General features: G+C 37.1%; 13 protein-coding genes across 18 annotated transcripts in view; 6 read left to right on the forward strand and 7 right to left on the reverse strand.

Annotated features, from left to right (window-relative positions):
- Positions 1-3643: 3643 nt before the first annotated feature.
- LOC135684383 (transmembrane protein 164) lies at positions 3644-11349 on the forward strand. Its single transcript, XM_065199927.2, has 6 exons — positions 3644-4055; positions 7539-7588; positions 7902-7968; positions 9666-9747; positions 10155-10255; positions 10978-11349. Exons 1-6 carry the CDS (start codon positions 3678-3680, stop codon positions 11167-11169), a joined length of 870 nt encoding a protein of 289 aa, XP_065055999.2. The 5' UTR covers positions 3644-3677; the 3' UTR covers positions 11170-11349.
- A 4391-nt stretch (positions 11350-15740) lies between these two features.
- Positions 15741-31225, forward strand: LOC135684965 (UV radiation resistance-associated protein). The gene is made up of 18 exons (XM_065200687.2): positions 15741-16120; positions 17327-17459; positions 18335-18369; positions 19955-20018; positions 20197-20294; positions 20759-20848; positions 21894-21959; positions 22639-22673; positions 23499-23604; positions 23941-24022; positions 24635-24679; positions 25024-25108; positions 25831-25918; positions 26712-26787; positions 27580-27745; positions 27991-28069; positions 29020-29111; positions 29394-31225. Exons 1-18 carry the CDS (start codon positions 16052-16054, stop codon positions 30211-30213), a joined length of 2229 nt encoding a protein of 742 aa, XP_065056759.2. The 5' UTR covers positions 15741-16051; the 3' UTR covers positions 30214-31225.
- A 4629-nt stretch (positions 31226-35854) lies between these two features.
- LOC135684968 (ankyrin repeat domain-containing protein 40) lies at positions 35855-36955 on the reverse strand. The gene has a single exon (XM_065200694.2). It carries the CDS (start codon positions 36953-36955, stop codon positions 35855-35857), a length of 1101 nt encoding a protein of 366 aa, XP_065056766.2.
- Positions 36956-40136: 3181 nt separating this feature from the next.
- LOC135684967 (monocarboxylate transporter 10) lies at positions 40137-65886 on the reverse strand. 4 transcript variants are annotated; one of them, XM_065200689.2, is made up of 8 exons: positions 65435-65882; positions 57201-57250; positions 53536-53628; positions 48726-48935; positions 45972-46291; positions 43836-44407; positions 42626-42995; positions 40137-42015 (listed from the first exon to the last, which is right to left on the reverse strand). In XM_065200689.2, exons 5-8 carry the CDS (start codon positions 46225-46227, stop codon positions 41825-41827), a joined length of 1389 nt encoding a protein of 462 aa, XP_065056761.2. In that variant the 5' UTR covers positions 46228-46291; positions 48726-48935; positions 53536-53628; positions 57201-57250; positions 65435-65882; the 3' UTR covers positions 40137-41824. The 4 variants fall into 4 exon arrangements, with proteins under 4 accessions (XP_065056761.2, XP_065056763.2, XP_065056765.2 ...); XM_065200691.2 differs by lacking the exon at positions 65435-65882 and adding an exon at positions 57413-57693; XM_065200693.2 differs by lacking the exon at positions 48726-48935 and having other exon boundaries at positions 65435-65886.
- A 2793-nt stretch (positions 65887-68679) lies between these two features.
- Positions 68680-74238, reverse strand: LOC135684969 (E3 ubiquitin-protein ligase rnf168). 2 transcript variants are annotated; one of them, XM_065200696.2, is made up of 5 exons: positions 73796-74238; positions 71553-71623; positions 71173-71313; positions 70133-70292; positions 68680-69469 (listed from the first exon to the last, which is right to left on the reverse strand). In XM_065200696.2, exons 1-5 carry the CDS (start codon positions 74190-74192, stop codon positions 69228-69230), a joined length of 1011 nt encoding a protein of 336 aa, XP_065056768.2. In that variant the 5' UTR covers positions 74193-74238; the 3' UTR covers positions 68680-69227. The 2 variants fall into 2 exon arrangements, with proteins under 2 accessions (XP_065056768.2, XP_088971305.1); XM_089115179.1 differs by having other exon boundaries at positions 69393-69531; positions 73796-74192.
- Positions 74239-74242: 4 nt separating this feature from the next.
- On the forward strand, positions 74243-76096 carry LOC135684966 (serine/threonine-protein kinase OSR1-like). The gene has a single exon (XM_065200688.2). It carries the CDS (start codon positions 74335-74337, stop codon positions 75859-75861), a length of 1527 nt encoding a protein of 508 aa, XP_065056760.2. The 5' UTR covers positions 74243-74334; the 3' UTR covers positions 75862-76096.
- A 3893-nt stretch (positions 76097-79989) lies between these two features.
- LOC135684970 (mannose-P-dolichol utilization defect 1 protein) lies at positions 79990-84699 on the reverse strand. The gene is made up of 5 exons (XM_065200697.2): positions 84542-84699; positions 82325-82390; positions 81668-81800; positions 81221-81425; positions 79990-80527 (listed from the first exon to the last, which is right to left on the reverse strand). Exons 1-5 carry the CDS (start codon positions 84639-84641, stop codon positions 80297-80299), a joined length of 735 nt encoding a protein of 244 aa, XP_065056769.2. The 5' UTR covers positions 84642-84699; the 3' UTR covers positions 79990-80296.
- A 6213-nt stretch (positions 84700-90912) lies between these two features.
- On the forward strand, positions 90913-93778 carry LOC135684573 (uncharacterized). The gene is made up of 3 exons (XM_065200195.2): positions 90913-91052; positions 92803-92852; positions 93452-93778. The coding sequence occupies exons 1-3, from the start codon at positions 91042-91044 to the stop codon at positions 93604-93606; spliced, it is 216 nt and encodes a 71-aa protein (XP_065056267.2). The 5' UTR covers positions 90913-91041; the 3' UTR covers positions 93607-93778.
- A 2854-nt stretch (positions 93779-96632) lies between these two features.
- Positions 96633-98605, forward strand: LOC148957549 (DNA-directed RNA polymerase III subunit RPC6-like). Its single transcript, XM_089115120.1, has one exon. The coding sequence runs from the start codon at positions 97600-97602 to the stop codon at positions 98542-98544; it is 945 nt and encodes a 314-aa protein (XP_088971246.1). The 5' UTR covers positions 96633-97599; the 3' UTR covers positions 98545-98605.
- A 1148-nt stretch (positions 98606-99753) lies between these two features.
- On the reverse strand, positions 99754-106240 carry LOC135684633 (uncharacterized). Its single transcript, XM_089115027.1, has 5 exons — positions 106210-106240; positions 105629-105664; positions 105238-105289; positions 104183-104232; positions 99754-103139 (listed from the first exon to the last, which is right to left on the reverse strand). Exons 1-5 carry the CDS (start codon positions 106238-106240, stop codon positions 102217-102219), a joined length of 1092 nt encoding a protein of 363 aa, XP_088971153.1. The 3' UTR covers positions 99754-102216.
- Positions 106241-107169: 929 nt separating this feature from the next.
- Positions 107170-112506, forward strand: LOC135694785 (uncharacterized). The gene has a single exon (XM_089115028.1). It carries the CDS (start codon positions 107170-107172, stop codon positions 112504-112506), a length of 5337 nt encoding a protein of 1778 aa, XP_088971154.1.
- A 12946-nt stretch (positions 112507-125452) lies between these two features.
- On the reverse strand, positions 125453-129836 carry LOC148957550 (uncharacterized). Its single transcript, XM_089115121.1, has 2 exons — positions 129788-129836; positions 125453-127993 (listed from the first exon to the last, which is right to left on the reverse strand). The coding sequence occupies exon 2, from the start codon at positions 126374-126376 to the stop codon at positions 125456-125458; it is 921 nt and encodes a 306-aa protein (XP_088971247.1). The 5' UTR covers positions 126377-127993; positions 129788-129836; the 3' UTR covers positions 125453-125455.
- Positions 129837-134670: 4834 nt separating this feature from the next.
- The window catches only part of LOC135684470 (protein IWS1 homolog), a 12307-nt gene continuing 4121 nt past the window's right edge, over positions 134671-142856 (reverse strand). For both annotated transcript variants that reach the window (XM_065200049.2, XM_065200047.2), the window contains exons 5-16: positions 142744-142856; positions 141238-141280; positions 140918-140947; positions 140247-140318; positions 139213-139295; positions 138968-139019; positions 138133-138210; positions 137685-137802; positions 137303-137417; positions 136930-136974; positions 135920-136046; positions 134671-135388 (exon numbers count right to left, since the gene is read on the reverse strand). The exon at positions 142744-142856 is cut by the window's right edge and continues 71 nt beyond it. In XM_065200049.2, the coding sequence (XP_065056121.2) occupies positions 135263-135388; positions 135920-136046; positions 136930-136974; positions 137303-137417; positions 137685-137802; positions 138133-138210; positions 138968-139019; positions 139213-139295; positions 140247-140318; positions 140918-140947; positions 141238-141280; positions 142744-142856 (1002 nt within the window). In that variant the 3' untranslated portion in view covers positions 134671-135262. The remainder of the gene's footprint in view (positions 135389-135919; positions 136047-136929; positions 136975-137302; positions 137418-137684; positions 137803-138132; positions 138211-138967; positions 139020-139212; positions 139296-140246; positions 140319-140917; positions 140948-141237; positions 141281-142743) is intronic.

The following is a 142856-nucleotide window of genomic DNA, read 5'->3' on the forward strand; positions in this document are numbered from 1 at the left end:
TGGGGGGTGCTGCACCCCCCCCCCCCCCCAATCTTCAAAAAAGCAGATTTTGTCGGGCAAATTTATGGCTGCCAGTGTATCTGTCGGGCAAATCTGGAAATTTTCTTTAGATCGCACTTTTATTGCTACTTTTTGGCCTAGATTGGTTTTTCCCCCATCTTTTTTTCAATCTCCTCCCAGTTGGGAAAACAAAACAGAAACGAGGCTAGGAACAGTAACATATATATAAATTTCTGTCTTTTGTCCACTGATCAGCGCTTTCGTCTCGAGCTCGACAGGCACATGTTTATCTTCGCCTCGAGATGAAGTCTGAAGTATTGATCAACAGCGAAAGTATAGACGGAAAGTAAAGTGTGTTTGATGCGAGAAGAAAATGGACACTGTGCATACCCATTCCCTCTACTTTTTGCAAAACAAGAGAGCTTTTTACAAAATCTTTGTTTGTGATTTCTAAATTTTCCCTTGACAAGCCCTCGCCCCCCTCCCCCCCCCCCGCCTGTGTTTTGGTGTTCCACTTTGATAAAATTGAGACCCCACTTCAATCCCCTTTTTTGAATTGCTCTTTTAATAGCTAGGTGATTTAGAAAGTGAAGACCTTACAAATGCTTGCTTTTCGGAGACAAATGTTTATAGCCACCAGAAAAAATTGGGGGAATATTTCTTGACTTTAAACAAACAGCCTGAGTCTAAACTCTCTCGGACTTCCCTATGATTTCAGCCCTTGAGGCGATGTGCTCTAAAAATTAAGTTCATGTATGATACGCCCTTTCATCAAGCATGCCACGCCCTTTTTCGGGCATCTAAGCTTCATACCCCCCTAATGAAAATAGTGCAGTTTCGCCCCTGGCCATGTCGCCTTCTGAAATCAAGCATTCTGAAAAGTCGACTTCATCCCTCGGAGTACCAACGGCCTGTAATTTTGGTAAAAGGCTCTCACATGGCCCGTTCTTAATGCACATTAAATGTTTGTCTTTGGATCTGTCGTGACTGAAAGGGACATGGTGTGAATGTTGATTTGATGCGAAGTATTGAACGACCAATGAATAAAATGAAAATCTCTGTTATTTGTCAAGTTTACTTATTTTGGCATCAGTGAAAATAGGGGGGGTTAAATTTAGAGGGGCGCAATTTGAATTTTTCCTTCTGAAAAGGGGGGCTAATAAGAAAAGGGGCTTAATTGAGAGGGGGGCTTCAAAGATAATTTACGGTAAGCGAGAAATTTGTCAAAGAATTGTTGTATCTGCGACAATAGCTGCAATCTGTTTAGATTTCTCTTAGGAATAGTGACTATGGTCTAAGATACCGCCACGTTTCATTTACACCTGCTTGTTGTAGTTCTTACAAACTGTCCTTCTGCGAAGTTAAAATGTCCCATAGAAGCAGCCTTTGGACATGTCGCGAATTCAAGTATTCGTCAGATGGACGCATGTCGATATTGAGAAATTTATGGCTTGGCTTGGCTTGGCTTGGCTTGGCTTGGCTTGGCTTGGCTTGGCTTGGCTTGGCTTGGCTTGGCTTGGCTTGGCTTGGTTTGGCTTTGCTTGGCTTGGCTTTGCTTTGCTTTGCTTTGCTTTGCTTTGCTTTGCTTTGCTTTGCTTTGCTTTGCTTTGCTTTGCTTTGCTTTGCTCCATAACGCATCAGAGTTTCTAAGCTATGGGTAGAGTTAATCTGTTGGAAAATTGAGGCAATATTTGCACTGATTTTTTGCAGCTGTCTCTATTTCCCTTTTTTGCGAATGTTTCTACCTTATCCCCAAGCATGATCTAAAATATTTTTGTAAAATTCATCAAATGGAGTTTGGAACCTCTGATAGTGATATACATACTTTCACGCGTCAAATTTTTATCTCGAAGAAGCATCCATATGAAGATAAAGTTCAGGAACAAAGCAAAACGGCGACGAGATTCCAATGTAATTCAAAATAAATTAGATAATACGAATGCTAATATTTCGCCCTGGCATACAGAGCTTCATCAGAGTGATAGCTTTAGGGATGTTGTGGTGATTGTGTATAATTTGGCCTGACTGAGAATTCGTAACATCGGGAAGAGCAATGAGGCAGACTTGAATGTCATATCACTGATGTTGATGTTTTGTGTACAATCTTGACAAATTATGATTGCATTCTTTGACAATTTATAAAGCTTCTTGATATTGGTAGAGGAACGAAGATACACCCCAGGTTTCATCACGCGATTTGAAACAAGGAACTCAGTCGTTGAAGATACGTGGAAACAAAGAAACAAGGAACTATTGCCCTTGAAGATACGTGACGCACACTCGCTAATACTGATGGAGAAGTTTTAACTAGGAAGCTCCCTGTTAGAACTTCATTCTAAGCTTCAAGAGCTGAGTGGGGAAATTCTTTTTTGGCAAACTCTAAATTGCACTGCTTGATCTGAAGATCTTTACAGATCGCGTGTCATGACTAGAGTACAAGGACCTTTCGTAGTAAATCTCAAGAGCGTTGTTCCTATTATCATCACTATTATCAGTACTATTATCAGAGCGTCAGTACTTAAAACTGTCTGTTTGCGTGGGAACTGAGAGAGAATCTTTTTCCAGAAAAGTACCTCACAAAAGACACTCAAATATGAAATTAATTCAGTAAAATATAAGTTGTAAAACCGAACGAAGTTCTACCAAAAGATAGGACGAGAACCATTCGGTTTCATAGCCCCTTCTGGCTTTTTATTTTTTCAATCAATGTTATAATTTCTATTCAAAGTTTAGAAATTCTAATTCATGCAAAATGAGAATCAAAGACAGCAATCAGTTCATGATTCAAAACAACGGTACTCCTTAGACACTAGTCAACGACCGCTCAGATTGCTCCAACGATGCCATTTTAACCTTCCCAGCTTTAATTGAAATTCATGAATTGGTTGCTCACATTGCGGTATCGATAACAGCAATCAGCTAACAGAAACAAATTTACTGTATACGCTTATTATATATTTACTGCTTTGATCCAATCCTACTCGTTATCTTTGCCATTGGTGTATCAAAATCTCGACACAAGTCTGCTTGCACTTAAACAAATATTTACACAAAATCTTTGCCATTTTTCCCTTAAAAAAACTCTAAATCGAAGCAAAAGATTCTCTGACTTGTGTGGATTTCATAGAGATGACAGACATTGAGAGTTTTTATTGGTTAGCGTTCGCCAATTGGTCAACAGGATGAACCAATCATCGCCATTCTTTCTTTCACATCAACTATGTGGATTCACAATAGAGTTCTGAATTGTGACGTCATCGAAAAGTCATTTTTAGAAATTTTGAATTTTAACTACTTAAAAAAAGATCACCATAAAATACTTTCAAATATGAAAAATTGGCAAAATATGTCTAAAATCGGTTGAGATATGGCCAATGAAAGCTTTTAAGTTTACTAACGAATCACTGTTATGAACAGAGACCAAAATACAGAGGTTTGATGGGGAAAAGCCAATACACACACAATCTCTACACAAGTGGACATATATCAGCCAATCCGTAACACAATTGACGGATTTTGCACATTTAGAGGCATTTCATGATGGTCTTTCAGGTTATCGGATCCAATTTAAAAAATACTAGATTTTGTGACGTCATCACTTTAGAACTCTCTTTCGTGATCAATTTCTGCAATTCAATGCAATTCAACAACTGACTGGAAGAAGTTCAAACTTCAAAATGGCGTCCGACGTGCAGCTGGAGAGCCTTCAATATGTTTTTTCCTTGATCCATGCTGGCGTGGATCCAGATATACCTGGAAATGGGGGAATCAAATGTTACAATTATCTTACAATTAATCAAAGGCTTGCTGACACTTTTTCTTATTTGATGTTTCTTTTTCTGTGCGTTGTTCCTCTGGCACTTCGAAAAGTCAGAGCCGCCCAAGGTAACGTCAACAAATTAAACGAAAGCCAGGAGCACCATGAATCACAACAGGGCAAGAAAATCCTTCTTGTGGCGCTGTGTATAACATTTGGAATTGAGCTTGGGTACAAATTATCAACCAAACAGCTAATTTACCTTCTGAATCCTTGTCACATCGTCACAGTGTTACAGGTAAGCTCTGAATCTGAAGCCATATACCTACCGTGACATAACGCGAATAATCAGACACGCCAGTGTTAAGGAGGCAGCGGGTTTGGGTTTGTCCAAGGGACCAGTATTGAAAGAACAATAGTTAGAAAAAGTATAGCAGAACCAAATTGATAAATGCTGACACTGCTACAAAATGTGCTTATCAAACTGAAATAAAATTGAAGTAAGGCCAGTATGGATTCCATGACAGCTGCACTCCCGCAATTTTTTTGTAAAATTACAGGTGGACTCTTACATGCACACCCAAGTGATGGGCATGACTAATTTTTACTAAATTCTCCGGCCATGGTTGGGCAAAAAAGCCACTAGGGTCACGTCGTCCTGATTGAGTATGTACCTGGAAATATGACATTTACATCGCTTCAATTATTACAAAAACATTGGGAGAATGGGGCTAAGCTTAAACCAAAATAGCCAAAATCATGTGTTTACGCCATTTATCAAAGTTGAGAAAACATTTTGCATTCAATTACTCAATCGATGAATGAATAATTGGATAAGAAAATGACTCACCTAAAACAAAGAAGTATGTGCTTGCCATTCTGTGTAGGATGTTTTCAGTACCCACTTTTTCATATTTTTTAAAGGGGCACATATTTTAGCTGCTAACCTAGCAATTTTAGGCACATACCATGCATGAGGAATAAGGATCTGTGCATAAATCGCTCAATTTTCAATTTGTTTGCTACAGAGAGGAGTGAAATAAAGCTGACTGACTTGGCCCAAGTTCGCCCTTATTGGGTACATTAGAACATCTGTCTCGGTTTGGTAGTTGTTTCGCATTCATGCTCAAAACGAAACCTGTATATATCAAATTGTCAAATATCTTTAAAAAAATACTCTAGAACGAATTTGATACATTTGAATACAATTTTCGGCTAAAATATTGCACTTTGTCAAAGCCGTAAATCTTGGTTCCACCCAATTCATGGGACAAGAACACTTTTAGAATGTCTGTGGTCACCTGCCCAGTTTTTTAAAACTTTAGTACTCTGAAATTTGTTTGAAATGATCACTGTCCGGCTAAAGATTTGACTACGATCCTTTTTAATTATAAGCTTAAATTGATTAAACAATATTTTTTTCTTTTCTTCGTTGATATGGAAGCTGTTGAAGTCATATAGCACCTTAATGTCAGGACTTATGAAGACGTAGAGCTAATGTCACCTCTCTCAACTCTTTCACCATCTTTATATGCTGTAGCCTTATATGCTGTTGTCCTTGTATTTGCCAAAGACAGTCACAATCTTCGTGTGCTTGTTTGGAATGGTGACAGTATTTGGGCCCCCCTTTGTCTCTTGGTAGATCCAGGACAAACCAAACATTTGGCTGCAGCAAGTTTAAAGCTGTCTGTACCTGTTCAATTTATCCGCATGTGATAGTTCTTCGGAGCTAACATTGGTCACTTGTGCCAATAAGCCCTAACAGTCTTTCTGATGGCACCATCTCCATTAATGAGAGCCATTGACACAGGTGCAAGTGGATACCATAGCGTTCTCTCGAGATCAACACCTGCATCATGCTTGGTCGAGTGCACCATTTAAAGGCCAATAATGTCTCCCTTAAAATTGTTTTTTTTCTTTAATCTTCAGCTTATTTTCACAGACGAATCCTTGAAGGTTGCTTCCAGTTTTTTTAAATAGAAGGCAAGTTTTTTCAAGGGCACTGTCGGGCTTTAATGGAGCTACAACTGGAAAAAGTTTTAGTTCAAAGTCATTTTTGAAGAAGGATGGCTGACATATTGCAAATATATACCACCTAATGCTATAATTAATATTTAAAAATGCCAGAGGTCTTTGTAGCCAGATCCATTTTTGATACAAATAACAGAAATTTGCAACAAGAAACAAAGTGATGTAGAAAAATTATCTTCAGCATTTACCTGGCAAAAAGTTTCCTTGGAGTCACCATAAAACACCCCCTCCCTCTCCCATATGATCTGATATGATTTCGTTCCACATTCACAGCGGAATGGTCTGACTGCGCAAAAACGATACGGAGCGTATCGGATTCAAGCTTCATCGTGTGAACAGAAGGCCTATCCGATTTTAAAAGCGATCCGATACGAAATAAATCCGGTATCGTGTGAACAGGGCCTTAATTTGTGACAACTATGTTCATTATCATGTTACCAGACAAGGTTTAAAGACCCCATACCACCAACAAGGGTCTTATCACATTAGAAGACTCAGCCTGCTTTACCTGGCTGGCTTGGTTTGCCAAGATCTCACTTTGATTGACAAACTCTCATAAAACGCAACTTGCTATCACATGAGAACCGGGCTGGCCCGGATAACCGAGATCTTGCTTCTGGCAAGTGGGATCCCGGTTAAACGGGCTGAACTTTTGCCACATGATAGCTCCAGCCTGGCAAAGCTGGCTGGAAATAATAGAATTGTGCTCATTCCCAACAGCATATTGATCTACCATTGTTCTGTGCGACCAGGATTAAACCAAATAGTTCTTTTCTTCCTCTCCATTTTTCGTTGGTTCAACATTCTTTTTCGTTTCAAAAGGTTCTTCTTTTTGAAAGAAAAATAATAGCAATAGACTGTGAATGTCATGGCATATTGCTTGTAGAGATGATAAACTCATCTCTACAAGCAAAACTTAAATTCATTTTTTTATAAGAAACTGGCTTTAAGAAACAAGTACTACAGGACAGTCAGAAAAAGTTTTGTAAAATCCAAGAACATGATTGCCCTGATGTTCTAGAAATTAACACACAAGGGATAAAAATATACTTCCCACGTCTAAATACAGCGTCAGAACGGAAGCGAATCTCTTGACGTGAAAAAAGGCCACGAACATTTCATAACATCATTCATGACATCATAATTAAGAAACTCTTAAGAAACAGTATTGGAATTTCCAGAACATTAAGAAACTGGAGTACTCAACATCGACCTTTGTTTCTTATAAAAAAAATGAATGTAGAGATGAAAATGCAAGAGCCGCAGATATGTTCTCTTTGTTGGTAGCCATTTTTGAAATCTGGGCGGGCAACGTAAAGAACAAAAAAGCGTTGGCATCAATAGTACTGGTATTACCATTTTTCCATGGGATTAAACTTGACGAAAAAGTTTGCTTCGAGGTGCGCAATGCACCTATAAATTAATAGATTAGCAACGCACCTACTAAAAACTTTACGGGGAGGCCTGTGAATGAACTATTAAGTCAATTAGATGTGATTGCATTTGAAAGATTTCCCAACTTTAAATTTATGATTATTGTCAATGGCCCATGTTGCCTGAACTTCTATTGCAAATAAGCCTTTCTCTTTAAACGTTGTAAAGATTTGTATGAGGAGTCTCCTATTTTATTGCCATAACCATCAACTCAGATTGCAATGCTAGTTCATATTATACATCAACCTCTTATTTTTGTACATGAGCAAAAAGCACCTTTTCATTACCATTTCTATTCTGTATTTGTTTCTTCTAGATCTATTTTCTTGTGGCAAAAGAAAGTGCCACAGTGCACATTCTGTTTAGGTAACACATTAAATTTAGTTCATATGTTCGCCATCTTTATGCACTATTCTTTGTAAATGTAATTAAACCTGCCATTGCTTCTCAACAATAAGATGTCAATGGCTAATTTTGCTTTGCATTCAAAATTTTCAAAGCCAAATCTTGATTTTCCATTTTGTGCTTCCTTATTTACCATTTATTCTTTCGGTTTCCTTTGATTTGTTAGTATTCATTATATATTTCATCAAGTATATATTTCTAAATATTTACGTCACCTTGGTCTTTATGGTTTTGACTGCTATCCGGTTTGCTGATCTTTTTTTTCTGCTTTCAGGCTTCATATACATATTTTGTTTGGTGCCTTTCTGGCAATGATCTTGCCTGTTGTCAACACTAGAACAGTAAGTATCATTTCTTTATGTAGGAACAAAATTTGGAGTATTATTTCTTCAAACATTCTCATACCAAACCTTGGAGGCGACTTTCAATAATATTTTTGATTGGGCTAAAATTTCCTGATCTCTTGAAATGTATTAATAGCTTACCAAGATATTATAGTTCAGTTAGCTGATAAGTTATAAAAAACCTCATCGAGGTAAAAAATTCAGGAAAAATCAAATCTCTTAAGAATTAAGTTAGGGAAAGGTTTAGTGACTTACCAACATTTGTCAATTTTCTCCAGTCATATTGCCATTTTAGTTGTTGTTCCTGACTTACACTCTTTTTTATAAGAACCAGTAAATTTAAGCTCAGGCTGACAGTTCTTAATTTTTTTCGAAAATCTGAGGCTGGATTGTTCTGAATTTGTTCTTAAATTGACAGGGTGTAAGGCGATTGCTATCTTTTTTGCTCTAAGGGGTGTTCAGGCCTCATTTGCCAACAAAGACAACCTTAATTCGCTGTCAAGTTTGAATATTAACCGAATAATTACCCAAGCATGGGTAAAAGTTTATGAGATAAAACGTTGTTCAAAATTGCATTTTGCAGAAGCTCAGCCTCAGCTTGTTCTTAATTTGTTCTTAGCTTTTGACCAATTTTGAGGCTCGTGTTCTTATAAAAAAGAGTGTAAATTCCAAGCATGCAATACAATTGAAATTGAACTATTCATGTTAACAACAGAATTTTCTTTATACCTAGCCTACCACCATAGAAAATGCAGTTTTTGAAAGGGGTAGATAATCAAGGAAATGTAATATTAGTCATTCTGAAATAATTTAGTCGCTTTTTCCAGTTTGTTACTCCTTGGTAAGGTAAAGAATTTGTCCTTCTAATATGCTACTTCTTGTTAGATTACTCAATATTGCTGTTGCCAAGAAACTGCAAGAGAATAGGAACTCTTTCCTAAAAGTTTGAAAGAGTTCCCCAATCTTTTAAAAATTGAAAAGACGAAACAAATGGTAAATACAACAGCTATTCTGCTTCAGCTTCCAAGAAAAGCTTGTAATTGGATTGCTAGTTATATAACAGAGTAAATATTTGCTTACAAAACATTGATTGGCAGGGTAGCAGCCCCGTCAAAAAGATTATATTGAAGTCGCCTCCAAGGCTTGGTATGGGGATCTTTAAGTAAATAATTCTGTTTCATTAAAACAGGCGTGACAAGATTGATTATTTGCAGAACAATGAGCTTGTCCCAAGCACCGCAACAAGATGAAAAAACAGCATCAGAAACGACGACGACGAGAACCCAATGCAATGAAGTAGAGTTTTAATGTATTTTAAAATTCTATCTAACTACATTGGTTTCTCGTTGTGTTGCTTCTTTGTTCCTGACTATTACGCTCGAATTATTATTCATTTCAAGGTTCACAGAATCTGGCGGACAGCTTATTCTGTGTCTCTTCCTTCTTAAACATAAATACTTATTAATATTCTAGATACATTTCCCGGCTATCCCTAGAATGGAATATTTGCAAAAATTAGAGGATTCGTATAATGTAGGTCTGGAAATAGATTTCAATTGAACGAAAATGAGAACATGATAAGAATGGAAAAATAAGCTGAACTGGGAACTTGATAGTTTTAACAATATTTCGATGTATTTCCTTCGTCTTCAGTTGGTATTTCGACCTTACCTAGTATTTCCTGACAATTTCAGCTACCTGGTGAAGTAGCTACATATTGGATTCAACATATCTTGATATTTTTCATTGTGCCACCCTACCTTATATACAAAGGAGGTATGTATGTTTTTCATTTTAAGTTGAAAGGAAAAGTATAATAAAGATTGATGATAAGAACAGTCTTTGTCATTAAACAACAATTTATCTGGCAGTTAACGAAACGGTTTGTAGTTTGACAGGTCACGGTGTTGGTACACAATAGCTGAAGCTTGTTGCATCAAAAACCCCTTTTTTAGTCGTTGAGCCAAACTTCAAGAACATTTTTTGTCAAACCCATGAACTGTTGCAAAATTGCATGTTAGCCGTGTGGTGTGAATTCGGAAACCCTCCGCTGGTAGTTCTTTGAAGTTTCTTAAAAAAATTCCCATACTAAGTTCATACAAGGTTAGATATATTTAACTGCATGCTTCCTTGCAATTGTGTGCCATTGTTACAATATTATGTTATTTTTTGTCTCGTTTCAGGCTGCTTTACCCCAGAGCCTTTGAATGATTATAGCATGGCATTTTTAGCACTGGTCGTGTTTGCAACACATATGTTTGTTATTTTACAGGCTATAGGAATGGTATGTTTCCACAAGCATTTGAACAATGTTTCCGTCAAAGCTTTATTGATTTTCTTCGTAGCACCGTGAAGCCCTTGATATCCTTAAGAACAGTGTCATAATAATTGTTCTTAGGTACATTAGCTTGGAGCAAAAGTTTATCGAAAAAGACATTCCGCAAATCTGCCCAACAGCTTCCTTTTCAACCTGTAGTGAAACCCCTTCTGTTGTATTATTGCAACAACATATTCGATATACACTGAGAAGGATTCAATTGAAGTCTAAAAACTTACAACTATATTGGGCTAGTTAGCTCTCTTCACGATAATCTACTGAATTATCTCGAAATGCATGCCGCATTTTCCTATTGGCTTAATAGGCTATCGATTTGAGCAGACACAAATCGTCATATCAATATAAGCCACAAATTGTTACAGCATGGTCAACAAAAGATTTTTCTCCATTCATGTTCTCAAAGAAAGAAGACTAGAGACGCAACTTCTTTAAATTTGCAAGAAACCCTTTAGAAGAACTTCAACTATATTTAATTGCTTTTTTCTATTCAAAATTGCACAAAAGTTTGTGTTTTATTGAGGCAAGTCGTCAAATAGGTATTGGATTGCTTTAGATAGTTCTTAGAAAGCGGGTCAAGTCTTGTCTAACATTTTCTTATTGCATATTTTATATTGCCATTCCGCTTAAGAAGCACGCGTAGTTGATGGCTTGCATTTTGCCTTTTACAGATGACACTTGTGAATTTGAATAATATGCTGTGTCCAGCTGTCAGTGATCCATTTCATGGACCGTACTACCGTTGGTTCGCCATTGTACACCAGTCTATATTAGCGCTATTCTTTGGAAAAGTGTACACTTTTGTAGTCATGAAATGTCTTAAGAAAATAAAGGGAATCGATGTATCAAAGAAACAGGAATGACTGGTTTTGAATTTATATTAGATGTATTTCAGAGGAATATTGATTCTGTGTAACATATAAATCATTTTTTATTTCTTATACTCTTTTTATATATTTTTGTCAGATTATGTGCGAAAATAGATTACGTAATAAATAGCAAATCACGGAATGATCGATAATTAATATTTGAATATCAGTTTCCATTTGATTGTTTTTTCTTTATATCTAACATACTCCCTGTTTATTCTGTCAAGATGTCGTCGTTTTTAACCCTTGTACCAAGATCTCACAGACAAATATTTTCAATCGCTGCCTTTTTATACCAAAATTTGATTCCAGTTGGTAGAATTCGCGAGCTTTACGGCTGCGCTTGAAAAATTTAAGTCTTGTACATTTGTTTTTTGTAGGCTGCTAAGGGATTTAAATATATTTTCAAATAATCTAACAAGGTGAATGATTCTCCCTTTAAAGTTCTCATTTAATGTAGAATGCAATCTCATTTCTAATCGACGATAACAGGCTTATTACCTTGAAATTTTGAATTAGAAATACAAAGATGATTTGATGCTAATTTTATTTTAAGTTGTTTCTGTGACGTAAGATGTTTTCATTTTGTTTGCTTCATTGAGTTTGAATGGATGTCTGGTAATTAGGAGCTGCTAGAATCAAATAATTCTATTTGATAATCGTGCATTATTAAATAATTCTCGTGCGAAATTTTTTCAATTTTGATTTTTCCATAATACTTCTGTCACCCGTAAAGCTAAGCCCACTTTAAAGAAGAGTGTTTCATTTTATTTTTTGCTGGCTGATACGAAGAAAGAATCATGGTGCCTAGCTTGGTCACCATAGGACTTAACTGACTTACCACGCAGTGATGCGATGCAAATTACTTGCAGGGAGTAGTATAGGATACGGTGGCTTTAAAATTTTCACTGAACCAGCTATAGTTAACCAAGGGGCTGAATATTTTTTGTCAGATAGCTACATATCAGCAAAGATTGTTTAAGGTTTTGTAGACAAATACATAGCCACTCCACAAAATAATACATACTCTTCTGTTCAAAACACGATAAAGGATAAAGTGTATCATGTGTCCAATACAATAGCTTTTGATGTAGAACAAGGTTGACAATTTTTCTCGAACCTCGTTCCTCTTTCTTTTCCCATTTCTTTTCCTCTTTCTTTTCCCCTTTCTTTTCCTCTTTCTTTTCCTCTTTCTTCTAAATCACAAAATCCGATCAGTGACTTCTAATCAATCAACAACTGGGTTTCGATACAAAGGTACTCATAATGTGCATTTTTAAAAGTCACAAGAATACTTTCAATAATATATTTTCAACAGAAACTGCCATATGCCGATTCTATTTATTTCTTCGCTTTCAAAAATACGTCATACCAGGGCCGTCGTTTGCTTTTGTGCGCAAGGGAGATTTCCAGGTCACATTTTCCGATAAACTGAGCGAGACATCATTTATTTGCCGTCAGGTTTTAAAATTATCTGACTTTCGAGACTTCGGTCTGCATTAAGTTTACACGATGCTTGTGCTCGTGATTTTGTGACATATACGGAACGGTTTTTACCGGAACTTTTTCTACAGACAAGGGGTTATACCCTCCTAACCTGTGCTCAGAAAGTCATACCAGTCATTAAATACCTCAGGTTTTGTCCCTGAATGTTGCTTTAGAGTTTTTTTAACTCTAAGTATGCTGAAAGACAGATGCCAACCCACGAATAAGTAAACCAGGATCTATCCTTTACAAACCTTTTCTTCATGGACGAACATTTTTGCAAACGGACAAATTAAAATCATTCCTGACAACCAATCGTTAATTTTTAAACTGTCTGTTCACAAAAAGCTATAAATCAAGATAAAATATGACTATGAATTTTCAGTTCATATTATCTTTATTAACAAGATACAATAAGGACCTTTTTTAAACTTGATGATAACAAACAAACAATGTAGAATTTAAATTAGATTAGCTGTTTACAGCTTCTTAACCTACCTACAAGTTGCTACCAATCAGATAAGTGTGTAGCAACTTGTAGGGAGGTTAAGAAGCTGTAAACAGCTAATTTAATTTAAATAGGTGCGGCCTGCAATCAGAGCCATGCCCTATTTTGATGCAAATAAGGTGCAAACGTAAAATATAATATGCAACAAAAAATAGAGTTTCTTTTTCTGAACAATAGCATAAGCAAAATACTAAATCTACATACGATATATTTTCTACATCATGGCTGCAAAGGTGACAACTCATTGGAATTTGAATTTGCATCAATTCAACAAAGTTATCTTTCCTGAACAGCAACATAAGCAAAATGGACGCAGGTGACAATAGCCTGAGATGAAAAACATTGACCAGTTGTTGAATACCTTGTAAAAAACATTAAGACAAATGCATGTGTATTATGGTGTGTGATATTCATTTTCGTCAAAAGAAAAATAATGTGAGCTGGAAAATAGCCTAACGGCAAGGCACATCAACTTCTTAAACCTCACTGGTTTTCCAAGTGTCGCAGGCAACTTCCCAAAATTTAATTAGTGCATATTGTACCGTTCAATCTTCAATCTTGCATCTTTTATTAACGTACCTTCATTAACATTTATTCGATAAATATTGTAAATATGTTGCTGAGCTACATGAATTGGAATTTTGTGTATATTTCACTAAGCTTGGCCTCTCTACCTATCTCCAGGGCTCTGTCTTACAGGTTACCAACGAAACTACATCAATTTTCCTCTCTCAGTTGTATTTTATGAAACAAATTTCCCCCAAAATGCTTTTTTCCATTTATAAACATTTGCCTAGAGTTCTGTCTGTTTCGCTTTAAAATTGCAACGAGATTTTCTCCGTTCCTCAAGATTGGTGTAATAAGAAAAAAATGGTTCAACGCTTCAAATGTATGGCAAACAGGTAAAAACCCAGAGGGTAACTAGCATTTTTTTCAAAAACTTCAATATCTTATAGTTGAACTTAAGTTTTGGCAAGTGATATCACAATTGATATCGGCAACTGATGATACAAAAGGTCATGCGATTGACAAGTCATTCAAAATATCACAGGCACCGTGGAGCAGAGGGGGACTTGGTGGCTTTAGCCCCCCCCCCTCACTTTTTGCAAAAAATACCAAATATTAAGTATCAAACTACCAGAAAAGCCTCTTTTTATACGATTTCAGCCCCCCCTCCCACTTTTTTTAGACCCCTCACTTTTTTCAACGCTCCGCGGTGCCTGTATCAGCATATTTTAACTTCTTCAACTTGATTAAAAAACAATAAACTAACCGTTAAATTTCAAAACTTTCTGTTTCTTATCTTTTCTTCGTTTTTTTTCCTTTTTTTCGCTTCCATTGTCTTTGTTCGTGGGAAATACACTTGAAGACAAGTCTTGTTTAGCAGAATTCGATGGAAAGTTTTGCTAAACTTTACGTAACTGAAATAGAATATATAATTCATAAGCAGTTTTGATTTAACACAACCTTCGAAAAGTAGACCTTTTTATCTCCACGCAATTATAGGAAAGATTATGTATCTTATTTTCTGCGTTAAGAAAAAATGGTCTTCTGGAGTGTAATGAAAAATAACCAGGAGTTTATAGCTCCCTTCAGTAAGCTTGGTACCAGAGGCAGACTGGCCGATCGGGCTAACAGGCGATCGCCTGGTGACCCCTCCCAGAATTTTTACAATTTTTCTTAAGTTTGCTATTAAATGGCAACTCGTATTGTTTGGTAGGGGCCCTCTTCTCTTGCCATTATGCCGAGTGTTTCTTGAGATAAGCGGATACAGAATGAATAAAAATATCACTTTGAGGAATTTAAGTACTGAATCGTCAGATCCTTCATCGTTTGTGCTTCGATCAAACAAGAATCATGTAACGCATAGAAAGCTGTGACAAAATTTTTGCTCCAGCACATACAAAGGCGAGATACAACTAGAATACTTAGATGCATTACAAGTTTTATACTCAAATAAATGTTGATATAGATTGACATCTAAATATAGTATGGAATGATTACTACTCCTGAAGATTTTTTACTGAGAACATTTAGTTACTGTCTTCTTTAGGCAAGAGAGGACATTTTAACTGTTTCATTTAGAAATTTGATTAAAGTTATGTGTGTCGGAAATGTTGGGCTTGTCGCTAGAAGATGAGACAATTATCTTGGCTTGTTGGTTATTGTGAGCAAATTACCATTAGGGGCGTCATTTGATAGAATTATTAGGAAAATACGAGGAGATTGGCTCTACTACTCAAACACATTTTGCCGGTCAAAAGCATTAATCTTTCGTCATAAGTAATGGTGTAAGGAACCTTACTGGTGGTAACTTATGAGAACTACTAGCAATATTCCAATCGCCTTTCAAACCAGTCTTTAAAGTGTTGCCAGAAAATTTTTTGGTGATACACGTAAACTTCATTTGTTTTTGGTGCTTTTTGCTACTAATTTGCCTGGGCCCTAAATTTGGTACCAGTCCGCCACCGCTTGGTATAGTGGTATAGTATAGTATGTTATGAAAAAAAAATTTTAGATGAGCGGGAGTCATTCAGTCAAGTCGCGATCTCGTTTTGGGTTCGTATCTCGATCTGTCTCGATTTCGAATTACTCTCGATTTTACCTCTAGGAGATTCATTTGGGTTAGTGAGATGATGTTTAGCTTACAATAAACTGAGTATTGGGATGTATAACTTGCACGAAGTATGACGATGCATTATGGAGATGACTTTGGCTACATATTCTGAAAATATACGTGTTTGCGTCGTAGGATTTATAGTATGTTTACCAGTACAAATTTGAAAGGACTTTGGTCAACACAACCCGGATTCACATTACCAAAAAGGCCCCTTTTTGGCTCAATTTCTTGTCTCAGACTGCCTGTATTGGATATCGTAAGTGATGGAAGGAGAATTGATGTTAAGGCCACAACTTTCAAAGACTGAACTTTTGAAACTGGAGTCACAGCAAGTAAGAAGTTCTTGATGACGTATATCTTCCTGGATGCATAACCTCCTCTTCCAGTAACATAGGCACTGATTTGATCTCAACCAAGTGTTATACAAATTAATCATAGCAAAATAATATTCCAATCATAATAAGAGAGTCTTATGGCACCCTTCAGTTATTTTTTGGAATGAATTGTAGTAGTGGGTTTTTAAAATTAAACAAAAACTGAAACTACAAATTCGAATAGTTGTTGTTATAATATTTTGCTGGACAAACAGATATGGTCAGGTACTGCTTACATGTCAGCTATAAATTCTTGATAGAAGTTCAGCACCATAAAGGCTGAAATCTAACTAACCTTGCAACTTTAAGAGATCTATGATTGTTCATTCATTATAAATTGTTCACTATTTCAGTTGATCAATTATATTTCATTTCTAAAATTCCCTTAAATTCATTCAAATTCATAAAATTCAAGATAAAATTAATACACATTAAGTATATACAATAGAAAATTCATAGTTAAATTTAGCTTGACATGATACAATCAACTATACTAATAAAACCTGATGCAGAAGTTGGTTTTTCAGGTGAGGGTACAAAGCCATCAAAAGCAAGCAAATTTGCAGAAAAATTACACATGTTACTAACAAAAGTACTAGAACCCATCTTTTAACTCACCCTTACAATTTCAGCCCCTCCAAAAAAACAACTATAAATTCCTTCATTTCAAGATTTAGTTTTCAATTATTACCTGTTCTTTTCTTACCTGCCTTCTTATTTTCATGCACAGAACTTTTATGCTCTCTCACATCTACCAATCTCTTGGCATGCATTTCTGTTAAAACTTAACATCCCATCAAAGCATAAAACTTAATGATGGAGCATTTAAAATGAAGTGTGGTATATTATTTGTTACTATCAATGCCTATAGATCTCTTAATGATATTGTTATAATGGCCACATGCTGTGTTCTGCAAACATAAAGCTAGAAACAGGCAAATTCTATCAACAATAACTTTTCATTGTTTCTTAAGACTATGGTAAGATCAGATGCTAGAACCTATATAATGAAAATAAGTTAATATAATTTAGACAGATTTATATTTATAATGAATTTATTTCAAATTTTCTATGTAGTTTTGCATTAATCTATTTAATTTCAGTTGAAGTTCTAGGTCTGTCAACCTTCGTTCAGTGTTTAACCTTTTTTGTTTCTTTTAACAGAGACATTTGCGTCATTTGTCTTGTGTCTTTGGACGCAATATAGACCCAAGTCTGCTGCCAGTTCTGAAGGCTGGTAGTAAACCTGGGCTTCTGCATCTCTACTTCACACTTCATGATGCAGATGACAAGACAGGTATGGGCCTTGCCAGACATATCTAAATTTCAAATTGTGATAGTGATTTAATTCCTTTGAATGGCAATAGTGTGCAAAGTACTCCATATCCACAGCTTCAAGGGTTGTGATTAACTATACTTTTGTGCGAAATCATTTCTTCTTTTGGTAGTGAAAGAAGCACAATGTTCTGCAGCAAAAGCTCTATAACTAGCGTCCACATGCCATGATGCATCTAGGGTCATTCACAACATGGAAAATTAAACGAATATTAAGAGCTCTATCAAAATAAAAATGGAAAGTAGGTATAAGCAAGTTAGGAAGTCAGCAATTTAAAAAGATTGAAGCCCCCACAGGAAGACAGACAGAGATATGTAACTAATATCCAAAGAGAGTGACAAATATAATCCATCTAATGTCCAAAAGAATATATTCCATTTGTCCCAAAGGCATTTTATTGTTGGCTAAATGCAAATGGCTTGATTTTTGTTGTCTATTTGATATTTTGTGCCCCAAAGCTTTATGCTTCCTGAGATGTTTTCATTCGATCTATGAATATTCATTAACCTTTTTACAAGCAAAATGCATTCTTGCCACTAGATAGGTGATCTTATTACAAAAGAGTGACTTTTCATATCCAGATACCTCCAAAATCAAGCCATTAATGCTGCTTGTTTTGTCTCTAATCAAATGGTAGTATCTTGCCCATGATGTTCTAAAATGCTGTTTCTAAGGGAAATTAATTGATGAATGTCATAAAGTTGGTGAAAAACCTTCCAGTGTAAACAAAGTTTCACCAAATTCCAATGTTTTTATTGTAAAAAAGGGTTGCTTCAGTTATTTCTGTTAATGATTTCTTTGCAAATGTTTTCAAGATATATTTTATGTCTTTTCAGTTCTTTACCAAAGTGAAGTGATTAAGAATTCTTTGGTAAGTACTTTTAAGATATATCATCTAGGCCTTACTGGGAAAGTGTTTCCATGTGCATGATTAATCACAACCCACTGATATTTCAGGCATGTAATGCCATTTAGTTAAAAATGTTGGGAAATATGCTAATACCAACTAAAATCATTTTATAATACATCAGATTTTTAGCTAATGAAAAGATTAATATCCTATTTTTGGCAGTTTAAAGCCTTTCACATCTCACATTTCTATTTCATATTTCAAGGCTGCTCCTCAGATTCTAAAGATGTTGCATTTAAGATTTTAAATTAAACAGTACCCAGGAACAGTACAAAAGAACAAAGAGCAATCCATTTTCACGTGAAATGCTGTTTTTATTGAAAGAACTAGATCTATGTGCAAAAAAAATAAGTTCATATTTCACTCTTCCCCTCTGTAGATTCCTTTGTATGGGATTGAATCCAAATGGGTCAATGCAAGCCTAGACTTTGCAGATCTCAACCACTCTTTGAGATCCCTCACCATTATTTTGATCTGCCATTGTTGAAATGCTTGGCAAGCTTAAACGGATACCTTTCGAGTCAACCAAACCTATTTGTCTCATTAAAAGCTTGTGTTTCTGTAATAAAAGTGTTATGTTTTTGGCCAGGTATCCCTCAAAGATCCCTTGTCCTTCAATCAAATTTTATTTGATCAAATTATCAAATGGCTTAAAAATGTTGTGCTATATACACATAATTCCTGTTTATTGCAGTCTTTTTGTTTTTATTTATCAATAATATGACCTTTTTCTTCAATTGTGTATGTAAAATCCTTCAGAAATTGTTTAGAAAAGCTTGGCTTAATAGAGAACTACTTTAGATAAATTTCCCTTTGTTCTAAGGTGTTTCGTGTTTTCTTAAACTTCTGGTGATGTGTAAGCCTGAAAACATTAGCAACAAAAGCTTTTATGGAAAAGAAGAACTGTTTTTCATACTAGTTTGAAATTAATTTCAAAGATTATAATTTCCAGGTTTCAAGTAAATTTATGAACTATTTTCTTTACTGGTCCAAATTATGAAAACTGATTTATCATTTCTTAGGTATATTTGTTAGGTAAACTTTTATTACCTTTTGGGGATAATTATGACAATTTATGATGATTTGATGCTTGTCGTGGCATTTTTGAATAATGGGCTGACCTAGTTACCACTGATAAGTCAGAAACAGAGACAAGATTGGTTTAAAGTTTTACTAAAAAATAGTGAACTTTAGTGCCAACACCCCTTACAAATTTAACCCATGAAACTGACCATTAGTATAAATTGACCCATGTCCACCAAGTAAGCTGAGTGATATCCTGTCATCAGAGTCAGAAAGATGTATTGTTATTGCTACAGCAATGCATGACATTTTACAAAAATGACTTCCTTTTCAATCAATTTCCTCCTTACATATAATTTTACTTATGATTTTGTTTTAAAGTTTGTCAAACCTGATATTGTTATTATATACACCTGCACTGCTACTAGCTTTGAAGATGCTTGTGTTGTAACTGCGTTGCAAACAGGACCTTCATTTATCCTTAACTGTTTCATAACCACTCATGCTTCTGTTTTTCCTCTAGAACCCTAGCTGGAATGAATTTGATCCTTCAGTTTTTCCAGAAAAGGCTGGTACAGCCTCTTCAAGTATCCTCTCAGCATTTTTAATAAGTTTATAAATGATTAATTAAAAGATGTTGAATTTGCTAGTATATTAGTGGAATGACTCTTCTTATTAGTGGAAAAATTTGCTAGTATATTAGTGGAAAAACATTTAAGTAGTTATAAGAAGGCATTTTATTTTGAACTTAACAATGCACTTCAGTTTTTATTCTTCGGATCTGGGCTTCTAGAGTAGATAGCTATCAGACAATTATCCGACTTCATGTTGATCTTGGAGGACTTATGTCAGTAGGAGATCAAGTATGTCATTTTCTTATTCATATTATGCTTTCTATGTCTTTCTTAAAATCTTTTTCATCTTATTATTTATTTTTATTTGTCATAAAAACTTTTCTTGTAGAATTCTTTATTGCAGAGTCAACAACTTACTACTGGGTGTTATAAGCAAGACTCTAAATCCCTTAAGGCAACTTTCCCCTTAAAAAGTGTTGTATTTATAAATGAATGTTTCAGTTAAATTAGGTACCATATATGCTAGTACTTTGTATTGAAGGTTAATTTATAAAAGGAAATGCTGTGCCTTCTCCCATGAACCATTTAAAGGTTTGTTGAACTTTCTGTGATGGATATCTATTTCCAGTATTTATTGCTCATTATAAATGTTGCCCCATTTTACCTACTTTATTTTGATTTGCACATGTGTTTGCAGACTTGGTGAGTGCCAAGCCTTTCCATGATTAAGATGGCACTTGGCTCTTTTTTAGTTAAAACAAGGGGGAAGTGCAAAAGAACCAAATACAGTTATATTCAAAATGTTTGGTCAGTATTTCACATATACAGCTGGATGTTTTAAGGTTAGTAGCATTATTGTCTCTTGCTCTTCAGTATCAATTTTGGTTTGAGTCAGCTGTCATATTTTCTTGCCATGTTTTTATAGAATTTGAGCTGGAATTACATAGAGTAACATTGTTCTTTTTACTGGATCTTACTCTGTGAAAATTATTCAGATATGAGTAATATATTGTTAATGAGTCAGAACTGTCAACTTGCATCTTGGGGTAGAATGTGGTTGGTCCCTTTGAAGTTTAAAAGAAAAAGGCCTGTAACTTCAGACCTGTCAACCTTAAATTTTCAAAACCTGGAGATTTTAGATTTTTCTTGTAAAAAAACAGGGAGATTTGGTCAAAAAAGGGGAGATCACAGTAATTTGTGAAGGGAATAAATATACCTGATAAAATGTTGTGTTCGGCAAACAGTTTATGACAAAAGTGATCAAGAGAAGTATCTTCATAATAACTTTTAGTGCTTTTGTTAATCAGTAAGCTCTAGCAAAAAATTGTTGTCGTGTGGAAGTCAATGTGACTATTATATCTTAATTGTACCTCTGTAAAAAGAAAACATACACAATGGACCTGTCTTTGAAGCATAAGATGCGCAATTTATTCAAAATATTCGGTGAAGAATCTTCCTAGACATTCTGCTAGACATCTTTGAAGCCGGGAGAAAAATTTTAAAAACGGGGAGACCGGGAGAAAGCAGTCAAAACTGGGAGTCTCCCGGCAGAACCGGGAGGGTTGACAGGTCTGTAACTTGGTTGAAAATCTTTGCTCATCCATGACACAGTGTTAGTCAATATTTTTGTTGGCTCTTAAATCTTTTCTGCTGTGACTTGAAACTCCGTTATTGTATTGTTGTCAACTGCTCTTCTAGTCACATCCCTTTCTTATTTTCAGGCCTTCTTTCCAAGTTCAAACTTTTAAGTAATTTGCTTTATAATATGATGCAGTCTACTTTAAACTTTGAGGCAATTTGTCATTGGATTGTAAATTTCTATAGCTAGCAAATTTGTTGTAAACATTTCATTAACAGACTTAATTACACTCTTTTGATATTATGCAGGCCTTGACTATTGACCCTGATAAAGACACCTCAAAACTGATGTTTCTCAAAGTTGATCAGGATGCTGTAAGTCTCTATTTGTCGTTTTTTTATTGGGGAATAGCACCATATCAATTTTATTCATATTTTGTGTCCTGTTTGATTCAAAAGAAAAAGGCTCCGTGTGATTCCAAGTAGGTGACTTCCTTATTCATTAATCTGAATCCCGTGTCAATGTTATGCGAAAAATACAAATTCGGCTCGTTTATCTTTTAGTGTTTGTAGTACTGAAGTAGCGAATAGCTAAAATGACATGATACCAATTTTCTTATCGTGTGGGACTCTTTCCCTTGTTAATACAGTGTGATAGAGTACTATCAATGTGCATCTTGAAACCAGATTGAAATTTGGAGCGAAAAACACTTTGTAAATGAGTGAACTGGTATAAAACCCGAGTAACAAAATTTGCTTCACAAGAGTCCTTAGTCCCATAGGTCACAAAATTTCTGAAATGATATCAAGTGCTAATAACCAAGTGCTAATAACCATCCAATTCCTATTATCTTCATGGCCATGACTTCAATTTTCAGTAAATTTTCAAGTAAGCCAAACTTGTTTTGTGAGGCATTTTCATTTGAGAAACGTTTGGATCAAAAAAACGTAATATTCTTGAATCTTGAGCTTTAGAATAGATAGCTTCAGAACTTAATGGTTTTCTTATACTCGTGTTGTGCAGACTTTGCAATGCAATTATTTTCTTTTGAAGGTTCTTTGGGCGTACAAGAAATCATCGCTCTTAAGGTACACAATGCTACACCATTTCATTTTCTTTTTGCCAGTTTTGATCACTTCTGACTAAGCAAGGTCTTAAATGGACTCTTCTTTTGAATGCTTACACGTTTTTTAAATTCATTTCTTAAACTGATATAAATGTTTTTTTCATGGAAGCAACAGTGCTTTTAACCACCATCTCTGGTTAAAGTCTTCGAATACTAGCGTCAGTTTTCCAGAGCAATTTCAGCATGGTTCTACTCTTCTGAAAACCGTGTCGGTTTTCTATAAAAATAAGTAGGAGACGCTTTCTCGTGTGTTTTGTATGATTTTTCTTTAAACTACCAATATTTTTTGGAAAAAACCAAAAAATGTAAAAAAAGGGCCAGTCGCTTTTGGTTCCAAGTAATTTTGGCAGGCATTGTATATATACAGAATTAAAGAGTTGTTTCCCTGAGAAAACCAATAAATTAATAAAACAGAAAGCCTCCTGTAAATCAATAAGGTAGTGCTCGCTTCGATTCTCTTTAGGTTTATACGTAAAACTAGGCTATCAGTTGCCCGATGATCGCATTAAGCTTGAAGCTCAGAGTAGCAGCTGAAAACCATCCTGTTCTACACACCAAATAGCATGTACTGCTTTGCTTATACGGCATCGAGTCCTTTATGACAGACTGGTAAACAGTGTTTGTTTTCATAATACGTAAAAAAACTACATGATTTTGGCCTTATTCAGTTGTTTTGAATTTTTATGTCACACCAATCAGTGAAACTAACCACTTTAGAGATGTTTACCCTTTAGAATTACCATCGCCTCTTCTTTATTATACACTTTATATGCCGTCTTTTTCCCAGGGTACACTGCATGCTTAAAGCTATGCATGAAACAAAACAGCAAGTGAAGAAAGCACGCTGTTTTATTGAAGGAAACCTGAAGAGACAGAAAGAGCGGTGGTGCAAAGTAAGTGTTTGTAATACTTTGTATTTATTATTTATATCTTTATATTTTTGTTAGTTTGAATGCTCAAATAGGATCATTCTTGATTGCCATATAAAGGACGACCCCAATTATTTGATATTTGAAACCTATTTTTATTTAGGAACGAACAAGTCTTCTTGCAAGCATTGGAGTTAGGCTGTAAAACTTCCGTGTTCACTTCATCCTTGCAACTATTGCTAATTAACACTGTCCGTGTTGGCAAAATAACAACTCCGAAATCGTTTATATCCATCTCAATTCAACTAGTCTTATGACAAAGTTCCCCTAAGACCCGTTTTCCCTTCTGCCCTTTTTTAGCTTTCAGAGAGAGAGTCTCTCCATGGCCAGATCAATCGGCTTACCGAGGAGTTAGTGAACATGAAAGGGAGCCTAGAAAGAGGTGAGAGGCCAAGAGTCGATCAGCCTTGCTGACTCTACTGTTATTTTCCTGTTTGATGAAGGGCTTCTGTTTTCAAGACCCGAGCATCTAAAGAAAGCTAAAGAAAGTGTGCAAAAATAGACCGAACTAGACTCCACGTATTGCTTTGTCGAGGGGCGGCTGTAATACCACTGATCTAAAGAAACGGACTTTGTTTTTCTTAGGTCTGCCTCATATTAGCTCCAGGCCCACCGAGGGGCCCCTAAGAAAAGAGATGTACGAGGTCATAAACTTTTGTTATGCTAAATATGACTATTGTTAACATGGTAATCACAAATCATATTTGTACTGGAAAAGTTTATAGAAAGTAAATTGTGAAATGTAATATTTCAGTTTAAAGTAATGTAAATTAAAAGTTGATAATTTTTGCATTTTAAATCAATATCAAACACAGAGGTAGGAAGAGCCCTAGCATTAGGCTGCCTCTGGGCCTGGCGTGGCTTTCTGCGGCCCTGATTAATCCCATATCAATACTCAAGTATGGACACATTTTTGTGGATCATGATGGTGTCTTGTATAATTGTATCATTGCAGCAAATTGCGATAGAATTGTCATCTTTCTTTGTGTTTTAGAGTCAAATTCGGCAAAACAAAGAAAACGACGCCTCACAAAGAAAGGTAACTTTCGATCGGTCTGCGTTAATTTTCAACCAGTATTAATGATAAATGCCGTAACAAGCTCTCTCCCCCCCCCCCCTCTCGAAAAAAATGCGCAGGCGACATCTAGATAAATGACTCGAGTAAGGGAAGAAAAGAAAAATTGGTTGAGAAATCTAAATCTCAATGAAGTCTTGCAACCAAAAGAATAATCTTTAAATATTTACAAGTACCTTATGTCCAAGTTTGCAAGTGCCCAGGCATATACCTTATGTCTCTCAAATTTCTTTTCATTTTCAAAAGCTAAGTATATGATTTGCAGACAAAGTTTGTGCATATACATTGTATGTCTTATCATTTTTCAGAAAAAGAACTGAATTCTCGTCAGTTTGACTTGGAGCAGTACGTGTCGAGCATGAAGATTAGCCACTCTTCGCATATTGTTAATCGGTGAGCCACTTTATTTAGTTACGTATCCTGGCCAACTGTATAAGGAAAAGTGTTTGGAATTTTGAAAGAAAAAGCGGGGTTTTCCTTGCTCTTTAACTGTTGTCTATATTATAGAACAATAAATTGAAGCTAGTTGTATTGTTACTTTAACCTCTAAAAACTTTTACGTAAAGTTAATGCTTAGGCCTTCATTTTGAAACAGCCGTCCTAAATTCTAAATGGTTGTGTAAATCCTACTAATTTGTTTACCTTCCCCAAATTTTTCTCTCCTATTGCAGGTGATAGATGTTTAATATTCTGTTAAATCTATATTTTCCCTATAAAAAATATATTTCCTCAAAATGTAATATATTTCTGAATGGCTTTGTTGATATTCAGAATTATCGTGCTTAACTTCAGCCAGTCTGCTTTTTGGTGTCAGATTCACATTTACCGCTGTATATGTATAACGTGGAAATGAAGATATATTTGTTCTGCTTTACTTAAACTTTGTTTCATCCCTGTTGAAAGTTTGTTCGTGAGAGGTGTAATCTTTTTCACATAAATCCATAAACGTATTTCATTACATTTTATGATTTGTTATGATAATGTGCGCATAACAGTTTATGATGCTAGTCATTTTTCGTACAGCGCCAATTTCAATGTTTTTTATATGCAAACAGAATGATTGCAAAAAAATTCTCTCCGAAAATTTTTTCTTTTTTTAACAATTTTTTTGGCAGTGATACCCTGGTTAAAGTAAATGCGCAACTGAACTACCGACGAAAGCAGCTGGCAGCCGAGCTCAGCTACATCTTCCCAATCTTCGAGGTACGAAACTGATAGACTCTTGTTCCTAATGTGTGATTATTTAGGGCCGTCCAAATATATTTCGGAGAATGCTAATTACATCTAAGTTTAGTGCTCATTGAGAGAAGCAATCTGGGTGAAAAGCTAGGAGAAATGTCTGAAAAGAAGTTGAAGAGAAAAGACTTTTCCTCAGCAACATTCAATATGAACTTTCAAAATGAAAAGTTGACTGGGTAGGGGCTGAGAGCTACAAGTATTAAGATAGTCAAGTCTTCTCAGAAGAGTCCCATTCAGTATTGAATTCAAAACAGATCTTTTCAGGTTTCCTATAAATTGAAGTGGAATAGTCTCTCGCAGTTAGAATTTTGTTTAAATTTCATTTTTTTTGCCGTTAAATTTTTTAGAAGACTCTTGTTGTTAGACTTATTAAATGGTAGTTTGCTACTATCACTTCTGGGTATTATTGTTTTTTTATCTTAGTGTTTACTGAAAGCTAGCTAGATACGCCTATATATTTTCAAACTTACTTCGATTACGGTTACATCGAAGTCAGAACCGGTCAGTTTTTTATCACATTTAAGGTCACGATTAAGTTCGCAAAATTGATTTGATCAATTTAGTTAATAAATGGAAAATATAAAGGAAATATGAAGGTTAATTTCAGTGTTCCCAGAAAGAACCAGAAATACCAAAAAAGGGGCTGACCTAGCGTTTGCTTGAAGGTATTCAAATAAAATTGAAAATATAAATAGAATCTCTCTCACTTTTTTAAAAAAAAGATGTTATTTGTTGAATTGATTTGATCTCATCCCAGATCCCAGCAAAAGATTATTTGAAGAAAGAATATGCGATCACTGGGGTGCGTCTTCCGGTTTCTGATGCATTGACAGGTAAGAAGGCTTGCAATTCTTAAGCTACCCAAGAAGTTGATTTTCTCAAGAACTAAACTTGAGAAATACTCTTCGATATTTCGATTGAGACATTTTTTAAGCTTGAAGTGATTGACCTGGGTTGAAAGTTGACATCTCAATGCGTTTCCAGCTTGCCAAAAAAGATATGATAATTATCCAATCAAAATGCGAGAACCAAAGCTCGTTTAAGAGTCTCTTCCATCAGTTATCACACAGCTCATGCGGTCATGCCTGAATTGCAGTAAACTGAAGGTTATTCGTAAAACCGACCTTTTAACTCAAGCCGTTCATTTTGAACGAGAAAATCCTAAGTATTTCAAAGGGAACTACTGTCCCTGTTTAAAGCACGTTATGTTTGAGTAGTTTGTCTATTGCCTTGCAAAGATGTCCTGGCACATGCAATGAAAACATGGTTCTGATTACCATTGGTTTGAGTTAGGTTACTAAGTCTATTCTCTTTACCAATGAAAAAAATTCTGAAGAATAACGGTTCTTCCTCGAAATTTGCTACATTTGTGTGTTGAAAAGTTTTGTTTCTTAGCCTATAGTCGTTTATCTTATCTTCTATTTTACACATGTCGTTAATGATCCAGTGGTATTAGTGTGGTGAAATCCAATGTATATATATATATATCTATCTTAAATATCAATAAGGTAGCCTTAACTGTATTAATCAGCTGATATTTGTTTGCTATTGCTCAAAAATGATATTCCAATGAATCAATGATCTGGCTGTATAATGATATTCCCATGATGCAATTCGCTATCCAGGTGAGGCTGATGAAATGTTGTCGGTAGCTCTTGGCAACACTTGTCATTTGGTTACAATGATGGCTAAATTCATGGAACTGCCTTTGAGGTACCCAATGCGACCCATGGGTTCTCGATCGGCCATACTGGACCTGGTCAAGGACAAGCTCGTAGACAGGGAACGGGAGTATGTTTAGCGTTTGCAACACACTGCTACTCTTTCTGCTTTTCATTAGCAACAAAATCACTATTTACCATTTTTGATTTCGAAATATGATTTCCTGTAATATCTCTCCTAGATGTTGCAACCTTGATGCTTATTTGTTGAATTTTTCCGGTTTCAATATTTGAATTCAATCTACTTTTCAAGTTGTCGACAATATTTAAAAATGTTAATGCTTTTTGTTTAAGAGATATCTTTTGTTGCCTCAGGTTTCCGCTGTATTTAAAGGGCAAAGAAAAATACCAGTTTCACTATGGTGTTTACCTGCTTAACAAAGACATCGCACAGGTATTACTAAACGATATCCTTAACCAGATTTGTGCAAAATTTCTTTATGTTTGGTTTTTTGTGGATGAGTACAGTGGGATGGTGGAAGCAGCAGTTGCAGAAATCCTTGAAGACTGGCGCTTCACGAATTTGATTAATAGTCTATATTCTTTAGCTAAAGAGATATGGCTTGATCACCGAAAACATTATGCAGTCAAATTTTCGCTGATTGATGATCTTACTATAAGGCAGCTTGTTATCTTGTAACTCCTAACAATTAGCACCCCACATAAAAATCTATATTTTCAAATCTGAAACTTTTTCTTCATAAATATCCCCCATTTCAAGCAAAGGAATTAAGTAGTTGTTGATTATCGTCTAAGTCGGCACTGATACGATCGCGAAGATTGCCAGTATCCCTGAAGAAAACTCAGAAGTAACATGCCATTTGGATGTGCGTGTGCTCCTCTCAAACATTCGGATCCATCCTATACGTTCATTAAATTCTGAAAGTTGACTAAACGTGTTATCTGTCAAATTTCACACTGCTTTCCTGAAAAGACACCGTTAATTTGTGAATCGCAAAGACAGGAACTATATTACGGTGCATCGAAACGAATAATTCATCTGAAGCATGAGGAAGTCAATAAGTATTACAGGCGACCGCAGGTGCAGGAAAACAGAAAGACTACTTTATTTGCTTGCAAAGTCGCGACCAACGCAATAAGCACTAGTGGGCTGAACTGAGTTTTTATAGTAAACACAAAGATTTAAAAACGTTTTGTGGGTACCTCCAATAGGTCCAGTTATGTGTTATAGTCAGAACAAGGCTCTTTCGCCTCACGTCGCTGTTTTGAAACCTATGAGCTAATTTTAAACTATTACGTTTTCCCCTTTAACAGCTATATTTCCCTCAACCAGCACTTTATATTTATTATTTGCCTGCGTTTATTAACATTATTCATTTTCAGCTGCGTTATCACTGTGGACTGGGCACTTCAGACCTGCGTCAAACACTCTATAATCTGAGACATCTTTTTGAAAACAAATTTGGAGTTCGAATGTAAGTGTGTTTGCATGTTTCTGTTCGATTTATGATATTTATGGCCTTAGACATTTCCAGGCACTCAGCAACGATAATCCTCCAATCTACTTTGCTTTTCATTGAAAAATGGTTATACTTTCACTACCCTATACCAAGGGTTGTATCAATCTTCCCAAACAGCGTACGAGATTTTTTAGAACAATAGAATTTTTAGGAATTTGGCAGATTTTTCTCGAAAACAAATTATTTTCCTGTTATGTAGTGAATCCTGTATATGGAAAAAATGTTTTGTATTTGCAGAGTCGTAAAGCCAGACACAGAGACACTACAACAACGAATCTCATTGATACCGCATGGGCGGACGCTATCTGAAACTGATGAGCCGGACTCCGGAGTTGCTGTTAACTCGCCGGTCGCAAAAAGAGACGACAGTCGATCTTCTGAAAGACCGCGGAGCTTTCACAGCGTAGAAATGAATGATTATGAGGCTTTGCATAAATCAAAAAGTCAAGGGAGCCTGCAAAATCAAGGAGGAAATTCTGGCCTCCCTGCCCCTTCCAACCGAACCCAAATGCATAGATTAATAAGTTTCAAATCGAAAAAAGGACCAAGTCGAGCAAGAAGCCTGCCCGATAGAGAATCGCCTACGTCTTCAAATTTGCTCCTCCAAGTTCCATTCGAGGAAATGGTGCAGGGTAAGGTTGAAAATGTCCGAAGAAATACTTTGCAAGATATACCAAGTGGTAATTACGAAAATGGATTTCAAAAGCTACCTGAAAAAGGTCTATCCAGCGATGTTATAAACAGTCAATATGGAGATTTTGTAATGGATTCTGGGAAGATGAAAACTGGAAGGGTTGCTCCCAAGTTTGAACAGGATGATTGCACAGATAAATTTTGTTTAGAGTGCCTCCGCAACGGTGATAAGTGTATTGACTGCACGCATAGAAACCACGATCCAGTAGGAGTTGAAGACGTACAATTTGACGAAAGTAAGTTACCGGACACAGCTGGTTTGTACTCCCGGCAAGACAGTGATATTTTACTAATTCCTGGTCCATTCGACGACCACGACAAAATAGAGTCTATAGAAGACACAAAATGTGCAAACGCGATTTAACGTTCCTGTCGCGATATTCCCTAACAGTGTCACCTCCAACACCATAGCAATTTATCAACAAGCTTCTATCTCCATACTTCATGTGGGAATATTGGTCAACCAGATTTCACTAGCAGCTTTCGAGCTCAAAGATTAATACACTTTTGGCTACTTAGCCTGCCTTTAAAAGTGTTTATATTAACATGGGCGTCTGTTACTTTTAGACAAATCATAAAGGTTGGAAGACATCGGTTATACATGGTCCATCGGAATTTTCTTATTGAATTTAATCCATTTGCAATTCATAGATTATCATACTTATTCATATGTATGTTTGTGACAGTTAATGCTTTGTCGCCAACCCTTTTACATGTAGACGAGTGACATGCCTCTCGGACACACAGTCCTTGGCTTTGTAGATGCCAGCCGAGCCTGCTAAGATTTTTAATTAGCAAGGGTTAGTTGTAAGGTAGATACTATATGATAATTTTCTATTTTATTCCATTTTGAAGAAATATTCCAGTTATGGTCTATGTCCAAAAAAGGTACCTCCCTTGAGTTTTGACTTAGAGTCCCTCAGTACAATTTAAGTAGCCTTAATTGATTCTCCAGTCCAATTTCGTAATAGTTCTTATTCCCTTAAAGGGTTAAAAATACTAGACCCAAGGTATGGATGACACAGCAATTTTACATGGAATTATCTATGAAGGTGCTTACTTTGAAACTAGAATTTAACTCGTAAATGATCAGGGGTATATGCAATAGGAACTGTTTTTTAGGAAGGAAGATTTAATATTTAGAGGTAGGAGACTGGGGCCATTTCAGGACTATGATGTTCACACTTAAAATGTCTCAGCTGCAGTATTTTCAAAATTCTGTTAACTTTATTTTTTGACCTTTTAATGCACCAAAATTTTCTGGTGATTTAAAGATCATTGATTTTCATTACTTGGTGTTGGAATGATTATGAGCGAAATTTTGTAAATAAACCAACGATTTTTATTCCATTAAATGAACAGAATTAATTCTTAAAGACTGTTAGTGATTTTTGTGTGTAATCAGTGTAAATGGGAAGTGGCTCTGGGATCCAATAAATATTGAATAGGCATCTCAAAAATAAAGTTAAAGTTACATTTGCAAGATGATGAGTAGCCACCAAAATACCATTAAGAATTAATAAAAAACATATACACAATATGGTTAAGAACCAACTATAAGGCAACACACACTCTGATAATACTCCTTCCAAATAAGTAACAATGTTGATGGAGATACAGTGAGATAAAAAGTTCAGTTCAAGTGAATTTGTTGAGCTTTTAGCAATAACAGGAGAAACTTGGTGAACTACCAAATTGTAAGTATCAAAGATATATGTTTTCAAGTTTTGTTGTTTTCAAATTTGTTGTTTTCAAACTTGAAAAAATATATCTAGAAGCACATCAACTAGCTCCCAATTATTTCAAATGCATCTTTGATGTTTCAAAATTATATAACCTAAAGTTTGTTTGTAAATTTTTTTCCAGTTATCAATAACATATAAAAAATGTTGAAATTATCAAGTTATATAAACAATGAGCAAAATTACATAGCTAATGGCAGGGCTGCAAGTTAGACTCCAATAATGTTATATGATTGGATTTTTCTTAATGTCTTTTAGAAACCCCACGGGGTTCACTTAGCCAAGAAACCCAGACTGTTAGTGACTCCTAATCAAAGCATGAAGAGACAGTTCTTGTAATTTATTAAATTTTATGGGTTGGAGGTTTATTTCTTTCAGCTAGGATTTCTACAAAATTAGCTGTTTGAATGCAAAGAAGTTGTTGTTTGATTACTTCACCATAAGGAAAAGAACTTTACCATCAAAAATTGACTTTGCATTTTTTGTGAGAATTTGGTTTAAAAACACAGCTTAAAAATGAAACATCAATAGTTGCAAGCAGGAAAAAAGTTTTTGCTTAATGCCATTAAAGAAAAATTATATTGAAAGATGTTTGTCATTTTTCCCTATATGCTACAGCCTCAAAATAAAGATAAACCAAATGATAGCCTATGATACACTTATATTTGTTGCTTGTATGCTAGGCTACAGTACTTTAAATTTAAAAAAAAAATGATGTTTAATAGAATGTAAAACCAAAACTACTATGATATTTTGGGCATAACTTGCACCCATTCTCTAATTCCACAGATATTGCTCGTGATGCGAACATGACCTTTGACAAGAAAGATAATTATATTGAAGAAGTTATGACATATAAAAACTTAATATCAGTTTGTAAGAGTTACTCTTACAAAATAAGGGTGGGACCTGAGTCTCAAATTACAAAAACAGGATTTAACACACTTAGTATCTAAAACCAGCACAATGCTGTTTTGATCTCTATTCTTTACTACCACTTAAACTACCATTTTTGTTTTTATACAGATGTTCTTTGAGAAATTTTTCAAATTCCCTGCTTGCCATTACATATCCTGTGCCACCTTGGGCTAAAACAGCAGCTACTAAGAATGGCCTTCTCATAAAGTTTTCTGAAAAATTCTCCGTGAATTTTTCAGCTTGTGCCAAAAACCCACGTGATCGACGGGCAATAACAAGACCACCAACAGCTAGTGGAATTACAGCGGCGGATGCTGTGGCTAAAACAAACCCACGCATATAAGCACAAACAGAACATCCAAGTTCCCTTGACTCGAGCTTCTTCGTTATAAAATACTGCCAACTTTTTGCAGCAGTAAGACCACAAATTGGTGGAAGAAATATTCTTGCAGTTAGGGCCAAAGCAGGGTTTCTGTACGAGGTGGTAATGACAGCAGCAACAAGTCCTGAGTTTAGACCAACCAAAAACTTGTGATTGTCAATGTCAAAAAGTCTGTCAACATAATCTAGAATTTCAGTGAATCTATTCTCAATTTTATTGCGCTTTTCCTCACTTCCCACTTCGCCACCCTTGCCAGACATACTTATTCTCACTGCTTATTTTGTAGAAATCTTTTCTGTTCTTGTCGCTTCTCTCCTCCTGTGTCCCCTGTTCAGTGTTCTCACTTTGCTTCATGTAAATTTCCATGAACTCGCACGAAAATTTCCTCGGATTTAAATTTACGAAAACCTGCCATTTTTAAAAGATATGGTATAAACAACTTTGGCCATGGAAAAAAGTGTCAAATTGAGTCATTCATTTACATTAAATCCGAAAACTACTCTTCCTTTTTCTTGTTAACATAATTAAATATTATAAAATAGAATAAAACACAATGCAAAAATAAATTTCATCGATATATACCTACATGTAATTTCTGGTTTTTGCTTTCCGCAACAACTTTTTACACATTTCTATACTTTTCTCATTCCAATTTCTTTGATATCGTTTTAGAAAGTTAAATACTCTCATCGACAATCCAGCATGCTACCTTAGTGCATGGGAGGTGGCGGCGGCATACTTGCCCTGCAGAAGAAACTTTGCCCTGGCAAAGGTTGAAACAGAAATTGTACTGTAACATTTCTTTTCTGGCACACGCCGCTTTTTTGGGCACACTACTTTAGCAACAAACTGGATTCCAGATTTCTGACGGCACAAGGCTGTGTGACAACGCCTAGTTGGAATTAAACCGTTTTTTCTTAGTTTTCTGGCAAGCGGTGCTTGTCTTTTTTGTATGCTTTTTAGAATAAGACACAAATATCGACCAAAGGTATAACATGTTTTTGTTTCATAACATAACACTTACGAATAATGCTAGTTTTTGTTTCAACGGTTACTTTGAATTTTGGTATGGAAAAGCAAGTTGAACTGAAACCAACATGATTGCTCTCTAGTCTCATACAACACAGTAAGGTCTCAAGATGGACGCTGCAATGTGGAATCAACACTGGGCTAGAGCAGCTCGATCCAGTCTTTCTTGAGATCAGTGGTCCCCAATTGCAAATCAGGATTTATTGTAGACAAGTGCACTAAGCTAATTACTTATAAAAGGGTCTTGAGAGTCTCCCATGGGGGGGGGGGGGTGTTGGTTTTCTGTACAATGGTACTCGTGTTCCCGTGTTCCATTTGAAAGAAACCAATGTTCCCGTGTTTCCGTTACCGTGAAAGTTATATTCCCTTGTTCCTTTAAACTAGTAATAATGTTCTCATGTTCCCAGTAGACAATTTAAGTTGTTCCTGTGTTCCTGTACCATTTGTTGCCATTTTCCTTTATTCCCCAAAACCCCTGGGAGAGCCTCATAATTTTGATTAGATTTGCATCATCACTATTGTTAAAACTTCTGTCCGTTTTGACCATAGTATTTATCCATCCTGTCATGAAACTTTTTACATGAGAAATTATCAGGAGGTTAGCAAGATCTGGCCAGATAAAAAAATCACAGCTTTAAGCCACAAATGCAAACATCAAGCAGCAGATGAAGAAATGTGCTAGATGGAGATAAAAGGATAGAAAAAAGTTACCTTGGCATTCATGCAAAGAATCCTACATTATTTTCTGCAATCATTATATGGTCAGAAGTCAGTTTAAGGCTTCTAGAAAATTAATTTGCATATGAAATTTATATTTGCGTTCATCAAATTCTGAATTTTTTACTGTAATTTCTAATATTAAGCAAAGTTAAAAAGATATTATATGTTGCCAGAATTCCAGGCATGTGATAGAATTGTAACAAATAATATCAAGAAGCATAAATTAAACATTTATATGCAACATAAATGTACTTGGCACCAACATGTTGGTGGCTTATTTTGGTAAAAGTGACTTATTAAAGGATGTCACACAGAATGAAATTCTCAACTTGGGACACAATTAGTCATTATAACATCAATTGGTATACTCCATCATTTTGTTGCGGTGAGCAATTACTTCTGTTGCTGATCTTTGGTTATATATTCTTTCTAGATGGCTCTCAAATTTTCATGTACTATTCAACTTAGATTGGCTTGATTTCATAATGGATGTGGTCTTATCATTAAAGAGCATCATCCAAATAAGTAGACTGTGATTAAAAAGGGTCTTAATCAGTGGTGTAACATGGTATAGGGCACCATCGATAACTAAGTTGCCCCAACCAATAGCCTGAGTTACTTTTAAAAATATTTTGATGAATGTTTTCAAAATATTTTCAAAAATTTTGAGAGTTCTTTATTTAAAGTGTATAATTCAGTTTTCCCTAGTTGACAAAAAAACTGTCATTTTTGCTAACGTGTTTGACATGCCCTACACCCTTGGATGGGACCTTCTTGCAGCCCGTTTATAGGAGTCAGTTTTTCCTTAGAGCTAAAGATACCTCCATCTATACCAATGGTCTTAACTTAATTGATAACCTAAATTCTTGCTGAACAATGGCATTCTTGCCAACAGAAAGATAGAATGTAAAGCCTTTTTTACAACCTCTCCCATATTTTTGGTATATATTACAGGTTGTGTGCTCCAAGTTTCTGCATTGAGCACTTAAACAGAAAACTAAACTGCAGCCAAGATAACATTTTTACATATAAAGGTAAAAACAATAGACTTATAATCTGATATGTTGTAAAATAAAAGATACTCGTAGTCTATGTGGGTGGTGTATTAACAATAAAAGTGTTGATATCATGGTCATAACAGCAAAACTTTCACAGCTTATCCTGATTTGTATATAAAAGTTACTGTATATACTTTTTATTTTGTTTTCTACTGTTTATGAAAGTAAAACTACTTCAAGTTCTTGGTATGGTTGAAGTCTCTGCACATCCTTGTCTCTGCGTACAATTGTATCAGGGAGTTTTCTTATTTTTGCTATTGAATCCCTGTCTATTTTCAATTCCTTTGTGCAAACATTAAGCAGCTCATCATAAGTAAGGATCTTTCGATTGAGTTCTACTTCAATAAAATCCGGATCTTTATGATTAGCATTACGAATCTTGATAACAAGTTCACTAATGTCTGTTCCAACAAAAACAGTTGCTACTGGTGTTGTTTTACAGGAATCACATAAATGATACTCCGATGATTTTTCAAGACTTTTTACACTGTTTACATAAGAATTTACTAAAGAACCAAACTGCTCAACATGGGGAACAAATATCTGCTTGATTTCATTTGTGTTTTCATTTGGGTGGCTGGCAGCAACTGCACCAGGTATGACTGGATTTGCAATGTAACCAGGTATGACTGGATTTGCAATGTAACCAGGTACAAAATTCATACCACCATCTCCTTGCAACACTTCTGTTGTTGGTATCGGTCCACTGGCCATGATCTGCCCACTGGCAGCAACAGCATAAGGAATAACAGGGTTAGCTAAATAACCTGGCACCAAAACATGTTTGTCGTTATGGTCTGATCCTGCCTGGTTGTCAGGCTCTCCTTTTAGCGATGTGGGTGTAGCTATGGTATAAGGGAAAACGGGGTTTGTAAGATATCCTGGAACTATATTGACAGAAGGTTCGTTTACACCAACTGAAGATGACTTGGGCTCGCTGGCCTGGTCCTCTCGCTGACAATTATTGTTTTTGCTGTGGAAATCTGTGATTATTATACGTATCTCTTTGTTTGAAGTCATATCTATAGCTTTCTCGCCTTTAAAATTCTTAGCTGAAGCATCGGCACCATGCTCAAGCAAAAGGCGGACGATACTAGCATGTTCCCTTCGGACAGCAAAATGCAAGGCAGTCCATCCATTCACCCGATTCTGTGAGTTGACAGCTGCGCCATCACGAAGCTGCCTCAATACTTCTTCGTCCCCTCCAACTGAGCATTGCTCTCTTAATGTTTCATTGACATCTATGTCCCCACTCATATTTACATCAATCTTAATCTGGGAAGGATTGTCACGTATCCTCAAACGGTGTTTGCCGTTCACAACTTTTCACTCGCCTCGAATTTGCTGGATAGGCCACTACAAATGTCGTTACCTCGCTTTGTGCGTCAACTATCTGTTGGAAACGAGGTGAAGTGATTATTACACAGTCTGTTAATTGTAGACTGGGGTGGTACTTTGCCCTAGACCAGTTGAACTCAGACCCTCAGCAAGTTTTTATCCTGTTTTAAATTTTAAACATAATTATTTTTGGCTTACACTTTGAGAATTTGAATTCGACTTAGCTTCGTTGTTGGACTGCTTTGATGTTTTCTTTTTCTCTGCAGTAAATGATAATGTGCGTCCCGTTGACCAGTTATTGGTCCGAAAGGGAGTACGAAGATAGGAAATGCTTTATCTAATCATTTAAACATTTATAGCAAAATATTTCACTGCTTTCATCACCTCTTCCTCCAATTTCTGAGATCCCAGGCCCAAGGCCAGACTTAATCTTTAGTTCGTGAAGTATGAGGCAGCGTTTGTGGACAAGGGCACTGGCTAATGCTTTATTGCCAAACTGTGTTTTATTTATTTTTTCTCTCTATCTAATTTTGGTTTCATTCATTTGTAAAAAAGTTGATTATTTGCTGTTATGCTAAGATGATTCTAAAACTTTGGAAGACCCTTTCTTTTTATGTCAACATTAAAATAGATAAAACCATGGAAACATTAGCTTTTCTCCCGTCAGATTCTTCTTTAGATGCAGTTTTTGGCCATACCTAGATTATTACAATCTAAAGTTTTTCTTGCCGCCAACCATAGTGGCCTTTTTTAATACAAGCACAATCATTAAATTTTGGCCCCACTTTAAAATACGTTTCGCCGTCCCTGGATCCGACTTCAAGTGCATAAAATCGACCTAACAAATATTAACGTCGTAACCTAAAAATAGCACAACTGTCTTCTGACTCAACCTGGTAAAAGAAAGGCATGCTGCAAACTTTTGTGTAAATCATTTTTTTGGCATTAAATACTTTATTACAGTTTGAAGCTTTCAGCCCTCCCCCCCCCCCCCCCAGAAAGTTATCCCTGGCCTTGGGCGTGTAAATCCGTCGGGTATTACACATTGAACCAATCCCTCTAACATCAAGCCAGCATCATGTTCCTAAATGTTATCATCGCCCTCCTTTTTTCTCTCCTCTCATCCACCATTCCAAAACTTATTTCAAGAAAATTTTCGAAACAAGGAAACACATTCGCTTAACAAAAAAATAATAGGCCTGCCTATTTTATCTTTAAATTAGCCTGGTAAGTATGAGATCCGAACTTCATTTTGTGTAATTTTTTTGCCACAAGCTATGTAAAAGTCGAAACTCAGTGGCCCCTGGAGAAAATCCACGTGTTTTTCTAGCCAGGAACTCAAAATAAATAAAAACCCCTGCCTTAGACCTTTTTTATAGACAGTATTATCGTATTTAAGTCGTACTTAGGATGATAGGATGGCACAGCAGGGTGATGCTTGGAGACAGGTGACAGTTTATTGCGCTGAAAATAATGTCATATAGACCCAAACTGAAAACTGTTTGGCTGGGCTGTTTTCCAGTGATGTAGTCGTATAATTTTTACAAAGGGGGCTCTATGACAGTTTTTAAGTTGTTCTTGCCTCGGAATCATTGTAATTTGAACATGACGAGGGTTGATGTTTTTTCCGATCATTGGTTGAGCAGCCAGGTATATCGACTGTTTGAGCGGCAGCTAAAATGAAAATATCAGTAGTATGGGCAGGGGCGGGAGAAAACGTCATTGAAAGTGAGGGGGCAAAATTATTATATTGCTCAGGGGAGTAGTGAAAGCCTTTTTGAGATATGACATTCTGAGATATGACACTCTAAGAATGGCCAGAAAATGCATCTGAAATATTGAAAGCATCGATAAGAAGAGCTTTCTTTTTAATAATAATGAACCATTGACTGGATTTTGAATTGACACGTTTTCTCTCGTGTTAACAAAACAGAGCTACTAATTTTATCAGCTAATGAACAGTGCTACTAAAAATACCATGCAAAACTGTTATTCAGTGGACCTAGAAAGTGTTCAAAGTTTGCAGGGGCTGAGGCACCCCCCCCCCCTGACCACCACTACATCCCTACTATATTCAGAGACACTGACATAAGCCTCTCTTTGCAATTCAAGCAAAAAAGGCTACAAATCTTGTAATGTTGTAAAGTAAACAGAATGAAAGCTTTTTGTCACAGCACACAAATATTACCATACCAAAACTACACTTGAAAACACTGGGCAGAACATCTTAACTATACACCACTGCTCTGATACTGTAATATTACTTCATTTATCGAAATAAAACCTTTTTTCTTGAAGAGAACCTTTAAACTCTAAAGGTCCTCAGGAGTAGCCAACACACCAATTCAACTAACGGCCTCGTTTTGAAAATTTCTCAAAACTTTATTGTTTAATATTTTTAAGCTCAGATTTGTTTTTATCGCCATGATTTAAGGCCGGATACAATTTTTCATATTGTTTTTGCTTGTGTTTTAGAATTTATGGAGAAATGAAGTTTGAAAACTTGTAAGGGATTTGGTCGCAAAAAACGTTCCAGGTGAAATTTTACCCCCTTTCTGCCAATCACGGTCAAATCTCTCATGATGAAAACTTCTAAGAAGACGAAAATTCTTGAGGCCAAAAATTTTGTACAAAAAGATTGGAAGAATTTTTCAAAATGAGGCTGTAAGTTGAATTAGTACGCCACCGATCGTTTTTCTTCAAAGGCACACTTCATGTCCTAAGACCTTTGCTTTACAGGAGGGAACAAGCGGTCCAGGGCCTGTAAAAATGTTCTACTATCTTACTGTTTACAATCTACTGCTTTCAGCTACTTATATGGAATCAATTCCTGTAAGTCAAATACCAGAGAAAATTATTCCTTGATTCATTAACAAATTAATCTTAGCTGAATACAGAACTAAAAGCATGTTAAAAAACTTTCGTCCTACAGAAAAATCAAATGAGGAAAATATGTACCATGGGCACATAAAACATAAATGGCACGTTGCCAAAACAGAAAAGCATAAGTAGCACCGCGAATCACAGAAATAACGTCATTGAAAAAACTGCAAACGATAGTAATAGCCCTTTATGACAGAAGGCAGAAATAGAAATAGCATCAAAACATCGTCACATTCTTTTCTATGAAAAATTTTCTTACATAAAACTTTACCAGTTTAATTTTTTTCAAAATATCTATAGCCCTGATTCACTTCGAAAATATTGGATACCTGTGGCAAAAAACAAGGCTCAAATTTGACACGGCACAAAGCATCAACCTAATAACTGTATAGGAAATAAAAAGAAAAAGAAATAATAAAGAGAAGGGAAATGAACTTGATCGATAAACTCTGACAGTGCAGTGTGCTTGCCTCACAACAAAAAAGCTCAACTTTCGTTCCAACAACCTGATGATTGTAACCCACTTTCTCATTTTCATTAACTACACTTGACAACCAAAAGAAGGAAATGATTTTAGAAGATATCATGAGCTTCTAAAAATTATTGACTTGTAGTTGTAACGTAGCAGAGTGTACATGAGTACCTATAACATAACAAATTAGAGTAGCATGAAAAGGGCAAAAAAATCGTTACACGAAACTTCAACACTCATAGCCATTAGGACTAATCTCAAGAGGTTTAACCCCAAAAGGGTAGGCGTCATGATGAAAGTCGGATCTGGTCTAGGGTGGGGGAGCTGTGATACAGGGGGTTGTCTGGTCATCTAGTTGCAATGTTCTTTTGATTTTTAAAGATCCCCTGACTTGTTAAAATCTCTTTAAAATTTTCAAAGCTTTGTACATAAATACTAAATTGGCTTTAAGACCTTTCAGTAGCTATCATCGAGAGAGAGAGAGCAATGTTTGACAATGGATTGCACCCCCAAATTCCCTTTCTACCGTAAATAAAAAAAGCCATTCCTCAGAAGATTATTCCTAGTTTAATTATGCAACTCATGACTAATTCAATTTAGCTAACAGCACAGTTCAGTGACAGGACTTACAATAGACGACATTAAATTACAAAATACGTATGTCTTTTTACATTTTTTATATACAAATTAAACGTCAAAGATTTAAACTGCGTGTGCTCCCAGGCTTCAGAATAGCCAACGGAAAATTTCCCAGCTACAGATATTGCTGAATCTCAACTTTTAACCTGCTGTAAACCTCGAAAAATGTTCCTCGTAGCATATTTAGCTCTTATAACCACTTTAGGGTAACAAGGGAGCAATCAGTGGGTCGCTCTCAAAAACTCTTTAATGACCAACGAGGGTAAATCCTATTTCATTGAACAAGCTTATCAGTTTACTTAAGCTCAGTCAAGAGGCCTGTAGCATAGTGGAAAGATTCTTTGAAACAGCCAGTGGTTAACGTCCCAGAAAGCCTGTGAAAGCTCGAAGGATTTAACCAGGCCCTTGCCAGAAAAAACTTTCCAAGTGAATTTTGACGAGTTCTAGAAGGTTATGCCTACAATTAACCTTGCACAACTAACCCCTTTTAAACTTGCTTTCATGCTTCAAATTAAAGAGTTATAAAATTGAATAAATATAATGCACTTTTAAGCACTCTGTACCTTTAGCAAGATTGCAGAGGTAGTTTTGTGGAGGTAACGCCAGGTAAATTCAGCCCTATATTTACTCGGTGCCAAATTGTAACAAACACGCTTCGTCTAAAAAGAATCAATATTACGCACTGAATTAAGATATCTTTAGCTAAACCACTTTCCATTAATGAATTAAGCAATACACATACTTAGACCTTTAAGAAATAAATTCAATTATGACTTCCCGGAGCCTTCAGGAAATCATAACGATGTGATGAATTGGTACATAGTATTTTGTTCTTCTTCTACCAGGTCATTATTACATATGTCTTTCTTTTTGTTCTTCTGCCACAATCGAACAAGGAACATGAGGCAGGCACCTGCTATCATGGGAACGCCCGACAAGTAAAATAATGCTCTCCCTTCCACACTGTTGCTTTCATTCATCCAACCTACAAAGTGATTTCAATTCAAATTATTCAGATCTTTTAAAACAACCAGGCGTTAAAGGATCTTGCGCAACTGGCATGCTTTGCAGTAGCTATTTTTTAAGCGAGGAGAAATGGACTGAATTTGTTTTTTCGTGCAAACGATATAAGTCGCAAAGCATGCCGGTTGCACAAAAGCCTTTCAGAATTCTTTGCAATTATTACCACGAAAGTGTCTGCGCAACAGAGCCGCTTTTCTTGTTCGCTGACATCAACATTTTATTCTAAGCACTAGAACAACTCCATTAGCGTGCAATGTTTTTCTGTAATTCTAGTTGTTCAAAAGAACAAACAGACCTATTCTATTACCTGATACCATTCATTTATACTTCTACTCGAAGGCGCCACTTTGAAAACTGAAAAAAGCAATTGAAATTCCCCCAACCCATCAAATTTAGTTCCTTGATTTTGAGGAACCTGTGAACAAGAAAATCGGCTCGGCTTCGCAGACCCTGCACGCAGGCTAGCGTTTATCATGCTAAATTAAGACTCGACACGGCAAAATTCGCTTGCGCTGTCTCAAAAAAGGCATCAAAATCAAAGAGGTATCAATTAACCAACAACACCTACTTACCAACCGTTGGTGGGCCTAAAGCGATCGGTGCTGCAATGGAAAAGAGCACGATTCCCCAGCCTTGCGCTAAGTCATCCAAACCAACGATCTGCATTGTCACAATTGAAATTAGACCAATAAACGAACCATCAAGAAAGCCATATAATATTGAGTACAACAATAAATGCCAAAATTTTGTTGCCATTGACGAAAAAAGGGTTATAACTCCACTGAAAAACATGGCAAATTGGTATAAAGGTATTGTAATCTCTGGTCGGAAATTGGAAATTTTCCCAAAGAAGACACGGCCTATCATTGCACTTGCTGCTATGGCTGCGAGAAGAAGGCTGGATGCCTGAGGTTGCGCTCCAAGCTCCACTGCGTATTTGGACTGAAAGCGAAAAGCGATAATTTAGATAGCAAAAGAAATAAGAATACAGTTTTTTACTTATGATTCGTAAGAAAGAACAAACCATCCATGATATAAAAAAGTAAAAAAAGGACAAAGTGAAGAAATGACACCGTCTACCATAACAACCGTGATAGACTTTGACTGCTGTATAGTCCAAGCGAGCTGCACCTTAACATACGCTCCCGGTTGAAAGAAACTCAACTTTTTGTCACCAATAATGAAACAACGTCAGAATGAATAAATAAAGAATGTCAAAGCATGCGTATAATTTACACATAGCTGCGGCGACTGTTCCCTATGGACTTAGTTAATCGGAAATAATTTGCGAAAAGAAAACTGCTTGGTCGGTCAGTTTTCCTTCCCTGTCATGTGGCAACCTTAGTATAGTATACTTATAGGACCATATGTAAATGTTTTGAGCTATGGGACCATATATAAATGACGTTGTAAAAAAGTGATATGGAAGTCCGTTTCGAGATATTTTATAGATAGCAACTTATGAGTAATGAATGCAAATATATTTTAGAGAAATTTCTATTTGCATTGGTTCTCGAAAAATACTCATGGCACCCTTTTCCTTTCCATAATGCTTTAAAAAGTCTTAAGTTTGGTAAATCCTCACCCTTTCATTACAATGTCATTAATAAACGGCCAAAACTTTCTTGAAAATTTTTTTATTTTTCTATTTACAACACAAATCTTAATGGTTTGTCATTAGCAGCTGTTCATCGTTTACTGTAACTGTTTTCTCCACTGTGTGTTAGAAGTCTTGTTCAGTTTAGATATGTTCAGTAATGAAGCACAAGGGTTGCATCTTACCAAGTGTATCAGCGGAATGTAATACGTGAAATTGCAAATCATCATGATTATCAGCCACGTGACATACGCTTTGTCGCGCAGCAATGTCCATTTAATAGAGTATTTCGAAATTCCTGATTGTTTCGTTGACTCTTTAGAATCCCTTCTATCAAGTAAATAGAACGAAGTCGAACTCAATACAGTTGTTACCATGAAGATCACGCCCCACCAGCGAAAAGTATCTAAGACCCCGTAAGATTCCATAAGGAAATGTAGCAAGGGTGACAGCACAACCTGACCGAGACTGCCAGAAGCCACTACGAATCCGGTGGCAATCGACCGCCATTGGTCGTACCATCTGGCAACGATAACAAGCGATGGAGTATACATCAAACTCGTGCCTAGGCCGAACAAGAAACTGTGCGTTGCGTATAGCGTTTCAAGTGAACCGGCTGTTGATGTCAGTATAAGTCCGGTGCCTCCCAGAATTGATCCAAGCAAACATGTGAACGATACACATGTGACGTCACAGAGCTTGACCGAAAGCATTGAGAAGAAAAACAGCGAAGCTGATGCCAGCGATCCAACCCATGCTGAAAAATAAAAAGAGATTGAGAAGATAATACAAAAAATAACCGTTAACTTATTTCTGGAATAGTTAAGGGGAAGGAGCTTTGCCTGTTTAAAGGATTCTGAGATATCATTATGCTTTCGAGAAATTTTAAATACAATTTAAAATGCCTGAACCAATAATTTTGCTATTTTGCAAGTTTGCCAATGACTTGATAAAATAGATTTATTAGACATGGGCTATTGAACTACTCGATTAAAAGTGAATCGCTCTAGCTAGGGAGATAATGCGGCGACAGATATCAGCTATCTGCAGACAGAAAATGAGATATCATGCAATTTTTCTATAGACAAGGAAAGGAATACCTGCCAATACATGGAAATAATAAAGATAAATAAAAGAAGTAATGGCGCATTGATCTATAAGGCGCAGGTAATAAATATAATTTAAATTGCTACGACATTAATCGAGACCAGGTCTCGACAAAAATGAACCGACTTTCCATATCAGTGCTAGCAATAAGCCTTTTGCAACGAAATGGGGATAGACTCTCGTGTGTTATGAAGTTTCGGACCAATTGCTTTGATACCCTTTAGGGGTGAGACATCCCCCTACACCAAACAGCAATGGTGTTGCGTATGGCATTTATCAAAACACTTTTTCTTCTTTCTCTTTCACTTATCTTTGCAGTCATTTCCTTCATGCGCCATTCGGATTTGCCCTCTCAGAGAAGATATTTTCCCGTATGGATTTTAGCCAAAGAAGAATGTTGGAAAGTGTCGTTGTTCGAGAAATTTTTTCAAGATTTTTCAAATTGGAAAAAACTTGATACCAGCCATCTTTTTAATCTGAAAGTTTGAAGGTCAAACCATGTAGTCAAAAATACAGTTATTTCTGGACAAAACGCCCCACCCCCTCGTACAAGCACCCCCTCGAATAGGCGCTCCCTGAAGAAGACAAAGTTTCAAATAAGTGCCCCTTCGAATAAGCGCCCGTTCGAGTAGGTTCATTGATGAATATGATACGTGGATGGCCGAAGGAGCATAAAAATTAAAGGCGCAAGGGAACTTAAGACCACCTCAGGGACATTGTCCAAACTCCATAAATAAACGAAACTTCGAGATTCAGATTCAATGCAAAGAATTTAACAAGAAACCAAACCAAAAACAAAAGAATACAGAACACGACCGTGTGATTATTCGTAATAAGAAGTATTCATTCTTCCTCTTTTGTTATTTAAAACGATTTTTCATTCGCGTTTGCATTTAAAGGCAATCTGTCACGACGTTGATTGCTTATAAGAACAAAGGGATTTTTTATTGTTTCCAGTCCCCCTTTAATTTATTGCATTGTAAAAATTATGGCGGAGCGCTGGAATCGTGTTTAGGCTATTGTTCCAGCTATTGTTCTTATTAACCAATCCACAACGAGACAGATTGCCTTTAAATTTAGGGCATGCATATAATTTGAAGCAAGGCAAATTTCACGGGTACTATCTTTTTGGCCACGCCCCTTTATTACAACATATTACAACAAGGCTGGAGTTAGACTGTTGGGCAAAAAGTGAATAGGTAAATGACACCCACCTGTTTGACCTTGGCCAGCATTGAAAGTTTTTAAGAGCTGTGGAAACATCGCTCCAAACGAATAATGCATTCCAAAAACCATGAAATGAAGTGTACAACACGCGAAAAAAACGATCCACAACCGGCACTTAGAGGGCTTGCAAGTTGGCTCCAAGTAAACGGTAACCTCTTTCAGGATTGACTTTCCTCCTTCATTTAAATCTGGGCTGCCGAATGAATCCCCAAGCATGAGTGGCTTAGCTGCCTTTTTGTCCATTTTCCTCTCGTTTTCGATTTGCAAAGTAAATGCACCAATGAGGTATAGATGGCGCTCCCTAAAACTGATAAAGTGAAAACAATCACAACCACACACAACAGCCGAGTGGAAATTCAAAAGATACTGGCAGCACTAGCATTCACTTTATCTCTACAACAATAAAATAATCCTTCAAGTAGATTTAACATTGGGAATCAAAACTTGTGCAAAACCGTGTTAGCCCTTTAACAATGCCATAGATGCAGAGGCCAGGAAGGCCAAGGGGCTTTGGCCACCTCCTCAGGGGAAAACCTTGACATGTTTGAAGGTATGGGGACGTGCCATATTTAAGGATACCTTTTTTCTAAAAAAGTGCAGAATTATCGGTATCAGTTTTTGAAATATGTGCGGAACTATGGGTACCATTTGAAGAAACATGCAGAATTATGGGTACCATTTTGGGAAAATATTGCAAAATTATTAGGAGGGATATTTAGCATTAACAAAATGAATGACCAGTTAGAAATAAAACTATGAAATCTGTGTAATATTGAGATTTTGGAGCAAAGGACATGCAAAATTTGTTTGATGATTTTTATGTGCTTTAAAATTTTTATTTGCTTTGCGGAATTATGGGTGTAGTTTCCATCATGTTTGCGGAATTATGGGTCCAAATTTTTAAACAAAATGGCACGTCCCCTTCAAAAATTAGGCTTAGTTTACCCCCCAAGGCCTCCTCTTTTTCCGATAAATTGTAACCGAGCCCCGCTTGGTCAGAAATAATCAGCATTAAAGCAAATAATCAAGACATAATGACGAAAAAGAGACACATCTGACTCCTACTGTTAAATCATTACAAATCAAGGTAAGACACACCTGAAACCTTACAAAAACATTTCAGGCATAAAAGACACGATAAAACGTGTTTCTTGGTAAATTTCAGTTTCCTCTACCATGCTACCCTCCAAATGAAGGCATAAACAAACAAGCACATTTTAACTCAAATGAACTGGTTAAAAACAGCAAAAGCATCAAAGGCTTCATCCCCGGACCTCACGTTTGGCTCTTCACTGTCCCACACCCCCAAAATTCACGAATGGAACGACTTCAGCGTAACGTCTGTAACTTATACCCAATTTTTTACCCCCCCCCCCCCTTTGAAGTTTCTTTCTATGTCCCTTAATTTTGATAACTTTATCAACATGGCATATGGAGGTAGCATTTAAAAATGGATGCCTCTTAGTGCCATTTTCATCAAGACCCTTCCAATAATTGCTGAAAAAATAAACTTTCGGGGTATTATATAGAACTTACGGCAAGAGGAATTAAACTCCAAGGCCTGCTTAACATTAAAGGTCCAGTCTAAGTGGCATCAGGACCAACATTCCAGATAACGAGACTTGTTCAATCTGAAAAAAATTCGCGTTTCTTCCGTTGCAAAATTTTGTGCCAGCAATAAAAACGTAGGAGAAGCGCAAGGAAGCACTGTTTGCATAGAAAAAACAACATACAAGAAACACCGGTGCCAAACCTTTTACCTGCTTTTAAAATCATGGAAACAAAAGGCATTGCAGCTTATACCAGCAACAAAGCGAGGATTTCCATAACGCAAAAGAAGATGTTTGTGCATTACTACTTGGTGTTTGTTGATGTTTGACTGAAAATATTTGCGAGTTCAACCATCAATGCTCGCCTCAAAAAAGGCAGCTTAACAATTTACTCCCCCGTCATAAATTTTACTATAATGTTTACAAATAACCAAGTAACATTGTTCGATGCAACCTTTGCAAAGTTTAGTTCACAGAGACAACGATCAATGTCAAAAGGCAACACATTTTGCAGCTTGCGATTTGATTTCATGGCATCTTGGTATATTTGAAACGCATTTTGTACAACACTATCCACAGAGGATTGCAGCACCAAAGATTCAAAAATCCCATTTTACATACATTCAGAAATGGAATTGCACTTTTGACAAAGTAAATTAGAAATGTGACTTGCTGTCTACAAAATACTGGCCTAGTTTGATTTGCAGATTGTGTTTGGAAGCGTTGCTACCAACCAGGAACCATGATATCTGTAGGCCATGATATCTGCAGTCCTAGTAACGTTCATGAAGAGTTACCTGGCGAAAAACGGATTTCATAGAAACACAGGTTTTTGTAACATTTTTTAAGAGAAGCCAGGCCACACCCTTTGGCAAACACTATGTTATATGGTAGAACCCCCCTTGCACCATTCCCTCCTCTGCGCAATTTCCTCCGCTGCACAATTTCCTCTGCTGCACAATTTTCTGTTTAGCCCCTTGCCCCTTTATGAGACACTTATAAAACCAACCCTTTTTCTCTTCAAAATGCACCTTGCATGAAGTACCTTATCCCAAAATAGCAATTATGACGCAAATTCCAATCATGTTATTCAACGAATAAGAGATAGATATAGCATTCTAAAGTGGATAGCGTGGCATTTTTTTGAAAAATTATTCTGCTGGTATTTTAAGTAAATGAATAGAAAGATACCTGTATGCGATACTTGCAGCGTCAATGGTAGTCTACGACGCAAACAAAATCCACACAAATAACAAAACAGGTCCGAAGACGTCAAAAATGTAAACTGCAGCACAGATGACGCTTGTTTTCTTTATTTCCACTCTGACCGTGGTAGCATTTTTCTTTGGCCACTGAGTCACTTATACCGCCAAAATCAACAATAGAATGGAATCTCAAAATCTATAGCGAAAATGAAATACAAAATTACATGAGGGAAAATCCAGAAAGAATGGCATCGAAATAGTGTTTTCTCTGAGAAGAAAAACATTTTTTCCAACAAGTATCATCATTTGTCAGAAATTGTCAGTTTAAATGATGAATCATTGTAATATATGTAACGATGCAGATGACAATACCAAATGGCTGCCAAATAGTAAAAGAAAAGAACTAAGCAAGTTTTGGAATTTGAAGTTACAGTTCTCATCAAAAGGTTTTGTGACAATTTAATGCTACTGAATGGAGAAAAATGGAACTCATAACCATCCAAGTTAACCGTTCTATATCACAAACAGCTGAAAAAAAAATCAGTGAGAGAATTTTTAAAGAAAGTACAAGCGAATTTGGTGTAGCACTGGATCAGCAAATAGAATGTAATCAACAGATAAAGAACTTCTGCAAAGAAGAAGTAAAAATGCAGGAATGCACTCGTGCAGGAATGCTTCTTATATGAGTAAATCTAAAATTGTACTAAAAATGAAAACATCTGTCATATCATATTTCAATTATTTATTTGGTCACTTTTTGTAGAAGGAAAAATAACAACAAAATCAACAGGATACGCGTGGAGCCCTTAGAATAGTCATAATGATTACCAATCAGCATTTGAGCAGCTACTGGCATAAATTAATAAAATTACCTCTCTTTACAAATTCTGCAATAACTTCTATAGAAATTTACAAAACATTGAATGGTTTAAACCCACCCTTCATGAAGGAAATACTCTCTCCCACTTACTGTACTTATGACATAAAACATGCAAAATTTAGAAACGTTGATCCAAGTTATAAAATATGAATTTGGTGTTGTCTCGTATAGATGTTGAGAAAGTTAGAACAATATTCCAAATAGAAAAAAATTCCTTCTTTGGCAATATTCAAAAGCAAAATTAAGAAATTACAATGCACATGCGATTTGTGCAGGCAGTAAATTAGAAGCATCGGATTCGTCGATTATTTGCAATATTGTATGGTAATCACTTTATCTTGTTGCGTTGTTAGTTAAGATTGTTGGGTTGTTCTTTAGAAGCTATTTTGCGCACACCAACTCAAAACGAAGAAATGGAAAAAGCTCTTCCTAATTCCATGCGTGGGGATCACGAGGTGTGGTCACATCTAGAGGAAAGACCAGGACACTGCCCGATTAGTATAGTCTCTCCGTGTCCTAAATACTACTTTAGGAAACTTAGTAGATACAGAAACATGGTTTGTCCTTGCTTAAAAAAGGGTTGCCTTTTCTAGGACTTCAATAAACTATGGCTTCAATAAACAAACAAAACAGTTCCTGTTATCGGAGGGTTAGTCAACTCTGCTTCTTTACGAAGCTGAAGCCACAACGCCCTGTGTCGAACTGTTGACGGAAGACGGAAGGTTATTCTCCAAGAAATTGTGGGCGGTGTGCAAAAAATAATCATTTGTCGAACTTTGCTGTGTAATGCGAATAAACATATGAAAACAATAAAACAATAATTGTAAAGAAATCATATAAAAGGAGCTGAGATGAGCTGCGTGTGGTACTGCAACAGGTCTTTCAAATCTTTAAAAATTTCGAAGAATTTTAACCTAATATAAACAAAGTTGAAAAATATGCGACGTTAAACCTTTACAACACCTGGAATCACATAAGCAATCAATTAGAAGATTTCATAATTGATTGAAATAAAACAAACAATCTTGTACTTTAATTTTATGAAAATTTGATGGGAATTTTGGGTAAGCTGGAAACATCAAAACTTGTACCTCCACATTTAAACAATATCTCAGCTTTAAATTTGCTCGGGCCTCAGCAAACCTTGAATCTTCTTTTCTCCTTACATTGCTAATTATAACGCAAGCATGCCTCGGTTGACCCATTAGGCCATTCAGAAAATATTGTCAACGAAAAGAGTGTTTCTTAAAAAATGTCGAAAACAACTTGCAAAATCATACCCTTTTGCTGCGTTTATGGAGCAATTGCTTTCAAGGAATCTAGATTGTTTCTACATACAACACAGCGCTTTCTGTACATAGACAAATTAGGTCAAATATAAATCTTCCAGGTTTGACGACCCCAAAGATGCTTGTTGACTGACCAGTTCAGTGGACGTTCAAAATTGAGATAGCAATCATTTGCTCTCCTAAATTATATCAATAGATTTTCATAATTTATGAATGGCAACTTGCTGTGAAGAACATTGTACAACTGGTGGCCAATTTGACGAAACACCTTTCAAACTTTCCGTGAAACATTGTCTTTGCCTTTGCCAATGATGACTTAGAATACAATCATCCAGCATTCTTCTGTAACTACAAAGCCATTGCGATTACAGTACAAAAATGCAAGCAACATATCAGCTGATGAATACAAATACCATAAACTGCAATTTAATGGCATCCAGCAGATGCATGCACGTTTTCTTAACCATTGTTGACCGCTTCTGCATTCGGGCCTTATCGCAACTGAAAGGACTGGACGGCAACGTTTCGACTCAAGAGTATCTGTCATTAAATCGAGAGTCAAGATAGCTATGTGATCTTTTCATAAAATCTTTTTGTATTCAGCTTTTCGACAAACTTATTCACAATTTCAGAGACATAAGAGCCGCGATGCTGCAGGGTTACGTGCCCCCAACTTTTGGAAAAAATGCCCTTTTCTAAGAAGTAACCATTTTTAAATTTTTCCCTCTTTCTTGTTACATGGTGTTTCCCACATCCCCGGACAATTTTAAACTAAAAAACAAATCACCTTGCCACAATACACATGACGCCATAGCATACACACTAGTAGTAGCTTTTTAATTCCATAATAAGGAAAATGTCATAAGACAAAAGAGAAATGGCGATAGCATAGATCCAGGAAGAGAATGAAAGTAATATTGTATGAAAAATATTCATGTGTACGTTTGATTGCTGCAGCTGACATTGTTTAAAATAAAGAATAATCTCTACATTTAAACATGTCCTCTCATACTTTACTTGATTATTAAAAACATGTCGTCGTTACTCGTCTCCCACAGACTGGTCATTTTATACTGTGCAAGTTACTGTAACAAAGATACGTTTCCTTGATTGTACAAAAAAGTGAAAAATTCAGATGCGAAAAATGAGCAGTGCGGTCATGAAATACCTATTAATTATTCTCCCAATTGCTCTTATTTACGAAAAAATGCAGTTTCAGGCCTGAACAATACAAGAAGAGTCATAATAGTTCAAATTTCGTAAACAGTCAGAAATCCTTAGTATCTTCTTCTAAATGACATCAGTAGCCAGCCAATCAATCGACCACTGGTTTAACACGCTTCCTTTGCAACATTAAGCCTACCTATATCTCCAAAATAGCAATCTACCGGCTCCCTGATTAATTTCCTAGCAAAATTTCTGAGCAACCTTTAAAATTTGATTTAATTTAGAATTGTAATACCTGCTATTGATAAACAAAATAAACGAATACTTGGAGAACAGAACTGAAGATGAAAATAAGTAAAACATGAAGCCTCAATTTCCACTTCTGAACCTAACTCAACCATGGGCGCAGCGGAGGCTAAACTTTCAGGGAGACTTTTATAGATTGCACGGATGGGCCTGCAATTAAATTCGAAATTCGAGAAATTTTGACTGATTGCTGCAGCCACCCAGCCCCTATGTCTCCTACGCCGATCAACTCGATTGTAAACTTTATCTTGAATTGGGTTTTTACAAATTAAACCATTTTCCCTGATATTGAAAGTAACATTCTCTTGATCAGGGGCGGCGCCACGGGGTGGACTGGGGTGGACATGTCCACCCCACTTTTTTTAAGATAGATTTTCTAACATTCAAAAACTAGACTAAAAACATAAGGGGGATGTAAGTTTTCTTCTTTGGGATCGAATCTTCTTTGTCTATTTTGAGGGTCATTTACGATTTTTCTTCAGATCTTAGCTGAAAAAGAGAATGGTCACAGGCGTGTTGGATCATCAGTTCCATAAATAGTGAGAAACTATAACGAGACTGATCTATAAAACACAGCTTTATCGTGCTAAACAGTTGGTTCTTAGAGTGTGGTTATTGCTTTCCTTCTTTGTTAAAGGTTTTTAGCAATAATTAACTTTAAAATCTGTACCCAAACATTTTATAAGCAGGATAAACAAATTGCACCCCTTTATCAGCTCTTCCCCTTCATTGTCAACCCTCATTTTGGGGCTGGCGCCGCCCCTGCTCTTGATGAATAAATCAACATCAACCATGTAGTAAATTATGCATGTTGCTACCTTGGTTGGGCGAACAGCAGCAAATACGTCTTTTTTCTGGTTGCCCATAAGTAATAAAGTGCCTGTCTAAACACACCCCCATCCTTTTATTACTTTAAACTTGATACTAATCGCATTGAATTGAATCACAACTGGTGCAAGTACATCAATTCTTGTATGGAAAACCTTCCTGAACATTTCAAGACCGACTCGACCTCACAGCACGTTACAATTCATTCAGAAATGATTGATGTATAAGAAGGCATTGTTTCACTCACGGGCCTTTTCAATAAAATTTTTCACTCATGTGACACTAAAGCTCTGTGAATATCATTGAAACGTTTTAAAGCTTCTTACCTTTATTAAAACCAAAATAATCTCAGACGACATTCAGAGCGATGGCGGGGGTGTAGTCTTTTTCATAACATCGGTAAACACCTTTAAATGGGACTAGAAGAGAAAAATTGATTTATTAAAAAATTAACAAAATAAAAAACATCAACACGACAGGCATGCTATCAAAAATATTGCAAAAAACCATGTTATGAATCATGGATTCGAGCTTCGAGATGAGACGAGAATGCTTTCCGTTTTCATATAATGGTATACATTTCATTTTACAAGAACTAGATAATTTCCGCCGAGAATGGATTTTCTCATTCTTTTTGGATAATTTTCGACTCAGTTGCTTATTTCAACGCTGATTTTTCTAAACCTACATTCTAGCTAATTAAACTTTAACTTAGCTAATTAAACGAAAATTTTCATAAACGCATCTGTGATTTCAAACAATTTTTATCTGAAGATGTGCGAATTCTTTCCTTGTTCTTATTTTCAGTGACAAATCTTGTCTGCGTGCTCTTTTAAAGTGTTTTAATAAAAAATAGTGTATTAAAAATACGTGTTAATTACACCACTTTACCGACTCAATCATTTTAACTCTAATAACTAAAAACATAATTGGTCTGTTACTTTATAAACTTTTTGATATGCTCTGTATGTCTAAAGACTTGCTTAAATTTCTCTAATTTTTATTTTCTAGCCTTGCTTAGCAAGGATGTCCCATCTTGCAATGTGGTAATGCTTTAAAACGAAATGGTAGACGAAAGTTCAGAGGGCGGCAAGCAAAGAAAGGATAGGCGCAAAGGATAGGCGCAAACCAGAATGAAGTACAGGTGCATAAAGTAGGGCTTAAGCGCCCCAGTGATAACAGGTAATGCGTTTTTTCACCTTGACGGGAGCGATTCACATGAGCTTTAGAAGTCCCGCGTTAGCACAGGGTACCTATACCGAAAGCATATCAAACGAGTGAAAGGGCCAGCAAGATGACAAAGTTCAACGTCATTACATCGAATGCAACACCAAAACCTCAGGACTGGCTTGAATAGCAATAAAAGACAGGGACGCCGATAGCTATTGTGCTTGAAGGGGCTGCTCCGGTCCCATTTGCCGACTCCTCGTTTTTACAATGAATTATTTTTCCAAAGGGGTGTCAAACACGTAGCGACGGCCCTGATAAAAGAAGATACCCGCAAACAAATAACTGAGGTCCATTTTGAATAGAAACTCCAAATCAGTTAACTTGTAAGCAGGTACAAATATTTTCATTGAAAGGTTTCGTCAAGGCATTTTGTATGAAGGATAAAAGCAAGTACTATTGTGCAACCACCAATTCATCAATGCATCTTTGATATATTATTTGGACAACGAATTAATCCTGTTTTCGAGAAAAATGTGGGCATATCTCCTACCAACAAGCTTCATAAACAAGCCTAATGAAGGTTCCTTTACTCAAGCCTCAGCATGCTTATGTTAACGAAAATAATATCATTGTCCTTGTCATCTTACTTTCTTCTGAAATAAGTTCATTGTTTCGGTTACCTTTTGTAAAGATAAACTTCTAATGGTTTTAGAGTAGCTAAAACGAGTTGATAAAATTGCCAAATAAGTGCGGTTTTCATGTGACTTGCAAAATATGAGCGGCTACTCAATGCTTGAATTTTTCTCAAGAAATTACCAACCAAAGAAGGGGGGATACTTACAGGACAGAGTAGAATTTGAGGGGGCTACTCAGGACTGGAGTTGTTGGGTTTTGGGGCTTTGTCGTCACAAGCTATTGATAAACGAGGCAAGATACAAGCTATTGATAATCGATATGAAAACAGATTCATTTTTTTATGAGAACCAAATGATTTTAAATGACATTTCTCGTCACACGGTTTGTTAACATGTAAGAGAAATTTCATAAACACATTGTTTTTCTTCTAATTACTTCAACTGGGGCTCCACACGTCCCAACGCTGTTCCATTTTTGGTGGAAAATCGAGCCACGGTGTCAGGTACCCAGGGCCGGCGAAACGCATTTGAAAGTGGAGGGGCCAAAATATCAAAGTCTTCAAAGAGCTTAGGAAAGGCCGCCATCATGGTTGGCGGCAAGAAAAATTTAGAACCATGGTGTCTTAAGGATGGCCAGAAACTGTATCTAATGAATTTTGACTGAAGGTGTCGCATAGTCTCGTCTATTGTGATGTTGACTTGAAATAGAAAAGTTTTGCAAAGTTTTAGAATAACCACTATCATAAAGCTCGTAATGAAACCTTTTTTTAGATTTTAAAAGTACCTGAAATAAGATGGGAGAGAAAAATAAATGAAACATGGTTTAATAAAAATATAAACACTGAAATATCAACAGACGAACTATCAACTAAAAATAAAAACACAAATAAAAACTAAAAATAAAAAATTAAAATATTTTAAAAAAATCTGATCTTAACTTTTTCGGACTTTAAGCGCTTTTAACAAAAAATTTTTAATAGATTCATAATTGCGTCTATAATTTATCTTTCTTAGTTGGAATGGATTATCCAAACGATCAAACTTGATAATACTTTTTAAAAAATAAACCTGCCCAAACTTTACTTCTCACATCCTCAAAAAAGTTTTTCCAGCTATTTCTTTTCCTTCAACAGCTGATTTCTCTCTTTTTGTAATGTAATAAACCTTGTGTGCCAAGTTTAAGCGATAGAAAAAACGAAACTGCGTTAAGCAAGCCAATGCTTTTTACGACGGTCTCTGTTTCTGAGTCAAGGCGAGTCGAGGCAATGCAGCATTTGGAAAAACACAATTGATCACAAACAATATACCCTCAAAGGAATAAAAAATATTTGAAATGGTGCCAGGGATAAGAGAAGTAACAATTGGTGTGCACCCTACATCAAGATATTTGGAAATAACGCATATCTAGACCTTTTAAGGACAAGACGCAATTTTCGAAAGAAGATAATTGCAGAATTGTTTAGGGGAAGGGCTGGCACCCCCAAAAATCAAGAAAAATTTTAACAAATGGGCTCCACCCCCTGTGCCCCCAGAATACAAGTGGACTGGCTTATAATGGTTTTGACATTTTATTCTTGGACGGCTGTACAAGAAAAGGCAGGGGGGGGGAATCATGTGGTTAGGGTGCGAAATCCGTCTGCAGACTATGAAAAACCGTGTAATAGGTATCCAGAAAGAGAATAAGCTTCTGTTTTGGGTTTTTCCCAAAAATTATTAAGGGAAAACTGAAAAGCGGTTTGGGGAAAATTGCGGTTTTTCCCAACATTCGTAGTGCTTAAAATGTTCTCGAAACACTTTTTTAACATCTTGCAGACTATAAAAACAGTGAAGCAGACCATGTTCTATCGATTAAACGTCAAATGATATTTTATCAATTTTCTATAAAACCGGGTGCCAATCGTCAGAGCGAATCGTCTGAATCGTTAGGCCTATATAAATCAATCGATTCGACAAAACATCAGATATGCACGGCAGATTCGGTACAGGGCCTCTGGATCAGGTCTCAAACGCTTTTCGCCAAAACAAACAAAATCAACTGAAGTAACACGATCTCGATGTAATTCGCACTTTCGTACATTTTGAAAAAAGGTGACAACAAATCAATTCAAAACAAATTTCAAACATAAGGCAATTTGCTCGTTTGCTAGAAATGAAAAACCTGCTTGCAAATTAAATGGCCAACTCACCTACACGTCCTTTATTGTTGCTCATTTTCTGGGTCAAGGAAGAACTCCAGCTAAAACAAGAACGATTAACGAGTTCAATACAGATTTAGAACCGGCCTGGACTGACATGGCCTACATTTGCCACAGCAGAAATGAAAACAAAGCAATGAGACCGTGCAGACAAAACACATACCGCGGGTTTTGTTTTGTATGCTAAAAGTAAATGCGCTTACATTTCCCCCTTGTCGGGATCACCATTAGTTACCGACATTCACTTCCTTCTCTTTGTGCAACTGTACGCTTTGCGAAAATTTGAACATTTGTTCAGTCTTGGCTCCAAAATTCATTAACCAAGCCAAAACAACTGTTGACCTTTTGTGAACTTCCGATATCTTCATAGGCTATACTTATTTCATGTCTCTGCTAATTTCTAGCCGATTTAGATTATTGGATGAACAATTTTCAAAACCTGTAAACTCTAAAGCTACTTAAAGCCTGGTTTCCATATAGCCGTAAGGCTGCCTGCGACTGGCTGCGACCAGTGGCGAAGCCAAAGGTCCTGCTTGTCCTGCCGGGCAGGACCACAAATTTCCAAAGATAACAATTTTTAAAATATTAAAAATTGATTCACTTTATGAAATCATTATATGCCTGATTCAAAGGCATTTCTTTTCAAAGGTCTTATTCTACACTTATATTTCGTTGCTGTGCTCTTTTTCAATTTTGGGTGACTGGAATGGAATTTCGAGTATCCCGTTCGTAAATTGATATCGTCAAAAATTTAGCCCTATGTTTGGTCCTACCCAACAATGGGCAAACGCCTCGTAGCACTGTTTTTGGTCCTGCCTCACAATAGAAGAAAACGATTGCACTCCTGCCCTTCAGAAATGGCAGGACCTCAGGTCCTGCTCTTTTGGACCCCTATGTTTCGGTATAATTTGTTGATTTTCTTCGCCATGGTCAAAGGTCACAAAGAATTTTCACTTAGGCCATAGTCAGGCTTAACTATTTTGATATCATGGATAAAACTAACTGTAACGAAGACATCATGATTCTGCTGCTGAAGAAGTTTTTGCTGCTAGAAGCTTCGGCCCTACACTGTCGTCAATTGATTGATACAAGAATCGAACGCTTCAAGACGAGTGGTACTTATGGAAATCAAATTGTTTAGGGTCGTTCTGTTGGTCCTATTTACTGTTAAAGTCAAGAATATCACAGACATCGCGAGAAAACTGACATTCATATAGTTTTCTCTCAGACTGCAGAGAGCAAAGGAAGCCATATTCAAAGACCTATTATAAACAGTAGAAAAAGTTTGCTGCCGCTGCCGAGAGAGAATCTTCGTTTTTTTTGTACCAGGAAAGTCGAGATCGAGGGGAGATGGAGTGTGCATGACAGAAAAAGGGCTTGCTTAAATTTAATTTAAGCAGTTCGTCCTCCTGCCTTAAACAGGAACTACCATACAATTCAGAGGTCCCGATGAAAAGGACGCTTTGAAAAGGATGAAAAGGAAAACAATGGTAATTACTGGGAGCTTTTGTACTCGGTGACTCAGATTGTATTGTACTGGCAAAATGCCAGGGGTCTCCTCTGATATTCAAAACAAATCGATTCGAGACCCTATCTACCGTGCATCAGACATATCAATGTTGTCACAAAATATTGTTACTTTTCTTAAATAATTTGAATAAATTATGTTTCCAGTATGTATTACAACTGTATATGCCTATATGATATGTACAAGCAATTTCTTTTTAGTCAATGATTTCAAAATTTTTAATCAATGAAAATATTTTCAAATGTCATTTATTTTAGAGAAAATTTTTGTGATGCTTTTTTGACTTTTTTAATGTAAGGCAGGAGGAACTTGAAAGGATCCGAACCTTCATCCTCTTTTTTTCCAAAATGTGGCAGTGAAAAATGTTTCACTGCAATCTTGATTTCAACACATCCAGAAGGGCTTTCCCCCCTTTTCCGATGGTCTCTAGGGCGTGGCTTCACGGCCCCAGACCCCCTTTAGGCAGGACCACCTGTTCTTGGTTAGCTTCGCCACTGCCTGCGACTGCTTTCTGCCATCTTTCATCTTCCACCCTTACAGTATCACCGACAAATGGAAACGTTTTGTTTGCAATTGCCTGCGGTATCGGTAACTATGCCGGTAACTAGGTAAAGTTTGAGCGGGAAAAACTGGCGGGCAAAATTCAACAACAAACATGGCTGCTGCAATAAACGAACGATTATTACTTCACTGTGAATACATATTGCTACTTGCTTACATGAGATACAGAAGAAGACGAGAAGACACAGAAAAAGTTAAGAGAAAGCACAGGTTTTGGGAGGAACTTTATGGTCCTTGCATTTCTTGTCGTACATGGAACGATAATTTCTTATGCAGTCCATTAGTTTTTCATTACTAATTTCTGAGATCTGTTCCAAAGATGTGACAACGAAAACTTCTGCAATAAAATGCGAAATAGGTATGAGACCTGTTAGAGATCAGTTTGTTTGATCGTGGTTACTATAACAGGAAATGAATGGAAACGACTAGGAAACAAATAGAAACAAGTAGAAACGACTAGAAAACAAGTAGAAACAAGCAGAAACAACTATCTGGCGGCGAGTACTTAAGGGAGGGGAGTGTAATTAATTTGCTTCTGCATCTTTACAACTGGTTTAAAAAGGTGCGAAAATTATTGTCTCGTGATACTCTTTTCGGAAATTGCCCTGGGGAAATAGGTGGTAATCGATGTTCGAGATTATAAAAAACAAGCAATTGATTGTTTGGCCGCAAGCTAAAAAGAATCCCTACAATGAAAAAAACTACCTACTTTTCTTGATTTAATCCCGTAGGCTTTCCCTCCAAACTTCTGAAGAATCCTTAAAGTAGGTAGAAATCCCTACGTGTGGCAACACTGAATTGACCATGCTCACGTGGATGGATAAGCTTGCCTCGTTTTGGAGACTAGTCGTTTTCGCTAAGATTCTGCTCATTTGTACTAGTTTCTTGTTGTTTCCTATTGTTTCTTGTTGTTTCTTGTTGTTTCCTGTTGTTTCCAGTTATAGTAAACGCGCTGTTCGATACACTTAGATAGAAAGGATGCAGACCTTTTCGAAAAAATTCCCATCAAATGCTATTTTTACATTGAAGTACCTCGGTTCCAGGCTTCTTCAATGGCTATAGAAATGATATTTATTTGAACAAAGATGCATCATTTTATCAATGAAACGACACATGAAAACACCCAGTTTTAAATGCCAAAGCAATAGATTACAGAACAATTCGAAAAAGGCCCCCTATTATTAGACCGGTACTACAATTGTGGTACTATTGGACTGACAGGCTAAATTGTCATGTTTTTGAAAAATGTCCTTTCAAACCCTACGTGCGATGCTAATATTCTACTTTCTACCTGTGGGGGATCAAGTGAATTATCCTGCGCTGTTTTAACGTTTCATCTCTCGAACAGAGGCGAAACTCCAGAAAAAACAGCGAGTGTTCCATTTTATCTATATGGGAAAAGAATCCTCAATGCGGCGAAATTTACATTGAACTAACATATTCCATGAGCGAATTTATCAGCGAGCGTTAAGCGTCCATCCTCGAGTCATGCCTCGACTTGCCTCGAGTCATGCCTCGACTTGCCTCGAGTCATGCCTCGACTTGCCTCGAGTCATGCCTCGACTTGCCTCGAGTCATGCCTCGACTTGCCTCGAGTCATGCCTCGACTTGCCTCGAGTCATGCCTCGACTTGCCTCGAGTCATGCCTCGACTTGCCTCGAGTCATGCCTCGACTTGCCTCGAGTCATGCCTCGACTTGCCTCGAGTCATGCCTCGACTTGCCTCGAGTCATGCCTCGACTTGCCTCGAGTCATGCCTCGACTTGCCTCGAGTCATGCCTCGACTTGCCTCGAGTCATGCCTCGACTTGCCTCGAGTCATGCCTCGACTTGCCTCGAGTCATGCCTCGACTTGCCTCGAGTCATGCCTCGACTTGCCTCGAGTCATGCCTCGACTTGCCTCGAGTCATGCCTCGACTTGCCTCGAGTCATGCCTCGACTTGCCTCGAGTCATGCCCAGCCACGTAGCTGCAGGGGGGCACGGGCCAAATGAAAATTTTGACAACAGCTTGCCCCCTCTGGCTACAGTTTTTCCAAATGATATTTTGAAAATTTGGCATATTTGTAATTCCATGACCTTGATTTGGTCCAAATATATCGGTTTGTTATATATCTGTTTTCTTGTTTTAAAGCCTGCCCCCCTTAAGGTATGGCTCTTGCTCGAGTTTGCCCCCCCCCCTCTAGCCGACACCTACAGCTACGTGGTTGGTCATGCCTCGGCTTCTCCCTACGCTTTTTTTCGATGCGTTGAATTGGATGTCACCAACCACGTGACATAATCGATTTCCTTCACTACTCTTTTCGAGTGGTTGAACACATGCATTGTGCAAACAACCAACATTGCTTCAGGGGAGAGGGGTTTCGGTATAATCTTTGGGTATCATCATTGAGTACCCTGCTGTCATTTAAAAGGTTTTTGTCTAATTCAATAGCTTTTTGGCCATGATCTTGGGGTCCAAATCTCTAAAGTGGATATCATTAACAAAGTGGTTCAAATTGTGATATATGAAAGTTTGTAAGAGTAGATAAGGATGGAAAGGTAGGATGCAAACGTCTTGGAACCCCAATATTTAAGAAAACATTTGGCGATGAAACTTTTTCATCTGGCCCACAACCTTTTTAACCTTCTTTTAGAGCCTACTTTTAAAGAAAAGAATCACCAGTCACCACCTCACTCTACCAAAAATCAACAGACGCATCCAATCTCTTGCCATTGTGATCAGGGGCGTAGCTAGCGGAAGGCAGTGTAGGAGGGGTTTGAACACTTTCTGAATTATGAATTATACTTTGTGAATTCGTCGTTAAATCTTCAGTCTGTCTACAAAATCCTGATTTTTCGCTTAAATCAGAAGGTAAAATAGCACCTAAATTCTTCTCCATCTGTGTCTCCATGTTTCTATTGATGACGCTAGAAGACTGAGGAGCTAGAAAGGACTAAATTTTAAAGGGCAACATGTATACTTCTTTGTATATATAAATGAAATTATAGATAAATGAAGTTATAGATATAAAACTATAAAGTGTATCTCGACTGACAAACGCCTTTCTTATTTGAGCACACTACTTGGATCCCAGGTTAACAACAAATTGGATCCCAGATTTTTCACTGGCACAAGACGCCCAATGCATAAAGGCTGCAGTTGGCAATGCACAATTTTTCTAAGTTTTCTGATCAGCTGTGCTTCTGTTTTCTGTATGGCTTCAAACAAGCACAATTTTGCACGTATGGTGGTTAGTCTCCAGATTTCAATCGAGCAATGAACGACCAGCTGAGGGTGATTTGCTTTCATTTAGACTATATTTTATCCTAAAGTTGTCGTAATAGCCATTGTAGAGGCCTGGAACCCATTTAGTATCCCGGCAGTGTGACGAGATCTAGCATAATATTATGCATTTAGCCAAAAAATCGTCCTTTAGCATAAAATATGGCATCGTTGGAAATCTAGCATAATTCTGGCATAATTTTAGAATTTGTTAAGAAAGTGCTTGTTTCCATTGATAAGTGATCCACTGTCTGTCGAAACTGCATGCAAATACATTACATCCACATATGTGGCTAGTACAAGGCAGCAATGGTTTTTAATCCTTTCTGTATGTGGAGATAGTTGATTCGTTACTGTCTAAGTTGGCAATAATGGTTTCCAGAAATAGCTCTGCCAGTGAAAAATACGGGCCATCTTTATTTAACATATTCATAACTACATATAGACATATTTTATGATTAATTTATTGCATTAGTTTTCTTAGCTGTTTATATTCATTTTGTAAAGTGAACATATTTTGGCCACTCTTTCTAATTTGCGCATGCGCCAGCCTCCTCTTTTCCAAATAGCATAGCCTTGATGTGAAATTTAGCATAATTTTTGTAAATCTAGCATAATTTTATGACAATTTTGGCATAATTCTAAAATTGTGATCTGGTCACACTGTATCCCAATGTGAAGATAGCAATTCGACGGTGTCTGCATCCTATTTTTCCATGTACAATACCGTGTATTTTACCAAGATTTATGCTTAGTTTAAGAACTTCAAAGCAGTGATATAGTATTATCCACTGTAAAGAGAGGTCTGGAACCTAGCCATTACCCCAGTCTGAAAATAGCAAGAAAATTATCATAACAAGACTTTTCAAAACGTTTTGCAACCTGTTTCCTTATGCTAATTCTAAGCTAATCTTAGGGGCGTAAATGCCAAATTCTTTGCCTGCTTCGCTCGCAGGTCATCTGCATTTTCCTTTTTTACCCCAGGGGGCTCTGTAACCTCTCTGTTCCCTTTTTGCAAAATTTGAACAAAGCATAGCTGATAAAATAACAGCCAGTACTAAATAATCAAACAAACAATATAGGACCAAAATCGAAACTGCTTGTGAATTGCAATTCCGTGAAGATTAGTCAAAATTTCCATCGGATTCTTCCGAATAAAAGTTATTTTCAAACGTATTTCCAACTGACGAAAACAAGATGAAATGCATAAAATGAACGTACGACCCGTCAAAAGTGTAATCGGTCGACCCTTGTACCATCAGTTGTCTTAGATGAGATATCGATTTTGATATAAAAAATCATAAATTGACTCTTTTTCTTGCTACTTAATTATGGCGTTGTCAGCAAAGATTTCTAAAGAGTCCCGTCAAAAAATCATTTATTTCTATCAAAATGTGCAGTTTCTTTATAATTAGACATGATCCAAGATGTTATCTTGTCGGAAAATCGAAAGCCTGGGCCTCCCAAATGAAAACTTGAATTTCCGCCACTGCATCAAACCATGTATTTTTACCAAGTTTCGTAACTATTTTGCCGTTCACAGAACAGTTTTTCTTATAACCATTGTAGAAGTTTGGAATCTAGTAGCCCAGTCTATAAATAGCATCAGGGGGCATTTTTCAAAGGGGTCTGTATCCTATCTTTTTCAGCGTGTCCAACTGTGTATCTCCACCAAGTTCCATGCTTTTGTCACAATATGAATGGTTCACCATGAATAAATGATTTTTTGTTCTAACAGCCCTGAATAGAAGGCCCAGCCACAGAATAGGAATTAAGCAGAAGGGTAACTCTCGTCGGTTCCTTTGTTGCTTTTGAAGCCTGAGTCAACAATAGAATTCCTTAATTCCCCTTTAACCTCGATTCCATTAGACGAACTTAGCCATGACAAATTATCATCCATTAATCAGATATAAACGAATTATGATACATAATTGAATTTGTTCACTATCATGGGGCATTTCATCTCAAATAAAGTTGTCTATTTTCATTCTTTTTTAAAATTTCCCCAACAGATACATGCTAAGCCTCGTATAAGTTAACGCATGGGCAAGTTTTTTCAGAGTTCCCCTTCTGCCTAATTCCTATTCTTTAGTCCTTTGTTTCGAAACAGTACCGTCTTAAACCAATCAGTGTTGCAGGGTCATTGTACATGCGCATTGATAACAATATTCGCGCAACCGTTCTGCCTGTGACCACACAACTCTTGAACTTCCTGCCAGGGCTTCAAGTGATAATGCGCATGTGCAATGTTCTTGAAACGGGGGCTAGTGCATATCTGAAAGAGGGGCATGATTCATCTCCCGAACAAAGAGTTGTTTTGAAAAAAAAATTGTTGACGGAAAAAAACGACACCGCACCCCTTCTCCCTAAAACAATAATGGTTGAAGATGTTAATACCACAGTTATCCGAATTGAATCCACTGTATAACATCGAGCCTTTATAGCTTTGCATACAGCAACATTGTTTGAAGGGGGAGATGCGGATGCCGTATATAATATTCATGTCGTATATAATTTTAGGTGGAGCACCAAGGACTTTGGCAGGCATGAAGCTTACCTTGATGCAGCCCAACTTATGGAAATTTCAGGTAAACAGCTCATAATTGCATTGAAGCGCAGGGTTTGGATGTAGTTGACAAATAAATATATGGAATCATGGTTAACCAGGCTGTCAGGTCTGTGTTTGAAACATTGACCTATTGTTGCATTCTTACGAATAGATCTTTCTAACATTGTTTTCCGGTTATATCACTGTTTAGGCAATGCTAATAGTGTGATTATGCCAAGTTACTTGGGTCCACAGGGCCTTCTTGAACTGAGCCTGTGAATGACAAAAATTGTATTCAAGGGAGCAAATAAAGGCGCAGGCACTTACGAAGTTCGGTTTGAATGGACACATGAGGCTGGATGAGGAGGCAAACAACTTGTGGCAATTCTGATGCACTTTGTTTCTTGAACAAGAAAGAAATAGGAAAACGTCTTCTGTAACAAGTTAACCCTGTTTTAGGCTTACATCGGATTAGAAACTTTGACGTTAAAAGACTTCTTACAAAGATCGTGAACAATAACCTAGAGATTAAAATGGTCGGGAACTATTCGCATTTAACAGCGAGACTTAAGTATCACGTGTTTATAACATAATTTGCTTGGACTCTGCCCTTCATAACTTAACTTGCAGACTTCGATGACATCAAACGACACTTGCATTTGAATAAATGATTTTCGAGGCACTGGGGACTTTGAAAATGTGCCTCTGCAAGCGAGGTGAAGGACAATGTCAGGATCCTTGACCAAAGGGCCGTGAGAATATAATGCAGTTTAACAATTATTGGAGGGGCAATAGATCCCTCAGCTTACCCCCCCCCCCCCCGCTTCCAACGGCCTTGTTTCTGACAAGATAGGCAGTTGAATGCTCTTACGATTTTCAATCTTGTCAAGGATAGACTGACCCCACCTAAGCACAGGGTCGCAAATTAGAAACTTTTTCATGGGATGGGGGTGTCAAGCAGTGGTGGACTGGCCCATCGGCCCGTGGCCGGTGGGCCCCCTTTTAAAATCTGGCAAAAAGGGCCCCATCTTTGCCGAAAAAGACCCCATTTTAGGAATGTGGGGCCTTAAGATGTCCCGTTACGAATAATAGATATCATTGAATACATCAAAACTGAGGTTGAATAAACGTCCCAGCATGTGATTATAAAATGGATTGGGTCGAAGCTAAAAAAAGAATGGTTTTTTTAGGTTATGAGAGGTTAATAGAGATTGGAATTTTTAATATGATAGAATTTTCTGAAATTTTTTATTTTTCATTGACCCAGGTTCAGTTAATCTGCCCGGCATTAATTGTAGAGCTCAGGAGTTAATTAATTATAGAATTAATTAAGGAGTGATTCAGTAACAAACTCGGCGTTAACTTTCTCTTTCACTCAAGCCATAGCATTAAGATAACGCAATGCGAATGATTCTTCAACGGGGGTTGCTGCATCGTCTTAAAGATTCGTTTACCAAAGAATCTAGTTTTTTGCTTGCTATAAAACACGAACGGATAAGGTATTGCCTCATAGAATGAAAAATTGAGATAAAAAATATGTCAATAAAATGGCAAGAATTAGCCAAATTGTATATAATTGACGAATAAACTTCGAGTCGCAAATGGTTTTCAGAAAGGAAGGCAAAGTTGATGCAAAAAGGGGACAGGACTGATCACTGGTTTCTTGGAATGGAAATTAAAGAAATGTAACTTCTGGTAGCATTTGATTGAAATGGTCTTCGAAATGATAAACCTAAAAGTTTTGTGAAAAATATAGCTTGTAAGCACGTATTAAGTCTAAAATACAGACAGCAAACCAATTTAGAGGATGATTACACAAAAATTAAAGGGAACCTTCTAGCTATGATTTAGCTAAGCAAGTTTTTCCATTTTGAATTTTTGATAGAAATTGGTACAATCCAATAGACGTTCAATTTATTCCGCATGTGAGCCACAACTTCTACAAAGCGAGTCAGTGAACCTTCCTTTCTAGTTTGCTATTTTTAGGTCTGCCATCTTTAGTTTAAGTTTCAGTAAAGATAAAGCTTCCTCACACCTAAGATATTCTGTAATTTAAACATTCTCGAAACTATCCTTTATGCATCTGAGGTTATTTTTCTTATAACTTTTAACTTTGTTGTTTCGAGAAAGTCTCTTGTGCAAAATTACTGAAATCCAAAACAGAAAGAATTTTTATTATTTTGTGTTGAATTTCAATTAGTGTACTCAGCGCCCATTTTAATCAACAGTTCAACTTTGCTATTAGTGCTACATAGGTTATGTTGCTTAGAAATTGATCGATTATGATGAAATGCTCCCTTGACAACGCCTTTTTTTCAGACCACACCGACCTGGGCCCCTTCAGTTATTTGTGGCCGGTTAAAAATTCTGAGCCAGTCTAATACTGGTGTCAAGACAAGTTGGACAGCCTCGCGTACAAGATGGACTGACTCTTTGAAGCCAATCCAAGCAGATAAACTAAATAAAAATGTGTAAAGAATACGTTAGGGAAATTCCAAGAGACCGTACGATGTGGTAAAAATGTTTCATTCTCTATGTAAATTTTGTGTTCATTTATCTAAAGCACCAGATAAAATGTTTACTTTTGTTTTGCTAAACTTGTACTTTGGGACAGCTAAACAAACTCGAAACATACATATAACACAACTAACAGCATTATAGATTTTTTGCACAATCTGGGTTTGCCATAGCAGAATTGCATGTTTTAGTTTTAGATCTGCAAGACCAAAGTGGCTGTTCTCTTTGGGGGAGAGTTTTGTTTCTAATGCTAGGTCACGCTGTTTTCTTTTATCCCCCAATCTTTCGGATGTGCGTCCTCCGTAGTCAGAATCACACTGGCACCTAAACTCAAAGATAACGGAACTCTTTTGGGTGGTAGGAACGCAATCCTTTTGAATGGATGAAGGGCCTTTTTTACAGTAAACAATACGCGGATTAACAGCAAAGAAACATTTTGTAATGGACTGTTTTATCTTGCTTTCAAAATGCAAGGAACTGCTACCGGTCCACGGGCACTTTTGAGAACCAAATGTTCCTTCAGCCGAAAAGCTTGCGATTTTTGGCTGTACCCTGATGTACGAAACAACAACATCCTCTAGATGGCCGTTCTCCAGAAAGATTATTTTCAGTTGGTCAAGTTCCGAGTCGAGTTTAGACTTGAAACAAATCACCAGTGCCCTGTGAGTTAACGTTTTGATAAGGTTGATGTTCCTTTGTTTCTGGCAAAACAAACTCCATCGAGTGTAAACTGAAGCATTTAGTCAACCAAAACATTTAGAAACTTGAGTAAACGGAAGAAAACTTCAGGGCTGGGTGAAGGCTATTAAAGCATTTGAGAAAATATCTCAATAGCCTCGTTTTGGAAAAAAAGTATATGTGTCATCCATATATCGAAAATAAACACCTGGCTTTTTATTCATCTTTACAAAGAACACCTTAGCATCAACGTCCCAGATCAAAGCTTTTACCCCGAATAAAAAGAAATTTAATAAGAAATTCGACTTTGTTGTATGGCGTGAAGGTATATCTAGAACATATAGGGTTGAGAAAAAGATTGAATCAAAATCTATATGTAAACGTTCGTTAGTGATGAAAATGACTAAAATCGCAATATTCACGTAGATAAAAAGTTATTTTAGAAGCAAAAACTTAGTTAACTATTTCAATAATAAAAACTACAATCATACTGCAAATCTTGGTGAATTCATTTGCGCAACTGCAAGGTTCAAACCGAACTTGTGGCCCTAATTCAAAAATACGGTTACACTCTATTGGTTTGTTTCGCTGCTAGGTTCTTCGACAATCATAATCATTTATCTAAAGCAAAACAAAGGTTCCACGCATAAGAAGTAACAAAATTTCTGACATGTTATGTTAGGCTTTGTGACATAAATGATAGGCCTTGAGATATAAGTCAGTGGTGACAACTCACACCGCCTCTACAATTTATTGCAATGTAATCTTCATATCTCCAATAATGGGGTGAGAGGGCAGTTTGAGACAGGGAGAGGAAGGGAATTGCATGCTGTTCCAGAATTGCTTAAACTTGAGTAAAGAAATTTACCAAAGAACCACATAGCCAACTGAAATCTTGTTGCATTAATTGATTGAACAACTTGTGTCAGCTTGTTTCCAGTTTCTTTGCTGGTTGGCTTTCAGTGCTGCTTGAAGTTCTTTGACGCAAAGGGTAGAAATGCTTTGTTAGTGTATGCCTTTTTGGAGTACTGCCTTTGCTCTCGTAATCAAGTTCCCTTTGGAGTCGAAATGCTAATTCATAGTCTTCCTGCTCTTGTCGTGTCCTGATTGGAGTCCTCTTCAGATGATGAGGGGATACAAATTCCTCTGCAGACTCACTTGGGGAACCTTGATTATAATTTGTGATATAGTATGTAGTTATAGCATACCATGAGTTTCTTATCATACATCTAAAGAGGGAAAAGTATAACAAGACCATTTGGCTGTGCCAGCTTGTCAGCTAAAATAATACTTCAATACTGTATACAAAAACCAGTTCCCTAATATTACATTTTATTGTACACCTTAATTGCTGAAGGATTAGTTACAATTGTGAGGCTGTTATAGTATATAGTAAAAATTTACTATTCATTTTGCCGGTTTGGGTTTAGAACGCTATATAAGTTTTAAAAAATCAACATTTTAGCAGTGTGACAACAGCTGAAATTGCAATTTGTAATTATTGAAGAGGAATAAATTTTGAATGGAATTTGTTGAATGTAAAATGTGTGCAAATAGAGAACAAATGTACTGATTTTGTGGTCAACACTGATGATCACATTGATCATATTGATACGGAAGCATTTGAATGAATTCGTGCACCAGAGAAAGTTCACATGGCTTCCGAACTGAACATGTATTTTTCAATAAGAAATTGATGGAAATTCTGTTGGGCTAAAATAAATAACTTTTAAATTTTCACAAAATGATTGTATAGCCAAAAAATAATACATGATGAAAACTTAATTAAAGAACTTAATTTTCATAACCCTTTAAAAGACATTTTCATACCTGGACAAGATTTTGCCAGCCAGTTTGTAAGACAGCTATTACTTTTGCTTTGTGAAGGAAAATTTGTGTTACTGCTTCTTAGTACCATCTCTTGTGGCATTTTGCAGGCCTCAAGGAAATGATTCAATTTTGAGTTTGGTGATGTGAGTCTGTCTCCAGCCTGAAAAACATGTAGCACAACAATCAATACTCTAAGGTCCTTAATAGAAGGGGGGTCAGAAATTTTTCAAAAAATAAATAAGCGGGGGGGGGTCTTGGTAAGTGGGGGGGGGGGGGGGGGGTTGGAAACGTAAAAAATCTGAAAAATCATGTGATGATTCTTTTTTAGGGTCAAATGAGATTTTCTTCTGAATACAATCGATAGCAAAATTACAATCATCACCATGTAATAATGCATTGTTATATTACTAAAATGAGCAAGCTAATTATCATTGTGTACATCAGCCAGGCCTATGTAATTTTTTCGGATGTTATACTACTTTTCAATGTTAAAACTTTTGTACAATGCAACCTCTTCTATTAAGAGAAACTTTACAGATATTTTACATCTGAAAGAACAAAGGAAAAAATGAAATTAGGGATATGAATGATTGCATATTAAAATTAATAAGCGGGGGGTCCAAATAAGCTCCGGTGGGGTCAGAAAAAAATCAAAAAATTAATAAGCATCCCCCCCTTCTATTAAGGGCCTTAGAGTATTTCACAAAAAGATGCAAAAAAGCGATTACAAAGCAATAAATTTCCTTTTGAGGCATATAGTAGACATCTAATATGCAAGACACTATAAGTATACTTGACTCACATGACTGCACAAAAAGGTGGATAAATTTAAGCTGATGACTTTCTCATACTGCATTCTTTAGATGCTAAAACCATGGATTTTATTGGAGTTGAAGGCTTTATTTAAAATCTAAACTTTTAACAAATCCTTACAACAACAAAATCACAGCTGAGGAACATACTGCAACAACAGAAATTATTCCTGAGGTCACAAAAAACAGAAATAGCTGCTGGGAAACATACTGAAATGTGATGCATACATTATCTAGCTCTTCATCTTGCATTTTTTTTGCAATCATTTCATCCTCTTTTAATATTTCCTGTTTTTGTTTCTCTTCCTCTACCATTTTCTTGATAACTTCTTCACTTGCCTTCATCTCTTCTTGTTTCTCTAATTCAACCTAAAAATTTAACAAACACTTAAACTGAAATTTCAAGCAAATGGTGCGAGCAAAACTTTCAAAGCCCTAAAAAGACTGAATCCTTCCACGTCACAAATTTTCCCTATTGGTTGCTTTTTAGAATGGATTATTTAGATTTGACCGATGAATAAGATGAAATTGTGAAGGCATTTTAATAAATACATTTTAGGGTATGTAGACTTAGAGTAAATTCAATTCAAAGTTTTTTAAACATGTACCTTTAAAAGCTCCTTTTCATATTCCTTTCTCAGCTCACCCTGCTCTGCAACAACAGGTCGAAAGGTTTCACCTGAAATATATTTTTTTATTTGGTCAAAAAACTAGCATAAAAATGCTTATAACTTACTTTCATTATCTTTGTGCAATACAAAATTTATCATATGAAAAAATCACACCTATTGTGACATAAGCAAGAATTTTAGACTAAATAGATATACAAGAATTCAAATCTTCAAAGTGTATAGCTGCCCGTTTTCCTTATATGGTAATTTCACTCTTTCTGGTATAGACTATAAAGATTAGTCTAAAAGGGTCTCCATTCACACATAAAATGTGCCTGAAACTTTTTTAAGAGGTACAGTTAGAGGGTGGGAATGGCAGAAGATGTTGAAGAGGTGAACACTTTCCAATCCATGCAATATTAATGGAAGATTTCTTGTCATTTTCCTTGACTAATCCAGTATAACAGTGTATGTATGGTTAGAATAAGGAAACAGATAAATATAAATCATAATATTTTGCAGTATAAAGCAAAATTTTAATTTTTTTAAGGGTTTTGAAGTCCTGATAATATGAAATTTGTTGGCGTTTGGTATTTGTATGCCTTGAAAAATTTAGGCATGCGATGGTGTGCCATTACTCTGTTTCCGTATGAGAATTTGAGTGAATCTGTTTTAGATTTTGAGTACCATGCTCAAAAACAGAGTCAACTGAAGTTATTCAAAATTACTGTTCAAAGTGGCGTCATCCAAAAACGGAATCATGTGAATACATGTTGTTTTATTGAGAACAGCGAAGACAGAGGCATTTGAAAACGAAGTCATTCAATCTCAGTTTCAAATAGATCTCAAACAAAGCAGGCCATGAGTGGGGGGGGGGGGGTGGCCATGGCCTCCCAACTCTTTGCAAAACAAGTAGTTTTAAAGCTGCAGTAAAAGAGGTAAGAAACCTTGGCCCCCTCCTTTTTCTACCCTTGCCCCCCCCCCCAACTTTCAAATTTGTGCCACGGGCCCTGCAAATGATATTAGAACTGATAAATATGAAGTGATAGAAACACTCACGTTATCATTTTGACAAAAACAGAGTGGCCCGGGGTAGTGTGTTCAAGAAAATACGAAAAGAATGGAGAGAGAGGACAGATACATACAAAAAAGGAGTCATGGAAACCAGGTGGTAAAGAGTTAAAACGCCCCCAAAAATGTCATCAATATAGCCCACACAAAATAAATTAAATATCACTTTAAAGAAACTAAAAGAAACAAATGAGAAAAAGGAAAAGTAATTCAAAACATGGAACTGGGCGTGCAATAGAAAGCACACCTCTGGAGTTTTAGGTGTGTGTGGAGGCGTGCGCGTGCGATCGCTGGCTGAATATTACCAGGGCTGGTTTTGCAAATATGGATAGTGCAATTTTCACTTGCTGAACGCTGTTTTGATAATATAAACTCAATCACTTTCTTAAGTTGCTCATCTAAATGCTACAATCTGTTGGGCATGGCATTCTTTTTGTTGTGTGAGCATTCTCACTAACAACAAACGTGGTTAGACAAAAATACATTTTTTCCTTTGATTTTCTTAACCTTAGGTTTTATAATAATACAAAGGCATTCATGCCAAAAATCAGTTTTAACACACAAATAGAGTGGGAGCCATAATGATGAAACAAAAAGCTTGACTATAGAGTGGAAATCTTGTATAGATATTCCAAAATCTATTCTACACATTCCTGATAAACAATTTGAGCGTTTGGTCACTTTTCAAAAAATTTCATTAAAATATGCTAAGTCTTATTCTATTAATAATACCTTCAACAAATTACTAATCTAGGAGGTCATATGTCTGGCTTAATGTTCTAGGTCCTTAATTTGGCTGCAGAAATTAACACCTCAGTTGTATGAATATCAGTCAACTGGACACAGACAAGAATCAAAAATTGAAATCAAATAGACAATGAAAGAATTGGGTCCCTCTGGTACCCTGGGAATTACATAGAACGAAGAATGATCTATTAGATGGTTTGTTACTAGAAGTTCTATAATACGGTAATCTACCAGGATAAGGAAGTAAACTCGGTCCATAGTCAGATATTTCCTGTCATCCGTTCAGAACGTTTTTCGATTTTGAGTTTAATTCAAGAACGGGTATAGGATCCTGCAGATAAACATCAGAGGCCTGCAACGTGATTAGTCACAACCTTTATTCTTCCTATCCAGTCTAGGTATGTGCGGGACATAATACTCACAGTTCATTGGTACATCGTCGTCGTCTTCTTCATCCTCGCCTTTTAACCTTCGTTTGCATCTTTCAGGAAACAATTTTTGAATGACGTTCCACCTTTCTTGATCAATAAGCGTACCTTCACGACCCTTTTTTCTCGCCCAGTTCGATATACGAACCCTACACATAGGGCAACATAAACTTGTTGCTTCGACGTGAGCTTGAAAACAGGGCATACAAAGTTCATGTTTACATGGCAATACAACAGGCTGGATCAACAGCTGCAGGCATATTGGGCACATAAAATCTGTATATGACTCATTCGATGTTTCAAACTTTTTTGATGGAGTTAATCTTTGTTGACATTGTTTTCTTTTTTTCCTTCCTGGGGCTGCCTTTTCCTCGGCCATTTTGCGCGGCATTCACAATAAAAAAGTTGAAATGGCGCTCTTTCATCACGAGGTTATATGGTAACGAGACTCTTCCGGCGCTGCCCAAAGAAGGAAAGTTAAGACGAATTACACAGGCCGTCCATTTGTTGGGGAATTGGGAAGTCAATTCAAAATGACAAGCCCACATAGATCGGTCTGGTCAAATAGTAAAGAAGATTTTAAGTTACTTGAAGTCATTGGATATGGAGCGACAGCTGTAGTACAGTCAGCCATTTACATACCAAAAAACGAGAAGGTGGCAATAAAGCGTATTGACTTGGAGAAATGTGGTGCAAGTATCGATGAAATGCAGAAGGAAATTCATACTATGAGTCAATGTAATCATGAAAACGTTGTCAACTATTTCACTTCATTTGTTGTTAAGTCTGAACTGTGGATAATCATGAAGCTCCTTGATGGGGGCTCAATGCTTGACATCATCAAGCATTTGTCAAAGAACATGACACCCGAGGAGAAATGTCAGGGTGTTCTTGATGAAGTCGTGATTGCGACAGTCCTAAGAGAAGTTTTGAAAGGGTTGGATTACTTCCACAAGAATGGTCAAATTCATAGGGATGTTAAGGCAGGCAATATCCTCTTGGGGTCTGATGGTGCAGTACAGTTGGCAGATTTTGGTGTCAGTGCTGTGGTCACTGATTATGGTGACAGGACAAAGCCAAAGCTGAGAAAGACCTTTGTTGGTACTCCATGCTGGATGGCACCTGAAGTTATGGAGCAGTTGCATGGTTATGACCAGAAATCTGATATTTGGAGCTTTGGTATCACTGCCTTGGAGCTGGCAACAGGAACTGCTCCATATGCAAAGTTCCCAGCAATGAAGGTATTAATGCTGACACTGCAAAACGATCCACCTACCCTTGATACTTGTGCTGATGGAAACAAAGATGCATATAAAAAGTATTCAAAACCCTTTAGAAAGTTGATTTCAATGTGTCTACAAAAAGATCCTGTCCATCGACCAAGTGCAAATGAACTTTTAAAGCTTAGTTTCTTTAAAAAAGCTAAGGGAAAAGAGTTTCTTCAACAAAATCTGTTAACTCTAGCACCAGGTCTTGGAGAGAGAGCTCAGAAGGTGAAAAGAATACCAGGATCAAGTGGGAGACTTCATCGTAACCCAGATGGAGGTTGGGAATGGTCAGATGATGATGATGATGAAGGGAAATCTGACAAAAAGGGAAGTGATGCTAAAAAGGATGATTCAAAGTCTGTCAGAAAAGATTCTGTGCAAGAAGGTGCTGCTGCTATTGAGAAAGAGTCAAAAATAACAAACAACCTTGATGCTGATGTGACTGAGTCAGCAGGAAAGGAAGACACAAAACAACAAGAAGAAAAAACTCAAGCAAATGAGCCAAAAGTATTTGACATCACTTTAAGGTTAAGAAACAATGAAGGAGAACTAAATGATATTAGATTTGACTTTTCAACTGGACAAGATACAGTTGATGGTGTTGCACAAGAACTTTTGTCTGCTGGTCTGATTGACGGTGTTGACTTGATTGTTATAGCTGCAAACCTCAATAAGGTTGTCTCTTCTAATGAGCAGCAAATTATTTTTCCGTTGCACTCGCATGCTGATTTGAATGAACAACCAGATGATAAAGCACTACGTGGCTTTGCACAGTTCACTTTAAATGACTAACAAGCAAAAATTGAATTTCAACATAGCTTATCAAAAAGATGCTTCAGAATCTCATATATAGAACTGCACTTTGTTAATTTTCAGTAAATTTTTGCCTGAAAGTAACACTGTTTTAGTTAATGCATAACTTTTGTATTCGCATCATAGGCAACAGCTGTAGTTTTCCAGTTGAAAAATTTTAAGTGATCTGTATGTTTGTCCTAAAAAGCCATAAAAAATGTGCTATCATGAATCACATATTAATTTTTTTGACCTGGTTTGTGCAATTTATGAAGAATTTGTTTGCATAGCAAGTATATAATCACTTTAGGACAAAGAATAGTAAAAATTTCGGAAATTTGTTTCTATCTAAAGCCTACTTAAAACATGTCTAGATAAAATTCATTCCAAGCAGCTATTTGGCACAATATCTGATGGCAGTGTAAATAAATGATGTTTCAAGCAGATGTTTTACTACATTAAACCTTATCACAATGACTGTTGCAGTGTCTGATTGCAAGAATTTGGGCTTACAAGAATTTGGGCTTTAAGATCAATGCTTGAACACTTTGAATAAATCTTAGATCTTGTTATGAAAGGCATTGCAATGAAAAGATATGTAACAGCGTTTTGTGAGTAATAAATTGTGCTAAATGTAAAAGCTATTTAGCAGACATGTTGAATGTAAAAGATATGTAATAGATATGCTAAAACTTTTTGAGAGTAACAAATACTTGTTATTGAGAATCTGAAAGCTTGTTGCAGAAGAAGAAATTATTTGACACATTGAAAATTTGAGAAATGGAACTTATTGAAACTAAATACCCTGAATCCTTACAGTTGAAATCCTGGTGCTGAATACAAATTCATGATGCAAAATGAGTGCATGCAAAATGTTTATGTGGTGTATACACAATATACAAAATGTATATTATGTGAATTTAACTTTGAACTTTATGTTTCAATTCAGATTTGGGGAACCGTTTACAAGGTTGCCAAGTTTTGGAAAATAATATCTGTGAGATTTAATGAGCGCAGCTAGTGAAAAATGGAACTGGGGTCCAGAGTTGGGGGCAGAAGAATTCTGAATTTTAGTAGATCTGGGGTGCTCAAATGGCTTAAAACTAAACCATTCAGAGTGCCTAAATATAGGTGTTTATTTCACATTGAAAACATTCCAGAAAAGCACAGAGAACAGGCTTTTAAACGTAAGAATAAACAACCGAAGTATTGAACAATAATAGTGTATAATACTTATACATTAACGTGTTTGACAATCACTCGCGCAACATGTCTGGGCAAGTGATTGTCATAAACAATGTAGTGGAATGGAATGTGTTCAGCAATCACTGAGGCGTATGATCTGAATTGAAAGAAGAATGAGGCCCAGGAAGAAATCCGTGAGAAGAGTAACTCGCATCATGAGACTGAGAAGGGTGAATATCAGTGAGTCTCACGGCCAAACCGTGAGACTTGACAACCTTGGTTTATTCTTTTTTTTAGAATCAATCTAATTTTTAGTTGGAAATATGGGGGCCTGTAAAACATTATATGTCCATGGTTAGAAATTAAGACCATCTTAACTAAAGGAAGTCATTGTAGGTTATCAGAGTGAAAGCAAGCTTTTCAATAAATGTCTTTGTGAATTTTTTTTAAATATAATCAGGAATATGTATATCAAAAGGTTAAGTTGTCAAGCAAAGGTATTATGAAAAGGATCACATAAAATGTAGCATATTTCTCTATTATGGTAGATGATTTGGTAATCCCCATAAAATTCTCATCGTACAACATACCCCAACTGGTAGTCTCACAATCAGTTTATCAAACTGTATAGCAATGGTATAATGAAAAGGATTAAAATATGATTAAAAATGTAATTTGTTTCTCTGCTATGTCAGGGCAAACAACTCTATAAACACCTTATTAGAGTCAGCTATCAATTGTTTGAGCTGCATTGAAACCAGTGAAAGTGTTTGATAGGTTAGCCATGACAAGACGGGTTTGGACAAGCCAAAACGATTAGGTCAGCTGACCATAACAACAAAACCCAAGTACAGGAAATGTGGCCCCCCTTGGTAAAAATAGATTTTAGGGGCTCAGTCCCTCTTACTAAACAAGCTTATGTGTGATTGGGCAAATTCCTTATTTGAAATGTGAATTAACCCTTGAACTCAAATGCAAGTATAGAGGGTGTGGTCATGGGTGTGCCTTCTAGAGCACAGCCCCTTTTATAACATTTTATGACGACACCCCCAACCTGGAAGCATCAAAGTCAACAATGGCCACATTGCAATGTATACAAAGTAGCAGTGATAACTGAGAAATAACTGGGAACATTACATATTAATTCAGTTGCTAGCCATATTTCACAAAAAAGCTTGTTAAGCATTGTGAAGTGGCAGTACGCCTGAATTGGATTGCGCATTATGAAAAAATTTTGGAAAGTTCTTTATGTTTGATGTCTAACTTTAAAGTTGCTTTAGAAAGTAATCTTAAAAATTAGTTAACCAGCTGTCAGAATCCTTGCTCCTATTTATCAGAATATTTTGAAGATGATGTGAAGTCCTTTAAAGGTATCCTCCTTGAAAAACTGCAGCTAGATAGAGAAGCCTTATGCATTGGCCACTGAGAAAGACCTGACAGGTAAAATATTCCTTGACAAAAGTGAGCAAAATTTGTTTTTTTTTCTGAAAATGAATGCATTTTTATGTAGATTGGGTATCATTTCTATTCTTTATGAAAAGAAAAAAGTCCGACTTTGTGATAGGCTCTAAATATATTGCTCAAACATTTTTTAAAAGTTATCTTACCTAATCAGACAAAAGTTATATTGGATAGCATCTGCGTCTATGGATAAAAGAGCATCCTTTCTTCAACTTGTATAATTAGTAAATTCAGGCACGTAAATAATAGGGGGGCGTGGGGGGCGTAACGCCCCCCCAAAGTTTGGAAAATCCAGTTACAGTTGGAAAACGTAACGGTTGACTTGGAATTTTTTTCTTAAGACCAAACTTGTGAATTTTATATTTTAAGAAGTTTTTTTATTTTAAATATAAAAATTCTAAACATTAAAATTCACAGGCTGAAGCTGACCCATCCAATCGTTTTCTATTGTGAATCTAGTCTCCACTGGATCCAAATTGCACACTTGCCCCGTTTTCTTTTTCTTTCTTTCTGACGGGAGTTGAATCAAATTACGAACAGGCAAGGTGAACTTACGGATAAGAAACTTGAAACTTACAGTTTGGAATAATAATACCCGCATTGATCAGAAAATATTAGAGTGGGAATTTTTTTAGAAACTACGAGTAGTTAATTCAATAAAAGATTAAGAATCTTTCAGTACTAAAAATTCTCAACGCTTCTTATAAAAAACGAGTTTATGCTAAACTCCCCCTGTTATTTGTTAATGTCCTTGAGTCCTTATCATAAATTCCTATGACAAAACTGCTGTGGAGCAAGAACACATTGCAAAAACTGCAGTAGAAGTATTTGATCAAAGAAGAGTATTTCATCTTTCGAATCAGGCATATGCACAAGTTTGTTCTCAAATCATCATTTCAATTGTAAGGAATGAAAAGGCATTTGGCCCTCTGAAAAGTTCAAAGGTAGTTTTCTTCGATCAAGAACGAAAATAAAAGGCCCAAATTCTTGGTGCTTCTATATCGTGAAAAAATGTATTTTAGATAAAATTGATCAATTGATCTGAAAGAATACTACTAATCATTAAGTATATCTAATACTGGTTTTGCTTAAATGTTGCTTTACTTCTTACAGTATGTTTAATGTTTGTTTCATGTTAATAAAAATTTAGAGATTTAGGCTTTTATGCTTTAGGCTAATTATTGAGTAAAGATTTGGTAATTATAAAGAAAATAGAACTATGGTGTTCGGGCTATTTACAAATATCAATTTGGTAGGTACAACAGATCTACTGGTCGAATGAAAAATTTATCACTTAAAGTTGGAATTTTCATACTTCCACGCCCCCCCAAAATTAGCAACTTGTTTTCGTCCCTGAGTAAATTGCAAAAATTAAGGGCATTTCCTATTTAACCAAATCTTTTAAGGAAGCCATAGAAGGCTGGTATTGCCAAAAGCCAGTGGAATCTAATTTACAGTATCAGCTTTAAAAACACAAGATGATTCAACACATATTTTCAACACTTTATTTAAAACTTTAAAATCAAAAACTTTCATTTGTATAATCTAAGAATGAACTGAAGAGATTTAAATAACTACCAAATGCTAACTGCTAAGTTATAAAATGCTAAGTTATAAAAGATTTTCCAAGGTGAAATCCATGATAACATCAGCTTTAACAATAGCAATGCAGTCTATGATACAACTGTCAACACACTATAACAAAAAAGAAACAACGGTTCAATGATCAACAACTATGATATGATGAAAACATACTAATCTCTTAAACAATAGAAAGTATTCTCAGTTTCTAAGCTTTTTTTGGCTTGTCCACTTTTACATTCCAGTAGTATAGAATTTGTGCCCAAAGGATGCAGTTAAGAGCACAAGCAACAATAAACTGTCTTAAAAATGCGATATCATTTGTTTCCTGAATTGTTGTGAAGATCCGCGCTAAGCTGCCAGCCAGGAGAAGAAACACAGTGATTGCAGACAGTTGCCCAGTGTGTCCATTCTTGAAGTTTGCAACAATTTGTGTCAGCTACAAACAGAGACAAAGACATTCAAAATACGCAATCCAATCCATTATTTTTGGCAAGGAAGGGCAAAAAGGAAATAGGCAAGAAATATGTATTTTACAAATGCAATTGTTACTTCAGGAACACTATAATAGTTCATGTGAAGTCATAATAAATGGCTGAAAATGTGTTTCTTTTCTTGCCCTATAATACAAGCCCTGTAATGATAATCTTGGTGTTCCACCACATAAATGTAATCTTTCAATCTTTATTTATTATTGTCATATTTAAATAAATCTGTTAAAATGTCATTGATTAAATTTCATACAAACCCAATACTTTCAACATTGCGCAATAAAATGACAACATGCTTGGCATTGAAAAAACCCTTTTCCAAAATTTTTTCAATTTTCTGAGAATTTTTTTTTGTCGTTTGATGGTTACAGTGCATGGGCCATCAAGCCCTGTACACACAGCGAAAGCTAGCCAAAGGAAAGAATCAATGGGGCTTACAAAATGTAAACATTTTAATCTTATATCACGAATAAACTTAAAAAAGATGTTGATGGCATATATCTAACTCTTGTTTGCTTCTTGTGTATTTGGAACTCATTAAAAACAATAATCAACATATTAAAGGTGTTACCCTTATTTCCAAACAGGTTGAGCCTACTAGGAAAACAAATAAGCTCAAGTTTTTTAAAGAATCTCCCTACCTTGCTACCTGTCAGCATGACAATACAACATGCTTGCAATTTCTCAAGAACTGAAAGTGGAGTCATGCCTGATCCTAAGACATAAAAGGAAGCAGCATATGCTGGCACAAACAAGAAAGTGAAACGAAACTGGCCACTGTAATAAAAGTACAGGACAACAAGCAGCACATCTTGCAGGCCCATCAAGAAAGATTCTCCCCAGGCACTATAATGAAAGGAAAGTTAAAGCCATAAGTTTCATAAAATGAAGTAGAAGAAATTGAAATGGCTAATATGTCCAAGCTGAGAAATTCTAAGATAACCATTCTAAGATAAGACAAATTAACACTGTTTACTTAAATTGCACCAGAGTGTAAAAGATTGGAACCTTTAACTTGGGGACATTACCTGCCCTTTCATCCAGTTCTATATTCAAAATAAGGATGATTGTATTGTCCAAGTACATACCTGAATGGAAACCCTTTGTCAATGCTATAAGCTGCCGAGAACAGAAGCGAGATTATCTCCATGAGGATTGACAGCAAGCTAAGGCCAACAACACTTTTTGCTTGGAGGACTTTTACAATTTGTGGTATTTTTACTGTAAAATTGAATTGATCAATCATATAACAGAATGGAGTGACAAGAAAACTAAAACATGAGTAGCAAACATTTAATTTTTTCTGCCACTCTTTTCTTTAAGAAGGTATCAATATTTTTGCAAATTTTGAACACGTTATGGGAAAGAGACATGCAGTATATTGTTTTGGTTTCTAATGGACTGGCCGGCATTAAAGAATTATTCAAACTAAATTGTAAAAATGTTCTAAAGCACAAATAGAACAGCACTTTATAGTCTATACACAATTTTCCAAGTTGCTTGTACTCAAGCAGTAATGCAGACATGTTATACAGCAATAATTCCAACTTATGTTTGTCACCCTCAGTCTTTCAAGTCCTTTACTGAATTTCAAACATTTTTAAAACGTAAGCCAGATCATAAAGAGTGCAGTTCTACAAAGATCTTATCAAATAAGTCTAAACAACTTCCAGCGAAGAGCTAATAAATAATTATAAAACATGGAGACGTTAGTAGAATATCATTTGAACATTTCTAAACCTTACCCATGGCAGATCCAATAACAATTCCATAACCAAGAGCCTTTGCCAAAGCAATTTTCAAACATGGAACTGAATGAAAAAAGAAGACAAACATATATTTAAAAGGAATAAAGAAATTTGAAAACGGCTTTCACCAAAAAATTTTTGCAGCTTACATGTACACATGATTCGCACACCAAGGGCTTCAAGATGAGAGTTGTTTTGTTTGCAATTCAAATACTTTGTAATTCAAAGATTTTTCTTGTTTCAGTAACAACATTACTATGACCAGGCACTTTATCAAAACCAATATTTAAAAAGAAAATACTCCATGCAAGGCATCAAAAATAGGAAATCAGTTATTTAATTATATTTTTTTGGTCCATTGGATCAAAATAAGCTGATATCAAACATCTAACAATAATTACTTAGTAACATGGAAACAGGATTTCTCTCACAATTTTTTAAGAACCAGTAAATTTAAGTTGAGGCCGACTGTTCTTAATCTTTTCAAATTAGAGGCTAGATTGTTCTTAGAGTCATACGTAAATGATGCCCTTGCAGAGGGGGGAGGGGTGTTTACAGTTTTGGTGATGGAAGGTGACACTTTGAGAGAGGAAGGGGACGGGGTTTCCAGCTTTTGTGATGTCACCTTGGTGAAAGTGGGATCATCTTTTCTAAGGAAAATTGCAGTGAGCTATATCTATAGAGACTCAGACTCGAGTTGCTATTTACATAAAGGAAGGGTTAGTACATAGCAACAGGCCTATCTTCAGCAGAATATGAAGGTGCAGAAAAAATCTTCATCAGAACTGCTTTATGGTACCTCATGAAAGCTACCCCCATGGTCCTATCATAACTTTTCATTGTCCATACATTTTATGTTTTCATGTAAACATTTTTATCTATGAAAAAAGCAAAACTTAATACAGTTTGAAATTAACTGAACTAAGCATTAAACTTAAATTAAACTAAGCATTAAACTAAAACCTAATTTGCATTCTGTGTTGAGAATGTGTGATTTGATTTCCATTTCGTCCTTTTCTGGAAAATTCAACAGATTAGAAAATGGGGAAAGTTTAAAAATATATGTACAAGAATATAAGGATCGAGTTATTGTTCATAACCATTCGTGAGGCCCCTGTTTGTCAGAGAAAATGAAAATTCGGTGTTCAACAGTCTGATACAAATGGCAGAAAATTGGCATTAGCTTTCATTGTTATCCTATGCTTTGAAATTTTTCCCCAGTTTTTAATCTTGTGGAAATTGTACAAGAAGATGTTTTGATAAATTGTGAAAACGTAACAAAGAAAATGTTGTGGAAAGAAAAAGTTGGGGGGGGGGGAGAAAAAGTTGCAAGGAAAACTCGCAACTTTTGCAACTTTTCTCAGAATCCGCAACTTTTCTCCTGCAACTTTTATATAAATTTTTTTATATTCGCGCTACTTTCTCCCACAACTTTTATGATTTTTGGCAGAATTTCATTTTTGTTTTCACCTGTTTACCATGGTCCACACACAACATATCTATTTAGATGAAAATTTAGATGAAGAAGAAAAAGATGAAGACTTTGATATGTAGACCTTTTATGGAAAATAGAGTAGATATTTAGTGAAACTGGTGTGTCAATAATTTTTACATTTTGAGTTTTTTGAAAGAAAGTCCAGTTGTTTCGGGAAATTTTGTCGAGCAAACTACAAATGCTCAAATTTGTTTCAAAAATTGTCATTTATCACAACATATGATATTCGCAACTTTTCAAAGAAACAAATTTTACAGCATTAAATTCCCACAACTTTTTGTGATAAAGAAAAAAATGTTTTTTTGCTTTCCTCTCCTCTGTTATTTTGGGTGACCCCTTAATTTGTTCTTAAATTGATAGAGTGTAGGAAGTGCGACTGTTGCATTCTCGTTTAAGGGGGTTGTTCAGGCCTCATTTGCCAACAAAGTGAGTGAGACACCTTCATTTGCCAAAGTTTTAATATATTATAATATGTATATGTTCTTATAGGCCAGAAAAGAGGACACTGGGCCAGTCCAGAAAACCTCTGGGTTGGTCTCAATGTCCTTGGCAACATTTAATGGAAATTGTATCCCTACAATAGACTTTAAAATTGTTAGTTATTTTCGTATACTTTTAAAAACTGCAATTAAAATTTGTTGTTGAATGAACAGAATTTGATTTGAGTGTATTTAAAGATATAAAACTTTTATTAAAGAAGAAAACATTGCATCACATACCGTCTAAGAAGTTGAACTTCACGAAGAATTCGTCATGACATCTTCTTGGTATCAACATTAACGCATAAGGAGTGAAGAAATACTCTGCTTCGTTCGCCATCGTTGCCTGATTCGTGTTTGCAAACGTGTAATCTGAAATACAAAGTTCGATACTGTGCAACAGCAACATGACACTCTGAGCAGCAACAGCAACGATGACGACAATGATAAAGAAGCGCCGAAGGCGCCTTGGGCGCTTCTATATTATGGCGCGATGCGCCTTCGGCGCTTCTATATCATTGCGTTGGATTCGGTTTTGCAACGGAAACTTTTTCAGATTTGGGCAGTCTTTCTACAAATAATCTAGGCCTACGTTTCCCCAAAATGGAATAAAAAGTTAAGAAAATGCTTCAACTTTTGAAGCATAACCACGAAAACACAGGATTCTTGCGACTTGCAAACAAATACAACTTTCTAATTTCACGTTTGCATAACAAAAAAAACTCATAAAAGAAATTGTAAAATCAAACTTTTAAGCTTCCAAAAAGGTTTACTTCATCGACGAAAATGCTACAATTTTATTAAATTATTGCATTTATTCAAGCTACTTTAAAAATTGCGCAACATTCAAGGAAAAGCCATTGTATTCGTCGGCGATGTTTAATTTTTGTTATGAGAGAGCATTTTCTTCCTATAAAGCTGGAAAATTTGTATTTTTTCATGATTTTTATAGCCATATTTTTGCTTATGTTCCAGTATTTAGCTTCTTTTTACATGACAACATAATTTCTAGTAAGGATTCAAAACCAGAAGCGGACTGGCCCACCGGGACACCGGGAAATTTCCCGGTGCGCCCTTTGCCCCAAATTATTTTTTTCAAAAACTTGAAAACTTCCAAAAGGCAACTAATCTTCGAACAAAACTAAAATTGATTACAACCATCAATTGACCTCCTGTCTTAAGTACGTTTCCATAAAAAGCTTAGCTTCACCTTTAAGTTTAGCAATATTAAGATTAATTGTTAAGTTTAATTGTTAAGTTTAATTGTTAAGTTTGATTGTTAAGTTACCAGATCTTTGTTATTGTAAAATTCATTGAAGACGAAATTTTGATCAGCAAACTCTGCAAGATTTTTTGAAAACCTTGAAAAGAACATATTTTGTTTTGAAAATTTTGAAAACTTTTGAAAAAGCAAAACTTTTAAATAGAAACTTCTGAGAGCATATAACGTCAGAATAAAGGTCCAAAAGAACAAGATGGAAAATTCGATCGAGGAATTGGCATTTATTCTCCTCCATCTTGTTCTTTCTGATCCTTATTCTGACGTTTTATACTCTGAAGAGGTTCAGGCGAAAAGGCTTTTAGTATGTTAAAAATGTTTGCTTTTTTCAAATCCATTTTCAAATTTAGTAGCGCCAAAAAATTATCCATATTTTGTTTTACTGACAGCAGTAGCTGTGGTAGCAGCCAGAAGGCCTGCTCTCACTTCCAACCCTCGTTAGTTTTTTAATTTTTTCAAGTAAGTGCGCAATACTTGAAGTAATTTTATTTCTGTTGAGGTGACTAATAATTTTGTGAAGCCCATGACTTATGATTAACCATATTAGATTAACTATATGATTAACTTTATAATTTCTGAACGTCCTGTTGGTGGCATGCCAGTTTATTTTGCAATTCAACTAAAAACTCATAAGCATCATGCTTTTTGTACGTTACAACCAGAAATTTTGTACTCAAAAGGAATTATGACTTATTGGAGCCAAAAATCTTGACCACTTTTTAAAAAACGTTATACGGAACTTGTTGAGAATTGATGCCATCATAACGAACCTTTTGTAAAACTTAATGGAAAGTTAAACCGTCTGTTTTGAAAAAGAAGTGGTTTCAAATTTACAGCTATCTTTTAAAGTATTCGAATCTTCCTTCAAACTTTTGTTCCGGAATAGAGACTGTGCTTTTCTTGAGAAATTTGTTGCCCTTTTTACCATGTCTTCGCACAGTTTCTCATATAGAAAGAGCCTTCAATCTGTAAAGTCATCATTTTTCGCAAAACGGCAGCAGGGTCTCTTAGAATTCATTTGTCCAAGATATGTTATCAGATATCTTTCGGACAAGTCTAAAGTTTTAGGCACATATTCAATACCTGATCATAATTCCACACGCTGGTGTACTGGCATTATATCTTTTGTAAATGATTTGTAACTCTAGCGTAGAGGCAGGAGAAACACAGTCATTAGACTAGCAGGTCTGAACAGGCGCCCCCTTTACATTTTTTCAAAGATATGCTGCAAAACTTTCAAAATTTATGAGAATGAAGTCATGTATTTCGTGAAATTTCTAAAGATTTCGAGATTGAGTTTAATCGAAAATAATCTGGTCTCCTAGGCCAGAGAAGTTGCTTTCTTTGTAAAATCTTGGAAGATAGTGTCTCGCTAGCTGGAAAATCATCATTTGATACCTAAAATTGAGGGTAATACATCAATTGGTACCTACAAATTTTGTCAGCCGTGTAGACGTTTCAAATACAGTCAATTTGACTGAGAATCTTCTTCATGCCAATGCCAATTATGAATAAAAAAGTTTGATTTCCAACATGGGGCATGTTCCGACATTCTAAATAGGGTGATTTCAAAAAAATTTTCCCCGTTTCGTTTCCTATGACAATGTTTGCAACAAACTGATTCTCAGCCAAAGCAAAATTTTTTGAGCCCGTTTTACAACCCCAAAGTTAGGTGACTTTAGGACCTATTGGCGCCCTTTTGGCTGCTTTTCCCGGAGGGTCAAATGATTGCCAGTCAACCACTGTTCAAAACTATCACTTCGCAGTTCCCTCAGTAAAGACCTTTCGTCCCACGGCGTCGTAAACTTCTTTGGTTTGCCATCCCTTGGTAAATTTTTTTCTGATCTTGTACGGAAAAACTTTTTACACACCAGAAAAGCTGCACTCATTGAGCAGCCGACAATTGATGCAATTTCACGAAATCCGTTTGCTTTATTTTAGTAGAAAGCAATTTGTAAGCGCTTCTCTTAACTCAGTTCTTGAATTTTCAGAGCTTCCATGTTTTCGTCTCGAGACCTATAGAAATTTTATGGTCGACGTTTTTTTAATTTTTTGCCATACATAAAAGGCTTCAAAATATCAACAACGTCGTGTGAAAATTTCATGGAAATAGCTGCCGCACTTTTATAATGAGAAAGGTTTTAAAAAAGTCTTTCCAAATTTGTTGCACAAAATGTCTTCGAAGTTTCGAAGTGTGTCCCAATACTATTTGAACGTAAGTGTACATAATTGCATTGCATAATAGGTTTCATGTCATTTCATATAGGTAGCCCACATGCCTTATTTATTGTTCACAAATGCGGCACCTCATTGGGCACGGGCAAGAAACACTAACAAGCTTTTTAATGCTTGCTTTGAAAATAATGATATTTGTGCTTGAGGTGATTTCTGTGGGAATTGAGTTTCATATTTCTTGACATCTTTAAGATACAGTATCTAATCCGCATCATTTCATGCAGTATTTCATACAGTTCCATATAGTGTTTTGCAGGGATGCCGGAAGTATGACGGGGAAAGGGGGGGCAGACATTTACCAAGAAAATGAAGATGTAGGTGAGGTAAGTTAGCCGAGTAAAAATGGTCCGGGGGTACTTCTCCGGAAACTTTTTGTTACCACACCCTTACAGTTTGGTGGCTAAAAGCAACATCAAATGATATTTTGTTGCAATCAATTGTTGCTTCAACTCTATTTTCTTTTGAAAGTATTTTTTCATGTAGAATGTTCATGTAGAATTTTTTCAAGTATTCATTCATCTAGAGACAAATCTTCGAAGTAAAAAAGGCGAAGGGAGGAGAATATTGTTTATTCTCCAGAGTAAATTTTTGCTATTTGCGAATCTTGTTTTATGCGCCAAGGGTGAAGATTTGACCTTAAATGCTGCTACCACCTTTAAATAGGCCATGTTCTATTTGAGGGTTGAGCCTTACTGTGAGAGAGAATTATCGTCAAGTATTAATGAAAGTACAATGTAAGTTATCTAAAGCTCTGATAGGCATGAATGAAATGCAGAAAACCTATGAAAAGGCTGGACAAAAAGCATACTCTACTTGCCGGAACCTGGAATTCTATGAAACTGTGAACAAAAAGGCACACAAGAAGGCCTCCTTAGCCAAAAAACGTGGACTCCGTAAGGTCATAAGGGGATTTATTTATGCTGAAAATGTCTTCCTCCATGAAACTTGGGTTTTCAATATTCACTAATTGGGCCTAATTGGGCCATCTGTTTCATGCTTCCTTCAGCAATTGCATTTCCAGGTGGAATGATATACTCAAACAAATCTGAAATTATGATTACTACATCTAACTTTACCCGACGTTCACCAGCTATGCCAAACGATGGTCAAATTCCATATAAAATACGCCCACTTTGACGGCCAAGGCTTTCGACGAGCAACTTTGCTTAATGGCAAATGAGATCGATAGAGTTCCTTGTGGCCTGGTTTCCTTTCGTAAATTTCCAGGAAGATTGAGAACTTCGGCAATATAAATATTAGCGAATGTTACATATCTAACCGATGCATAGAAACACTTTGAACCAACAGGGCGAAAGAAAGACATATTTAAAGGATGACATCACGTTTTGAGTAGACTTTCAACATCTATGAAGGATTCAGCTCGATCAGATCAACTTTCATTATTGTTAGAACTTCTACGATTTTTGAAGTGATTGTTGACCAAGGGACCATAGTGCAGAAACCCTTACATTATACCTTGTGTTTGACTAACTATAAAGCGAGATTCCAGCAAATTCCATTTATTCCAATTCAGATTCCATTTTCTAATATTTCTAAAAACTGCAGATAATTTTTCAACAGCATGAGCAAACTATTTGAGCTATTAGAACTTCTTAAGAATTTTACAAAGAATCATCATAATAAGCCTTATGGAGATCAGCATTAATCATCCCAAAAACATTTGTGGTACCCAATTAAAAAAATGCTTTCTCAGGGGCGTCGTGGCCGGGGGCAGGCGGGCCGTGGCCCCTCTGCTTTCAAAAGTTGACAGATTTTCGGAAAAATCATTGCTATGTCAGAAAATTCTCAAACTTGAGCTGTAGGTAAAACAGAGAAATAGAGCGAACCTTTTAGCGACATAAATTACTTAGACTAGAATACTTATCATGTTATCGCGAAGCAATTCACTTTTGTAAAGAAAATGATAGATTTCCACAAAAACCAAATGATTTCTCAGGATTTACCGATTTCTACCATAGAGTGTTTGCTGCTCGGATTTCGTCAGTTAAAATCCGAATCTTCAAGAGCCAAGTTTGGTTGTGGAAATTTGCAATATTGATCATAAATTATATCTTTATATAATATTGAAGACTGGGACAGTGCCAATTTTTTGGCTATCACCAGATTTTTGAAAATGTTGTCCCAGATTTGGAACTTTGTGCAGTTATGTTGCTTAAGGTAAAACAAGGATGAACTCGCTCAATACCATCGCTTTCCGCCAATGGATATTCATTTTGCGAATAAAGTTTTAAAATGAAAATTTGCCCAAAAAAATGCAATTACCGGCGAACTTGAGAAATAAGATTATAAAAAATTTTGTCCTTCGGTGGCAACCATGGTGCCGCCTTAGGTCTTTATCCTACCTTTATCCTAATCTACCGATTTATAGTGTTGCAAGATGTCAGTGACTTTCACAGTAAGTATGAAGAATCAGAGTCAAAGATAAAAAGTTCATTTTAGCTAAACATCTTTCCAGCTAAGGAAAAGGTTATGTGCCCCCCCCTTACTGTAATAGGACTGGACGCTAGTCTACATAACTATGTTAATTTATGTTACTTGTGAATATTATTTATTGTTGTAATAATCTTATGATCATTAGTCAGTTTCGAGTCTCAAAATGAGTTGCACGCTATCGCCTTCGCTTCTTACGGTTTACGACTACACATAAGTTACAGCTAACTCTTAACCTGCAACATTACACTAACGGAAAATTTTTCTTCCTGACCCCTTCTAGAATAAATTCGCCACGACGCCCTGCGCTTTCTGCGTTTGTAAGACGTCACTTGATCAGGACCTTGTTGCATTATTGGGCGAGGTGAACCATACATATGAACTATGAACTAGACAATTTCACCACACCAAGATGAAATTGCCAAGAGCCATTTTTTATTTCTCCTATTTCCTCGTTCAAAGAAATTTTCAGCATGCGGCTGCCAGGTTTGCTGCAGCCTGGCAATACCTGACCTGCTTTTGATGAATGAGTTTAGCAATAAATGTGAATGGACACTATTGTCCGAGCAAAATGACTATAGTGAATGCTCAATCCACGGACAAAAGAATATGGCTGAAAGACCAATGCAGCAAAACAATGCGAATAGCATGCTGATTGTCAGCAGATAACTTCATTTGTTCATATGAGTTGTCAATAACAACAAAATGCGGTAGTTTAGCGAGAAGCGGAAATTTATCACAACTCTAGAGAGAGTCAATCGCCGTGCAAACAAACATGGGAATTTGGTATGCTTGCAACTTTTTCATTAATCAAAGCATTTGCTAAGCTTCTTGATTTTTAGTCCAAGTTGCGTTGTATTTAAAACAGCGAATAATAATTCTGGTAGTGTGTCTATGGATTGACATCAACAATCCTAGAACAACATCATAAATATGTTGGAAAGTTGCATGTGATTTATTGTTTTGTTTTTGATGCTGTTGATTTTAATTTTGTTCTTCCATCGATGATTTTCACAACATTTCTGAATTCTTGGTTTTTCTAAATTTCTTGCTTCTAGTACTAATTTCTTCGCCTATAACGATATAATGGCCTAATAGCGATATAATATTCTGCTTAATTTGTTGTTAAAATTTTGTTTGTGTAAGTTGGCCTTAAACTAGTTGCGGGTTGATGTAGGTAGCCCATTCAATTGGCTCTAATGCCATAATGTTTGTGTAACAAGTCGATAGAAGTTGTAGACTGCACCAGAGAGAAACAATACACATGAAATGACGTTTGTGTAACAAGTTGATAGAAGTTGTAGACTGCACCAGAGAGAAACAATAGACATGAAATAACGTTTGTGTAACAAGTTGAAAGAAGTTGTAGACTGCACCAGGGAGAAACAATACACATGAAATAAAATTTGTGTAACAAGTTGATAGAAGTTGTAGACTGCACCAGAGAGAAACAATACACATGAAATGACGTTTGTGTAACAAGTTGAAAGAAGTTGTAGACTGCACCAGAGAGAAACCTGGGGGTCTATAGCAAAGCCTTTACATGCGAGCGGTAGGAGACAGAGAAGAAAGGTTTGCTGATCTATTTTTAAAACAATGCTCCAAGAGTCCACGAAGCAAAAAAAAATGATAGAGTTTTCCAAAATTTACAATGTCTGTGACGAATGATAACTTGTGGGACAGAGGTCGTGAATTCTGCAAAAAGATCGTGGAAAAGTTTTTGGCTTTGCTGGCACGTTTCTGAGGACCAAAGTGGTATCTGTGGTCACATATGAGGCCTGCAAGTGGCTTTTATTGTATCTTGACAAGAAGACATAATGAAGATTTTTTAGCGCCATTCCAAGTAGAAAAGCAGCTCTTTAAAAAAATGATTTGTTAATAGCTAGAATACGGGGCATGGAACAACCCACACACTCTAGAGGAACGAAGCTTATTGAATATATGTCTAGCAATATAAAATATTTCCATTTAAGATTAGATGAAACAGAAAGACAAAATTGTGAACAAGTTCTTTAGATTTAAAATGACAGTACACTTTATAGCAGCAGGAGAATGGTCTTGGTTACGCTTATGTGCAATGAAAACCTCGGCGGTTTTACTTTGAGTGAGCTTGGCGGTTTTCTGTTTTTTTCCCAATTATCAGTGCAAACAATGCTGCGTTATAACAAAGTGCGAATCAACGAAGCATAAAGTGTTCGGACTAGTGCCACTGAGCCATGATGAAAGGGTATACCCGAATGCGCTGAGTCATGATTTTTTGCTGCAATGCTATTGGTTGGCATGACACTGATCACATGAAGTTGCCTCGTACTGATTTAAAAAAACAGCTTCTGTCATAAGTTGTCAACAACGGATGTCGATATCACATGAAACTACAGCGATCACGCTGAATGCAAATGACTCCCTGTAGAGGAATAAATGTTCCATTTACTATTACCCAAATAATCATAATGATGAACGATGAACGATTGCTACTCCCTCTGTCCCACAGTCAAATTTGGCACTCCCAAATAAAAATTTTCTTTTTCGTCGATAGCCATTCGTCAAAGCCTCCACCAAGAGCTCACTTCCGCATGAGAGATCCAGGTACAGTTTTTCTAGAATCGATTACTTTTTTAAATCGCTTAGAATGATTTCATATACGTTTTAATTGATTTTGAACCTTCTTCCTCTGTAAAGTGTGTCATTTTTTTGTATAGCAAGTATAGCACATCAGAGCTCTTCCTTCCTCCATTGAATGTCCTCTAATAGAGGTTCTTTATTGAATCCAAAAAGCCAACTAAGCAACCGACCGTGTTGGAGAAAGTGGATCGATTCTCAGCTTGCTTTGAAGTGTCTCACACCATTCAAGCTGTCTGACATATTAGACAAAAATATTTAGTTAGCACTATTTTAAAGCAATCTTACCAGTGACAAATTTAAGATCGTATCAAAATCTTCTGATCAGAATATTTCTTATTTTCTTCCAGTTCGGCCCAAAACATTATGTCTAAATAATAAAATTAATTTGAAAATATAAATTTCATGTTGCTTTAGCAGCCTTTTCTCCTTTCTCGCTTTGACTTAATGAAATAATTTGATCGAAATTCCACACAAAATGATTATAAATGGAATCAAGGGTGTTTTGGTGCTTTTCAAAAAGCTGTTGCCAAACGTTTTGTCAGCTTTGGTGTTTGTTTTTGTAGATACTCCACCGAGTAGTCATCATAGCGATAGTGATGATGACGATCACTCAAGCCATCACTCAAATCATAGTAATCATGACGATCACACAAGCCATCATTCAGATCATCACGAGGAGGTCAAGTCATTACATTCCATTCACTCGACGCATTCCTGATCATGTCGAACAAATCGTTGAAGACCAAGGAATTATTAGTCTATTTTCAAATATCAGCCTCGGTTGTAAATCTGAAATTATTTATAACACACAATATGCATTGACACAACAATTAATTGTAGCACGTAATGTCTAAATGTATGAATTTTTGAAATGCTTTTGTAGAAGAATATCCATTTCGTTTTTTGAAAAAAGATCTGCTTGCTGCATGGTTAACGGCTCGAAGCTTCTTTGATATATTTTTAACCAAAATTCTTATCTTTGTTAGATTTCTTAATCTAGCTTCATTGTCTAATTCTGGCTTCACTGAAGCGTGGGGAGAGGCAGAAACGGATTTTAAAGGCAAAGATTGGAAGAGGGGGTATTAGATAATGATAAGATTTTTGTACCACACTCTTCAGTTGCCTAGAAAATGAGGAGAAGGCCCACCTCTTCAATTGCGTTTTAACTAAAAGATAAAGTAGATAGGAAGGTAAATGAAGTAAAACTTTTGCAAAATTTAATTGCTATTGACACACCCCCACACCCCCGGTAAGTCCGTGCCTAGGTAGAGGACACGATGGGCATGACTGATTTCTTCATGAACAGGGGCGGACTGGCTAATTTTTTTGGGCCGGGCAAATTTTGATCAAACCGGCCCACAAAAATAGCAAATAAAAAACTCCTCGGAAAATGCAAGTAAATGTTAGTCTGTAAGGAAAACAAGTTTTTAAATTCAGTAATTTTGTTCATGGATGAATGCTGGTTAACAGAACATGGTTAACAGAACATGTTAAATATGTCATTTGGTGACAAAATAGTAAATAAACAAAAATTTTAACTCATTGGTGTGACTTTTTTTCTAAATACGGTAACTTATATGTTGATAATGTGATCGTTCTTGATGTCATCTAACAGGTGTTTTTCTAAGAACATTAACATGAAGGACTCCAGGTTTGGCTGCGAAAAATTTCTACGTAATCTGTTCTTTATTTATTTAAAGTGGAAAAGCTTCTATCACACTCCACTTATGACAAATAATTTTCTAATCCTCCGGAAAACCACAATGATTTTCAGCAACCCAAAAATATCAATTCGTCAATTTCTGACCCCAAAAAGAAAACATGCCCCCCCTGTTGAAATTTTATCGTGTAGCACCATCCCCTGTTGGGCGGGGTATCATTTGACTTATGATAGTATAGGCCTGATGAACTTACCATAACTTGTATGAGTTTAGTGAAAGGAGCAAGAACAAGACCCTGCTGTTTTTTGTGACGTTTGTGGAATTTGCTTGATAAAAAAGCTTTGTATCGTAGCTGAATCCTTTTTAAGTCTCACAGCTTTTCCTCTATAAATTTCTGTGCATCACCTTTGGTTGAAGTCTTTTTGCTCTTCCCTCGTTCTACGGATGTCCTCTTCATTGCTTCACATCAGTGGCGGATTCAAGGGGGGGGCAACTAGGGGCAGTTGCCCCTCCCTCGACGAGTTGAAGCAAGTCTGGCGCCCCTTTTTGGAAATTATGCGCCCCTTCTGAAGAACCAGAATCAAGTGAAAAAGTTTCTGAGATCGATAACTTAATTTGCTTCAAGAATTACTTTCAAGAAATTATGTTGTTTATTCCGAAAATGGATCTGAAATTGTTGTGTACAGCGAACTCTCGTCACCAATTTTTGCAAATTTTTTAGCGCCCCGACTACCAACTGCCCCTCCTTCAAATTTGCACTGGATCAGCCCCTGCTTCACATCACAGAGCAAATCGCTTAGTGAACTCTAATTTTTGGACTTTTAAATTTATTACATTAAGCAATAGCATGTGTTTAGGCAAAAACACGACCAGCTTCAAGCAAAAGCTAAGTAAAAAGACATCAGGGCAGGTTAAAATCTTATGTATCGCATTGAAACAGGGGTGTTGCAGTATAATATGTCGCCAAAAAGGAAATACCGTCAAGAGAAAATATAACAAGATGTCAATAATATGTTTCCTGAAGAAGTGTGTTTGAGCTTTGGGCTGCGGTGACAATAATGAATTTATAATTTTAATGGTTTTAGATTACTCGCGTGTATATTTATTCTTTCCCACAAGGTCTCTGAAAATTCAAGGCAAACAGATCAACGCGTGGGTATACTTTTTTGCCTCGCATTCACTTTTTAAGCTAATTTATTTTTTTGCACTTTTATCAACCGGCCCTTAAACCGACCGGCCCCTCGGGCGATCGCCCGAATAGCCCGAAAAAGCCAGTCCGCCCCTGTTCATGAATGCAATCAGTGGATGGAGTTTGTTGCTTGCACTGCTCCTTTTAAAGCGTCACAAAACCTTACTTTCCGAAGGACTGACAGTAAAGTCGATACCCAAGAGTGCTGCAGTTAAACAGGGACCTTACCACCTACTCTTGTGTTATTTCTAATTTACGACTTAGAATAATCAGTGCCGCGGCAAAAGGCCAATTATTGGGAGGGACCGCACAATGTTATTTCAAAATCCCCTTCTTGCCCCTCGAGAAGTTAATGATATTAATGAGTAACTTCTTCTCCTTGAAGCTAGGGAATTATTACAGTTTTTCAAGCACATTTAGCTGGGTTGCTGGTTTTTTGCAAAGCTCAGAATGTGAATGTCAAAATATATTTTGCAATCTATAGTCTCGAAAAGCAAATTTATAGATCTAAGATATTTCTTGAACGGAAATACTGTGTCCTATGATATTTATTACATCTTTTATAATGAGAAGAAAATAAAATTCTTCTGGGTTTACTACCATTTAATTCTGACAAAGCCATTCGAGGGTACTAGTGTTTGTCTTTTTTCCAAAACATTAATTAGTTGCGGTAGGCTTTTTTAAGAATCTTTTACCTGCGTTTTATACATGGGAAGTCTCTTGGATCAACTAAAACAGGTCATTGATGTAGAAGTTGAAAAGAATAGTACCTAAGACTGGTCCTTGGGGTATTTTTGATATAACAGATTAAAAATTGGTGTAAACAACATCTATTCAAGCCTATTTAGAGGCGAAATTTTTTCTTCTTTAAGGACTCATTGCTAACAATGAGCCATTGCGCTACGCAAGCATCCCACAATGCATTTTTACATAGACAGTCTGAAATCAATTTTGGTTAATCCGTAGAAGTTTACTGCGATTGTTTGGTTTCCATTTTGGTCAAATACAGTCTTCATTTTACAGTCGCCAAAAAGTCAGATTTTTTCTATCAATAGTTTTCTACTTTTTTCATGGCTGCAAACTTGTCGATTATCTCTTCATAGTCGATTTCAGTGCTCCTGCAGAGACTCAGGGTCATCAGGTTTGACAAGCGATCATTATCCACGCATGGACGGAAGCAGTTTTTTATTAACTTCCTTCTGCTAAACGAGCATTCTTCGCAAGCTGAGAACACTGGTAGACAGACACAGATTTGAAGCAGCGTAGAGAAGTTGGCGCTATGGGGTGTCATGGGGGAGGGCAGCTGCCCCCCTCCCCCCGAAAATTCCCAATTACACCCCGTCGGCAGCCCAATTTAAGAAGAAAAAGAAAGAACTTTCAAAGAACGGACTTAACCTTTTTTAAAAGAATCATTAAACTAAAGTTCAGGCTGGTCTTTTGACATTCAGTAAAAACAGTATTTATATCACCCGCATGAATCTAAAATTTCGCAGTAAGCTTGAATTAGAAAGAAAGGTTATTTTTCTGAAGAAACCAACAAAATTAGTCGAATTAGGGAAAGCTCAAAATATCGAGGATTTTCGTGAGGGTTTTTTAGGAGATTTTCAAGGGCCTGCGAATTTTGTTCGACTTAGTATGGAGAGTTCGAACCAGACAGAGCTGACTCTATTTAGACTATTTCTACATATTATATTGATTACTTGCCAATATTTATAGCTGAATGGTTGATCATGTGAAAAAATTGAATATGAAAAGATATACCTTGATGAAGTGTCGATAAGATGACACTGTCGTCAATTTCCCACCTTATCAGAAGGGCTGCCTCCTTGAGAAAGGGTACCATTTTGGCCTATTACGAAAAATGGAGAGTACGGAGAATATTACCATAAAACAAGAGTCGATAGATTTGGTTGACCTCGAAGCAAAGATTGTTGAGCTGTGCAGAGTCAATACAAATGGAATTCCAGATGCTTTGGTTCAGCAAGGACTTCCTGGAATACCGCCCAGACAGAGAGTAACTGCTATTAATCGTCTACTTTCAACCGGGCAAATAGAGCTCCTAAAAAGTGGAAGCACACTGCTTTACAAATTCAAGGACAGTCAGGCAGCTAGTAAGACTAAGGGCTTTGAATCGGAAGAAAAGTTAATTTATCAAATAATAGAAGATTCTAAAAATAAGGGAATATGGGTCAGGGATATACGATTCAAATGCAATCTGCAAATGACACAAGTGACGAAGATCGTGAAAAGTCTAGAAAGCAAGAAGCTTATAAAAGCAGTCAGTTCAGTGGCAGCAGGAAAAAAGAAAGTTTACATGCTTTATAATTTAGAACCAGATTCATCAGTAACTGGTGGAGCGTGGTTTAGTGACCAAGATTTTGAGTCAGAGTTTGTTGATGTTCTCAATCAGCAGTGCTACAAATTTTTACAACAGAAAAGACAAAAAGTTGAAGAAATGCAGATAGACCCTCTTGCAAAGCAAAATGCATCATTTGCATCACCTGGTGAGGTTTTAAAGTATATATCTGAGCTAGGAATAAGCAAAGTAGCCCTTTCCACAAAGGACATAGAGACCATTCTAAATACACTGGTTTTTGATGGTCAAGTAGAAAAGACTGTTGTTTTGGACAATACTGGCTCAGGTGTACAACAGAAGAAACTTTTTAAAGCAATGAAGCCCATTTTACCTGTTGCTGGGTTAATGAGGGTGCCATGTGGTGTCTGTCCTGTTGTAAATGACTGTCATGAAGGTGGGAAGATATCACCTAATAATTGTATTTATCTCAAAGAATGGATGGACTTTTAATATTTTTGCCTAGCATCATTAAGATTGGAAATTATGTTTATATTGTTTCAGACTACTTTTCCTTTGTTGTGAAGCTCATGCTTAAACTGCTCTTCCGACTGGCTTAGCATAGTGGGGTAGCAGTTTCCCATGTCAAGTTGGTAGCTAAAAATGTTTCAATGAATTCTTTACTGACATTGCCAAAAATATATGATGTTTTTCCCAGTTGGCAGGGGAAAATCTTGGCATTGTTTTATAGCCATGCAAAAAGGCAAAATTTCAGGACTATGCCTTTCAATTTGCCAGAATTGCTAACTTTTTAAAAATAATATTTGCAGTCCTTTCACTCAGAAGGATATGTGTGGCTTCTTAGTGTTCCCTCCAATGGTGGTTCAAGATTTATGATAAAATAATTATCATATCATAGCCATTGAGAACTTGAGCTCTCGCAGACCCTATGTAGGTAGCACAGGTTCTCAATTTTTTATATATTAAATATATACTTGGGAAACACTTTAAGCTTGGCATCACTGTTGTAGAGAATCAGATCTTTTTCTTGTTTAAGAACATCAATTTTTATATCTAGTCATCGATGTTTTTTAGTTAGCCGCAATGTTTATTTTATAAGTCAGCTAGAAGTTCTTTTTGTTACAAATATTCTGGCTGCAACAGGCAGGGAACAATGTCTGCATACAACTTTTACTTAGCAGTTGCATAGTATAAGAAAAGCCATATGTTTGCTGCTGTGCCAGTTGGGTCTGAAAAGCAATGCTAAAACTTATCCTGATAACAATACATGACTCTCTCACTTTGTTTTCTACAATTTATGCATTAAGGTAAACAAAAGAGATGACAAGAGGCAAATGGTTTTTTTTATCAACATAAATAAGGCATAAGAGAGAGAGTTCCCAATAGTAGTTAAGATACGTCAAGCTAGCAGGGTACACATAATCCACAAATTTTGCGGACTGTTTATGATTTATTCAGTTGCTGCTGGATTACAAAACCATTGCTAACCAAAACAAAATTTGTCTGTTACCTAATCATTATTGTCAATATTTTTAGTTCATGCTCCTAGACAATGTAGCAAACTAGATGATTATCTGTGGAAGTAGAAGCTCTTTGCCAAAAACATAGGCAGAAGAGAGTTTTTTTAAAAAGGATCACGATTGAACATGTGTATTTAAAAGCAAGAGCATCTTGTGAATCCATGAAACTCCTTTTTAATCTCATTGGCACATACCTACAGGCCTTGCTAAAATGCGTGAGCAGTGCTTGCAGGCAAACCATGCCAATCAAATTATGTCTGCAGGCACATCTGAAATAGCAGTCTTTTTCAAAGTCTTCAATTGTTTAAGAATTTAGAGAAGCAATTCAGCTACAAGTTTCACTATGTTAATATTAAGCTTTACCGCTTTGTAAAAGTGATTTATGTAGCAAAAAGGGGATTAATAGATTATCCTAACAGCAAGAACAAGATGTCCAGAAATTTTCTTATGATTTTTTATTCTGTTTGCATGGCTGCAGCAAGTCATTGATTGAAGCCTTCCGTGTATAAAAATTTAGGACAAACTACCAATCTGGGTGGAGCGTGCAAGAGATGAAAGTTGTGAGTGCTGTTAATAATCCAAACATGAAAAAAGCTGAAAGCATCCTTAACAGTAGTATCAAACAGTACCAAGCGATATAGCCAACTGCCATTTCGTTCATTGCTCAAATAGAATAAAGGACACAATTGCTGCAAATTTTCCCTTTTTGTCGTAAGCTAAAGCTTGTTTAAACTCTATAATCCTATTTTTTGTTGTTGATAAAACCATTGTCATTCTAAAGTAATTTTCTGTTCAAGTAGTTCTTTGAAAATTTACTGGTCTTTGCGTTATTAAAACTTACTTTATGTCTCTTATATTAAACAATTTTATATCCTATGCATCACATATGAAAACAAGTTCGCAGACATCTTTTGCAAAGTAGATTGTGGTCGCAGACACAAAAAGTTTTAGGGAGGTCTGCATACCTAACACATACTACACTTTCTTTGATCATAATCTATTTTGCCCAAACTGCCCATTTCAACTGCTAATTTATAATTTCCTGGTGGAAACCAAACAAAAAATTGTGATACATTTGAAGGTAAGGAATCCAGACACCACTCTATGTCAAGTTTGTTCTTCATACGTAAGTACATTTTTATTTTATTTGAATCCCGCATTTCATAATTGCAAAGAATTCATCTTTTAAAGTAGTTTTGACTGACTTCATCAACCCCTTATTATCACTTACAAAATGATAGTTACATACCAACGAGAAATATTGTCAAATATATTCTTGGTTGATCTAATATTTATCCCCAATTGTCAATTAATTCACAATGAAGAATTTAAGAAAGTTTTCCTTTCTTGCCATTCACCTCTTTAAAAATTGATAATTAAAAAATTGAAATTTATAATTGATGAATTGTATCTAGCTTTTGATTCACCATACTACTACCTCATAGATTATTATATACTAACGAGTAGAACCTTTTTATTTGTAAATTTGTTGGCTTGTTCGTGATTCTCGTCCTAAGATCAGGTACCGCATTGCCTTGTGTGCCTGGATTTTCATTGCTCCACTGATTAACGACAGCCCAATTCTGTTAATTATCTTTAAGCTTTATATATTTAAAACTGCAGATAACATATTCATGTAGAAAAAAACGAAGCTGTTGCAAAGGCCATTGAATTTTTCCTGAAAAGTGATAAAAACTATTCAGCGTCGAAAATCTAGTCTCAATTTTGTGGAATGATTAAAATATCATTCCAGCGGGTCATAATTTGAAGTCATTTTCATCAATGTTGTGAAAAATGTTCTGTGCCCCTCCGATAGAGAAAGCCCAAGATCATTTTGTTCACCATCGAACTAGTGCACACTAGCAATTTGCCAACCGACAGTCGTCAGTGTAGATAGGCTCCGACGCAGGTTGGAAAATGGGGGACAGCATGGAAAAATTTAACAAGCATAACAAAAGATTTTTAAAAAGCTCTATATTCTTATTTTAAAGAAAGCCATGGCACCCCCACCCCCCTCCTTGGTCGGAGGCCCTGGAGTATAAACGTCGTATAATGTCCAAAAGTAAGCAGAAAAGTTATATCTATATATTTCCTAAGAATAAATTTAGATGTATCTGGACATAATATCCAAAGGATGGGAAAATGCAGTCACGCCTTTCGGATTAGGGCAAAATGCATTCGTGAATATTGCTTGCAGTTATATCATGAAGTCGTTTAAAACATTTTACTATTTTTAGGCATAGCTACGTGTGATTAATCCATCCCTGGGATAATTTGCCCCTTTTTCCCCCTCTCAACGACCCTGTTTATGACGCTTCAAAAGGAGTAGTGCAAGCAACAAACTCCGTTGCCTGCTTGCAGGCTCGACTGTGTGGTGACTATGGCGAAGCTGTTTACCCATAAGGAATTCAGTTGAATATTTTCTAGAAAGGAATGGAAATGTAGGTACATTCTTCTACAAAAAGCATTTTATAACATTTTCAACGATTCACACAACTAAACATTACCTCCTACCATTGTTGTGTCAATACACATTGTTTATTAGTTATAAATTATTTCAGATTTACAACCGAAGCAGATCTTTTATGATAAGCTAAGAATCTTTGGGTAATTTGTTCAATCTGATCAGAGATGTGTCGAAGGTTTAAGGTATTGACTTGACTTCTTCGTTATGATCTGAGTGATGGCTTAAGTGATCTTCATCATCAGTATGATTGCCGTCGCTACTCAGATGTAGGCTTGGACATTCAAAACTTTGTTGTTTGACCCGAAAGTGTTCCCTTGGCGCAGGTTCTGGTGAGTGATTGGAAGAATGTATTGACTTGACATCTTCGTTATGATCTGAGTGATGGCTTAAGTGATCTTCATCATCAGTATGATTGCCGTCGCTACTCAGATGTAAGCTTGGACATTCAAAACTTGGTTGTTTGACCCGAAAGTGCTCTCTTGGCGCAGGTTCTGGTGAGTGATTGGAAGAATGTATTGACTTGACATCTTCGTTATGATTTGAGTGATGGCTTAAGTGATCTTCATCATCAGTATGATTGCCGTCGCTACCCAGATGTAAGCTTGGACATTCAAAACTTTGTTGTTTGATCCGAAAGTGCTCTCTTGGCGCAGGTTCTGGTGAGTGATTGGAAGAATGTATTGACTTGACATCTTCGTTATGATCTGAGTGATGGCTTAAGTGATCTTCATCATCAGTATGATTGCCGTCGCTACCCAGATGTAAGCTTGGACATTCAAAACTTGGTTGTTTGACCCGAAAGTGCTCTCTTGGCGCAGGTTCTGGTGAGTGATTGGAAGAATGTATTGACTTGACATCTTCGTTATGATTTGAGTGATGGCTTAAGTGATCTTCATCATCAGTATGATTGCCGTCGCTACCCAGATGTAAGCTTGGACATTCAAAACTTGGTTGTTTGACCCGAAAGTGCTCTCTTGGCGCAGATTCTAGCGAGTGATTGGAAGAATGTATTGACTTGACTTCCTCGTTATGATTTGGGTGATTGCTTGAGTGATCGTCATGATTATTATGGTCGCTATGGTGACTGTTTGGCAGAGTATCTACAAAAGCAAACAGCAAAGCTGAACAACGCTCGCAGCTTTTGAAAAAATCTAAACACTTTCTTCTAACCTTTATTATTTCTGCAAGCAATATTGTGGTGGTACAAATATTAAAAACAGCTTTTAAAAAAGGAAACATTTTGAATCATACTTGAGCTTTTTGTCTGACAGTTTTCAAGATATAAAACGTCAGAATATAGATCGAAAACTCTAAGCTAAGCCCAGGTACAAACCATCAAGCCAAAAAGACAACTTCTCGCATAAAAATTGGCCTAAAATAGATATTTTTTTCTCGCACTGCGCAAGAATGTTTCCTTTTTTCCCTATTTTTTAATACATTTTCCACATTCGAATCCTAAAAAAGTAATTTGGAATTCTCAAGAATTTTATGAACCCAAAATGCGATTGTGCAATTGGTTGTCCCAAAAAATAACTTTTGCTCAAATTCTAGACCCAAAAAAGCAACCTGGGCATCACTATCCTAAAAATATAGGTGCTTCCCTTAGGGCTAGAAAAAATATGTTCCCGGTCGTGGATCGAAATAGGCCGACGAGAAACTGAAGCACGTGACTGTAAAGGTTGCCCAACCAGTGCCGCTTGCCTTTAGAAAATATAACTAATGGAGTCCTAAGGTGAAAGCCACTTGATATTAATTTTATGTGGAAAAGGAGCTGTTATTTCAATTTCCTTTAAAATATCTCATTTCGTCAAATCGAGGAAGGAGTAATGGAAGTTCAGCTAGAGTGAAATAAAAGTGTTTTTTCAAATGTTTTCTGCAAATAAATCACAAGGTTTTTAGACCAAACAGTTCTTAATTGGAAAAAATCAAGGGTATCTTGTTAATACGACTTTAGGACGATTTCGATTTTTTCATTTGTATGATTTGTTTAAACTACTATAAAATAATCCTGGATACAGAAGTCGAATGCAACATTTTCAAAAATGGCACATTTCAGAAAGCAAGACAGTCCTAAAGCAATTTGAATGTTTTAGAATCATTCAAACCAATTGGTATGAATATTCTAGCAGCGGAAAATCAATACCTTGGTCTCTGGGACGGCAGTGGGTACTTGGTGGACGTTGTGACGAATGACTATCGAAGTAAAGGAAAATTTTTAGTGGGAGTAGCTTATAGCAATTAGAGTATAAAATTCAAATCTGATTAGTAATGAAGATAACTTTGGAAAAGGTGAATCACTGCGGCATTCGACGAAAGCGTAGGGCAAATACCATTTTCTATGTCCACATTCTTTGTCAACGACCTTACATGTAATCTAAACAGGGGTGAATACTTGGGGCTGTACAAGGTTGCCACATCCCCAAACTACAAAGTTGCGGGTTGAAAAAGATATTATGATCGAGATTTGGCCCTGATTCCTGCAAACAGTTAAAGTAGCAGACAACCCAATCTCCACCCTAATCGACAGCTTCCTATGTCATTTCTAGCGTATATAGTTTAACAAGTAACGACCAAGACTAAAAACAATGCTAAAGTCGCTTTGTCTGTCGACATCACCAAACTAGTTTTTGCTTCCGCTATTCTATGGCGAAAATTGTCTCCCAAGCTCTTCTCCTACCAAATACTCAAAAATTGACACGTCCTTATGGTATAGCAATAGCAGTAACTCCATGTTAACACGTCCTGTTTTGAGGTTTCATTTTGGATGTTTTGGTGTATTGCTACTTTTAACAGTTTCGAGAAGTTTATGTGGTTGCTGTTGTTTCTAAAGCCTGATCAATGAGGTGTATATTCTATACACCTCATTGAGCCTGATTCACATGAGACAAATTTTTTATAGGAAGCAAATTTAACGCTGCGAATGCGCAAAAAATATGCGCAGAAGTAAAGCTTCATCTGCGAATTGGCAGCGAATAATTCGCTTTGAAAAAAGTAGAGACCATTACCAGGGCTTCTAAAACCTCTCGCCACTCCCAGTCCTGGCAATGGCACTCAAATTTGTCGTCTTTTCACTATGGGTCTTGAGTAACAGGCCAGACAGATGAAAAACAGCAGGGCAAAAGTCTGGCAACCTTTATTACTTTAAAAAACTTGCTATAAGACGAGATTACTAGATAGTCAGAAAAATATTAAAAATACTCAGTATTCGAAGCGGAACATAAATTTTGAAAACCAGAGAACTTTGAAATTTCTGTCGATGTAAGAAAAAAATCAAAATCAACAGCATCAAAATCAAAACAATGTGTCACATACAAATTAGCTTTGAAATTTACTGAAGCATCAAGAAGCTGGAGTACGGAGTACGACCTTTATTTCTTGTAACGAATAATTATAACTTTTTTTCTTAAAATCAGATTATTGATGCTTATTCTTAAAAAGACGTTAACTTTCCAACGTGTTCATGATTTGTTCTAGGATTCTAGGAGTCACTACCAGAATTCATATTCGCTGTTTTAAATATAACGCAACTTGGACTAAAAATCAAGAAGCTTAGCAAATGCTTTGAATAATGAAGAAGTTGCAAGCATACCAAACTCCCATGTTTGTTCGTACGGCGATCGGCTCTCTCCAAAGTGGTGATAAATTTCCGCTTCTAGCTAAACTACCGCATTTTGTTGTTATTGACAACTCATAAGAACAAATAGAGTTATCTGCTGGCAATCAGCATGCTATTCGCATTGTTTTGTTGTTCAGGGATTAGGCGGCATTCACGATTATTTTTGGTCGTTCAATTGTATAAGTTTTATGATCCATTCAAATTTTATTTCGAAATTCATTCATCAAAAGCAGGTCGGGTATTTGATAGACCGGAATGGAAGTAATTGAATTTCTTGTTATGAATAATTACATACGAATTGGAAACCTGGCAGTCACATGGGAAGCTTTCTTTTATTATACTACGATGAAATTTTAGTATAATAACTAGTAATGCAAAATTTTTGTGTTCTACAAAAACACGAGCATTGGAAATATCAATTTCTCGATGATTGTTGGAATAATCATTGTTAAAACAAAACAAGTTTATACCCCACTTAAACCATGTTACCAATGCATTTAGTTCTTTGTTGCTTTTGTAATACCGCTACTCCAAGCGCTAAGCCTCGCTCTTACCTGCCTCGTTTGCGCATTTCCTTCGCCTCATTCATCCACTCTCCCAGCGTTAGTCATACTTGTTTGTGCATACTCTTTTGCGTCAACTTGCATCGCACTCTTTTTTGCATTGCGTATACTAGTAGGAACACTTTCACTAAGGAAACCCACCCTCTATTATAGTATTATTTTAAGAACTACACTACGGATTGACTCAGCTTATACATACGTATCTAGACACTTTCCTATTGTTTTTTTAGCTTGTTTTTCCTCTTATGTAGACACCTAAGATTAGCACATTTACATATTTTATTTGTACAAGGAACTAGTTTAACATATATATATCGTTCTCTACGAATCCTGAGTTAGTGAAGAGTTAGAGCTAGCATTGTGAGCACGTACACTTCGCTCTTGTGAAAGGCTTAGTGTTACAAGTCGTACAACGATATACGTTTGAGAAAACTATATCTGTGTTTATTTGTTGTGTCATTCTGAAGTTTTGCCGAACATTTAGCTCGGATGTGGTGAATCCTAGACATTAGGTAATCACTAAAAGGACATTATTTCCTCAAGTATAATATTAGACATTTCACACGCTGTCGTCAAACAGTGCTTTCTTTGTTTTGTATCCAACGCGACTAATTGCTTGTCTGACGCATTATAAATAACTTTGTTATGATTGTAGGTTGTTTAACCTAGTTTTAGAAAATCACGTAATTTTTGTTGACGTTTTGACCTGGTTTCTATGACCAGGGTAATTAAAAAATTTGCTTAAATAGAGTGCAACTCTCAGTAAATTTCAGATAGGATTTGAGGTTGCCTCACATACGAATGTATTTTCTGTGAGCATAATCATCATAATCAGGACTATTTCTCGTGATATATTTAGTGTCACTGGGAGTTTCTACCCAAAAACAGGGCTTAGTACGAGACTACAGGAAATTCCCCACACTAAAAGTGGCGACCCTGCCAGGACAAGCAATGGAAAAATACAAACAAGAACTCAAAACTGGAAAATTCATGCTGGAGGATTGCGAAGAGGTCTTCGAATTTGGAGACAAAGACATCGAGCTGGCATATGAGAAGATCTGTCGAATCCTAAAACAACTGGACAAGTCAAAGGATGACGTCACAGAAAACATGTTGGGAAAGGAGGATACTATCGACGTAGTGCGCCAATGGAACCAAGTGCAGAAAGAAGAAATCAGACCGATTCGTGAAATGCGCAAGAGATTGAAGGAAAAACTGGACTGGTATAGCGATCAAGACTCCCGACAGAAGCAGGAAAGGGAAATCGAGCTGCAAAGGCAAATCATGGAGGAACAGACCCGAATAACCCTGCGGAAAGAGAAGGAGATGGAAGAAATAAAGATCAGACAGCAGGAACGTGAGGAAGAATGGTGTCGAAAGAAATTGGAGTTGGAAACAGAAGCTGCTGCAAAACGCTGCCAAGAAGAAAAAGGAAAGGTTCAATCAGTAAAACTGCAGAAATACACGATCACACCGTTTAAAGGAGAGTACAAAGATTGGTTGCGATTCTGGAATCAGTTCATGGTTGAAGTCGATGGGTCGGGAATCTCAAAAATCAGCAAATTCAACTACCTTTTGGAATTGGTAACGGGAAGGCCTAGAGAAGATATTCTTGGATTACCCCACACAAGAGATGGTTATGAAGAGGCCAAGCGGATACTGGAACAAACCTATGGCAGAGATATCAAGATTCACAAGACTCTGATCAAAGAATTGGAGAATTTGCCCCACATCACAAGTGTTCAGAAGCTGACAGAGATTCACAACTTTTACAACCATCTCGCAAGGATCATCCGAACACTGGTCACCATGAAGAAACTGGAGACTGCCCAGAGCTTCGTCTATTCCCTGATGGATAAGTTGGGTCCTGTGAAAGAAGCCTTGGTGCGGAAAGATGACGAATGGGAAGAATGGAAGCTAGAAGAGTTGGTTGAGAACCTCCGCAAATACATCGATAGAAATCCACTGCCAGAAACAGACACAGGAGCCTCGCCATACCCAAGCCTGGTAAAGAAAAGAAATGAATTTCAAGACTGGAGAAACAAGCGGGATAAGATGCTACTTGCGAGTGTTGAGAAACCACAAAGGAGAACTCCTGGTTGTGTATACTGCGGATTACCAAACCATAGAAGTGTCGATTGCTTGAAGGTTTTGGACGTTGCAGCCAGAAAGGATATCCTGAAGAAGAGTAGACTGTGTTTTAATTGCACCGGATTTGGACACATGGCTACTAAATGCAATTCCAGAGGATGCGGGAAATGTAACCGAAAACACCACACATCTATCTGCGATGTCACAACAGTGACAAGTTCTCCAGCTCCGAGCGCTCCAAGCCCAGATATAGAGCAAGGAAAACGTGCGGTGAACAAGAACACAGCGATCCATGCAACTGTGGTAGCGAAGGTAAATGGAATAACTGCTCGTATAATGATAGATTCTGGTTCTGGAAGCTCTTACGTTTGTACCAGTCTGTTGACACAATTGAAGCTCAAGCCATCAAAAATCGAGAAAAGAATCATAGAACAAATGTATGGAACAGTGACTAGGAGAGTCGAGATTTACAAAGTGAAAATAACATCTGACATGGTAGATGACTTTGAGATGGAATTGACTTGTATCAATGGAGAAAAAGAAATACTAACTTTCTTACCGAATCCAAGAATCAAGTCCCTGAAGAAAAAATACAATCGTTTCAGATGCCTCAGTTTCAGTGATGAAGATGCAATGGATGATATGTTGCCAGTCCATTTGATATTGGGAACCTCTGACTTTCAAAGAATCAGAACAACTGAGCCATTGGTATTAGGCCCCAACCCTGACCGTGATCCTGGAGCAGAGTTCACAATGCTTGGCTGGACATTGAGTGGAAAAACGGTTGGCAGTGAAGTTGGAGCAGAAAAGGGTTTCTTCATGAATTCAACCAAAGATGAATTTGAACAAATGTGTTCGTTGGAAGTTCTTGGATTGTCTGATGAACTTGGAAATGAGGAAGATTTTCATGAAAACTTCAAGAAAAACATCAAACGTATGGACGATGGAAGTTATCAAACAAGATTGCCATGGAAACCAGATCACTGGGCAGTACCAACCAACCAAGATCTTGCAATGGCTAGACTACACAGCACAACCAGAAAGTTAGAGAAGCTCGGAAAATTAGAGGACTACCATCAGGTGATGTTGGAACAAGTTCAAGATGGCATATTGGAGAAAATCCCAGACAAACCAACTGGTGGAATAGTTCACTATGTGCCTCATCAACCAGTTATCCGTGAAGAAGCCGAATCAACCCGCCTGAGGATTGTGTATGACTGCTCAGCCCGTGCAAGTAGCCAGGTGCCCTCATTGAATGACTGTCTGGAGACTGGACCGTCCTTACAACCTCACATCTTCGACATATTGCTCAGGAATCGCATGAAGAAGTACTGCATCACTGGTGATGTAAAGAAAGCATTTCTACAGATCAAGCTGGATCCAATGGATAGAGATGCACAGAGGTTATTTTGGTACGACAACTTGGAGGAAAGGACAATAACAGCTTATAGATTCACCAGAGTGATATTCGGATCAGCACCCAGCCCATACATATTGGGGGCCACGCTTGAAAAACACATTAACCAGTACGAAGAAAAGTACCCCCAAACTGTGAAGAATCTGAAAGAAAACACGTATGTGGATGATGTACAATCTGTGTGCAACACTGTGGAAGAGCTTTTGAATTTCAAGGAAGAAGCAACAAACATCATGAAGGAAGGTGGATTCAAGCTGCATAAATGGCACAGCAACGCACCCGTTGAAGTTGATGCTACCAGAAGCGAAACAGAAGTTGAAGATCCCACATACGCCAAAGTGATCGTTAGGACTCAATCAAGTGAGACAAAGATCCTTGGAATTCCATGGAACACGGAGAAGGATGAATTCAGGATCAGTTTTGCGAAGTGCATAGAGAATGGGAATGGAGGAGCAGTTACCAAGAGGAAAATGCTTTCCATCATCAATGGCGTGTTTGATTTTTTAGGCTTTGTATCCCCTGTGATTATTACTGGCAAGATCTTGTACAGCAAAGTGTGCCTGAAGAAAATATCTTGGGATGAAGAATTAACCAGCGAGATCGCAGAACCTTGGCACAAATGGATCAAATGCTTGGCTAGAACACCCTCTGTATCCATACCCAGAAGTGTAATCAGTGGTGAAGTGGTGAAAATGGTACTACATGGCTTCGCAGACGCAAGCAAATTGGCTGTTTCAGCAGCAATTTACATCGTGGCGTATTACTCAAATTCAGATGTGAGCCAACGTTTATTGGTTTCAAAGTCTCGAATTGCCCCTAAGAAGAGTATTCCTCGCCTGGAACTTGTTGGCGCTCATACTTTGTGTAAGCTGGTCAATCATGTGAAGAAAACATTGGTTGAATATCCGATAGAAGAGTTCCATGGATGGTTAGACAGCACAACAGTATTGCACTGGTTAGAAGGCAATGGTACATGGACTCAGTTTGTAAGAAACAGAGCAACAGCAATCAGAGAAAGCAACCTAACTAAATGGCACTATGTACCTACTGAAGAAAACCCGAGTGATAAAGGCACAAGAGGAGTTGCCCCGGAAAAACTTGGAAGATTGTGGTTCCACGGTCCAGATTGGCTGCATAATAAAGATGAGTGGCCTAGTCAACCAGATATCGTGGAGACACCTGACACACTGTGTGAAAGTTTGCCCAGGAAAGAAAGGCAATTGTTTGCCAAGGAACAGATAAGGAAGCCAGATCACTTAGGTACATTGTTGGAGAAATTTTCTTACTGGAAGACATTACGAATTACGGCCTTTGTGATGAGATTCATAGCAAAATGCAGAGGCAGAAGAATTCAAGAGCCGATGTTGACAGCAGAAGAGATCAATTCAGCAGATACATATTGGATGAAAAGGTCTCAGGCATCTGAAGAACTCAAGTCTGACATTGCTCTGGAAATTGATGAAAGTGGGGTGTGGAGATGCAATGGAAGAATTCCAGGATACAATCCGATATTCTTGCCCAAAAATAACAGATTGGTAGCCTCACTTATACAGCAAAGCCACGAGAAGACGCTTCATGGGGGAGTTTCAATGACGTTGAGTGACATGAGGAAAAGATACTGGGTTCCTAAACTCCGATCACAAGTGAAGAAGATTGTACATCAATGCAACCGCTGCAAGAGACACAGAGTTAAGCCCTTGCCAAGTCCAGGAAAATCCATGTTGCCAAAGTTTAGAGCCCAACTCAGTCAGCCTTTTGCATTCACGGGAGTGGACTTCGCTGGACCGATCATATACAAGATCAAGAAGTCAACATTTGGGAAGTCATATGTAGCCTTGTTCACGTGTGCAAGTACAAGAGCCGTGCATCTGAAGCTTTGTAAAGATATGTCCGCACTAGAATTCAAGAGAACGATGAAAGAGTTTGTTGCTAGAAGAGGACTTCCACAAGTAATGGTGAGTGACAATGGAAGAACATTCGTTGCAACAAATAAATGGTTGAAGACATTGGTGAAAAATGAAGATCTGATGAATTTTTTGGCAGTTCGAAGGATCAAGTGGAAGTTCAACCTTTCTCGTGCAGCCTGGTGGGGAGGTTTTTTCGAACGACTGGTAGGAATTATGAAAAGAAGCCTCTCGAAAACAATTGGCAGGAAACTCCTCACTTTTCCCGAGCTGGAAGAAGTCCTACTTGATGTCGAGTGCACAATGAACAACCGACCATTATGTTATCAGGGAGAAGAGTTTGAGCATCAAGTTATCACACCGAATATTCTACTGAGAGGAAAACCTGAAGTGCTCTTGGAAGAAGACTTAGACAAACTGGCCCAAGGAACCCAGTTGACAAAACGAATCATATTTACAAGGAAAAGCAAAGAGCAACTACGAAAGAGATGGATCAGTGAGTATCTCTATGCCCTAGAAGAGAGAAAACGGCGATTCGGAGGAGGCGCAGATATTATTCCCAAAACAGGAGCAGTCGTTTTGTTGAAAGAAGACACCAAGAACAAGTCGCTGTGGAAACTTGGAAGAGTGATTGGAAGTATCCATGGCAGAGACGCAGTAGTTCGTGGACTGAAGTTGAAACTCGGGAATGGAAATATCGTGGAACGACCTCTTCAACTCGTTTGTGACATGGAGATAGGTGGAGAAGATGACGCAGCAGAATTGAACCCCAAGGCAAAGGAGTTTATTCCTGAAGGAAGACCAACGAGGAAGACGAAGACAGAAGCATTGAACCAAATCAAGGGAGTCGTAATGTATGAAGACGAAGAAGACTGAACAATCAAACCTTAGTATATTTTAGTATAATATTAAAACTGTAGTCACATTTTAATAGGGGGAGGGTGTGGTGAATCCTAGACATTAGGTAATCACTAAAAGGACATTATTTCCTCAAGTATAATATTAGACATTACACACGCTGTCGTCAAACAGTGCTTTCTTTGTTTTGTATCCAACGCGACTAATTGCTTGTCTGACGCATTATAAATAACTTTGTTATGATTGTACGTTGTTTAACCTAGTTTTAGAAAATCACGTAATTTTTGTTGATGTTTTGACCTGGTTTCTATGACCAGGGTAATTAAAAAATTTGCTTAAATAGAGTGCAACTCTCAGTAAATTTCAGATAGGATTTGAGGTTGCCTCACATACGAATGTATTTTCTGTGAGCATAATCATCATAATCAGGACTATTTCTCGTGATATATTTAGTGTCACTGGGAGTTTCTACCCAAAAACAGGGCTTAGTACGAGACTACAGGAAATTCCCCACACGGAACCTGCCGTATTTAGAAACCAATTTACACTGGTGACAGTTATCGTGGGATTTGAAATCTGAGAAGTTTCAAACTCGCCGCCCGAAACCGAACGAGAGCTGAAAGATTACACCGCCATTTAAAAGGGACGTAAGTGATCACTGTACATACATTTTGAAGCTGTTTTTTTTCTTTTCAATATAACTTGTATAAAGAACTCGATTCTATCCATTTCTGGTTATCATTTGGCAAAAATGAGTAAAAAGAGAGCCGCCAAAGTGAGGGAACATGAACTTGAAATCATCGCTTCATCCCCACAATTAAAAGACCAACCAAAAACCGTTGTCCACCCAAACAAATTTTTCGGGGAACCGGGAGAAGATGTTGAAAAGTGGCTACGAAATTTTGAAAGGGTCGCCAAAGCCAATAACTGGTCAGAAAAAAGGCAATGCGATATCTTGCCAGCATTTCTACGGGACAGAGCGGCCGAATATTATGATGAGCTGCATGACGGGGATAAAAGTGACCTCGAAACACTAAAATCTGCATTAATGAAACATTTTATGCCTAAGGAAGCTCGTAGATTTTATTATGCAGATTTATATTCACGGAAGCAAAACGAGCTAGAATCCGCTGATGATTTTGGTCGGGCCATACAACTGCTTGTCCGCCAGGCATATGCTGAAATGCCCATAGAACACCAAGACACTTTGATGCGTGAACATTTTGTTAATGGTCTTAGGTCTGATTTAAAGCGTATGGTCAGGGGCGTAACTTGGCCAATAGTTTTGGGGGGGTGAAAAGGGTTTCTGCCCTGCAAAACTGAGTGGTGCCCTGCAGACCTCGTAGCAACGGTTTGTCTATAGGTTACTAGTGAAAGCTTTACCAGTGTACACTGGTCTTTACCAAGGACAAACTTCTAAGCAATAAAAACAAACTTGAAACTTCATTGCCTATGAAATTTCTATTTCTCTACGTGAGCGTAAATTGTTTTTTTATATTCACTTCATTTAATGTTGGTTTGCAAAATTAGGCTAATAAACAGCTAATGGGGGGGGGGGGTACATGATGTAGACAGCGCAACGAAATTTAACCCAGTGGGGCTAAGAGTCGAGTTTAGTGAGGTAGGAGGGCCCACCATGGTTGGGTCCGACGTGAAGAAATTTTTTGAAATTATACCATGTAAAAAGGGCTAAAAAGCATCTTTCAGAAAAAAATTTAGCAAAATACTATTGTGCTAAAAGAACTGATTGTTTATTGAAAATATTATTGTTTATTGGGAAAAATAGGGAGGGGGATGTCATGCTAAAACTCTAGTGTTAGACGTTTGGGAAGGAAAGAAACGACAACCTTTCGTTTCAGATTGCACGTAGTTGTGAATGACAGAGGAAGATGTTGTTTTGATTGGGAGAATTTTTTTTCCTGAACAGAAATGTGCAGTTTCTTGTATCAAGAAGGCCATGTTCACACATCCAAAATTAAAACATTGCAATGATACAGAAAATGATTTACTGAATTAATGCAAATAAAAGAAAAATAATAAAAATATACGTGAAAAAGTTAGCAATTAGATGAAACAAAATCGGTATTATAACGATTTATTATGTTTTTTAGTTCATGCACTGTTAAAAAGTAATAGAAAAAATGATAAAAAAATTCCTATCTTGACCAAAGTGAGGGACTTCAGTCCCTTATTCCCCCCCCCCCCCCAGTGACGCCGTGCTTGTCATGAAAATAATTTACAACTTAAATTAATTTGCATGACTCAACCTTGCCCTCATAAACATATGCATCAACCATTGCATCCATTGGCTATGACTTTCGGTAAGAAATGCTTTCGCTTTGCAAATAACGGAGCTTTTCCTTACATACCTGTTCCGTTCTCTAAAATGCAATGTCAGGAAGGGAGGTTCATAACAAATACGATATTTCCATTTCAAAATTCCTAAACGGCTCTTTATGAACTTCAGAGGTGGCATTTCTGCGTGGCAATAAAGCTCTTCTTGGCGCCCTGCGAAATCTTCGATTGCCCTGCGAAATCGACTATTTTTTGGATTGGGGGGGTGTCACACCCCCCCACACCCACCCGGTAGTTTCGCCCCTGCGTATGGTACTAATTTCGGACCCTAAAACATTCACGCAAGCACTGGATTTGGCTAAGAGGGAAGAAATCCACGAGCAAATTACAAACGGATCCGCCCCCTGGGTAAAGCCAAAATTTTCGTACCCAAGCAACGCTGTTGCCACAAGCCCTGTTGCCGCCGTAACTGGGGAACAAAATTTAAATGCAAGAATAGACCGTTTAGAAAGTGTGGTCGAAAAACTCGCCATGACTCTTGCAGAGTCCTCTGTTTCCAAACGCCAAGATCGTCGGTTTGGGGGTAGAGGCAGATATGATAGAAGGTACGAGGAAAGAAATTTGAGGTCCAGTGACGGAAGGCCGATCTGTAATTATTGTAAGAGAGTAGGACATGTGGAGGCCGTATGCAACACCAAAAGAAATGGACAAAATTAAAAAAACTGAGTAACGCTGCTCACGATTCGTCATCCTTGGGGTGTGATGCAGCTAATAGTAAATTTTTAAATCCCCAATCTTCTTCGGATAGTCGTTTGTTTAATGAACCGTTACAATGTGTAACATTTATTGGACGTGTCGAAAATTTTGAAACCGAAATAATTATTGATTCTGGCTCAGGTGTATCAATTATTAGTTTAGAGCTTTTTACTTTGATCAATAAACATGCTAAGTCACCGTTAGAACTTTACACTAATTCTATATTAGCTAAAACTGCTACCGGTGAGAAGTTGGATATTATCGGTACAACTACGTTAGAAGTTGATTTTGGCCATAGTAACTGGTATGTAGACTGTTATGTTGCACGTAATTTCAACTATTCATTCTTGATAGGGACCGATTTCTTAGTCAAATCTGGCGCCAAGGTAGATCTGTCTACGCTACAAGCTACTATAGGGCAAGATAAGATTCCTATAAGTGTAGTTAAGCGTCCTAGCCAAGTACAGGTATGCGTTACAGAATCCTTAGAAATTCCAGCTCGCAGCGAAGCGCTCCTCACGGGACATATTTCTGGGTTGCAGGGTACTGTTCTAGTCGAGCCTAGGTACGAAATAGCAAGCAATGATTGTTTATTGTATCCTGCTAGATCTGTTGCTTGTGTATTGAATAATGAGATTCCGGTAAAGATTTTTAATGCTAATGACTTTCCAGTCAAGATTTTTTCAGGAACATGCGTTGGGATGGCAGAAATTCTAGACGAGACACGTATTAAGTCTCAAAATGGTGACGCCCATACTAACAATTCCTTTTCAGATGTGTGGATAAATGAAATAGATTTAGATAACTGTTCGATTTCCAGCCATGAAAAGCAACAACTTTTGCATTTGTTGACCGAGTATAGGGATGTGTTTGTTAAATCTGATACAGAGGCAGGTCTTGCCCAGCGTTTCACACACAACATCGACACTGGTGCACACCCCCCTCTTTATCAACGTCCGTATAGAATTCCTCAAAGCCAGTTAGGTATGATTGATGAACATATAGACAACATGCTAGAAAAGGGAATTATTAAGGAATCTAATAGTCCTTGGTCTCAACCCCTCGTTATTGTAACTAAGAAAGACGGTTCGCCCAGGTTTTGTGTCGATTTTCGAAGGCTAAACAACATCACTAAGAAACAAATTTTTCCTATGCCAAGGGTAGATGAAGTCTTAGACTCCCTAGGTGCTTCATGTTATTTTACAACACTTGACCTCGCTTCAGGATATTGGCAAATTCCTATGAAATCAGAAGATATGGAAAAAACCGCCTTTTGCACTAGAAGGGGCAACTTTGAGTTTCGCGTTATGCCCATGGGATTAGTCAATGCTAGTTATACGTTTCAAAAGATGATGCAATTGGTATTAAGTGGCTTACAATGGCAAATCTGTATGGTCTATTTAGATGACGTAATCGTTTATTCTAAATTATTCGAAAAACATCTAGCGAATCTACGTTCTGTCTTCGATCGCTTTAGAAAAGAGGGTCTCAAGCTTAAGCCTAAGAAATGTCACTTTTGCAAACCGGAGGTCTTATACTTAGGCCATGTTGTAGGTAGGGATGGAATAAAACCCAACCCAAATAAGGTGGATGTCGTTAAGACATACCCAGTGCCCCGTAACTGTAATGAAGTGCGTAGTTTTGTTGCGTTAATATCATATTACAGGCGATTTATCAAAGACTTTGCTTCGATTGCTAGCCCTTTGAATAATTTACTTAAGAAAGGAGTTAATTTTCAATGGACCGATGTATGTCAGGTTGCTTTTGAACGTCTAAGGGACTCTTTACTTAAATCACCCATCCTTTCATACCCTAACTTTAAAGAGAGATTTTGTCTTTATACAGACACTAGCAATACGGGTTTGGGTGCAATTCTTGCACAGAACATAGATGGTATCGAAAAGACCATAGCTTTTGCAAGTCGTAGTTTAAAGCCTCACGAGCGTAAGTACGCAACCATTGAAAGGGAATGCTTTGCATTAGTTTGGGGTATCAAGTACTTCCGCCCATATTTGTATGGTAGGGAATTCGATGTAGTAACGGATCATAACCCCTTAAGATGGTTGGATAATGCCAGGGACCCCCATTCTAGACTTTCTCGGTGGTCTTTGACACTTCAAAGTTATGCATATACCATCAAGCATAGGCCAGGCAAGTCACACGGGAATGTCGATGCTTTGTCTAGAATGCCAGAATCTACTTCGGATAGGGAACCCCCAAGGGAGGAATTACCTGCTTTGATTTGTGCTATTGATACGCCAGGTTTGCAGTTAGAACGCATCAAAGAGCTCCAACACCAAGACCCTGCTTTGACAGACCTTATCAATTATTTCGAACAGGGGGATATCCCCGAGAGTTCCATCTCAGCTCGCCGCCTTATGGCTACGGTCGAAGATTACTTATTTGAGGAAGGTGTATTGTATCATTTAGACCGAGGTCGAGCACGGTCAAGAACCAACGTTTCCAAGCAGCTAGTAATTCCCAGATCTCTTAAAGATGAGGTTATGTTATCTTTACACGAGGAAATAACTTCTGGTCATCTATCATTCCTTAAGACATACCTAAAAATTAAACAACGCTTTTTCTGGACAGGTATGTACACAGAAATTGAGAAATGGTGTGCTTCTTGTGTAGACTGTGCAACTAAGAAAACGCCGCGAAATTTAGCTAAGGCACCTCTACAGCCCATCCCTGTAGAAGGGCCGTTTGATCGCGTGGCTGTAGATGTTTTAGGCCCATTTCCAACATCGCAGCGTGGTAATAAGTATGTAGTAATTTTTACCGATTATTTTACCAAATGGCCTGAGGCATTTGCTGTCACGAATGCTGATGCTCCTACCACCGCCAAATTATTCGTTGAGGAGATCTTGTGCCGACATTCAGCTCCTCGTAAGTTGCTATCGGATCGGGGTAAGAACTTCTTAGCTAAAGTAGTGAAGGGTATTTGTCAGATGGTTAACACGTCTAAGGTTAACACCACAAGTTATCACCCGGAATGCGACGGACTAGTTGAACGATTTAACCATACACTTACCACCATAATCTCTATGTACGTGTCAGAACATCATGGAGACTGGGACCTTTTCATCCCTTACGCTTTATTTGCCTATAGAACTGCCGTACAATCTAGTACAAACGAGACTCCATTTTATCTTATGTATGGAAGAGATCCAAGACTTCCTATAGACGTCTCCTTAACGAAAGCACAAGAGACTTATTGTAACACTGACGATTATCGTGGAGTAATTGCAGGTAGATTCTTAGACGCACGGAAATTGACACGCGACAATATAGAACTAGCCCAACAGAGACAGAAAAGCCAATATGATAAAACTGCCAAAGACGTCACGTACGATAGAGGACAACAGGTTTGGTTATACACCCCGAATAACAGAAAGGGTCTCTCCTCTAAACTAACTCACAATTGGCACGGCCCATATCGTATACTGGCCAAGAAATCTCCAGTAAACTATCTCCTCAGTGCTAACGAAGAGCGTAATTATATCCAAACCGTTCACGTAAACCGCCTTAAGCCATTTATTTCAGCAGATGATAGGCCTAATCAAGATGCTCCCAATATTGACAATTGCAACCAGGAGGAGGAATCTGCTTGTTTGGATGATGAGAGCGACACAGATCCAGCTGAACTAGTAGTTAAGGCCATTCTGGACAAGAAAATAGTGAAAAATCGATCTGGAAGACGCGACACCTACTATCTCATCCAGTGGGAAGACGACAGTCTAGAGCCATCGTGGGAGCCTATCAAAAACTTGCACTGTGGTGAGCTTTTAAAAGAATTCGAAACTTCGTTACATAATAAGAAAACTTGCTAGTTCGTACAGTGGCTACATTGTCCCAAGAATCGAGGGCGATTCTTTCCCCTGCCCCGGGAGGAATGTAATACCGCTACTCCAAGCGCTAAGCCTCGCTCTTACCTGCCTCGTTTGCGCATTTCCTTCGCCTCATTCATCCACTCTCCCAGCGTTAGTCATACTTGTTTGTGCATGCTCTTTTGCGTCAACTTGCATCGCACTCTTTGTTGCATTGCGTATACTAGTAGGAACACTTTCACTAAGGAAACCCACCCTCTATTATAGTATTATTTTAAGAACTACACTACGGATTGACTCAGCTTATACATACGTATCTAGACACTTTCCTATTGTTTTTTTAGCTTGTTTTTCCTCTTATGTAGACACCTAAGATTAGCACATTTACATATTTTATTTGTACAAGGAACTAGTTTAACATATATATATCGTTCTCTACGAATCCTGAGTTAGTGAAGAGTTAGAGCTAGCATTGTGAGCACGTACACTTCGCTCTTGTGAAAGGCTTAGTGTTACAAGTCGTACAACGATATACGTTTGAGAAAACTATATCTGTGTTTATTTGTTGTGTCATTCTGAAGTTTTGCCGAACATTTAGCTCGGAACCTGCCGTATTTAGAAACCAATTTACACTTTTGAGCACTTGATCTCCACATTGCAAGTTTTGGGCGGGGCTCGGGGCGCCTGACCCTGTTCTCTACAATTTCAATTATTTTTTAGGGGCAAGCCCCTTTTTGGTTACTCGATTGTATGCTTGTTATTGTTTAAGACAGTGCCTTGTATAGACAGGGCATTCCTCTCAACCATCGACCGCATTGCCTAACCTTTGTTTTCTCGGCTGATTATGGAACAATATGGTATAACGAATAATTTAAGCCCTTACAACATTTTAAAAAATTCATCAAAGTCACGTTACCGATGACGTCAAAAAGGTTATGTTTCCTAGATTTAAAACCATTGTAACTTCTTAAGTATACGTCTGACTTCAATATAAATGCTAGATTCGGGCTCGCCTGAAGGAAAGCTTTCCAATGATATATACACATCAGTATTTTAACGATGCCAGCAATTTTCAATGATGACGTCATCACTTTCAAAATGGCCGTCGAACAGTACATTTTAAAACAAAATCTCTGATCTAATCAAACGCATTTCTGGATCGTTTTGTGGCAATGTTTTGTCAGGTAACTATTCTGCATCACTCAATTTAACGTTTCAAGGTACATACCGTAGATCCTCGAATTGCCCCCCCCCCCCTCGAACTTAATCTGTAACTTGTTAATCTGTAACTTTCCTTGCTCGTTCCGCATTTTTCTATCACGTGTATTAGGATAATCTTTGTATCATTATGAGTAACTTCATACCTACGTCAATTATCAGCATGTTAAGTAGATCGCCATAGCAACCCAGTATTCGCGCTACCCCCACCCCGCTCGTTACTAAGTAAATTACTTCCTTTCACCGTTTCATTTACGTATGTCTATTGTTTTTAGTTCAGTATATATGGGGACCCCGTACCTCATCTTAGGCAGTAAGAATTATGGAAAAGTAGCAGCAAGAGAAAGCAGTTTAGGCATGCACCGTTTTAGGGGCAAGATGCTTGTGAAAGATCTTGTCGCCTTCGTTTTGCTCTTAGTCGTTTTGAGATATTTATAGGAGATGTATCAGTTTTGGAAGACCTCTGGGATAGTTCTTGAGAAAGATTATATCACACACCGAGACTTAAGTTATCCTAACAGTAGTCCTTAAAGACTAAAGGTATAACCAAGATAGCACAAACACAGAAAGTTCACGTACTTCTTTGAGCCACTTCAACTCATCCTCCTATTCAAACTTTACATGCTGTATATATACTTTAAAGCAAGAGGATCTATATTTAGAAAATAATGAGCAAGTTTCATTAACGACATGAAATACGTAAAAAGTACGACGTGAAAACATGGGAAAGGAAGGGAAGGGCTGAATAGGTATGCTAAAACAAGCTTAATGACGCTAAACTAAATAAAAACATACGTTAATGATACCTGTGATACAAGGAAAACGAAATAAACAACGATGACTAAACTAGGCATTACGGTCTAACAATCCTGGGAAAATCCCGCACCTGTAAACAAAACAAAGAGAGGGGATGTGACGCAGACTTGCTTACGTGCGTTCCAGGGGTAGCCTACGATAATGATATGCAAAACAGAAGATCCTAAAATGAATGGGTCTACGGGGAAAATGTAAGCAAGCTGCGGAGACGGGCCTAAGGGGGTAAAAGGAACGTACAAAGGAGGGTTCGTGACACACCTCCCTCCTAAGATTAATTATATTACCGAAGGTAAAATACCGTATTAATCTTATCTAATTATAAAAAAAAATTACGTATAGTCCAGTTTATTTCTTCGCATTGAAATCTTCTAGAAGTTTGTCTGGAACGAAGTCTGCAGCAATCCATTGAGTGTGTCCATCGTTAAATTCTACAAAATACCTTGTAACGAGTCTCTGTCCCGGTATTCTTGAGCGCAACTTGTCGTGGACCCTTACAATTTGATCCGGTTTTCCATCAATCTCTCGTGCTGGCTTGACCTGTTCAATGTTAACTCTTTTGATTTTATCCCTTTTCTTCCCGGGCATTAGGAGTTCTACATTGTTGCTACCTATCACTTTTGTCACTTCATATGGTCCTGTCCATGGTTGATGGAATTTCTTTGACGTCCCTTTTTTAACAATAAAATTTCGAAGCCATACCTTTTCTCCTTGTTTGACATTGAGTTGCTTAATATGCTTGTCATGATTTTTCTTCTGGCGGCGTTGTTCGTCTGATACCAACTCTTTGGCGACTGCATATGCACGCTGGCGTTCGTTCTGCATTGTCTTCAGGAAATCGTCTGTGTAAAGACGTGTCGGGGGCTTCATGTCGGCAGGCGAATTCAACTCTCTTCCAAACATCATGAACGCAGGGGTATGGTGGGTGACAGAGTGCGGTGTTGTCCTATAGGCGAAGGTCACAGCATCGAGGTACTGATCCCAAGTGGATGGCTTGTCAGAGGCATAGATTCGTATTGCATTGAAAAGTGTCCCGTTCAAGCGCTCATTTAGGCCGTTGGTAGAGGGTCGAAATGCACAGGTGTAGATCTTCTTGACTCCTAACTGCTTGCATAATGCCTTCAATAATTCTGACGTGAATTGACTTCCTCTGTCTGAAAGTAGCTCTTCGGGACATCCATAGGTATGTATAAAACTGCTGACTTTTCGTGCAACCGTCTCTGCTTCCGTGTCTTCTACAGCGTAAGCAATTGGCCAACGTGTGAAATGATCCACCATGACGAGGGCATATGTGTTTCCTTGTTCTGACATTGGCAGTGGTCCTACAAAATCCATTGCGACTATCTGCAGTGGCCTTTCTGTAACAATCGATTTCATCGGCGTTTTATGAGCTGGTTTTGACGACGCTCCGAATCTGGCGCATTCCTCACAATGTCTTACATGGCGATTGATGTCAGTCTTCATGGTAGGCCAAAAATAGGATTGCTGGATCTTCTTATATGTCCTGTAAAACCCTGGATGTGCTGAAATAGGTATATCATGGGAGTTCACGAGCAACTTACCAACCATTGATTTTGGTACCACAAATTGTTCCTGTGTTCTCCCTCGTTTTGACTTGAATCTTCGATGAACACATCCATCGTCTCCCAGAAAGAACGATTCCTTATCCCTTTCCAGTTTAGCAGCAAGTTTCATATCATCAGGTGCTTTTCCTTGTTTCAAGAGTCTCATCAGTGCCCCAGCGTACGTATCATTTTCTTGTAGCGTTTTGAAGTCTGTTACCAGCATGACGTCATCTTCTTCCTTCAAGGGGCAAGGGGATACAGGGCTTTCCACTGCTTTGGCTTCCCGGCTGTCTTCTCCCGCTAAAGGGTACCTCGACAATGTATCTGCATTTGAGTGAAGTCTGCCTGGCCTGTGTTTTACTTCGAAATCGTAACTTTGAATCTCGCTAATCCATCGTGCAAATAGGTTATTCGGAGCAGTCATTGTCTTTAACCATTTCAGGGGCCTGTGATCGGTAATAACTAAAAAATGTCGGCCATAAAGGTAAGGGTAAAAATGTTTTAGCGACCATACGATACCCAATGCTTCCTTCTGCAAAACTCCATATTTCCTTTCAGAGGACTTCAGCAATCTACTGGCGTATGCAACTACCACTTCACCATTAGGCGTGTCTTGGGCGAGAACTGCTCCAATGCCATATTCGCATGCATCTGTATACAGCTTAAACGGTAAACTGAAGTATGGGCACCTCAAAATTGGGGCTGACGTTAGACAGTGTTGGAGGTCATCAAATGATTTTTGAGCATCTTTATTCCACACAAATTTGCATTTCTTTTTCGTGAGGTCAGCTAGTGGCTTTGAACGGCTGGCAAACTCTGGAATGAACCGTCTGTAATAGGACGTAAGTCCTAGAAAACTTCGAACATCAGTAGAATTTTGAGGTAATGGCAAACAACTTACTGATTTCACCTTTGCTGGATCCACGGAAATTCCATCTGACGAGACGATATGACCAAGAAACTTCACTGATTTTTGCATCCAGTGGCACTTTGAGGGTTTTAACGTCAGGCCGGCTTTCGCAACTCTTTCCAAGAATAGATTCAGTCGATGTGTATGCTCTTCTTCTGTTGCAGCAAAAACCACAATATCGTCTAAATATACCAGGCAGTGTGTCCAGTGCAACCCAGATAACACGAGGTCCATCAGTCGCTGAAATGTGGCGGGAGCGTTGGCTAGGCAAATGGCATTACACGGAATTCCCAGTGTCCATGATGGGTAGCAAACGCGGTTTTTTCGATGTCGCTTTTCTTCACTGGAATTTGCCAAAATCCGGACTGCAGATCTAGCGTTGTGAACCAAGCTGCATTTCCCAGGGCGTCCAATGTTTCATCTATCCTCGGAAGGGGGTAGGCATCTTTCTTCGTCTCGGCATTCAACCGTCGGTAGTCCACGCAGAATCGAAATTCACCATTTGGCTTTTCCAACAAAAGTACGGGACTGTTCCACGGACTGGATGAAGGCTGGATGACATTTGAAAGTAGCATCTTTTCCACCTCTTTTCGTATTTGCTGTCGTTTCGTCTCTGGAACACGATATGGCCGTTGTCTGACTGGATAGGCTCCCTGCACATCGATTGGATGCTCTACAAGGTGTGTTGTCCCCAATTGTCCCGATGTTGGCCAAACATGGTGTTTCTTTAGGACTGAAAGCAGATCTGATTGTTGTTTTCTTGACAAGTGTCCGATGTTGAGGTCTTCAATGGGCACTTCAGAAATGTTTTCGGCAGCATAATCATCATGAATGGCGTTCACATCTGATATAAACGGCTGCAAATGCATGACTTTAGTACCAGGCTGTAAAGATACTGTACTGCGAGTCGTGTTAGCTAACTCGATCAAGACAGAATTATTGGAATCAGCTTCTGTTACAACCGGGGCAACTAAAACTCGATCATCAGCTCTAACTAGCTGTCGCTCCCCAAACAAAGCTAACCCACAATGATTCCCCACCAATTCTGCCTTGACACGCACAGGTGCCCCTACAGGCAAAACCACAACAGATCTCAAAATGGCAACACAATCAGATGGCAATGATTCAAAAGGAATTTCAGCAGTCCCTAGCATAAGCAATTTCCTTCCATAATCAATTATTGCATTCTGGCCTTTCAAAAAATCATTACCCAACAAAAAATCAAATTTGAAATTTTCTACAAGAATTACTTGCAGTTCTAAACATTGGTGTCCAATTTCTAACCAAACATTACCCTCACCAACAACTTCAAGATTCTTTCCCCCAGCACCAACTAAACAAACATGCGTATCAAGAATTTTATTATCAAAACATAATTTTCTCCAAAAATCAAAATCAATTATTGTGTACTTGGCTCCCGTATCAACAAAAATATCAGCATCAACATTATTTACTTTACCTCTGACCCAAACTCCTTCTTTCGCTAACCTCGAACTCAATGAACAATTCAAATCAACGGGGATGTCCATGTTCTGTGAAAATACAGGAGTCCCCACACTGGCTCTTTCTTCCTCTATGAGTCAGGATCGATTCGTGTTCTGCTGCTGACTTCTCCGGGGGGCGGCTTGAGGGCAGTTTCGTTGAATGTGTCCTGGCTGGTTGCAACGGTAGCACACAACATGTCCATTGGGTGGTCGTCTAGCTCCCTGATATCGACTGGGTTGAAGTGCAACAACTGGTTCTTGTGAGGCTAGTTGGGCTTGGTTGGCTGCTTGGGAGGCAAGGCTCTCTACCGCTTTTGTGAGGTTCTGTATGGCCTTCCAGATCTCTTCGTTGCTTTTCACCCGTTCCTCGTTGAATTTTTGGATGGTTGCCATAACATCATCAGAGATCGTATTTACGCGAGATTTCCTTCCTAATGAATTTAGAAATACTTCTCTGCGCTCTGCTGCGGTAATCGCTTCTTGGAACGAACGAGGGCTCTTTTCCCACACTGTTTCTTTTATTTCCGGGCGAAGGCCTTTAATGAAAAATTCACACGCTATGCGATCTTTTCTTTCAAGGCTATCCAAGCCATCGTGTCCCTTAATCACCAACTTGTCGATCTTCTCTGAGAATTCTGCAACTGATTCTTTTGGTCCTTGGGCAATCTCTTGCAGCTTCTGTCGAGCTAGGAACTTCTTCTCCTCTGTATTAAAAAGATCTTCTAAGGATTCCTTTAGCTGTTCCAGGTCTTGTCTTTCTTCTAAAGGGATTCTCCAAAACATTCTGGCTGCTCGTCCACTCAGGTATGCTGGGATCAACTGAATTTGGTTCTCGTCGGTCCACCCATTTGCCACTGCTGCAATATCCCAGTTAATCATCCATTCTGTTATGTCTTCATTGTCCCTCCCAGTAAAAGGCTGGATATCGACAATCGTTTTCCTAGGCCTAGGAACTGGCACTGGTCTTTGAGGGGCAACGTGAATTGCATCGGCTTCGTTTTCATCTCTGTGTGCCATTTTTTTCTATCCTTTTGGGCTCGTTGAAACGTTTATTTCAGTTAAAATCCCACTCAACTGTCACCATAAAATGTCACACACCGAGACTTAAGTTATCCTAACAGTAGTCCTTAAAGACTAAAGGTATAACCAAGATAGCACAAACACAGAAAGTTCACGTACTTCTTTGAGCCACTTCAACTCATCCTCCCATTCAAACTTTACATGCTGTATATATACTTTAAAGCAAGAGGATCTATATTTAGAAAATAATGAGCAAGTTTCATTAACGACATGAAATACGTAAAAAGTACGACGTGAAAACATGGGAAAGGAAGGGAAGGGCTGAATAGGTATGCTAAAACAAGCTTAATGACGCTAAACTAAATAAAAACAAACGTAAATGATACCTGTGATACAAGGAAAACGAAATAAACAACGATGACTAAACTAGGCATTACGGTCTAACAATCCTGGGAAAATCCCGCACCTGTAAACAAAACAAAGAGAGGGGATGTGAAGCAGACTTGCTTACGTGCGTGCCAGGGGTAGCCTAGGATAATGATATGCAAAACAGAAGATCCTAAAATGAATGGGTCTACGGGGAAAATGTAAGCAAGCTGCGGAGACGGGCCTAAGGGGGTAAAAGGAACGTACAAAGGAGGGTTCGTGACAATTATGCCCATGTCACGCGTTAATTATTATGCCGTTGTTAGCATGCAAGTAATGTAGCTGCCGGGACGATTTTATCGAAAGAAAAGAAGGAAAGATTTAACCGATTTACGTCGCATCATTTATTGGCCATCCTCTGCCTTTTAAAAGGTCCTGAGAATCAGATCTAAGCAACATTTTACAAACTGATGCATTGGTAGAAATAAAACCCTTTTGAAAAAATCGAGAAAGAATAAACCGAGAAAAGATTCTTGCATGCAAAATAAACATCGTCATTTCGATCCTTTAAATAAATCCATGAAAACTAAATTTAAATCCTAAAAGATACTTCAAATTACTTTGCATCGATTCATTCTTGGGTGTTTCGTACTTTTTCTGTAAATACAAAGTCTGCGAGACAGGTCATAGAAACAAAATAGAGAAATTGCGTAAAACCCTAAAAATTTCTAAGTTTAAGCAAGCAGGCACAATATCTTTTAATAATAAAGTCTATCGCGGAGAGCTTAAAATTGCTTCAAGTTCCTGGAATTATAACAGAAGCCTATCAAATTTGATAACGTCGAAGTTTCTCCTACGAAGAATTTCAGAGAGTGTATGCCGAAAAGTCTTCTCAGCATTAAATAGTTGCACGTGCGCAGAAGTGCACCAGGCTGTCTTTTTTATAGCAACAATCTATTGCCTTCTCTCAATTGTCTATCACCACCATGTGCATTAGCCAGCTTCATAGATTTCCATGCTTCATCAAAATTCTACACAATATTAGGCGTGCAGCATGTTGATAACACCACCAATCAGCTTGTGAATGGCCCACTTAATTTGACTATGGACTTCACAGATGTATCATAAAGCCATTTTTGAACCGTTTATACTAATTGAAACAGCTTTCGTGGCCGACCCTCCCGTCTTTTTGCGATCTTTAAACTTTCGCATCTGCTTTTCAAATCTGTCCATTGATTTCTTCGAATTCTGGAAAAAATTCGAGACAACATTTTCAGGAGCAAATCAAAACAAAATAAAGGTGTAGTGCTTGCGTGCGACCAAGGATCCAACTTGTGCCACGCCACAAAAATTTGCAACCACAAGTCAACTGGCGATCGTGCTCTGATTGACTTACAAATGCAAGTCCCTGAAACCGTTACCCGATTTCAGTTCTCCCGTGACCTTACCATTGAACCATCTCCCCCCAAATTCAATCAGAAAATTGCACATTAACCCGACGGTGATATCTGCCTTACACCCTGAATAATGCCCCGTTGTCCATGATCTGCAGTGCGCGATTAATTCAAAGTAGCTTGTCCAGTCAGGGGCGTAACTTGGCCAATAGTTTTGGGGGGGGGGTGAAAAGGGTTTCTGCCCTGCAAAACTGAGTGGTGCCCTGCAGACCTCGTAACAACGGTTTGTCTATAGGTTACTAGTGAAAGCTTTACCAGTGTACACTGGTCTTTACCAAGGACAAACTTCTAAGCAATAAAAACAAACTTGAAACTTCATTGCCTATGAAATTTCTATTTCTCTACGTGAGCGTAAATTGTTTTTTTATATTCACTTCATTTAATGTTGGTTTGCAAAATTAAGATAATAAACAGCTAATTGGGGGGGGGGGGTACATGATGTAGACAGCGCAACGAAATTTAACCCAGAGTCGAGTTTAGGTAGGAGGTAGGAGGACCCACTATGGTTGGGTCCGACGTGAAGAAATTTTTTTGAAATTATACCTTGTAAAAAGGGCTAAAAAGCATCTTTCAGACAAAAATTTAGCAAAATACTATCGTGCTAAAAGAACTGATTGTTTATTGAAAATATTATTGTTTATTGGGAAAAATAGGGAGGGGGATGTCATGCTAAAACTCTAGTGTTAGACGTTTGGGAAGGAAAGAAACGGCAACCTTTCGTTTCAGATTGCACGTAGTTATGAATGACAGAGAAAAATGTTGTTTTGATTGGGAGAATTTTTTTTCCTGAACAGAAATGTGCAGTTTCTTGTATCAAGAAGGCCATGTTTACACATCCAAAATTAAAACATTGCAATGATACAGAAAATGATTTACTGAATTAATGCAAATAAAAGAAAAATAATAAAAATATACGTGAAAAAGTTAGCAATTAGATGAAACAAAATCGGTATTATAACGATTTATTATGTTTTTTAGTTCATGCACTGTTAAAAAGTAATAGAAAAAATGATAAAAAAATTCCTATCTTGACCAAAGTGAGGGACTTCAGCCCCTTATTCCCCCCCCCCCAAGTGACGCCGTGCTTGTCATGAAAATAATTTACAACTTAAATTAATTTGCATGACTCAACCTTGCCCTCATAAACATATGCATCAATCATTGCATCCATTGGCTATGACTTTCGGTAAGAAATGCTTTCGCTTTGCAAATAACGGAGCTTTTCCTTACATACCTGTTCCGTTCTCTAAAATGCAATATCAGGAAGGGAGGTTCATAACAAATACGATATTTCCATTTCAAAATTCCTAAACGGCTCTTCAAGAACTTCAGAGGTGGCATTTCTGCGTGGCAATAAAGCTGCGCCCTACGAAATCTTCGATTGCCCTGCGAAATCGACTATTTTTTGGATTGGGGGGGGGGTGTCACACACCCCCACACCCCCCCGGTAGTTTCGCCCCTGTGTCCAGTAATATTGTGGACTAACTGCTAATATTGTGCACAGTCAGCAGATGCAGAAATTCGAGCAAACACATTCAGGGATTTAAGTGAATAATTCCCGGATTTAAATGAATAAATTCTAATATACCTTCAACTATTATGACATCCAATCTTATTTATGTAGTCGGCTTAAAATGGGAATTAATCGTTTAATTCGAGTTAATACCCGCGGGGAAAGTGCGCAGATTCCCCTTTTCTAGAATCGGGTGGTCCCACACGTTCCTAAGTAGGCTGTGGATATCATGTTACCTTAGCTATTTGCTAATCACCTTGTGGTATTTTCTAGGTGGTCTTTTCCTGGCATATTTGTTTAAGTACAGCGATGCAGCTAGGGTCATGTCATATTTTGCAGCAAGACTCACGCGTTGTTTGTACGCGTTTTCTCTGTAGAGAAGTGAACTATTCTGCGAAAGCGTAACCTATTTAAAACCCGCTAATAAAAGACATAGTCCTACCGTCAAATGGCCGGACGCTGATCATGGTCATGATTTCGACCGTTGCTTACTGTTGTCATAGCATGGCTGGAAAGTTGCAGGTACTGGTTGCTAGGCCTTGGCAGAGTTATCGAAAGTTGTAGCAGTTCAGGTCAAGCGCTCCTGTGGCTGCTGTCTACTGCTATTACAGTTTCAGTTACCCTGCATCTCGATTCTATCACGGGCTCCAGAGAAAAGGTTGTACCAGCATTTTTTTTCTACATTGGCTGTAGCATGGTTTGTAGGTTATTTGTTTTTAATTTTCGATCCACCATTTCCTGCCGCTTTTCATCATACCAACCCTGGAGCTTCATATCTCCACCATAAATATAACTAAATAAGGGGGCAGTATTCAAAGACCACAGTACTGCCTCTCGGTAAAGCCACATGCCAGGCCGCCCAATCAAACGCATCCACCTCGAATACCTGCTTGTTGTTATTTGTTCTTATTCTTTCAACTAATTTACCCTGTCATGTTCTTGTCCAAGGCAGGGATGCCTGTACTCAGAGATGGCAACAGGGGCAAAGCGTAGAGAAAAAAGGGCAAAACAATAGCCCGTACAATAGGCAAAAGAAGAAAAATGCTTAATTTCGCGAGGTCAGGGGCAACTGCCCTAGCTGCTCTCCTGGCGCAGGCGTCCTTGGTTCCATTCATCTGGGATTCAACAAACGCCGTTTCTAAATTCCCCTCAATAGCGAATAGTATCTTTGTTGTGTCATTGTTGGCGTAAGGGGTGTGTGGCAAACTGCCCCGTTATTTTATATTTACGTGGAGGAAATTAACGCTAGCATAAAATTGTACAGTCATGCCAGCAAAAGTTTCTGGACACGTTACATGGTCCATCTAGGATCAGTTGTTTTAGCCTTTTAAAAGTATCAAGATCCAATTAAGTGACACCCATCGGCATTGCACACAATTTAGCAGGCCCTTGCTTTGGCTGCATCACACTGCCGCCCTCCGTTCAAAGCAGTCATACTGTGGTTTAACAAACCTGCCAGTATGGTCATAGTAAACGTTTAGCGAGCCCAATATTGCTCCCAGTGTTCTAACCTTCATACTTTAGTTTCGCAAGCACACCTGTAAAGTTCGAATATCAGTTTGATCTTGTTTCAACAAAAATCAATAATCAAATGAATCAATAAATTGACTAAGGATTGTTTTCATGGTTTTGGTAATATCACATTGCTTGTTTAGTGGGCCCTCATGGTAGTGTTCACCTCAGTCTGGCACCAAAACTTCGCTCGAGTTACATAATAACATTTTAAACACTGTGGTCTCGGCAATGCCCCTTGAAACATCTTGATTGCCAGTTTACTGTTTTTAGATAACCCCAATTAGTCTATTCCTTTGATTACTCTTCCTAACAAAATGGAAATATTGCCTACAGCAAGACGATACCAAAAAGCAGGGCCGTCTTGAGCCGGCTTGTGCCCAGTGGTTATTGACAAAACAAACCCCGTTCAGAAAATTCCTGCGGCCATGCCCTTCGGTTTCGGTTTCGTTTTCGGTGAACGTCCTTTTTGGTTACAATAATTAAAAAGATTTTTTTAGGGATTTTTGCAAGAATGTGCAGGAACACTTAGAGTGGATCTGAGGCACGTGGACATTTCTCTGCACTTTGCTTTTTAATCCGTATGCTTTCCGTATGCTGAAATAGTAGCTTTTGTTGCATTTAGAAGATATCTTATTACATTATTATAAGTGCCACTAGTCACCATGGCAACAAACTTCCAACTAACTACACGCTATATTTTCAACACACAAACAAACAAAAAACAAAAAAAACTTAGTGTAATACAGGTATTTTGATGTCATTTGTATAGCAGCAGAGCTAAACAATTTAGAAAAAATGCGCTGGCAACTTTGCTCTCTGTTTTCATTAATCATGATCAGCAAATGCATCAAATGTTTGTTTTTATTGCCTATTTATGAATGCATTGTGTGCCCCCTTTTGTTCTGGTGCAAATTTGATTGGTTTGAGCAATCTGTATTTTGCTACTTTAGGCAAGCCTTTTTGTTGAGAGCGAACTTCTTGGTTAATGTAAAACGTGCTATATTGTTAATACTAAACTTGGATTGGTTTGCTGTAGTTATGCAAATCTCTTTTACATTTTACAATGAATTTACTAACATTAGGCACACTTCACTTGGTAAATGTAGAATAGTTTACTGTAGCTTTGCAACAAATCTGCAGAATCTAAAACATATAAGCTGAATCTGCAGAACCAATGTTTGCAATATAAATCGGAAAATACCTAGATAGCTTACTGTGGTGATGTTTCTTGCTAAATGCAAACATGTCAATTATTCTGTCATGCAAACTGCAATGGTAAAAATAGTGGCAGTTTGCTGTGTTTACGCAAACTCAAATGGCAAATGCAAAGTCTTCTTTGCCATGGTTTACAAATTCACATGAAATATGGAGATAGTGTGCTGCGATTATGGAAATTCACATAGTAAATACAAAATGTTTTCTTGCTATGGTTTCTATATTCAAATAAAATATGGAGATAGTTTGCCAGGGCTATACATACGTATACATACATAAAAAAAGCGTCCGCTGTTGTCGCCATAACAAGTCTAGTTATGCCTTTACTCTTGGTGGCAAACATGCAACGTGAACAAAAAACAAACAAACAAAACGTTTGTTGTTGTTTGGCAAACATACAAATGTCTATATAAAAGAAAAGAAAAACCATTAAGCGTTTTCAGTTGTTGGGAAGCATGTAAATAAAACAAAACATTTGCTGTTGTTGGCAGAATGCAAATTTATAAGTACAAACAAACAAACAAATAGTAAGCGTTTGCAGTTGATGGCAAACACGTAAAATAAACACAAAACGTTTGCTGTCGTTGGCAAGCATGAAAAATAAAACAGAACGTTTGCTGTCGTTGGCAAACAGGCAAAGAAAAGCATTGTGCTGTTGTTGGCGAACATGCGGAAGAAAAGGGTTTGCTGTTGTTGGCAAACATGCAAATATATATATATAAATAAAAAAAAACCATTAAGCGTTGTCAGCTGTTGAGAAGCATGTAAATAAAACAAAACATTTGCCGTTCTTGGCAGAATGCAAATTTATAAGTACAAACAAACAAAAAATATTAAGCGTTTGCAGTTGTTGGCATACATGCAAAATAAAAAAAAAATAAAAAACAAAACGTTTGCTGCCGTTGGCAAACATGCAGAAGAAAAGGGTTTGCTGTTGTTGGCAAACACGCAAAAAACAAGCATTTTGCGGTTGTTGGCAAACATGCACACTCAAAAAAAAAACCTTAGCTGTTGTTGGCAAACATGCAGAAGAAAAGAGTTTGCTGTTGTTGGCAAACATGCAAAAACAAGCGTTTGCTGTTGTTGGCAAACATGCACACTTAAAAAAAACCTTTGCTGTTGTTGGCAAACATACAGAAGAAAAGAGTTTGCTGTTGTTGGCAATCGTGTGGCAGAAAAGCGTTTGCTGTTGTTGGCAAACATACAAAAAAAAGCGTTTGCTGTTGTTGGCAAACAAACAACGAAAAGCGTTTGCTGTCGTGGGCAAACATACAAAAAAAGCGTTTGCTGTTGTTGGCAAACATACAACGAAAAGCGTTTGCTGTCTTGGGCAAACATACAAAAAAAAAGCGTTTGCTGTTGTTGGCAAACATACAACGAAAAGCGTTTGCTGTCGTGGGCAAACATACAAAAAAAAGCGTTTGCTGTTGTTGGCTAACATACAACGAAAAGCGTTTGCTGTCGTGGGCAAACATACAAAAAAAAGCGTTTGCTGTTGTTGGCAAACATACAACGAAAAGCGTTTGCTGTCGTGGGCAAACATACAAAGAAAAAAAAACCTCTTTTCTCTTGCTTTCTCTCCCCGCTTCTCTTCACCAATAACCTCCTCCCTTAGTAAGGTTAGGGCAAGAGTCTCCTCCAGTTACAGGTTTTTCTAAGTCAGTGTTTGATGGGTGTAAACATTGTCATGTTTTTTGTGGCGGGGTAAAAAACTGAGGCAGTTTTTTCCCTGGAATCAAACACCGACCATAAAATTGCGTCATTGCTCAGGCAAGACAAGGGCTGATGCACCAAAAGCCCAAAATGTTTTTCCTGAGATTAGGGTGTTGTTTATCATAACTAAGGGGCCCCCGCGATGGAATTAATCTTGATTAAACTGATGCAAAATTTTTGTGTTCTACAAAAACACGAGCATTGGAAATATCAATTTCTCGATGATTGTTGGAATAATCTTTGTTAAATTCAGTTGGAATAATCATTGTTAAAACAAAACAAGTTTATACCCCACTTAAACCATGTTACCAATGCATTTAGTTCTTTGTTGCTTGCGAGCACTTGATCTCCACACTGCAAGTTTTTGGCGGGGCCCGGGGCGGGTTATTGTTTAAGACAGTGCCTGGAAGCAGACCAGAAGGATGAAGGCTGGAACATTTGATAACTGATGCATTGGTAGAAAAAAACCAGAAAAACCTTTTGAAAAAATCGAGAAAGAATAAACCGAGAAAAGATTTTTGCATGCAAAATAAACATCGTCATTTCGATCCTTTAAATAAATCCATGAAAACTAAATTTAAATCCTAAAAGATACTTCAAATTACTTTGCATCGATTCATTTTTGGGTGTTTCGTACTTTTTCTGTAAATACAAAGTCTGCGAGACAGGTCATAGAAACAAAATAGAGAAATTGCGTAAAACCCTAAAAATTTCTAAGTTTAAGCAAGCAGGCACAATATCATTTAATAATAAAGTCTATCGCGGAGAGCTTAAAATTGCTTCAAGTTCCTGGAATTAAAACAGGAGCCTATCAAAGTTGATAACGTCGAAGTTTCTCCTACGAAGAATTTCAGAGAGTGTATGCCGAAAAGTCTTCTCAGCATTAAATAGTTGCACGTGCGCAGAAGTGCACCAGGCTGTCTTTTTTAAGGCAACAATCTATTGCCTTCTCTCAATTGTCTATCACCACCATGTGCATTAGCCAGCTTCATAGATTTCCATGCTTCATCAAAATTCTACACAATATGAGGCGTGCAGCATGTTGATAACACCACCAATCAGTTGGTGAATGGCCCACTTAATTTGACTATGGATTTCACAGATGTATCATAAAGCCATTTTTGAACCGTTTATACTAATTGAAACAGCTTTCGTGGCCGACCCTCCCGTCTTTTTGCGATCTTTAAACTTTCGCATCTGCTTTTCAAATCTGTCCATTGATTTCTTCGAATTCTGCAAAAAATTTGAGACAACATTATCAGGAGCAAATCAAAACAAAATAAAGGTGTAGTGCTTGCGTGCTACCAAGGATCCAACTTGTGCCACGCCACAAAAATTTGCAACCACAAGTCAACTGGCGATCGTGCTCTGATTGACTTACAAATGCAAGTCCCTGCACCCGTTACCCGATTTCAGTTCTCCCGTGACCTTAACATTGAACCCCTCCCCCCCCCAATTCAATCAGAAAATTGCACATTAATCCGACGGTGATATCTGCCTTACACCGTGAATAATGTCCATGATCTGCAGCGCGCGATTTATTCAAAGTAGCTTGTCCAGTCGTATTGTAGACTAACTGCTAATATTGTGCACAGTCAGCAGATGCAGAAATTCGAGCAAACACATTCAGGGATTTAAGTGAATGATTCCCGGATTTAAATGAATAAATTCTAATATAACTATAACTAATATGACATCCAATCCTATTTATACATTCGGCTTAAAATGCAACAGCGCTCGCGAGAAACATGCGAAATGACTAACCTTCATAGTCCCCATCATATCACCTAAACCACCGACATCTGATTTTGGCCTTATGACGTAATCCTTTGTTGATGGTCTCGGCACACGGGCTCTTACAATAAATCCCTTATCACCAGGTCTTCGCGGTCTAAAGGATGATAACAAGTAAAACAAAATCAAAATTTAATGCTGATGCTGAGGGCAAACCGTAGAATTTTTCTACGAACATGATCGAGTATTCTTGGTTTGGGGGGGGGGGCGATTTATTATGAGGGTGGGGGAGCATAATAAAACATTAACATGAATATGTGCCAACCATACAGCTGAGTTTTTCTACCATCAATGATTCTAAATATAGAGAAAACGTTGACGAAAATATTCATATATATAATGGGTATTAAATGGCTTTGTTCTTATACACAAAACTTTGACTTATAAAAATCATGGTTGTTATAAATTGGCTGGCTGAAAATTTTGATTGCCCGCTAAGTTTTAATACCGATTTATCCTTCTTTGGTTTCTGGAGTACTTCTGAGGGTACAGGCTCTTGTATATTTATTAATATCTTTGCCATTCCCCCTCTTGTGGGCAACCTTGTCACAGATAAACTTTTCAACCTTTGCGTGTTTGTGCTGGTGCTTTCATTTTTCTAATATTTTCTAATAGAAATTAACATAACGAGAGTGGCAGCTGCCCCTCCAGCCCTCCGGTATAGGCCTAGGCCTAAAAATAGACCTTAAAAAATGAGACCTAGGACTGATTCTTAAAATTATATCACCTGCATGTCTGATGACTTCCAAAGATAAATCTAAAGAAAGATTGGGTGCTGGATCTCGGGCTGTGAACTTTGCTATCAACAATGATGCAACAGAAGCACACTGCTGGAATACTTCTTACGGTAAAGGCAAGTTCAAATACGGCAACCCAACTGAACCTATACGGTAGCTAGACATATACCAAGCATGCGATTATGATATGCCTCAGTGCGATTTACAATGCCAAAGCATAGCACATAGACAAACTGTGTATACCTTTTCTCATCTTGAGAACCGTCCCCAGCATACTCATCGGTAGAACTAGAACAAGAACTGCCGTGAAAACGTGCGAAAAAGAGCAAAATAAGAAACAGTGTAACCACGAATATAGGCTTATATACGTCATTCATCAAAGTTTGAGATACAATTATTGATACCCACTAATATTTCATAGTTTTTAAACAAAGTCTTGCTAATGACACGGTGGAAAGAGTCAATAACTTCAAAGACATTCGATCAGATTTGGTATTTTCAAATTGTTAGTTTCATGAAAATGAAATGAAGATGCAGCTGCTAATGTCCAGAAACTGCATAATAAGAGAAAAACTGCACCGACTTTTTAATAAATTTATTAATTTAACAGTAATACCTTAATCTCCTCTTCTTGTATTCAACTGCATTTATTTTGTCTCTTTCCTCTCTCTCTTCTCTGCTAACATCTTTGAAATTAGTTTGCACTCCAAAGATGGGCCTTGCCCATTGTGCTAGAAAATCGAACGATCAACATTTAGTGCTTATAGAATTTTAATTATTTTTTTCTTGCAGGTTCACTGTCAGTTTGATTCCAATTGATGGAGACAAGCTTTCAAAAACAACTAGATGCAAGCATGGCCATAATTCGGTGAGCTGTTGCAGAAATGGCTTCCAAATTACAAATAATCACAGACCTTGAAAACGAAGGCCTTTTTATACAATGTTAAAACTATTCAAGTTTCTATTTTCAATGTACCATGAAGCAAGCAGGTACATACCAACTATTTTTCCAGCAAGGTTTCTGTTTTCTCTTGTTTCTTTTGGATGTTTGTAGAGAAGCATGACCGCCCTTCCGATGCCGCTCATTTTCAGCGCACCCGAATCTAGTGCTGGGAACTGTTAATAAACATATCCATTGTTATATACATAATGTTACATTGATAATATACAAGAGGTTATAAATAAATTTACATTTAAAGGGTCTGTGTGTTCAATTGCGAAGTAAACGATGATAAAGGTGGGAAAAAACAACATAAATAACACAAAAAACAAGCATTATAGATGGATAAACAATAACCATCTCAGAAGTTTTAATCAGTATTTGATAAACCAAAAAAACTTGCCAATACGTGGAGCTAGTCAAGTTAATAAAAACGATCTATCAATATATTGCTAAATATGAACCATTATTAAGCATAATTATAACAAAACGAATTAACTGCATACCTCTGAAAGTAGTTTTAAAAACTGTTTCCTAATCATTATATGAGGCAAGGAGTTATCAGGCAAAGGAGAAAGCCATTCCTGACAAAAAGAAGATTCAGTAAATAAATTAAACAAACAATACGATGAATTGTTGAAGTAATTCTTCGCTAGTTTTAGGTTTAATACGAATGTGAGATTGAACTGTTTGGTTACGATTGTGAGATTGAGCTGTGAGATAGAATTTGAGATGGAACGTAAGATTGAATTTTATCAACCCTCTACGTACTTGCTATAGAAAATCACTTATTTAAACAACGCCAAATAAAAATGTGAATAAAAAACTAGTTTCAATAATTGAAGCCCAAAATAATAAGCATAGATGAAATAGATGACACAAGACTTTCCAAATTGATATGTTTAATAATGAGGCATCTGCAACAAGGCGTCTTTCCCTAGCTTAGATTCCTTGCATTCACTACGTTTGATGCTGCATATTAGCACGCTGCTTTAAATTAGATTTTAACTGAATAAATAGGGGTCAAAATTATACATGGGGCATAGCTGTGTGCTTTTACCATTTCTTAGAACTGTTTAATTTTAATTTCAATATACTTCTAGCTTCTAAACTGTATTATTTAAGATTTGTGAAAAGTTGATTGCTACTCTCGATCGAGTTGCACCAAAATTTCCTTTTTTTATATTGTGCTGTAATTTAGTAGCAATTTAGTTTTTGTGAATGCAATTTATGCTACTATGAATGCGGCTAAACAATACAGCCGGGGTGAGCTGAAAGTATCAATTACAAACAGGCTGGTACATGAAGACAAGCAAAGCAACCGAAAAAGATGAATAATACCTTCATCACAGGTAGCACGCCACCATCAATAAAAGTATGCTGCAAGTCGGCTCTAAAAGAAGACACTCGAGACTCAATACCATAATTGTTAATTAAGTGGCAATTTTATTGAAACGACTTGCGTCATGCAAACAAATTAAGAAATGACAATAGCAACGGAAACAATTATTTTGATTATGATGATGATGACTGGAAATTGGCAAGGAATGTGTTTATTTGGATAAACCATAAATCATGAAACTAACTTGTTCAAATGTGATACAACACTGTCCAGCATTTTTAACTTTTTTGTTGCTGCTCGTCCAGCCTGATTCAACAAACGATCCTCCTACAAACAAGAAATTAATTAAAAGCTTCCTTAATCTATAATAACCTTGACAAAATTGGTGGACAAGGCTTTACGTTGCAGCAGCACAAATCAAACACAGACTAGAAATATCAATCAAATTTTTGGATTGAGATAAGGTACTTGTGAATTTGTAGGTCGAGAATAGGGAAAACGTAACCTTGGGAATTTCGAACTCATTGATAGGCCCTAGGGATACTTTCGCCTTGATGGATTTCAATTGGTCCCCCCTTTGAATTGGTCTATAAATAATTTTAGGTTTTAGGTGCCTTTTGCAGTGGGAACTAGATGATCATGTGTCTTTGCCACTGAGTAAGGCACAATTAATTTTATATATTGTTTTAATTTTTTTTCTAAAAAACTTCTTTGGAATAGAAAGCTAATTTCATGCAATAGCTAAACCTAGGAAATACAATGAAATTTAATGCCTTATGTCTGTGAAATACAATCAACAAATCAAAAAATAGAACACAGTGAAGTGAAACTGAACACAATTGCTTTAACCGATTTGCAACTAGAAAACATCATCTCTATAATTTGAAGGGATGTGTTTTAATGTAAAGTTTGGTAGTCAAAAAATGCACCAACTGAAGTAAAGCTAACGTTCACCCTTTTGGAAGAAAATCGCTCAGAAAGATCCTTGTGAGAAAGATGGTTATTCGGAATACAGTCGTCTGTTGACTATTTGAAATTATATTTGAGTACGGTTTTGTAAAAAAGGAAATGATTGGACAAAAAGAAACAAAACAACATTAGAAATTTCAAAAGCAAGAGTTGCAAAAAGGGAACTTAATCGAAATCACAAAAATGGAACGTTAAATGTACTTAGCAGGATGTTTTCTAGTCGTTATCTACTTAATCTTGATTAACTATTTTCATAATATCAAAATGCAAGAATTTTTTTCAACAACAAAATCATAGAAAACAGCATACCTCTGCAGCTTCTCTCATATTCCTGATCATTGCAGCAATAATGTCGTCATTATCATTAATTATTTCAAAATCCTGTGAATCATATTCAAAATAGTTGAAATTAGGTGGATGACATTACAAACAATCAAGTTTATCTAAGCAATGGTCGGTCCCAAGCATCCAATTTGGGTCCATTCTTTGCCATTTTATCGTTTGAATAGTGAGATCCTTTAGACGTATATTAAGACCTTGTACATCCAGAACAAAATTAAAAAATAGTCTGAAGAAAATTAAACCAAAAAGGCAGTGGCTTAAGCTCCTTGCAAATCTAGTAGAATCTAGCCCAAGGGTATTTCTGGGTTAAGCAAATCAAACTTCTCAATTTTTTCTATTCAGGCAACATATGTTGTTAAAAATAGTCACTTGAAAATTATAAAGCTCAAAACCTAAAGGATATATGTAGGCCTCATAATTCCTGGCTGGGACATCAACCTACCTCAGCAAACAATAAAACGTTAGTGTAGATTCACCTTTTATATGGCTAGTTATATGCATTTTAGTTCTCAGACAATCAATTCAAAGAGACAATTTTTAAATAGATTTCCACTTGGGATGATGCTGCATAATTGGCAATGCTTCCTGCAGTCAAATCATTTAGAAATGAACTGGTATAATTTGAAAGTTAGTTGTACCCTTTTCCTTCGTCTGCGACTGCTCATAGCCTGTAAAGGAATGTTTACATATAATTCTCCACAACAAGAAAATGAAACCTCAATGTAAATCTCATTAGAGATTCCTCTAATATTTTCATTTATTCAAATCCAAATTTTTGCAATAATAGCTTTTCTTTGTTTATGATTTGATTAAAAAATATATGAAATGCAATCATAGAAGTGTGAAGCTGGTTACTTTGATTTAATTGTAAATATAGGAAAATTTATAAAATTCTGAATTCAATATAATAATAAAAAGTCTCCAAGACCCCTTATTATTTAGAAATCGCCTAACATACCTCCTTTTTTCTTTGCATCATTAGGTCAAAATCTGATATCATTCTAAAAGATAGAAACAAAATGATATGCCAGACCTCACCTTTCTCATTCAATTTTGTACTTTGGGTTTTAAACAAATGATCTTAAAGGCTGATTTTAAAAGTTATCTTTTTCAGGAAGGAAATTTATTAATATTAAAGAACAGATTGAAAACAGCATCTGATTAAATAAGTTTCTTATGTATACTGTGTGTATTAGAAAAGGTATCAAATGTAATATCTAATAGATCTTTGTGGTCCCATGCATATTTCTAATAGACCCATGTATATTTCTAATAGAGCCATGCATATTTCTAATAGACCCATGCATATTTCTTCAAGTTTAATAATTATATATTGTTATATCTCCTGCAGGCTAATAGAGTTTATCATATTGGTATAACAGCATTTCTGCAGTTGTTCTTAAATGTATGTTGACCTTTTTTGGCACTTCAAATAGCTAATATATCATCGTTTTGAAGAAAAAGCAATTGTATTTATCAACAATATTTTTGAGGTACAAAAGTTTCAAAATGGCTTTGAAAAAAGCAAACATTTGAGTATGCTTTAGATTTTCGCCTAACACTCTAACACTGTTGAGGTTGACCAATCAGTACCGCTTGCCTATCGAGATTGTTACCAATGGAGTCCTGAGGTGAAAATGAACTCCTTCTGACTACACGAAAGCTTTTTCATATTTATGTAGATAGATCCCAAAACTGCTTGCCTATCGAGATTGTTACCAATGGAGTCCTGAGGTGAAAACGAACTCCTTCTGACTACACGAAAGCTTTTTCATATTTATGTAGATAGATCCCAAAACTACTGGATGGGATGAAGATCGGGCTTTGCCAATTATCCAAAACATGTTGCCATTATAGTTTTTTGCACACTCTAGGTTCTTCAGTAATGCTCCCCCATAGCGGAATCACATGTTTTACTAGCCTTTTTATCTGCAAGAACGAGAAGGCTGTTCTCTTTAGGGAAGAGTTTTTTTCTAATGCTGGAAGGGACATACTGTTTTATTCTATCCCCCAATTTTTTTTAGCTGAAAAACTTGCGATTTTCTCCTTAATGTAAACCGAAATGACATCCTCTGGAAAGCCATTCTCCAGAAAAATCATTTTCAGTTGTTCAAATTCTGAGTTGAATTTAGACTTGGAACAAATCATCAGTGCCCTATGAGCAAGCATTTTAATGAAGTTGATTTTCCTTTGTTTTGGGCAAAACAAACTTCATCGAGTGTAAAACCCCAAAAATGGGGGTTTACAGCATACACTGGTGAGAAATCCAGTGCCAGACTTTCAACCAAAACATCTAGAAATTGAAATTGATCTATGTTCTGTTGTTTTATATTCTGAAGACCGTCAGACGAAAAGCTTTAGTATACTTAAATGTTTGCTTTTTTCAAAGCCATTCTTAAACTGTATTTACATTCAAAATAAATGGTAACAAATTTATAAAATAACTGAAAAACTTAAACCATACTCTGGTCTGTCGGATGGTCTATCATCATCGCTACTTTCCTCATCTTCAGGCATCGGTACACTCCCGATTTCCTGTTCAGCATCATCTTTTTTCTCAGCTTCAGGGGCAGTTCC

The sequence above is a fragment of the Rhopilema esculentum genome, chromosome 21 (genome assembly GCF_057945365.1).
Source record: "Rhopilema esculentum isolate cy_ngs chromosome 21, ASM5794536v1, whole genome shotgun sequence".
In the NCBI taxonomy this organism is placed as follows: domain Eukaryota; kingdom Metazoa; phylum Cnidaria; class Scyphozoa; order Rhizostomeae; family Rhizostomatidae; genus Rhopilema; species Rhopilema esculentum.

Coding starts and splice junctions, on each gene's coding strand:
- LOC135684383 (XM_065199927.2), top strand. CDS start 3,678: ATGGCGTCCGACGTGCAGCTGGAGAGCCTTCAATATGTTTTTTCCTTG. Junction 9,748..10,154: donor CTACCTTATATACAAAGGAG/GTATGTATGTTT, acceptor GTCTCGTTTCAG/GCTGCTTTACCCCAGAGCCT. Junction 10,256..10,977: donor TTTTACAGGCTATAGGAATG/GTATGTTTCCAC, acceptor TGCCTTTTACAG/ATGACACTTGTGAATTTGAA.
- LOC135684965 (XM_065200687.2), top strand. CDS start 16,052: ATGGAAGGAGAATTGATGTTAAGGCCACAACTTTCAAAGACTGAACTT. Junction 17,460..18,334: donor TGATGCAGATGACAAGACAG/GTATGGGCCTTG, acceptor ATGTCTTTTCAG/TTCTTTACCAAAGTGAAGTG. Junction 24,023..24,634: donor GAAAGGGAGCCTAGAAAGAG/GTGAGAGGCCAA, acceptor TTTGTGTTTTAG/AGTCAAATTCGGCAAAACAA.
- LOC135684968 (XM_065200694.2), bottom strand. CDS start 36,955: ATGAGTGGGGACATAGATGTCAATGAAACATTAAGAGAGCAATGCTCA.
- LOC135684967 (XM_065200693.2), bottom strand. CDS start 46,227: ATGGACAAAAAGGCAGCTAAGCCACTCATGCTTGGGGATTCATTCGGC. Junction 44,408..45,971: donor TGCTGGCCAAGGTCAAACAG/GTGGGTGTCATT, acceptor TTTATTTTTCAG/CATGGGTTGGATCGCTGGCA. Junction 42,996..43,835: donor ACATTCCGCTGATACACTTG/GTAAGATGCAAC, acceptor TTTCGCTTTCAG/TCCAAATACGCAGTGGAGCT.
- LOC135684969 (XM_065200696.2), bottom strand. CDS start 74,192: ATGCCGCGCAAAATGGCCGAGGAAAAGGCAGCCCCAGGAAGGAAAAAA. Junction 71,624..73,795: donor CGACGATGTACCAATGAACT/GTGAGTATTATG, acceptor AATATATTTCAG/GTGAAACCTTTCGACCTGTT. Junction 69,470..70,132: donor GCTGGCAAAATCTTGTCCAG/GTATGAAAATGT, acceptor ATTATAATCAAG/GTTCCCCAAGTGAGTCTGCA.
- LOC135684966 (XM_065200688.2), top strand. CDS start 74,335: ATGACAAGCCCACATAGATCGGTCTGGTCAAATAGTAAAGAAGATTTT.
- LOC135684970 (XM_065200697.2), bottom strand. CDS start 84,641: ATGGCGAACGAAGCAGAGTATTTCTTCACTCCTTATGCGTTAATGTTG. Junction 82,391..84,541: donor GAAGTTCAACTTCTTAGACG/GTATGTGATGCA, acceptor TTTTTCATTCAG/TTCCATGTTTGAAAATTGCT. Junction 81,426..81,667: donor GACAAAGGGTTTCCATTCAG/GTATGTACTTGG, acceptor CTTTCATTATAG/TGCCTGGGGAGAATCTTTCT.
- LOC135684573 (XM_065200195.2), top strand. Junction 92,853..93,451: donor CTTCCGCATGAGAGATCCAG/GTACAGTTTTTC, acceptor TTGTTTTTGTAG/ATACTCCACCGAGTAGTCAT.
- LOC148957549 (XM_089115120.1), top strand. CDS start 97,600: ATGGAGAGTACGGAGAATATTACCATAAAACAAGAGTCGATAGATTTG.
- LOC135684633 (XM_089115027.1), bottom strand. CDS start 106,240: ATGAGGCGAAGGAAATGCGCAAACGAGGCAG. Junction 104,233..105,237: donor TGTTCCGCTTCGAATACTGA/GTATTTTTAATA, acceptor TTACTTCGATAG/TCATTCGTCACAACGTCCAC. Junction 103,140..104,182: donor CTGCCGTCCCAGAGACCAAG/GTATTGATTTTC, acceptor TTGCTTTTGTAG/ATACTCTGCCAAACAGTCAC.
- LOC135694785 (XM_089115028.1), top strand. CDS start 107,170: ATGGAAAAATACAAACAAGAACTCAAAACTGGAAAATTCATGCTGGAG.
- LOC148957550 (XM_089115121.1), bottom strand. CDS start 126,376: ATGGCACACAGAGATGAAAACGAAGCCGATGCAATTCACGTTGCCCCT.